The 129,110-nt window shown below is 35.0% G+C and overlaps 1 protein-coding gene across 2 annotated transcripts; it reads left to right on the forward strand.

Annotated features, from left to right (window-relative positions):
* Positions 1 to 5,627: 5,627 nt before the first annotated feature.
* LIN28B (lin-28 homolog B) lies at positions 5,628 to 113,099 on the forward strand. Of its 2 annotated transcripts, none has more exons than XM_054568875.1 (4): positions 5,628 to 5,664; positions 13,255 to 13,442; positions 64,926 to 65,110; positions 112,730 to 113,099. In XM_054568875.1, exons 1-4 carry the CDS (start codon positions 5,628 to 5,630, stop codon positions 113,097 to 113,099), a joined length of 780 nt encoding a protein of 259 aa, XP_054424850.1. The 2 variants fall into 2 exon arrangements, with proteins under 2 accessions (XP_054424850.1, XP_054424851.1); XM_054568876.1 differs by lacking the exon at positions 5,628 to 5,664 and adding an exon at positions 12,381 to 12,390.
* The last annotated feature ends 16,011 nt before the right edge of the window (positions 113,100 to 129,110 follow it).

Raw genomic sequence — 129,110 nt, forward strand, 5'->3', positions numbered from 1 at the left:
ATTACTGTATTTTACATTGTGTGAAGTGAACACTGCTTTGAAACCATTGTAGAAATTACTTGAAAAGGAATGTGTAATACATTTAATATTTCAGTAAAAAGTACTATTTGTACTATTTTAGACATAGAACTTGACATTTTTTTCTAAAAATAGAATGGGTTGATATGCAGGATCATCAAATTAAGGGTCAGAGGTGACCATCCAGGACAAAGGGCATACAGCTCATTTTCAAGCAATCAGTTTCCAGTTTTTTCATGGCTGAACAAAAGCTTAATTATATAGAAAAAAGGATGTAGTGTTGTATGACGAGTTGTAATGGTGGAAAAACATGTTTTAAATTTTCTAGATACTTTCAAATCAGTGTTTCTTTTACAAACAGTAGACATGCAAGAGCCAAAATGCTATTTTTATATTTTTCAAATATTTCTTTTAGATAATGTTTTTTCAGACTCTACAAAAACATTTCCACTAAAATATTCTATACTATGTAGGTATAAAACAGATATACTTTTTGTAGATTAAAAATTTTAGAAAAAGTGTAAATGATGTTTTATCTTTTCTGCATTAATCTCTTAGTGTAACCTCCTCTGCCAGTGAAATTCCTATTGTTGTTATTTAATATTATGTTTATCACATCATTAGATCACTGGCATTATATTCAGTATAGTTGTTCAGGTTTATGTGGAACCTTTATTTTTTTTTTACTATACCAAGAAGCTATGATAAAGTTTTTATCTTAAAGTTGTTTGGGGGGGGCGGGGTTTAAAATATATGTAATTAGCTTTTTAAACAGGAATTTTGCCATTATTTTGACTCTGTAATTTAAAACCACTTTTTTCCCCTTTAATTTTATGTAACCTTAACAATGAATCAGCTATGGGCTTTATTGTATAAAACTGTTGTTTTATACTGTAGAAAATACAAACTATTTGATTAACAAAACCAACTGTGCTGTTCCTGAATGGTGTTATAACTTTCACATTTAAGTTAGAGTCGTGTTTACCAATTAAGAATTATGCCATACTCAGTGCCTTAAACAGTCTAGACAATATGCTGATTAACTTAATATTCATTGAAGTTTATTTTCTAGAATAAATTATTTTTTACTACACTTACTTGGAGAGAATGCTAGAACTGCTTATATCTTATGTGAAACAAGTAAAATTTCAATTTCAAAGTGGTAGAGAAAGTTACCATCTGTGTGATTTAGCAGTATTAGAAATATTAGTTTCTAATTTAAAGTTAAGTGTTTATATAGTATGAGTAATGAAAAATTAATGTATTATAATTTATAAATATAAAAATGCAGTATTTTTCTTAAGTAATATAAATATTTTATTCTACCAAGAAAATGTTCAAAATATTTAACCAAATATGAAATTTCCTGTTTTAACACTCCAAATACTTATGATTTTTCAACTGTATAAAGTCATATGTAAATATTTATCTTTAAAGATAGTTTTTTCAAAATAGTCTGTACCTGTTCCAGACTTGAGGGTACAGGATTTCCACTCATGAGGGAGGGCCCAAAAAAACCCAGAATTTATTTATAGAAAATTGTGGATTTATTCTTACATGTTTAAACTTCAGTCACCTTCTAAATACTCTCCATTTGATGCAATATACCTATCAAGACGTTTTTCCACCGCTCAAAACAGTTTTTGAGTTCGTCAGTTTTGATGCCTTTTAGTGCTTCTGCCATTTTCTGTTTTACCTCTTTCACAGTGTCAAAACGTTTCCCTTTCAGGACTTTTTTCATTGGTGGGGGGGGCACTCTGGGAGAGATCAGGTGAATAGGGAAGGTAGGGCATGGGGGTCATGCCGGTTTTTGTCAAAAACTGCTAAACACTCAGTGCAGTGTGGGCAGGTGTGCCCTAAATCACCCATCATGAAATAGGTAAACATGTTGACAGAGTCTTCAAAAAATAAAAATCACTGAAGCCAAATACGTCCTCTCACAACAATGCCAGCTGGTACACTGGTACAGATGGGTTTCTAGAACAGCCACCTACCAGGGGAAGCCTGTACTACAAGGGGCCTGCCCTCTGGGAGATAATCCTGGGTTTTTTAGGTATCTCCCCTCATATATCTACAATTACAGTAGAATGTTCAGTTGAATTGCAAAATAATTTATCCCAATTTTGCCAGTGTAGCATTTGATTTGTCAGTTGACTAATTTGCAAAAAATAATTGCAGTGAAAGGTGTTAATACATAGTAAACATTTCTTCACAGGACAGTGTAAGGAAACATTCAGTTAAAAACTTCATTTAATATTTTATTTGATATTTATGTTATATTTGTTATAGTAAATTTAAGTATTATGATTTAGGTTTCAGTCTGGTGTTTATGTAGGATGTTTGCTATATGATTTTAAGTAAAGTCATTTAAAAACTCCCCAACTATTTTCATAGGAGGGAAAAGTCATATTGTTGTCTACTTTTCAAAGAATGTATTTATTTAATGATAGTTGAGTCATATTGTAAATAAACTATAATTTTTGTTATAAATCATAAAGTAAATATTTTTCTATAATGTATTTTATGCTTATTTTAGAAAATACCAATAATAAGAAATAAAACAACTTGTTTTCTTGAATATTATTTAAATGTTGAGAAATTATAGAGGTGAAAATAAGTAATGAGTTTTCCTTTGGCAAATATTCTTGATCTCTAGATCATTTTTTAAGAACTAAAAATAAGTTGAAAATTACAATAAAGATTATATCAATAAAATAAAATTCTTACAGCTTAAAAAAAGTAACTTGCATATTATTTTAGGGGGAAAACTGGCATGATGTAAATTAAATTGAAATAAAATTCTGAATAATATGTAATAGTAGTATTGTTATTACTCAGTTCTCTGGGCTTAACAGCTTAATTGGCAATTTTTTAAAAATGAGTGTATAATGTGTAGTAATAATCATTTTCCTTTACATTGAGTAGTTACAATAGTGGGTTAACATCAAATGTAAAATACTTGAGAAGAATATTGTTATCTGTTTTAATAGGAGGAAGTATGAAGTCTAAGAGTATTTGTAATGTATAGTGTTTATAAGCCAGGCAATTTTATAGCAGTAAGTACATATATTTTAGCTAAAATTCTTGAAATCACTTTATATGCACACACTTTATATTTGCAACAGTGAAATAACTATCACATTCTTTTTAAAAAAAATTATTTACTTATTTATTTTAGAGAAGAAGGAGAAACATTGATATGTTCTTCCACTTATTTATACATTCATTGATTTATTCTTGTATGTGTCCTGACCAGGGATTGAACCCATAACCTTGATGTATCAGGATGACGCTCTGACTGAGCTACTCTGCCAGGGCTTAAGAAAATTTTGTGTACAAATTCATTTATTTCATAAAAGGCATTCTAGAGATGGTAAAGCCAGGTTCAGAAATTCATTAAGTCCTTGATTCATTTAAAAACTGTGTATTAAACACTAAAGAATGCCAGGATTAAAATGATGAGCTAAATATATACAAGTATATATTCCACCACACAATATAGAGTGAAGTTTGGAAAGGGAACATCTTTTTTGGGCTATTACAGTCAATTACTGTATTATTTGATAGGAGCATCGGTACTCTGTGTAACAGTAAGAAAAAGATCAAAGTGGAGATTTAAATGATGGACAGAGGTTATTCTAGTGAAGGATCAGAGTAGTATATTCTAGCATATCACAATTTTAATTGAATTTTTTATTTTTAATATTTACCCCAAAGTATAATAATAAATACACCTGTGTATAAAATTACAAATAGCTGTTTTTGATTATTCATGCATTTAAAGAATAATTTTAATTCCTTATTATTTCATTTCAAAGTCACCTATATTAAGAATATGAACATTTAATATTGTAAATATTTTATATAATGTTTACCTATCTCCTATCATAATTGTTCAGTAAACATTGGATGGGTTATAACATTAATATTTAAACTTATTTTTCTTCACTAACCCTTGTTTTTGAAAAATTTTACACTATTAGTTAACATCAGTGAAATGCATCAGTTAATGTCTGTGAAATAATTCCATCCTTTCCTTTGAAAAAGGGTGATAATATTAAAACTATCAATAGTAAAAACTATCATGTGAATTTGAATAATGAAAAATCTGAACCTCTTTATCATTTCAATTGATTGGCTCATAGATCTCTTAAATAGCATTGCGCCATTTGATTTTCACTTTTAAATCTACCACTTAAAATTATTATCTGAATTGTTTAAAAGTATTTTAGCAAACCTTACCGATTTTCTACATCTTTAGAATATTGGTTTGAACATTGGTTTGAAGTTCTCTGTAAATACAAACAGAGAAGATTAAGCATGGGCTGTGGGCTATTAGAACAGAAAAACATAAACTAGGGTTTTGCTGAAATATGTGTAATACTTAAGTAAAGCCCAACATAAACCAATTGTGTAAAATAAAATTTAATATAGTCTCACTGTAAAGGAAAGCTCTATTTAATAAGTTTTAATAATGAATTTTGTTAACATTAGGGTCTGTCATCATCTTCTGTCTTTTGGTGGTCAATATAGGATAACTGAAGGATTTAATGTACAGAGTTTCACACACCTTTTGTTCACATTCTTCCTCTAGTCTTTTCAAATCTTACTCAATGGGATTGTCATCCTTTATAAGAAGAATCCTGGGTCAACATTCAGTAGAACTCTGCACTTGGAAAAAGCCTCTATTTAGCTTTGAGAAGAAAATTAGATTGCAACTTCAAGAATTTGTACATAATGGCTTGTTTTGTGTGAGTTGATGTAGTAAATACAGGATGTAAAACCGAGTTAAAGAAACAAAGATAACCCTAGGTGGTAGTAGGTGACTGGATGCATGTTCAAATTATTTTCTAAACCTTAACTCTGACCTAAAGATAAAAATGATAATTCAGTGGCCATCAGGAGTTTCTCTTCCAATTGTTGTACTTCACTACTTTGTGAGCTCCTTAGTGCAAGTTTTATTGTATTGTGACATCTGCCAGAAGATATGTTAGAAAAGTCAGTGTTTACTCATGTTTTAAACAAGAACTGTTGTTCCTTTTAAAAATCTGGATTAATGCATAATAAGTACCTTTAATTAAATATACTTAACGGTTAAATTAATTACCATTAACTTTTTTGCAAAGAGTATATGAATGTAATAGATCTAATATCAATGGGGTAGGTACCACAATTAGATTCTCATGACTTATGTTTTAAAATATATCTGAAGAGAATAATCAAATAAGTTTATCAAGAAGAACTATATTGTGGGTTAGGTTGGTTCTTAACTGTGTTTTTAAAATAGAATGGAATTCTTGAATTACATGTAATACTAAGTATATTTTTAAAAAATTTAATTGCATTGTTCATGAAATCAGGATCTTTGACTACATCGTAATGGTCTTTAAAATGTTATTTAAACCAGTATCCTTTAATAGGAATGTAAGGCAAGTATTATGCCAATTGGTTATATAATTTTGCTAGGTGAGTCTTAAGTTTGACTTCTCAGAGTCAAAACCTAGGCATTTTATTGCTTTCTAATGATCTATTAAGCTGAAGAAGAGGCAATTAAATAGACAATTAATGTAGTACTAACTTGAACTTTCTGGTTTTAGGTTCTTCAGAAGATGATGAGGCCATTCAACCAGGTTTCATCAGCCCCAGGTTAGTCTTTTTTTTTTTAATTAAATATTTTACTTAACAAGTGTTTGAAAAGATCACTAGAGGCATATAAGGAAACATGACAACCTTCAGGAATTCACTTTGGCAAGATGGGTACCATCCTATTGAATTCCAGATTACCCCATCTATAAACTGATGCTCCCCCCAGAATACACAGATGAAATCTTCTAATTAACTCCTTTTCCTCCTGATTTTAGCAGTATTGGGTTTTGTGATTCTTTTTTCTATAACTGAAGCAAAATTGAGAATAGATATTGACATGTTTATGTAGCTGAATGAAGAGTATTTGTAACTTGTTCATTTTTGAAATGACCATAGCAAAATAGACACAAATATAGGTTGAATTAATTTAAAGATAGAGACTTGGTGCTGTTTTCAAATAATTTGTCACAACATGAATAGCACAATTTAATAGGCACTTTTCAGAGAATTAGGGAATTTTGCTAATTTAAGGAAGCTCCATTTATTTGGATTCTCATGAATTTGTATGTTTTTTCATTATGCTGCAAAAATGAGTCATTTGAACGTTTAACATTTTAAACCTAGACCTTTTTGTATACATCTTTTCATTTATTTAGATGTATTATAAAACCTAGATTTTTTATACATAAATATTTTCTTAAATTAAGTTCACTAAAACTTACAACACTATTTTCAGCAACTATTTTTATTTGATAATGTACTACTCTGGCTTACACTTTGAATTTAATATCTTGGCTCTACTCTTGACTAATACTACTATGAAAACATTTAAAAGCTGTGATATGACAAGGTTTATGATCATTAAATAAGTACAAGTAAAAAGATGTTATTCTGTCATTAAGCTTCTCAAATTTAAGATTTTAGGTAGCAAGATGAAAATAGTAGGGATCAAAAAGTTGAATGAGGAAACCATTGATAGGCATTGCCATTTGACAAACACTTTCCTTTTTTCTAGAGTGAATCCTTTGACATGGAGATGATGCTCTAATGAGTATCATGAAAAAGAAGACTGAAAAGATGCTACAATATTTTAATTTACCAACTAGTTTTTGATTACTGTAGATTGTGGTTTTTGTGGGGGCAAACTGGAGACAGTCCAGATACCTTTTTCTTTTCTGTTGGGAAATAATGTTAACACCAATGTGTTAAGTGACTGCAATAAAGTTTCATGTCTGTGTTTCCTTGTGATTAAAAAGGGGTTGTTTGGGAGAGGTTCCACTTTCACCAAAAAGAAAGATTATTTCCAGCGATTACATTTAAGCTGAAATACTTGAACTTCGATTGGTCCAGTCTCCTTCTTTGCAGATGAGGTAACTGTGGCCCAGAGAAGCTTAGTGATTAGCAAGGTCAGCACGTGGGACTATAACTCTAGCTTCTAGTCTAGCTATATGCTCTGTCTCCACAGATTGGCTTCTCACACAGGCAGCTTTAAAGCCTGAAGATTTCTTTCCACTTCCCTCATCTTTTACTCCCCCCCTGTTCTTCTCCTTCCCATTTTCCATCCACCTGCCCTTCTCCCAAATAAACCCAAAGTGAAAATATTAAAATAAATACATGGGAAAACAGTCCATACTTTTATTTCAGTGATTTGTTTTGATGAGATTAAGTTATAAAGAACCAACTTTCATTGCTTTGGAGGGGAAAGAATTACATGTTTACACTTCATAGTGTCATTTCTACAGATTCAATATTTACTGGAAAAAGATCTTTAAATTATGGAGCATACATATTTGACTCATACAAGTGAAAAATACTGACTCATTTTTCAAATAAAACATGAAGTTTTGTGCAATTCCGGGCAAAATAATGTAGTGCTTGTTACAAAATGGTTTTTCTAACCCATTTCTGTTCTGATTAAAATCATTTAAGGAAATATTTGTTGAGCACAGTTCATAAGATATTTGGGAATTGTAATACAAATTTTTATTTTCCCTTTTCACTGGAGGAGTATGGTAGTAAAACAGGATTTTTTTGCTATTTCAGTTTTTTTAAGGAAATTTTCTACAAAATGGTGCTCCTAAAATAATGTCCTTCTGATTTAGTTTTTATTGCTCTAAATACTTTGCTCAAACATAACTGATCCAAAAGAAGGAAACATTTGCAAAAGTTTATTGTGGGTTTTTTTTGAAGCATGAAAGCAATTTGGAAAATTTAAAATATATGCTAATCAGTTATTGTTTTTTCATAATTTCATTTAATTGTACCTGGGAAAATGTGTTAAGAAGATCTTTAAGGAAAAAAATTTAAAGAGATTTAACACTGTGTAAAGATTCTCAAATTGGAACAATTGTGTTAAGCCAAAGCGTTTTGCTTCCAGATAAGGAAATTAAATGAGAACGGAATTTTGCTTTTTGAAAACAAAAACAAAATGCCCCCGTATTCTCAAGTGCCTTTATTATAAGACCAAGGCACCCAGCAGAGTACTCCTTTCAAGTGATTCCATATTGTAAGAATTTCAAGAAAGTTATTTGCCAAGTAGTTTGTTGAAACCGCAGTGGGAGGGATCGGGAACAGTTTGCCCGAGGTGCAGCTTTTGGATTGGAAACCTCTTTCCACGAGTCCCGAAAGCGGGTTCCCTAAAATCGTCTCCCAGCCGCCCCCCACCCCACCCCATTCCCGGACGAGGGCTTTTTCTGACCCTCCGAAGGCACACAGAGATGTTTTCGATGTTTTCGTGGCTGCCCTAAAGTACCGGCGCCAGCAGTCTGAAGACCTCTCCATTTTAGGCAAGGCCTGGTGGGGGGGCGGGGGGAGGTAGTGGTCATTTTTCCCAGGTTCTCCCAATTCTTTCCCTCTTCACTTATCTTTGATTCCCAAGACTCTGACATCTCACAGATAAAGAGATCAAATTATAAGTGATATGTCTGGAAATGCAGTAAAAGTAGTAGACTGCGCCAAGTGTTGCTTCCAGAGGGTGAAGGCATAGGTTTTTCCTTTGTTTGGTTTTCTGGGGTGGGAGTGGGACGGAGGACAAACGTAAAAACCCATTAATTAGGGAGAAATCATTAGCCCTAGGAAGGGCTCCGCTTCTAGAGAGGAGGTGGTGATGTGCTGAATAAAGGGAAAGGTGCCTGGAGAGAGAGGGGAGAGGAAGTGCCGGCCGGAGGTGGAGGGGAAGGGGAGATCCGCTGGCTGGGGGTCTCGGCGACCCCGGGGCTCGGACTGCGCGTGAAATTACAGGGCTGTGAAGGCATCGCTGGGGCAGCAGACCCCCCGCCTTATTTGCCGGGAGGAGAGTCCGGGTGGAGTCGCTCACCGCAGTGCCACGGCCCCTCCTCCTAGTTTTAAGAAGAACCAAAGCATTGTTTCTGCTTTGATAGAAGTCACTCATTGCTTATGGGAAAACAAGGACGGTGGGCTCTGGCACCTCTTTTGGCTCATTGCATTGTACTGTTGGCATTAAAAACAAAAACAAAAACGGTACGTGCACTTTGCTTTTTTTTTACATGGAGAGACCTTAGATTGTGATAACCAATGGGCATATATAACCGGTTATTTCCTTGATTTTTACCTCCAATGCGTTAATGATCTTTGTAGGTGCTTGAACTCATTTTAAAGATATTTTGAAAGAACTATGATAAATCAACCTACTGAAATATTTGGCTTTCACAAGTATAAAACATGCGTTTTGAGTCAAGCACAGGTCTTTCTGGCACTAAAAACAAGTAGGAAATGAGAAAAAAATTAAAACCAGAAGACTTCGGGAAGGTGACAAATTGGAAAGCATTCTAGGAGATTCATAGGGCCATTTTATGTGAAAGAAGCATTCTATGAGCTTAAAGAGATTATGTTCAGTTTTATAAGCGGATCTTAGGCTCAAAAGGTGGGGATTGGGGGACAAAAAGACGAATTTAAGTGAAAGACAGTGCCATATTCCTGAAATGATATTTATTTCTCATGTCTCCCTCCCTCATTTTTCTCCTCAATTTTCTTCCCTCCTCTTCCTTTTCTTCCCTTCTCTTCCCTGTTCTTTTACCTCCCCCAGGTATGTAGATGCAGTTGCCTTAAATTCTTTGTGAATGAATGTTAGAGGATTTCTCAGAGTTCCCGGTTGGAAAAGGCCCTCTACACAACTTGAAAGGCTGATGTCCCCCTCAGGAAATGAATGAGTCGATAACCTCTGACACCAGTGACCAGTCCAGTGAACCCTACCTTAATTCCACTAATACTGGAGGCCCCCAATCAGGCAGGGCTGAATCTTATAACCATACGATCCTATGCGATTCAGTTATGACATTTCACACTTTTAATATGTGTTACAGGTTTGAATTTCATAAAATTTACCAATAAACAAGGATTCAGAATCTACCTATATATTGTTTCTGTTTTTGTTATTAAACTATTTTGTAATTAAAACTACATTGTATAAAATAGATAAAATATCATTTACCATAAATGTGTGCCATTGACAAAACTATACTGGTCTGTGAATTTTATGACAATTAGTTTTACATAAATAATAGCTTTCCCCTTCAATTTACATGAATACTTTCCCAGGTTATTTTTCTGTTATCCAGATGTTGAGGTTTAAAGTAATTTTTTCATTTAAAATATTTTAAGGAGCCACATCACTTATTTTGGTATTTTTTATTTTGTATTATGTGAAAAGTTTAACATGAAATGCCATTGTTAAAGTTACTTCATTATATAGATCAATGTAGTCAACTGATTTCTATTAAAATAATGCCTAGTAAATGATTTGTTAGCAAGAAATTTTTTGAGAGGTTTGAACTAGAGTTACCCTTTCAAAATTATTTTGATTTTCACTGATTTTCTTTTCTCTCTACCATGGTTATTCCCTCCAAAGTAAACGAGAAAACTTTGTCCCCTTTCCTGAGAAACAACAAAATAAATAGACAAAAAAATTTTGAAATTCATCAGTCTTGCTGGAAGCCTTTCACCACAAACAGCTGAAAATAGCACATATTTACATACATACATTTATTTCAGACCTGAATCAATTAGTATAAATTTATATCTAGTTGTTTAGTATCGGGAGGAGGTATACATAGGTGCTGTATGTGGATATTCAAAAGCTCTTGGATTCAGGATCCCTACATTTTAGTCTGTGTGCAAGTGTTAGGAGTGTTAAGAGTTAGCAGTGTGGACCTGTTTGGAGACACCGGAGGGGATTGCGGGTTTGGTGGGGGAGGGTCAACTCGTTAGCTGTGCCTAAGGGAAGTGGTATCTGTACAGTTTCCCAGTAAACTGCTTGTTTAAGAAAATGGGGGTGGGGTGGGGGAAAGAGTGGTGGTGCGTTTAAATGTTTCAAAACCTGGTGATGTTTTTTATTTTAAAGGAAATAAGGCATTTCTAGTTGATCTATAATATTGAATGTAGTGTTCGATGAGGGCGGTAATATTCGTGTCTTTATCTAGAAGTCTGCAATCATTTGAACGGATCTGAAAGGTAAAGGGAAAGCATTTTAAAACGGGGTGGGCCAGGGACGGCGGTAGGAGCCTAACCCGTTATTAAATTTTCGCTTATTCGACTCTTCTGTTCACTGGTAGTTGACTTTCAAAATGTAGGGGTCTAGTCAATATTATATAAATTTACCTTTTTTTCCCCTCCCACTTGCTTCTCTTTCTTCACCCCTCCCCCACCAGCGCCTGCTTTTCTCTCCCCCACCTCTTTCTCTGGCTCTGCAGCCGCCTCTGCTGGCGGCTCCTCTTCACCTCCCTTGCCCGGCGTACCCCTCCCCCTCCCTGCCCTACGTTGTCTTGCTCTTGGGGAACAATCGCCACTGATTGAGGTTCACTCTATGTTAGGCTGGAAAACTGGGCTGTTATTTAGGAAGTCATTAATCACATCTCCTCCCCCGGAAAAGAGATGGTGGAGAAACCTGTGAAGTACAATTTCTTACCAACCTCTTTCAAAATGTCCTGAAATTATAATCCTAAACACAATTTGACTACATGAAGTGATAGTGATTTTTTTCTAGTCGGATTTATTTTAAATTTGAAAAATTTCAGGATAGAATCAGGTAATTGTGTGTTTTTGTCTTATTGTAGGTGTGTATTATCATTATCTAAACTTTCATGGGGGGTGTAATTAGGTTTAATTAGATATTTTGTAAATTATACATTTTCTTCTAAAAACTGAATTAAATATGAGATTTGCATCCAGAGCAATTTACTGCTATCGAGTAGCTGAATTCTTAGAGGGAAAAAGCCGTAACCTCAGTTGCTTTATTTAAATTGGCTTTTTTCCCCCTAAATGATATTATTTGGACTGGCTTGTTTGTAAGGCACGCGGTGAGCACATATATGATTGCGCCGTTTTTCTAAACGATTCACAAGGACCCTCCATTGTGTTTAAGTAAAAGCACGGAGTCAGCATTCTGATTTATCGTAAAGAAGCGTCCCAAATTGTCTTTAAGATAACATGTTTGAGTTTTTCGTGTTCATTCATAAATTATTTTGATGTCAGCATAGATGAAATGGCGATTGGTTATCTCTTCCTCTTGCCGGCCCCTTAAGGATCCGAGGTGAAATTAGTAGCAAGAAAGCATGTAATTGACAAAGTCACGTGTGCTCAGGGAGCCAGAAACTGGAGAGAGAAGAGAAAAAAATCAAAAGAGGGAAAGCACATTAGACCATGCGAGCTAAATTTGTGATCGCACAAAATCAAGATGTTAGATTGATGCAGAAGATCACTCCGTTGCAAAGGGAAAGTTTTCATCTCACGAGTTTGGAGCAGAGAGCCCGTGGGGCAACATGGCCGAAGGTTAATTTTCTTTTCTATTGTTTTACTGTGATTTTCTCTCTTCCTTTCTCTTCCCCCTCCCCCTCTCCCACCCTTCTTTGCCCGTCCCCCCCTTCCTGGTTTTACCCCAATACTGGGCATTACCCCCACCCCCCATCGCGCAAGGGGGCTTTCTGCAACCTATTGTTACAGATCTCCAAAAATGTTTTGTACCGCCCACACTGATTCACAACTTGAAAAGCTTTCAGGGGGCTATTGTTTGAATTGTTTGAGTGTGATTAAGCGCAGTTTCAGTTAGTAAGCCCAAGAAAACTTTTATACACCTGCCCCCTCCCCCATCCCAGCCCAACTTTAATCTAAAGTTATGGGGGGAGGGGAATGCACATTGCAGATAACCCTGGGTTCGCTGCGGCATGTGCATTAAAGTAGTTCTAACCATCTTCGCGATTTCTTTCCTCCTCGTGCCGGCCGGAGAGAAGAGTTTTGAGGAAAAATTCTCTTTGTAAATGGGATCAGTGTTAAATCAGCAATATGCAAGTAAAGTATCTCATGGTGTACTGTAATGTGTGAGCAAAAATATGGAGTTAAATGAAAAAGTACACGTGTGTACAGAACCGTGGAAGTGGATGTGATCGATAGAACAGTGTGGCTCCCCCTCCCCCGCTTCCCCTTTTAACCCTTTCCATTTTAAATATTTTCTGTAGAAGAAAAGGAGGACTCAACTATTTAATTGCATTTTAGTATTTCCTTCTCTCCCTGACTCTCCCCCCCACCCCCACAGCTCTCAAACAGTTTTTCCCCCCTCTTTCCATGAACTGTATGGCAATACAGACTAACTGACTTTTTTTTTTTTTTTTTTTTTTTTTTTTGTCCTGTTCTACTCAGGCGGGGCAAGCAAAGGTGGTGGAGAAGAGCCCGGGAAGCTGCCGGAGCAGGCAGAGGAGGAATCCCAGGTTTTGCACGGAACTGGCCACTGTAAGTGGTTCAACGTGCGAATGGGATTTGGATTCATCTCCATGATAAACCGAGAGGGAAGCCCCTTGGATATTCCAGTCGATGTATTCGTACACCAAGTAAGCCAAACTTTTTCCACTCTCTTCACTTTCTTCCACGTGGAGGAGTTGATCAGTAGTTTTGTCAATGGCTGTACAATACTGTGTCCTTAGGCAGATTGAAAGACAAAAATCTTTCTTATAGTCACAAGTTAATACAGTTTTTAGGGAATGTGGATGGGCCCCTTCTTGAGTATTTTTCCTAAATGGAAAATGAAATCTTTGAAATTTTACTGCTTGGGTGCTGGTTGATGTTATTAGCAAGTTCCCTCTTTTCATTCGACAGCGAAATTGCAGTGGTATAGCTTCCGGTGTTATCGGTTACAATGTACTCCGTCGCTGACGCCTAGTTAAATGAGTAGGTAAATGAATGAAGAAACGGGAATCGTTTTAAGTTAAAAAAAAAACAACACAACAGAACACAACAGTGTGCTGTTAAAAGAAATCTATAGGTCCCCGTATTTTAGGCATCTATAGTAAGTAGCTTTCCCTATTATTTCATCTCCACTTTCCTGGTAGTCATTTGTAGATGTAAGTCAAAATGATTTGATTTTACAGTAAAATAAAGTAGAACATTGTTGACCTAGTACGTATTTGAAGAAATGAAAGAGTGGATGCTTAATAATTAAACATTTTAGAAATGTGTGTCGTGTAGGGCATATGTCCAAGGACACTGTCTCTTTAAGAGACTGAACTCAAAAAAACATGTGGCCAGAGGCGGCTCTAGCTTGTGTGTTTAAAATGTGCTAGTCTGCTACTTGGGGGTAAATTTCCACCATTGCTTATAGTGTGTTGTAATTTTTTAAGATGCTAAATACCAAACAGAATATTATTGGTTCTCATTTTAAAAATTTTACACAGGAATAAATTAATACCTCATCCCCTTTCAATCCACTCCTCTCCATTGCTTGATCTCTTTATAGTAAAAAAGATTTAGAGTTTGCAAGTTTGATCGTTTCATCAGAAGAAGTTAAAGAACTATAAATTCTGTGTAATTAACTCTTAGATAGAAGTAAAGGGATTTTAGGGTAAAGAGGTTTACTTTGTCAGGACATCTAAGTTAAAAAGAATTGAATGGATATAAATACTGCAGGTTGCCTGACATGGATACATGCAGGAAATACTTAGTCTACATGAAAATTATATATTGTATTTGATACTATGTTGCATGATCCTGGTAATATTTACAACCTCCTTTACCCCTAAGGAATATCATCTCCAAATTAACTATATAAACAGTAGAAACATATGAGACCATTCTGTTTTGATCTGTTGTCCTGTGGTGCTTGGTAGCTTCCTGACCTTGCTGTGTGGTGTGTGTTTTCCTTTCCTAAAGGCCTGGCCATCATTATTGGCTGTTTATATGTGGAAGGATCAGCATAATCTGTGAATTGAAACAGGGTTTAAATGTATAACTAGACATCGACAGACAGGCTACTGAATTTTATGCCTCCTACTTTATGTTGCAAAATGAAGCCACATTTTCTGCTTTTTTTCTCCCTAGACTGACTGACTGAAATCATTGACAGATTCAGTTCTGTCAGGTTCTGGCTTTCCCCCCTTTGAACCTTCTTTAGGTTGTTAAATTGTCCTTTACGATCTCATAAATTTGTTTTATAGATGAATGAAAAAAATAGGTCTTTTCTTCTTTGATCACACCTTGTTATAATTTTGTTTTCTGTGTTTACCTTTAATATATTCAAATTTTAGACATCTTGTTACTCAGTGTTTAGAACCATGAGACATCCAGATTTAAGCTATATAATGCTTATATGTTGATCATTCCTGTATCTACAAAATTCAGAAATTATATTGCTGAAAAGGTTTTATAGATAGCAGTTTCTAGTGTAAAATAATTGATTAAGACTTGCTTTAATCTTCTGTTACACATTATGTGTTTACTAAAGAACAATATTAAAATGACGTGATAAAAATGCTCTTTAAATATGTGTATTTGTATTCTTCCTAGATATATTCTTAGGAAGAAGTATGTAAAAAGTCAATAAAACTTAAGTATTAGTGTTTTGTGATGTAAAAAAGAAATAGGCAGTGATAATCTTTAACTTTAAAATTAGAAAGTGATATTTTAGGGGATTTTTTATGGTTATATTATTTGTTTTTTAAAGTATATCTTTTTAAAGGGAAAAATTACTTGGGTATCACTTGCTTTATATTTTTTGCTTCTTGATCTTCATGCTTAGATTTCTGTCTTATATTGGGACTTAAGATAAATTTCATATAAATTGTATGAATGATTGTTAGGAAGGAGGCAGGAATCCTGATTTTAGCCAAGCAACTACAAGTAACAATTAGATTGGTCATAAATGATGTGTAGGTATCATGTGAGCATTTCTTTTGCTTATACAATCAGGCTGCAATTCAGAACAATTTTATAAACGCCTTTTAAAAGTTTTCAATTATTTTTGCTACCATTTTTACTGTCTGAGCATTTTTGAAAGCATGCTAGGTTTTATGTATAATTATAAATTAGGCTTGCCCCCCCCCTTATGTCTTTATACTCTTTTGTTATGAAAAATAAGCATGACTATTTAGGAATTTTAAATGTTCTCCTGAGCCAATATCTACTCATTTTAAATATATGACATAGGTGTTTTCTGAGTGTTCAGAAATACATGTTATTGGATTTTTTAAGTATTTAGAAACATGTTTTTAATAGTATGTACTTGGGAAATAAAAATAAATTATTTTAGTTTTTTAAAAGTAGTATTTAAAAGTTTATGCCAAGTCACCCAGAATACACTTCTTCTTTTGAAAATATTGACTACAAAGACTTGTACATCAAAAACAACTCAGCAGATGGGACTATATATGTATTTTTTAAAGTAGATTTGTATATTGTTACATAAATCAATTTAAAATTTGTTGGCAATAATAAAATCAAACTTCTAGTTTCTCTAATGTCACCAGCTCATTAAAAAGAAACAATGACTTAGGTGCTGTACTTTACCTATTTTTAGACTGTTTGGTAAATAGAGTGAGATTATGCTCTTTAAAGATGGTGTGTGACCAATGGTGGTTTAAAATGGTAGTCTCATTTGACTTCCTAATGTTAACTTGTGATTTAAATGACCTTATTTTTATGGACTATTAATGAATATATATGTGTTCTGAAACATGTCAATACAGAACATTGATAGCTTTCAATAATGAATATTTTATTTTTACAAACATAAAAGAAATGTAATTTGTGAGTTTTGTCACAGTGCACAGTCTTTGAGGTGATCCTTAAAATATTTAATAATTGACATTTTGATGATTAAGTTTGTTAATAAGATAAATTTGTAGGAATTTCTTACCTACGAATCCAATGGGAAACAGATTTGTCTTAATTGAAGGAAAGGTATACATGGGTAATACAGATTTGTAAGTCTAGGTTAGGTTACTACTAAGTGAATTTCATTAATTAGGATACAGTTATTTATAAGTGCTAATAATTAATACTCCTATCAGTTTATTGTTATTAATACATTTTAAAAATTTACATTAACAGTTAGATTGTGGGATAACATGTTTAAATGACCTGGAAAGACCTCTGGCAACTTTTTGAAATGTTAAGCTTTTAATAGGACTTAAATATTTGATGGTACTTTAGATGAATTTCATGGTAATTAAATATGAGATCTTTTCTGGAGAAGGACAATATCCCCCAATAACTACCTGTTGATATTTGTTATCCTGTAAGTTTTTCTTACATACGTTTTGACATTTATTTCCAAAGTCATTATCTCACCTAAGAAGATAAAATGATCATTTGAAATTTATTTTGTTTAGGGGAGGAATAGAATCCATTCTTTTTATTACCCTCTCTTAAGCTTATTTGCATAGTAATATTTCTTCACTTGTTGGGTTATATTTGAAATTCTTGTATTCTTAACATGAATATAGTTCTTTTTTTCACAATTTTTGTAAGAATTTATTTCAAAGACTAATTCAAAATGATTGCAATTTAGCTACTATTACTCAGTAGGCTTATTTTTTTACTAATTTGGTTTTGAATTCTTTATAGTAACTGATTTTTTTCTTTATATTTTGTATTTCTGATGTGTAGTTTGATCTTTATGGAGGCTACAAATGTCCATATTACAAAGATTTTTATATATTTTATGTTCCTTTTATTAGTTTGCTTAGAAAACATCTCAGAGTGATGTAAATAGAAGTAATAATTATTGTAACAGATCAACTTGAAGCATTTTATTAATAGTATAAGATGAAAATACTTGATTACTTTTATATATATGAGATTTTTAAGTATTACAAACACTTCAGTGGACATACAAAGTTCATATCTCAGTGTTTTTAATATTAATTAATTACCCAACTTATGAAAACATGTGAAGATTTACTTCAATATGTTCATGTTTAAGGACTTTCCATAGTATTTCATCACTAATTTAATAACTATATCTACTTTTGTCAGTTAGGCATGAAAACATTCTCACATGCAGAATAGATGTCATTATTATTTAAAGAAAGACTTCTTAGAGATTTTAAAGTGTGATCATAAGTAGTTAAAACTTATTTGTTAGTAAATGATGCATTTTAATACTTTGAAAATGGTTCTTAAACATACCAGATTTTCCTGATGATTTGTCCAGTTAACCAATTTGGAAGAATCCCTAATGAAATACTTTAAATTTAATTACACTTAAAGGCATTTAAATAAAAGTTTTATATGACTTTGTTTTATAAAAGATCCTGGATATTTTCCTTCTGATTTTCAAATGCTGGTCTATTTCCCCTTTTTGTGTACTTCTAAAAAGATGTTGTTATTCTCATCCAATTTAAACATGAAATGTCAATTGAGTGCATATTTAAGACAGCCTTCCTTCCTCCTGCAGATTATTGATGTAACTCTTAAATATTTTCTTCTTTTTTATTTTTGAATCTTTTTTTAAAGATTCAGAGTAAATGAAGGCAATTCAGCATAACATCTTTAACCTATCTTTGACTTCAGAGTTCTTTGGTTTCATAAGGAGTTAAAACATTACTTGCACTCAACAGGGTAGATTAAAAAGTGTGTCGTTCATTAAAAATTTTGTTCCTTTGAAGCAGCATGGAACCCTTATTATATGAACTTAGTTGTATTCTTCTTGTTCATTAATTATTTAAGATAGTTTTATATATCTTAACCAAGTACTTCTTTTGATAGTATGATTGACATAAAAGTTACTAGTTTAAAATATGGGGTATTGTATTTTTATTTCTGAATTAAGTTATAACCTAAACAAATAAGGTGATATTTCTAACTAAACTGGAAATTTAGACTTGATACGGAGTTAAGTATGAAACAGATGAAATAGTTATTTTATTAATTCTTCATACCTTGAGATATTTCTGAATGAATTTTAAGTGACAAGTTTAGCTTGTTCAATATATAGTTGCTATAGGTTATGGCATTGTAACATATACAGTTCATGAGAAACTTAAATGATTTTTATTTTTCTCTAAAATAATTTGTATTACAACATCTAATATCAGAAGAGTTGATAACAATAACATATTCAAGAAAATAAATTGCAGATCAGAAGGGTACCTTTAGAAATGATTTTTTAAATGAGTGTTCTGTCGAATGATACATCATGACTAATCTTACCTTTTATCTAGCAACAAATTGGAACATAATCGGATGATTGCTCCTCTACTTCATCCTTCAATATCTAAGTGATCGACAATTTGGAAATGCTATCTAAAATAAGATTTATAGATAATCGATAGATTTAGTCTTATATTTCTTTCTACAATCAGCTGTAAATAGGAATAATCATACCAAACTTTTCAGTTTGTCGTAAAGATATTACATAAACTGCCTCGCAAATATGTGTTGAATAAATGAACTAAAATGGAAACTAGTCTTTGCCACAACAAAATCATGGTTGTCTTCAATGGCATATATTCATGGTGGAAAATTAAATTGGTATCTTCTTTTATATGTTCTCTTTAAAATTGGGCAAAATATGTTGTGTAGTATTAGTAACTTAATTTCTGTTACAGTGAACTATAAAGCTTTTTATTATGGTTGTATGGTATTTAACATATCAGAATATAAAATGAGGCTTGGAAATATTTTTGTTACATAGATATTTTTAATAGTTTGTTGTACCATGATATTCTATCTGTATATTCAAGTGTTCATGTCCATTTTGTATATTTTTCAGTGTAAGTTAAGGAAAAAATATTGTTTTAAATAGACCCGCTGTGATAATTTAATGTCTGTTGCTGTATTAATAATTAATTAATCCTAGTGAGATAATATATAATGGTATAGGATCTGGTCAAATAGATCAGTATTCAAATTCTGGATTATTGTATGTCTGGAGGAGGAGTAAGTTACTTTGTATCTCAGTATTCTGTAAATGAAGGGACAAAAATGTTTCCATCTTGTAGAAGGTTATTATGTAGATTAAATGTTATTATACATGTAAAGGCTTTATCACAGAGCTTGGGAGATATTAAGGGCACACTAATGTTTGTTGCACATAGTTATTACAAAGTAGAAGTAGTGTGGTAGAGTGAGAGAAACAAAGATTGGAAATGAAGGTTTAGGTTCAGCTCTGCTGCTTTGTTGGTTCCTTACTATTGGCTACTCTCTTCTTCAGAATTTCAGTGTGCTTATGGGTAAAATGTTGTAAATAATATCTTTCCTCCCTATATTTAAGGGATAAGATAAGGATCAATTGATGTAATATACATGAAAATAACTTTAAAACTCTTAACAGTCCCAGGTTTTAGTTCTAATTTTATTTTGGGCACTATATTTTTACTAATACTTTCATCATGTAAATCATAGTCAGAATTTTTAAAAGATAGTAAGTAAGCCCATGTCATTTATTTTATTTTTTGCCTTATCTATATTGAGGTATAATTTATATAGGATAAAATTCACAAAATTTAAGTATACAATTAGATGAGTCAGACAAATTGTTTAACTATTACCACAATCATGATATAGAACATTAAATCATCCCAGAAAGTTCCCTTGTGCCCATTTGTAGTCAACCTTAAAAAGAAGAGGCTCAATTGTCCTATATGATTATTGGTATGTTATATTACTAGTTAACTGACCTGGTTCCTTTTAACTTCATCTTGTTAGATATAGGCTGCAATCTAGTATGCTTTATCAAATGCAGTTCACATTCATTTTCATGTGTTTTGCTTGTTTCTCTTTAGTTATTTCTGCCTGGAAATTATCTTTACATGAGTAATTTCTGTGTTTGTGAAAGTGAGATTAATTAGTATATGTTTCACTAATCTTCAATCTTAATTTCATTTATCCTTGTGATACTTTCCACAGGGTATAAACTCACTCTATTTTGGTTTGTTGGTTTATTTATTTCCTCACTAGAAGTCACACATACTGATTTGGGTGAGGTGGAGAGAAAGAGTGAGCGAGAACACTGATCAGTTGCCTCCTGTAGACACCCCAACGGGAGACTGAACCCACAACCTAAGCACATGCTCTCACCCAGAATCGAACCTAAGACCTTGCAGTACACTGGGACGACTCTGACCATCTGAGCCAGGGCAGATTTTGGCTTATTGATATTTATGTTTCTTTGGGGAAATATAATGACTTTCTGTCTTAACTGAGTTTTTGTATAAACATTCTTAAAAGTGTAAGTCAATAAGATGGCTTATTGTCATATAAAAGTGTTACTTTTTTATTTATTTAACTGTTTTATTGATCACATACTAAGTCTAAAACGTATGATGGATTTAAGAGTTCTGTTCTTTAGTTTGCTGGATATTTTTGTTTTGTTCCTTTTTGCAAACTTTAATAAAAATTTCCCAATTCTCATTCTTTTCATACAAGGTATAAAAGGAAAGGATCATTTTTCCTATATACTGTTGAATTTCTTCTTACAAAGTCTAATTATATAACCTCTACACATTTAGTTTGGGGATAACTATGAATTTTTAAAATGTTTTTAAATTAAATTTTGAGCTAAATATCATGATTTCTCATCAGTACTAAAATAGTTTTCAGATTTCATGCATAGAAACCATCATTACCAGTGCTTAGAATCGTATCATTTTATTGTGTTAATAGTAACATAATTTTTTACCAGCTCCTTTAACCTTTTGAGTCCACTTTTATAAATCAGAACCCACTTATATTTATTACTTTAGTCAATCTGAAAGGTGTCCTCTATTTCAAAATCTTTGAAGTTTCATTTGACAATAGAACTTTAAGGTTTTTGTTCAGTTTCATGGTGCTATATTATATAAAGACTATGTAAAGTTTAAAATTAAGTTTACTTTGGCAATGTTTGTTTATGGTTACTTCTTTCCTTAAGCTTTGCAAGCAATTCCCTAGGTCATATGTTCTCAGATATTAGAATGCCTAAATTCTTTTAAAAGTTTTTCATTCAAATGAAGTATTTTTATCCTTAGTTGAGTCTGTAACAGAAGGCTGATAACACTCGTTATATGTATCACCTTAAATGCCTAATATATTACTGATATCGTCTAAAGCTTGGAATGAATTCTACCAACTTTTTTTGGAAGGTTTGATTTTAAAAGTACATCGTTTTCCTTATGATGTGGAGACACTTGTGCTTGGAAGCTAATTCTACTTTTCAACAACTGTTTTAAATAGATTAAATGATATTAGAGCCATGTACCTAACACAATCAGTATATTATATTTAAAAAATAAATGAATAAATCTTTTTAAAATTATACCAAGAAAAAAAGCTTCCTTTTTTAGGATTGGTTAAACTATGAAGCAGAAATTTAAGCACAGCATTGACCTCATTTATTTTAGCCCTGTAGTTAAAATTTTAAAATTTTTAGTTCAATGCTAGATCTAAGGACAGTTGGATTTGCATGTTTGCCCCTTTCACTGTCTCTTCCCCCATGCCATTGAAGCAATTTGAATGGTGAGGAATTTGCGCCCTTTGGCTCAGGTTGCAAGACCCACTTGATCAAGCCAGAGAAGCTGAGGTCAGAACTATTCATTGCTTATCTTTTCCTTGGGCCACTTGTAAATCCTGCCTTTCTGCTCTGAAAAAAAAAAAAATCTCTTTATATTAGATTTATAATAAAGCCTGGAGTATAAAAAAAATGGTTGGTACTTGACTGTGACTCCACATGGGTTAATTTCACTATTTTTAGAAGTTTTTCATTGCATTGCAGCTTATTTGATGTAGACAACTTTATTTCAGTACATGTTATTTCATAAGGTATTATAGAAGCAACCTGTTGGTAATGAAAATATCTCAGATTGAGATTTTACATTTTTGAGATGTAGTGATTACTTTTAAATAAATTGAAGTAGTTAATTTGAATCAGATCTATAAAAAACCACAAAGTATTTGTTTTGATGTGGTTAATTTCCAACATTAATGCTGACACTTAAACCTTGTCTGAATCAATTATAGCACAAGTTTATGAACTGTATCAATAATGGTATAAAGAGTTTAAATATAAACCCAGCTTTAAACAAACACAAAACACTTTGTTCTTATCGAAGCATCCTTTAAAAGTATACAGCTCTGGTTCAGGACCTCAGGACCACCCATCACCCTGGTCATTGGATACTATTTATTCAAGAAGCTTGTGAAGTGTCTGTGTGCCAGCGGGGGGATGGTGTGTGTATCTGTGTAGGATATCATCGTTAGGTGATTTTACCCCAACAAAAGCAGCAACATTGTTTACAAACTGAATTATGTCCCAGCAGAATTTTCTAGTTCTAAAACCTAACTTCAATGAAATACTTGTTATTTTTTGTAAGCGCGGGTTGCAGTTTTTACACTTCTGATGCTTTCAGAAGACTAAAGTGGGGCCCCCATTAAGATTAACCTCAATCCATTACAGCCTTTGGCTTGCAGGCCCCACCCATTGGCCTTGGATAGCTAATACCGAGCTTTTGTTTCTTCCTGTAGAAAGGAAAGAAAACTGTTCTTTCTTTTTCATTGTGTAAGTCATGTGACTTCCCTTTTAGTTACAGATAGTGCTGAAGTGAATCTCAAAATGAATAAGCTATCAAAGTTTTATGTTTATATGAAATATTTATTGAAATCTTCCTCTTAATTCATTTTTTATGCATTAAAATACTTGTTTTGAACCACTATACCTTATTTTACATCCATACTGTTGATTTTTTAGGAAGCTGACAAAAAAGTTTACTTAAATAGGTTTTTAAATTAATACTGATCTTTTTTATCTACATTATGATAGTTTCTCAGTTTACTTATTTTTCTGGTCAGTTATCTTTTAACGTCATTTGAGGTTTCTGAACCATAGCTTGTTTCTCAGAACTCAGTGTAAAGAAAGTAGGCGTAATGGTTGGGATGATTTTAGCAAGGAAAAATTGCTGGTAGGGAGAAAAGAAAAACCTTTTATAAGACTGCATGCAACTATAGGAAGGACTTAATTGAATATATATATTTTTTGTTCTTTTGTGCTACCTCCTTAAAATAAGCAGTGTAGCAGCTACCTGCTAGCGGAAAAATGCTCTCCAGTTCTTAGAATATTTATATCAGACTAATATTTCATTATGAAACTAGATAACATGAAGATAAATGAGATTTAGCCCTAACTTGGTGAAATAAACATGATACTATAATTTACTATTAAATATTTAATCTTTAAAATTATCATAATTTTTTGTTGGCTATTTTTCCAAACATTTGAATTCCCTTTTAATAAACAGTGTATCTCTCTCCATATAATAAGTAAAACATTTGAAACAACAGTTTTAAAAGAAGTATCCTCTCAGTGATTTTTCTATATTTTCTGGAGGCACGTATTTTCATGCAAGTAAGTAGTTTTAAAAGACTTCTAAGAATAATACTACTTTTAAATTTAGTATACATTTTTTTAGGGCAGAATATGAATGCAGTGTGCATTTTTATTTAAAATGTTATTTTCAATAAAATGTTCCAGACAATTGCTATATAAAAAAGCTTTGTTCCTTCCATTTTCATAGTCTTAGATCTTAGAGGGCAGTGATATTTAATCCTGTGATTTTGCTTGTATTGATCCAAGACAACTTGGTTAATTTGATTTGTAAATATAAAAAATTTGTTGAGATATGTAGAAAAAGTACTTAAGGTTCTGTAAATAACAGTGGGTTATCAGTTTTCAGTAACGAGGATCTGGTAATGAAACCTTTAGTGTGCAGGTCCATGTTTTCATTGACATTAAAATTTATAATAAGTGATTTATTTTGTATGTGCTTTACAGTTGAACATTTCAACTTCAGTTTAATTAATTAACTTAAATACTTATTGCTATTTTATTTGATGTTTATTTTTGTCACTAAAATTTTGCTTTGGGGAAAGGTTTAGGATACTAAACCTTTGGAATATGTGATACTCCATTTACCATGGGGATAGCAAGGTATTTAGTACTGACAATTATTGTTGAAATAATCTATTTAGTATCTTAGTGTTACTGTGAGTTTAAAATAACAATATTAACTTAACATAAACCTAATATTTAAAAGTTGGGCTTTTTTTGTGTACCACATCATTTTTCCCTTAACAAAATTTGGTACTAAAAAATGAAAAGCTGAGGGTTTTTTCCTTTTATAACTCTTTTCATCCTGCAAAAGATTTCTTTGTATGCCTTAAAGTAGTTTTTAAAATGAATTTATATGACTTTTAAGTGTCTTTGTGTTTAGTTAAACATACAAGTCCAATTTGTGGGAGTAACACCATTTGGGATATTGCTACTTGTTTTCATGTGGTTTATTTGTACATATAAAGTTGATAAATGGTTTCTTTTCTGGGTTTTCTTTCTCCTAAAATAAACTTCATAATAAGTGAGGAATAAATTTTCAAGTCACAGAAATAAATGAAGGGCCAAGTAAATACCGACATTTGTTTCAGTACATATTCTTTAGTTTAGGGTTGGATATTTATTTTTTTTTAAAGATATCTTGATATTAAAAATTTTAACCCAAAATGTTTGGGAAATTGTCTAATTAAGTACTGACCACGCTGCTCACTGTTAAACCATTAACATTTCTGAAACTAACCAGAACTCCAATGAGATTAAATGTTCAACGTATATATTCCATTACCCAAATTTATAAAACTTGAACAATTTTTGGAAAAATCTCAGAAGACAAGGGGTTATGTTGTCAGAGTGAGAGCTTAATAGAATGGAGTTCATTATTTCTATATATATTTTTTAGTTTTTAACTGTAAATTGTAAAAAGAAATGACCTAAGTTATTAAAGCATCAGGCTGTTCCCAAATTATTCCCTGCCCTAACATTATCATTTGATCTGCCACCAGGAATTATAAGGGCCCTAAGTGGTCTCTCTGTTTAGTCTCCTCCTCTCCTCCTTCCCCCCTCCCCCACTCCCATTCGGGAAGGAAGCCTGAGGCCCTAGCTTCAGAGATACCGGGAAAAAGCAATCATTCAGCAGAAAGTGTCTGTCTTCAGCAGAAGTGAGTCATCCCTTGGAGAAGAATGTAGTTGAGAAGAGGTTAATGTATATGAAGATATCACAGTTTTTCAAATTTATTCTTAATTAATTTAGAATTTATTTTTGTATACCTGGATATTGTCATTATGAAAACAGAAGTCTACTTTGTTTAGGTGTTAGCAAAATCAAATCCAGTCCTTCACTTTTCTCTCTTTACTTCGCTTTGGTTAAATCTTCTAAGCTTTTCCTAGAGGCTGTTTTCAGTGATTTTCCTAATACTGAAGAACAGAGTATGTTCTAAACAAAAGTAAAGGACAGTTACGCACTTTTATCATTTCTAAACAGTGACTGATATTTGTAGTTCTTACCTAAATTTTCAAAGAAAGTGTATATGAAACATTTTACTCTATGTCATTTGTCTTTATAAGATAATCTTCGTGTGTCTAACATTTTTGTGTAGAGGCTTTTTAACTACAAACTGACTCATAAAATAGGCTAACAATGAAAATAAATCAATATTGTTGGGTCCAAAAATGTTTTAATAATTTACGTCCTTAGAGAAAGTGTCACGAAATCATTTTTGTTTGGTTGGTTGGTTGGTTGGTTGGTCGGTCGGTCGGTTGGTTTCAAGATGAGTAAGAAAATACAGATTTCTTAGAAAAGTCATCATGAAATCACTTTGGTTGGTTGGTTGATTGGTTTCAGGAGGAATAAGAAAATGGGGTGAACACTATAAACTGAAGGGCCCAAGTTACTTTCATTGTTCTCTAGCTATTTTTGGTAGCATTTCTTCATCCTAAAGTGCAGTCTCTTTACCTAGTTCCACATGCATTTATTCAAGTCTCTTACATAGCCTGACCCTGATTTGAAAAACCTAGGGCAGAATGGTCATGGAATCTTACATACAGTGAGCTTGCATAAGATTTTAGAAGACATAACTTATATCTGAAAAATAATAAAGTGAACATTACATAATACTTAGCTTTTATGGAATGAACTAAAAACATTTTGAAATTCTTTATTGTTACTTAAGTAAAGTGCAAATATAAAATGTAACACATATATTTAAGAGAATATAAGGATGGTAAGTGTAAGTGATCTTTTGATAGAATAGCTTTAAACACAGTTAGATTGTAATCACATATTCTTTTCTATGGGTCCAACCCCTCACCAGATCAAGGAACGTTTATATTTGTTTTGTTTTAGCTGCTTGCTAATACTAGGTTATCACTATTACCGTTCCCTGGGGAGAGACCCCAGTTTGCCACCATTTGATCCTATCTCCCAGTCATCCCAAGATCCTAGTTAGTGTAAACTTCCTTCTACCAAGGCTTCTGTTCTGCACTTAAATTCACTTTCAGAAATCCTTTCCCTCTTTCAGAATCTAGCCCCAAATTAAGGTCCTTTTTTTCCCTAAGGCCTTTCCTCATTATTCTGGTTAGAATTGCTTAATTCCTTTTTATAAACTCCCAAACTCTTTATAAATGGTTCACTTGTCATAAATTTTGTATCCTCTACAATGTATCAGTACATGCTTTTCATATAATTTCTACTCAGAAACATTTTTAAAACAATGATACAAGTATAACACAGAACATTTTTTTGTATCTTCCATTAGATTAAAAATACAGATTATAGGGAACTAGCTGGATTTATATTGTTTCAGAGAACATTTGTGAACTCTGCTTGCTCTTCTCGTTTATAAAACACTAGTTTTTAACTTATATTTAATTTCTTTTTAATATTACTATTAGGTGTTCATTATGCACTGAGTTATATACGATAAACTGCATTTGTGGGCCCAGAACACTTTTAGGCCTCTGTGTTTTTTGTTGTATTTTTTTTTGTTTGTTTGTTTTTATAGCAGAAAAGATGGTGGCTTCTGTACTATGTTTATTACCACAGTTTACTGCTAAGTCTAAAGTGTCTGCAGTTTATTAGAAGGGAAAGGCTTATCTGTCTAATTCTCTTTTAAGGCCAGAGAACATTGACATGAATGTTCAATAAATGTTTTAAGTGGCAATATCATTAAGGATATGAGATGGTAGTAAATGTAAAGAGTGGAGACCTTGGAGTGACATGGACCTGGGTCTGAATCCCAGCTCCACTGTTTGAATTTTGCCACATTAACTTAGAATATTAATCTTCTAAAGGTGTGAGGATTTGTGTTAATATGTTTTTAGTGTCTAATCTCGTGCCTGAAAAGGGAATAGAGGGTGTACTTACTGTCATTTTTTGTTTGTTTTTTAAATTCTTTAAAAATGTAGACATGCTACAGTTGGTGTAATGAAGAGAAGGATATCTGGTCTAAGGGTGACAGGGGCCAGACTTAGCCGACAAACGGGACACGCTATACAATATGAAACTTAATGGAGAAAAAGTAGATACATGCATCGTAGTTAATTAACAAAAGTCAGGAGTGTAATGGATGCAAGTCAGTTCCACAAATACAGGATGAAGGTAGTCTTTCTTGATATCTATTTGTGCAAAAAAGGTCTGAGGTTTTTGTAGTGGACACTGGTGGTTGCATACCCAGCATTCATTTCTTCCTTCCTTTTTATCAAAACCCCAATGCTTTCCTTCATGTATCCACTTTTGTCTCCCTATGGCCCTGGGAAAGATGACACTGTTACTAACATAAGGGGTAGTTCCTATCAATCTAAGCCAGCGATTTTCAGCTTTTTTCATCTGATGGCACACAAACTAATTACTAAAATTCTATAAAACACCAAAAAATACATTTTTTTTTGCTGATCTGACAAAAATAAGTATAATTTTAATCCATTCACACTGGACAGCTATTTTTGTGTTGGCTGATGTCATTTTTATTTTTTATTTGACAATCTAAGGGAAAAGAGGTCAGTGCCCCTAACTGAATAGTCAGGTATTGTGTGTTTTAAAAATTCTTGTGGCACACCAGTTGAAAATTGCTGGTCTAAGCTCATGGATTCTCTTTGCAACTACGGTTAAGTTGGCTTATTCTGTCTTGAGGGAGCATTTTATTTACATTTGACTATTAACATAAGACTCCCTGTTCTTTTATGCCTGTGATTCTTACCTTTTGTCTGCCTTTGTTCCCTGCCTTCCTTTGAGTAGAACTTGCAGCAAGAACCATTCCTTCTTTATATGTCCTGATTTCCAGTTGGGAGGCTCTTCCTCTTACCTTTCCCTTCTCAGGCTTTTTCTACTGAATTAGGTTATTTAATGTCATTTCTGACTCTTGACTCCTCTATCCTTCATATATAATCAGTAATTAAGTTTATATATAATCTCAAAATGCCACATAAATTCCTATCATCTGTTTTTGAGATCTTAATGATCAGAGCAGTCTTGGTTGGCTCCCCTAGAGCTGTGCATCCAAGAACCAGGACCCGAAATTTAGGCAATCAGATAAAAAAAGTTTTGGAATTAAAGAATGGCATGTGTAATAATTTGATATTAGGGCCTTTGAGGAGTGAGCTTCTGCAAGTCGATTATTTTCTAAAGGGAATCTGGTGGCAGGCAGTCTCCATCAAGACTTAGCTCCATGAGTTTATTTAACAAATAATTATTGAACACCTAATATATGAGATACAGCAATGAATGCAAAATGAATCAAAAACAAAATGAATGAAAATACCTGCCCTTAGGCACCAGCTCCCACCCCCTTCATCTCTTTGGTATATCTTCTGTCTCCACTGTAAAAAAAAATGGGAACATAGACTAATATTCAGTGTAAAATACATCTTTAATTTTTTAAATTTCATAGTAATATTTGAACTCTGGAAATCAATCTCAGGAGAATTTGAAATAAGCATAAAAAAAGAAGGTGTTTTATTTGTGGGAAAGGGAAAAAATAAAAATAATATTTATTAGATGGTGACTCTAAGTCTGAATCCTAGAGCATTCTAAAAATTATACTTTGAGGTACATAGAGTATTGTTATTAATAAAAACAAGAAGTTCTTAACGATCCACAGAATTTCTGAACCTCAGCACTTTGGATCAGGTTAGACAGACCTTTTAGGCCAGATTATTCTTTGCTGTGAGGGGTTACCTTGTGCTTTATAGAGTGTGTAGCAATATTCCTGACCTCCATCCTCTAGATTCCAGCAGCACACTTCCCCATTTGTGACAACCAGAGCTGTCTCCCTGCATTGCTAAATGTCCCCTACAGGGCCAAATGCCCCCATTTGAGGACCTCTAATTTAATGACTCTGGTAAGTGCTCTACCAAATATGTAATGCTTTATGGTTATTATTTATAATCTTTTGTTTAGACAGAAGTATAGTCTAAAATGATTTTAGAGGGCCTGAACATTTGGGATAAGAAATTACCAATAAGTTCATATTTTAAATAACAGTATGGACTGAAAGCTAAATATGAAACATCCTAACATTTTTATGTTTAGAATGTTAATGTATTGTTCAGATTATAAATGTAATACATGTTGCTTATAGGAAATTTAGACAAAGAAAAGAATATAAAGACAGTAATAAAAGTTGCCCATTACCCCCCACTCAGAGATAACCACAGCTTATCTTTTAGAATATTTTCTTCTCTTTAAAACTTAAAAACAAAAGCTATTTTTGAATCATTTAATTTTTTATGCTATTTGCCTAAGCATTTTTCACAAATGGGGAACATAACTTTCAATTCCCTTTCAAATTATTGCCAATTATTAATTAGAAAATTTTAAAATTAATTAAATTATAGTAGGAAAATAGGATTTTATAAGTTAATTTCAGAGCTGAGAAAAGAAAGTATAGGGAAACACATGTATACTACGCACTTGAGTGACAGATTTTAAATAATACTTGTTGAAGTGTACATTTTTTGACATAAGAATAAACGTAACATCCTATATTATTATTTTAATCTCTTAATTTCACAAATGTGAATATGTGACACATTTTTAAATTTTAAATCCTTTGGGAAATTTGTCATCAGGGAAACTTGGAAAAATGTAAATACATATTTCTTTATTTTCACATGGAAAATATAAAAGGACTTGGTGTATGTATTTATTCTGTATAAAAATTTAGAAGGTCATTAAATCTTTAACTGTTTTTTTAGTTATGTAGGCAAGTTAATATTTTTTCTTTTAGCTGGTATGGGGTTCAGTTCTAAGTATATTAGAGGTGACCTTCACTTCTAAAATATATTATTTAAATTCTGTAATACAGTTGTTTTAAAATCAGATGCTATAGGATATTAAAATTTGTGAGTTTATATAAGTTTTGATGAATCTGTATACATAATCGAAGCATATTAAATAACTTGTCAGTGTCATGTGCAGTAAACAGAAGGTGAATTTTTATTTCTTTGAAAACGGAAGATCTTTGGCCACAGAGCAAAGAGGAAAAGCATTCTGGGCAGGAAAATGATGCAGGTGTTAAAAGGTAGAAATAGTTCTTTGCATTTGAAAATTTTATGTGACATTGGGAGTTTCCAGGAATACCTCTCAACTTTAAATTCCCAAATTGTTTTCAGAGTTGCACAAATGTATATAATCGTTTTTATGCCCAGACCATATCCTGCTCTAAGTTTAAGTGGTAGATATACTTCTGGTTCTATCTTGCATTATAGGAATTAAAAGTCTGTGTTAACAGGAACAATTTTCATTTAATACAAAAGGAAACAACCTTTACACTCTCTTTAAATGTCCCTATCTCAACAGTGATTGATTCATTACCTGCTTATCTAATGCTTATTAGTTGTCACCCAGGTATCTTCTCTATTCACTAAGATACTCTCTCCACACCCAAACTGAATTAACCTTTTCATACCACTCTTGGCCATCCTACTCATTTACTCAACTCAAACAGTAGGGACAGCTCATCTCTAATCTGTTAATTTTATTCCTACTGTATATTGAATGGTATGCCCTATTGCTATCATTTTCTGCTCTATATTTTTTGCTGTAAATTTTCTCTTGTCTCCTGGTTGCTCGACCAGTTCTTAATATAATACTAACAAGAACTGAGGTTGGAAACCACAGTGGATTCTGAACATCTTATTTTAGCTAGCAAAAATACAGCATCACAAAGGATGCAGGATGTATCCTTCAACACTATAAAGTCACCTTAGCCTTTGTTTCCTTTGTGCTATTATTTTCCATCTTTTCTAAAACACTACTATTTTAAATTTTTTTACTCATCTTTCTCTCTCACCACTTTGTGTATGTTTTTCTCCTCTTTCTCAGCTTCCACCCCCACTCCCTCTTCCTGGTGTGAAGAGTTTCTGTAGGAAATTGATAATGGGTGTCTTTCTGCTTCAAAGTCTTTAACACATGGAGCTGGCTGCTAAGAAAAATTGACCAGGTTCCTGTGATCTTGTCAGTTTCTCTGATTAATCAATTTTCCTTTACTGGAGAAGCTGCTTTTAACAAAAGAAAACTAGCTTGAAATTTCAGTCATTTGCCCATTGCTGCTAAGCTTGTATCTCTTCTTCAGTGGCTATCACTTTACCTTTTTATGATAAACTTTTAATTCTTTGCTTTCATTTACCTCATTTTGTACCAGAGGGTGAAGAGCCAATTTAATGAATTTATATCTCCTCAATGATTCCAGCTAATTCTAATACTTGTGCAATTTAATTTATAAAGCTGCTTTCTATTCAGAAGGTAAGGACTGCAAATAAAAATGAGTGCATTTCTTTCCTCATTCTTGTTGACTTTTCTATAAAAACCAAGGCAAAGCAATTACAAAGCACTTAGGAGGAAATCATGCTGTCATAGAAACTAATGCAATGAGATCCAGAAAAACCAGAGAGAGTTACTATATTGCTTCTTTTTAGTAGGGATATTTCTTTAAACATGTCATGTTCTATTATGCTTAGATGCAAAGTTAAAAGAATTGTCTTTAGATCATGGACAAGTTTGAGCAGCCAAGTTAGCCTAAAATAAAGTTATAAGATCTGATGAGATAATTTACTAAAGTGGCCAAAATGTGTTGGAATATCCCTTAGTCATTATTACAGAAAGGTGTTTGCACATTGTGATATTATATATAGACAGGATTATCATAGGAAGGAGTTAATTTGAATGGCTTTAGGCTCAGTAGTGAGATTGAATGATGGCTACTTTTTTGCAAACAAGTGCTACTGCGGTGTATTAGTTAAGTGTTCCCTGAGAGGAACAAAGTTCCATTTCAGTAAGTTTGAGAAATTTGGAGTTATACAAAGTTCAGTCTCTTTCTTCATTTAGTATATGACTTCTCATTGCTGTATTATACTATAGTACTCTATCAGTCTCCACAAGAGCAATATAGTATGTAGTATTTTCTATAAAGAACTGACTCATGGGACATAGTTGCATGGTAACAAGCCCTTAGAAGTTCTTAGCTGATGGCCAGTAATGTGTATGTATATCAATCAATTTTAACATCTTAACTCTTTAGCTCATAATTTATCATTAAGTTAAAGGCTTTAATTTCTTTAACTTTAAAGCATATTCTAAACATTATTAGTAACATATTTTTATTTTACAAAACCAGGAGCACAAATAATCTTCAAGACATACAGAAAAGCTGGGAGAAGGGTTGTTCATCATATAAACACACCCTAACAGATGAACTAAAATCATGGGAGCTTTTAGAAAATATCAGTCATGCACATGCGAATCTTAAAAGGAGAGTGAAGATACCCCATTCCCCTTCCCCTCCTCCCTTCTCTTCCCTTCCCTTCCCTTAGCAAAGTTTGCTTGAAGGCAGCTACCTCATTTACTCAGACAACATGAGCTATACTCACCTGGCAAATTTTGGTGTCCTGGAGCATTCCACACTTTTTTTTTTAATTTATAAAACTTCTGATTTGTTGCAGACCAAATACATTTGACAGATGCTTTCCTCAGTTTATATACTTGTCGTGGTCCAGTAATGAGCAGCTTACTTACCAGCACCGATCCTCAGACCAGCCAGCACTATTCCTAGAGAAAGTATCACCACCTCTTCTCTGCTCCCAGCTTGGAAATGTCTCACCACTTACAACTGTCTAGAATTCTTCCTACTGAGAACTAAGCTTTTTATTCCAGAAGTGGAGAAAAATGATTTGAAAATATAAAATCTGTTTCATGTTATAATTCTGGTAATTTGTGTATCAGCAAACATTAAAAAAAAACCGGGGTAGTTTGGTAAATACTTAATAATTGGCATCCCACAAAAAAAAGTGTGTTATAAATTTCACTTTTATAAAGAATGTAGATCACAATTTACAAATAATAATATGTATGCAACACTCTATTATAAATTCTTTGTAGCCAGTTGATTCCCACAGATTGTATTTGTTGATTTTTCTTCTGAATTCTTATATCTGTATATATCTTATATCTGTATTTGTAGCTAAGCTGTGCTTATAATTAATGAACAAGTATAGTACTTACATGAATGTGAAATGATTCTTTAAATACTAATGAGTACCACAAAAGTAAAACAAGAAAGACAAAGATATATGTCAGAACTTTATTGTGAGTGACGACTTGGCTGAATTGGATAACAAACTTTGAGTACTGTAAGACTGTTTCCTCAATTTTTGTGCTATTTACAATGTAGCAGCTATAGACAGGATGCACTATTAAATTTACCTGTATTATTAACATTTTAACCATCACTTTCCTAAGTGTAGAGACACTCAACAAAGGAATAAATAAAGCCTTACAGCATTTGTCAATTTTTGTGGAGTAAATACTTGGCACCAGGGCCACCTTAAGTGAGCAGAGTGATAGCAGTGAATGTGGATTTCAGGAGAAATAGACTGTGACAAACCATCATGTAGTAATTCTACTGTATCGATTCAATAACTGTAACCTCAAGAAAATAGACAGTAGTGAAATATAGTAAAATAATTAAGAAGTAATGACTTGAGTATTTTTTTACCATTTTTCATATACTTTATCATTTTATAATTTGATTTTTAATAATAGCTGTTTAACAGCTATCTTAGGGATTATAATTATAAATTTAGAAGTTATATTTAGTAGTAGTGGAAGCAAGGTAGGGCACATCATAAAAAAAGAAAAGGTAGAGTGGGAAGGATCCAGGAACAGTATTTTGAAAGGTTCCCATAAATAAAAGGGATTAATGACATAGCTATGGCTTTCTTTGTAGTACTTTAAAGATATAAATATTTGGATCCACAGGAGCTTATCTTTTTAATGGAATTAAGGAGCAAATGTGTATGTGCTTGCAGTAGAAAAAAAGAACATAAAAATAAATGCATGAATGTGATATGAACAGTAAAAGCACATACTGAAACTAAAAATAGCTTGGTTTTTGATAATAGAGACTTTTTAGATATGTATTTTGAACACGATTAAAATAAATAAAAATATTATATAAATATATACGCAAGGTCTGTCCATAACGTATCCAGCCATGTAATACGAAAAATAGTGATGCTTGTTGAAGATGACACAAGAAACATTGTACATACCTCAGCCTACTTTGAAGGGGGACACCTCAGCCCCCTTCAAAGTAGGCATCTTGGGACCTCCCACAGTTCCCCCAGTTGTCATCAGCTACCCTATTGTATTTTCCTGAGTCTCATCAACAGTCTGAAATGTCTTCCCTTTCAAACATGATTTTAATTTTGGAAAACACCAGAAGTCACAGAGTGCCAAATTTGGGTTGTAGCAGGGCTGAGTCACCTGGGTAATTTGATGTTGCACCAAAAAACTGCATGAGATGTGAGGCATGAGCAGGCGCATTGTCATGGTGAAGCTGTGAATCACCAGTTCCCATAGCTGCAGCCTTCTGAAACATCCAAATAGTTTCCACAGAAGAATGTTCAAGCTTAACGCAAAATTTGGTGCAGATTTGTTGCTCTACTAGCTTAGTCATTTTGAATGTGACAGCCACAAGGTACACTTATATAGTCACTCAATGACGTCTGCTGCCCCCACTGACTAGTACAGTGAAGTTGTCATTGTTCATGAATGTGCATTCCAATCTACTCTTCCTTGGCTATCAGGTTACATAGATGTTGTGCAAACCATTCTTGTTAGATTAACAATGGTTGGCCTTTGTCCAGACAGACCTTGTATATACTATATATAGTTTGTGTGTGTGTATATAATACATATATAAATAAATAAATACCATCAGGAACACACCTGAATTAAACAAAATTGGATTTACTAACTTGTGAAAATGAGGGATAAAGCACATCATTTGGAACCTTCCAGTGTCTCAGCGAGGGGATGTTAAAAAGGATTTATAGGATTTATGTTATGTTAGATGATTTAAGGGGGAGATCAAAGAAGCAGGGGGTTTACCCTGGATTGGAAGCTGTCTAAAAGCAGGAATAATTCTGTATCTTGATTGGGTATCTTAATAACTTGTTTAGAAGGCAGAAAGAACATAGTAGTGCCAAACTGGAATTGGTAAGGAAGCAGACATATTAGCCAGAAAAGAGGAGCGTTTGACTGTTTTTTGGTTTGGACAATGTTCTTGTTTTTGTTTATTAAGATAAAGTCATAGAGTGGGCCTTGTCTGCTGTTGGTATTCTCTGAAATTGTTTATATTTAAAATAAAATGTTATGTTATAAACACTGTGGCATAGCTCAGAGTGCCAAGCCTAACTGATTGTGACAGGGTAGCCCCTGGCTGCAATGGCCAGTTTTTTGTCTTCCTTGGTCTCTGAAACTGATAGGGAAGAGGTTCAGCAAAGATGGCAGAATCAAATATCAGGTGTCCTTAGAAAGTGCTCTAGTATGTCTGTAGTTGGAATACAATAAGAAGAGTATATAAGGGAGGTGGAAAGCTAAGTTAGAGACCAGATGGTGAATGGTTTTAAATGATCAACTTTGAATATAATTCAGGTAGAGTCACTTTTTTTCATTGTTGTTAATTTTTTAAAATAGAGACAGAGAGAGATCAATTTGTTGTTCCACTTATTTATGTATTGATTGGTTGTTTTGGTAGCTTTCTTGTGTGTGTCCTGACTGGAGATCGAACCCTCAGCCTTGGTGTATCAGGATGGCACTCTCACCAACTGAGCTACCCAGCCAGGGCCTCAGGTAGATTCTTGAACCGGGTTATGCTACAGTTAAATTAGTGCTTGTGGACAATACACTACCTTTTAAAATTATTAAAATATAAAATTGTTTTTAATGAACATTACCTTGCCTGTAACTCAAAACAGCTTATTATTTTCTTAAACTATTCGTCCATATGCTTTTTTACTTTATTATTTTATATTCTGAACTTCAAAAAATTTTGCTTAATGTGCACCATACACTTTGTTCTATGTTTTTTTTTAACCTTGTTTGTAGAGGGTCATTCTGTTAGTTATCTGTGAGGCTATCAATTTTCTCAGAAAGGAAAAAGCAGTAAAGGCAGAGTAATATAAGGGAAATGGGTTTGGGGAGGAAGAATTTACAAGTCTCTATTAGTGATAAGAGGGTGTAAAAGGCATGGCTGGGTAGCTCAGTTAGTAAGAACATTGTCCTGATACACACGAAGTTATAGGTTTGATCTCCGATCAGGGAACATACAAGAATCAACCAATGAACACATAAATAAGTGAAACATCAAGTCCGTCTCTCTCCCCTCCCCCAATCAATCAATCAGTAAAAATTTATTTTAAAAAGATGGTATAATGGAAGAGAAGAACTAAAATCAGAACCCTTGACAGTGATAAAATTGGACTATATATATTTACATAGTTTCTCAATTGGCCCATATTATAATACAGTATTAACAAAAGAATGTAACCCCCACCACCAATATTTCTACAAGATATTCTACAAGTTGTAATACACACCTGATAAAATGATAACATGTTTTCAGGTTGAAAGCTTTGCTATTTAATGACAATGGTAGAAAATGATGCAGGTAGAATTTGCTAGAGGTAAGAAGCTCATACTTACATTGAAATAAGAATTTATAATCTGCATTTGGCTGAGTTCACAACCCATAAAAATTAGTCTGAGAGCATTAGTGAAGGCTGACACTTCCTGGTTTGAGATGCCTACTATCCCATTAGTATTGGTCGTACTCATTGGAAGAAGCACTAGCCTTTCATCCTTCATTTATTCCCATGAGCTTTTTTGATAAGGTTGTCTTCCTAAGACGCCTTTTTAAATATCTGTCTTATTTATACATAGAAATAAAATAGAGAAAGCTTCCATTATTGGAGAAGATTGATTGTTGAAAGATTGATTTAAGCCTTTTTTATATTATAAAATAAGTGCTTTTGTTATAGACCTAATTTGTTTTAATCATAATAGAATAGTTTTAGATATATGTAATGTAAACCAAATAATAGTATAAGAGAATACTAAAACTAACATGCCCAATTCCTGGCATAATTTTAAGTGTTAAATGTTACAAAATTCCAAACAAAAAAAACTAGAAATGGTTGAAGTTCATTGCAATAGAATTTAATCTATCATATAATTAAAGTCCTGAGACTACAGTTCATTCATAAAGCATAAAGTAAAACTAAGAGATATAAAATTTATTAATATTTTTTCATTTCACTTAGATTTTTCAATGTTAAACAGGGAACATATTTAACAATGAACATACCCCTAAATAATTCAGGATTAGATGATTTACTTCATCTAATTTTTTACTGTTAGTGTAGTAGTTTAATTTATTGGTTAAATATAGACAGTAATAATCAAGTTATTATTTGTGATTTAAAATTTTTTGATCTTCACCATTTATATTTAACTGCTGTTTTTATCCCCAGATGCTATCTATGTCATGTTACAACAGCATGTATAAAAAATTAATTTGTTCTTGCCCATGCATTTCCTCTTAGAATTCAGTATCATTAATCATTCACTGATGTTGACACTTAAAGACAATTTTATATGTAGATAACCTATTGTTTCTAAAAGTAAAGATGGCTGTTCAATGAGTGAAATTTTTATTTCAAATATATTTTAATTTCATAAAGTATAGTTTTCTTCATATATTGAAGTCTTATACATGTAAGCAAAGTGAGTAAATTATATATAAATCTGTATGCATCTGCAAAATAGAATAATCCAGAATTTTTTATATTTTGTATGACCATGACTCTTTTGCCTATGAACTTTATTTTTATTATTAATTAGATTTAAGTAGCTTATAGAAACTTGTTAGGAATTTGAAAGGCAAAATTCAAAGAAAATTATTTATAACACATACACAAAGAGCTACTATCCTTGCAGTGTAAAGGAGTCTAAGCATCCTTGTAGAAAATGGGTAAAGGGCAGGAACATAGAAATTCACAAAAGTATAAATATAGAAATTAAAAAAATATAAGGTTAAAACAGCATTTAACAGATGAATGTTTGGCAAAGTTATTGTTATTTTAATGATACCTTATGTTGGTGAAGTTGCGGAGAACTGGGCAGTCTCAGATAGGTACCTTTGGCAGAGATATATTGTGATACAACTTTCTACAGTATAATTTGGCAATGCATGTCAAAGCCTATAAATAAGATAAATGTACACAAAGATTTTTGTCATAGCATCTTTTATAAAACAAAGAATTGAAAAAAGTGAATGTCCTCATTAGGTTATTAGTTAAATTATGAACATCCATGTAATGTAATACCATGTGGCCAATTTTTTTAGATATTTTCAACCTTCGATTGTTAAATTGTATTCAGAAGTGACCTTGATTTCCTTAGAAGTACTTTGAGAAGCACCGGAGAGGGAGTGGCCAAGCAAAACTCCATTCTGCTTCAATCAGAGCAGCTTTATCTCTACAGTAGGTCCTCACTTAATGTTGCCATTGGCTTCTTGGAAACTGTGACTTAAAAGCAAATGACGTATAATGAAACCATTTTTACCATAGGCTATTTGATAGAATGGATTAAATTTCTCTGGCATATTTCTGGTCACAAAAACATCACCAAACGTCTAAATAAAGGCCCAGAACACTTCAAAAAATACACTGAAATATATGCGAGCTGTACATATATTTTAAAAAGACTAATAAGCAGAAGATGATTATTTTCCATTGTGCTTATTCCAGTTCAGCATCATGGGTGGCTAGAGCCAATCCTGGCAGCCCAGGGCACAAGGTGGGGCCCAACTCAGGACAGGACACCCTTCCTTCACAGGGCCCCCCCCCACACACACACACTCACTCACTCACTCACCCACACTGGGACAATGTAGACACACATACACCTCACATGCACACCTTAAGGACTGAGAAGAAATCAGTATGTGGAGAAAACTCACGCAGACATGGGGACAGTGTGCAAACATTTCACACATAGTGGCCCCAGCCAGGAATTGATTTTTTTTTTCTTCACATTGATATTATAATGAAATGACCTTATTCAAAGGACCTGCTGTGTTTGTCTTTTATACAGAAGTTTCAAATAAGAGTTTGCCTGGAATAAGGGTAGGAGATGGATACATTTGGCTGCTGAAAGTATTCAGCATAATGGAAAGACTTGTGTTACCTTAGTAAATAAAAAATAGTGGAGTATAAAACATTAGTAAATCTCATTAGTAGGATCTCAATGTTTAAATTGATTTTTTTAAGTTCTATCTACCTTTGTATATATGTGTATGAAAAAATGAAAGTTTATGGATAATGGTAACAAAAATAGTAAAAAAAATGGTAACAGGAGTATGATGAAATTTCAAGTGTTTTTTAACCCTCTTTTTTTAATAAGTATTTTTATAAAATGAACATGTACTATTTGTGATAAGGGAAAAAGCAATAGTAATCACTTATAGGTACTTTAAAATTGTTAGCACATTTACATGCAAAGCGCTCTTTTAATGTAGGTATGGTCTAAGTATAGAATTTACTACATGCTGCCAGCCAAGATGGAGGCGTTGGTAGACACACTTTGCCTCTGCACAAGCAGAAGAAGGACAACACCAAATTTAAAAACAAAAATATCCAGAACTGCCAGAAAATCAAACTGTATGGAACTCTGACAACCAAGGAGCTAAAAAAGAAACATTCATCCAGACAGGTGCGGGGGTGGAGATGGGCAGCTGGGACGGAGAGGACATGCAGCAAGTTAGTAGCTGGCGGACACGGCAGTCCCACATTTGTGTGCAGATAAACCGTAAAGAACAGCTGGGGAGTGAGACAGGCCGGGCCATCCAGGGCTCCAATGTGGGAAAAGAAAGCCTCAAAATGTCTGTAGGTAAAAACCTGTGGGGGTTGCGGTGGTAGGAGAAACTCCCACCCTCACAGAAGAGCCCGTTAGCAAGGCCCACAGGGTCAAGAATGTACTCAAACCCACCTGCCTGGGAATCAGCACCAGAAGGCCCCAATTTGCTTGTGGATAGCTAGGGAAGTGATTGAAAGCTGGCCGAGAGCCCAAGCAAGCGGAATTGTTCTCTCTTGGACCATCCCCCACATACAGTGTCACAACACAGTGACCTGGGTTGCCCTGCCCTGGCAAATACCTACGGCTCCACCCCTTACAATGTAACAGGTACACTGAGAAAAAGAAATATGGCCCAAATGAAAGAACAGATCAGAGCTCCAAAAATAGAACTAAGTGATGAACAGATAGCCAGCCTATCAGATGCACAGTTCAAAACACTGGTAATCTGGATGCTCACTGAATTGGTTGATTATTGTTGCAAAATGGAGGGAAAAGTGAGGGCTACACAAAGTGAAATAAAGAAAAATATACAGGGAACCAACTGTAAAGGGAAGGAAACAGGGACTCAAATCAATGATTGGGAGCAGAAGGAAGAGATAAACATTCAACCAGAACAGAATGAAGAAACAAGGATTCATAAAAATGAAAGAGGCTTAGGAACCTCTGGGACAACTTTAAACATTCCAACATGCAAATCATAGGGGTGCCAGAAGGGGAAGAGGAAGAGCAAGAAGTTGAGAAGTTATTTGAAAAAATAATGAAGGAGAACTTCCCAAATCTGGCCAAGGAAGTAGACTTCCAGGAGATCCAGGAAGCTCAGAGAGTCCCAAAGAAGTTGGACCCAAGGAAGCACACACCAAGGCACATCATAATTACCTTACCCAATATTAAAGATGAGAGAATCTTAAAAGCAGCAAGAAAAAAGGAGACAGTTACCTACAAAGGAGTTCCCATAAGACCATCAGCTGATTTCTCAATACAGGCAAGAAGGGACTAGAAAGAAGTATTCAAAGTCATGAAAGGCAAGGACCTGCGTCCAAGATTACTCTATCCAGCGAAGCTATAATTTAGAATGGAGGGGCAGATAAGGTGCTTCCCAGTTAAGGTAAAGTTAAAGGAGTTCATCACCACCACGCCCTTTTTATATGAAATATTAAAGAAACCTGTCAAGAAAAAGAAGAGGATCAGAAACTATGAACAGTAAAATGACAACAAACTCACAACTATCAATGACTGAATCTAAAAAAACAAAAACAAACTAAGCAAATAACTAGAACAGGAACAGAATCATAGAAATGGAGATCGGAGGAGAGGGGAAGAGGGCAGAATGGGGGAAAAGGTACAGGGAAAAAGCAGCATAAATAGTAGGTACAAAATAGACAGGGGAGGTTAAGAATAGTACAGGAAATAGAGAAGCCGAAGAACTTAAATGTATGACCCATGGACATGAACTAAGCGGGGGGTTGGAGGGGCAATGCTTGAGGGAAGGGGGTGGTTCAGGGTGAAGGGAATAAAGGAGAAAAAAAAAATGGGACAACTATAATAGCGTAATCAATAAAAAATATATTTAAAAAGAATTTACTAGATGCCAGTTGACATATTAACTCACCTAATTCTTATAACAGCCCTATTATATAGTTACTATTACAGTTGACCCTTAACAACACAAGTTTGAACTGTGTGGGTACTTTTTTTCAATAAATACTGAAATGTATTTTCCTTATTATTTTCTTTAGTCTAGCTTACTTTATTTTAAGAATGCACTATATAATTCATACAACATTCAAAATACATGTTAATCAAATATTTGTTTTTGGTAAGGCTTCTGGTAAACAGTAGGCAATTTGGGGAGTTAAAAGTTATATGTGGATTTTCAACTAAAAGGGGTTAGTCCCCCTGTCCCCCAACTTCTTCAAGGGTCAACTGTATTATATACGAAGAGTTTAAAGAATGTGACCAAGGTCACACGGCTGATTAAAACTACCTTGATACATTGCCTCTTGTTTTCAAAAAATCCCATCTCCTTGAATTCCAATTCATATTACTAGTTCCCTTAAACTTCAGAAATAGTTTACAAATGGTGGAGGTGAAAACATGTAAGTGATTGACATGTTTGTGTATGTTTTATATTTTGTTTATATTTTTGGTTTTTTATTTGATCCTGCAAGATAGACATTTTTGACCTGCTGCTACTATTGCCTCACTCCTTGCCACTGTCACATGCAGATAGGAAAGAAGATCTTCTTGACCATTCTTATTAAAACATTGCAGAAGCCTGTCTGTGGTAGCCCTGGCCCTGCATTGCTATGTTAATTTTTAAGCAATGTGAGCACCACACTTACCTGGATATGCATAGTGTCTACATGCCATGCCTCTGGAACACATGTAAATCATTTGCTCTGGGAACATACACAATCATGGTTTCTTTATTCTTGAAGATTGCATTTCTTTTGATATTGTTTCCTGATCCAGACTTCCTTCCCACTGTCACCAAGATTTATGCTTGACTTACTCATGCAGTAGCAGGCTGTATTGAGACACTCCGATATTCTCTTATCTGTGGCTCTGTGGGCCTTCTCAGAGCTAGATGAAATGCTAAGAGAGGTGTGAGTACGTGTAGAGAACAGTAATCCCTATGTATGTGCCTTTTTTTGTTGTTCTATTACAGCTGTCCCAATTTTTCCTTCATTACTCTCCCCTACCTCGCCTGCCCCTGCCCCCCGCCCCCAGTTAATCCCCATCCTGTTGTCCATGTCCATGGATCCTTTATACACATTCCTTGACTAGACCCTTCCCCTCCTTTCCCCCATTACCCCCACTCCCCTGCCCCTCTGGTTCCTGTCAGTCTGTTCCTTGTTTCCATGCCTCTGGTTCTATTTTGCTCATTTGTTTGTTTTTTCAACAGAAGATAGTTTATTTCCAAAATACTGTTTAGAGTTGATGAGTGTCAGAAAAACACTGTCAGGACTCTAAGGGAAAAAGGGACATGTGTAAGAAAAAGGGAGAATTATTAACAAGGGTAATGAAGTGTGCTCAGTGAATGGATAGAGAAGTCAGGAGAAAATATGTGTCAGGGAACTGTGCTAATGAAAATATCACAGAGATTGAAACAGTATTATGGAAAGATGATGGGCTAATTAAGAAAATATTATCCCTATGAATAAAGTTAGCTATTTCCAAGTTTTTCTTGATATTAAAAATCCATATCCCTAGCCAAAAGTTATTTTCCTTTGCAAGTATTTAAATATTAGAGAAAGGGCAGAAGAGATAAAATACATAGCTCAATCATAAGTTAATGAAGATTTCCCTTAATATGACATCTTTTCCTTTTGGTTATTTGGAACAATTTATAATAATGTAAAAATTGTAATATGGCATAGCTGGGGCATTGCCTTACATATATCCAGTGAAAGAATTAGCACAGAGTTGTGTAATGTTTTTTCTTGCCTGGAAAGATCCAGGCAATGTGACTTTGGGGCTTTGTGACACTTCTGTGATCATTGGAGCAGGCTGGACACTTGAAGAGATCCTCTGATTTTTCTTTGTCCAACCTAGCACCAGCCATAAAAATTTTATTCCATGGCATATAATATCCTGCTATCTGATACATAGATTTGAAGATGAAGGTGGTCAGGTAGTCATGCAGTTAAAAAGGTTTCAAAATAATATGATATTTCATAGTTACCACCTATGTTAATTCTTTTACATTAGTAGGACTGAGCAATACAAAAATATGATATGCTTTTAAACCTCCTTTGCAAAGTACCTCTGAGATCTTTATGACATAACTCTTAAGATTGCACTGTCCAAAGTGGTAGTCACAGCCCATGTGGTTATTTAAATTTAAATTAATAAAATATTTGGTTCTTCAGTTCCACTAACAGTATTTCAAGGGCTTAGTAGCCACATGTGGCTAGCTACCATCTTAGCACAAATACAGAACGTTTCTGTCAGCACATTCCATTAGTAAACACTCCTGTATAGGATATACCTTCTGAGGAGCTCATTGATGCTGTCTATCCATTGCTTTCAAAAGGTAAGTTAATTGAAAAGAAACCATCGTGTTTTTTCAAATTATATAGATGCTCTTCTTGTATTTTACAGTATGTTATGACAACACTAGATTTGCCCGTTACCTTTTTGAGGAAAGTTGCATTCAAGTTCATCAGTAATAGAGACTTACTATGTTAAACTGTAAAATACTATTAAGTTGGGCTCATGGGAAACACTGGGTACTAAAAAAAAACATTAAGTTAGAAGACAGGAAACTTGATCTTGTCCCAGCTTTGCCATTAACTAGTTGTAAGACTTTGGGCATTTACTTTGCCAAAGATTATTTGGAATTCCGTTTCTTCATCTCTGAACCCTAGGTTTAAAATGAAAAATTTTTAGACATTTCTTATTATAATTATTGGGGAACTTTGTTCCTTTAGATACAACTTTTATAAAAGACCTGTAGTTTTGAGTTGAAGAGATAATCCAAAGAAAAAGAAAGTGTTGATGAAGCTGATAAAAGAACCCTGCCATTATTCACAGTTATTTTAAGACAGATCAGTTAGCTGTACAAACCACTAACCCACTGTCCAGGAATATGAAAAGGACTCACTGTTGGTCTAAAGTTGTGGCAGCGTATCATAAATATTGCTTTCATCCTGTTCAGTCTTTCTGCGTAAAAACCTTCATTAGCATTGGAGTCATGAAGATCTGGATTAGATAGCATTTCCTTGGATCACTAGTTGCGTAGCCTTGATTAAGTTGCACGGTCTGTTTTGCCTCAGTTTCCTGTTGAAAGGATGAAATGAAATGATACCATTTCCTGGGGCTTGTAGCCACTCAGAAAGACACATAATTATCATAATAGGTAGGACAGACTGTCATAGAGGTGTACCAGGTATTTCAAAAACAGAAAAGAAGGCTAGCTGGCTGTGACCATCCAAGGCAGAGAGAGGAGCAGTGGCATTCTAGGCAGAGTGAGTAGCATGCACAGACACTGGCATGCGAGGTATCTAGCTAAAGCATAGAGAAGGAGTGGAGGAGTATGGTAAGAGTTAAGGATGGAAATATTAGCAGACACTAGGAAGTATGGACTATGAAGTTTAAACTTCATGCTGAGCACTGTGGGAACACAATGAAAACTGAGCAGATCTGTACCTCAGTTTGTTCACTCTAGCAGCAGTGCGGAGAATGGATTAAAGACCAGTAGAGACCAGTAGGAAGCTGTTGTTGCAGTTTAAATGAGAAATGAAGATTTGTATTAGGAACACGGAAGAAAGGGAGCAGATTCTACACATGTTAAGGAGGTAAAATCAGTATTGATTAAACTTGGTGACTAGTTGACGTGGGGCTGAGGGAGATGGAGGTTTCTGTCTCAAACATCAGGATGGGTAGTGGTGACTTTTCACTGGGTTAGGAACACATTAAGAAGTGACTAGTGAGTTAACAGTGTGATGTGTAAGTGGGTATACTTTGAACCCAGGCTGCCTGGTTTAAAACCCTGGCTTTGCTATTTATTAGCTTTGTGACCCTGGACATGTTATTTAGTCTTTCTATGCCTTAATTTCCTTCATTAGCTTAATTTACACATGAGTTGATATGTATAAAATGCTTAGAATAGTTCCTGGCAAGTAAGTACTGTATGTGTTATAAGTACAGATGTGAGTTACGTTTTAGAAGTCATGAGGGAGAGTCATGTTAGATAGATAAGGCTGGAGCATAGTAGAGAAGTCTGTGCTGGAGGTACTACAATGGAAGTTATTATATAAGTAGTAGTTGTAACTAAGGGAATACAGAAGATACCCCAGGGAGGGCAGCTAAGGTGAGAAGAAGTCCAAGCCAGATCACTAGGAAAGAATGATAATTTAAAGTCAAGGAAGATGAACTTAACGGGTGTAACTGAGGGGGAGTGACCAGAGACATAAGGAAGAAAGTTAGGCCATGGAGTTCCAGATACCAAGGGTAGTGAGGGAGTGGTAATGTCAAACGCTGTAAAACTGACAAATATAAAGACTGACTAGTTCACTGGATCTGCACTTAAGGGGTCAGAGGGTAACCTTAGAACATTTCTTCCGAGTTTAGACAGAGGTCGCTTTACCAAGGACTGAGGAATAAATGGATAAGGAGGCAGTGGAGATGGTGAGTTTAGATCTATTTCTGTCTCTGATTTTGTTTTTTAAGTTTAATTTTATCAAAGTACCTGTAAAAGTTAAAAAAACCAAATAGTTCTATAAGGCTTAGAAGGGAAAAAGGAAAATTAATCCTATGGTTCCTTCCTCCCCATAACACTTTTTTTTAATGCAGGAAGCCAAATTAAAATTATCTAGCTGTTTCTTCTGGTATTTGCTGATGTCTTTTATATAGCTATTTCTTTTTTCCCCCAGATATTATCTATAGACTTCCTACAACCTAAGATAAAGACAGTTTTTTATACTACCCTTTTACTATTTAAAAAAAAATTAGCACATTTTGATTAAATAATAAAATCACAGTGATTGCTTTTCTTTAAAAATAGCTTTTAGAATTGCTTTTTTAAAAAAATTTATCTGACACATCTTGGTGTCAATTTTTTTTTGCTTTTTTTTTTTTTTTAAGATTCTATTTAGAGCAAAGGGAAGGGAAGAAGAAAGAGAGGAAGAGAAACATCAATGTGAGAGAGAAACTTTGGTTGTCTCTAGTATATGCCCCAACCAGGAACTAAACCCACAACCCAGGCACGTGCCCTGACTAGGAATGGAACTTGTGACCTTCCGCTTTGTGGGATGACAACCAACTGAGTCACACCAGTCAGCGCTAGAGTCAGTTGCTCTTTTTTTTTTCCCCCCTAATTTTCTAGGTATGTATCATTAATAGGTCTTCAAAATTTTCAACAGAACTGGAAAGTTACTGCGTAGCTTCAAACATCTCACATCATCTGCCAGTTTTTATCTACCTTGGACTCTCGCTCTATTGTAGCCTTGGCCAGTGTGGCAGAGTCCTACAAACTGAAAAGTCACAGGTTGGATTCCCGGTCAGGGCACATGCCTGGGTTATCGAGTCAATTCCCAAGTGATGCAAATGCAAGAAGCAGCCTATCAGTGTTTCTCACATTGATGTTTCTCTCTTCTCTTTCTCCCTCCCTTCCTATTTCTCTAGAATCAACAAAAGAAAGAAACTCTATTCTCTATGGGCCTGCTGAGTAGTTACTTTCCAGTGTTTTCCTTTACTCTCATATTAGGAATTTCGTTTGCATCTTTACTATTTCTGGATCTCATGCCTTCATCTTTCTTGGTTTTCTCCCATGTTTTGATGGAACATATCCTGAAATTACTTTCTAAAAAGGAATACTAAGGAGGTAAAATTTTTAGGACTATATATTTAGTAGTTTGTCTGGGTATAGAATTCATATGGAAATACTTATCTCCCAGAATATTGAAAATATGTACTATCTCCTAGTGTCTATAGTTGATGTTGAGAAGTTAGATACCATTTTGTTTCTTATTTCTTTTTATAAGACCCCACCTTTTTTTTTTTCTAAGAAACTTTAGATCCCTTCCCCAACTCCCCCAACCGCAACCTGGGTTATGACGTGCAGCATTTTTTATTAGTTTTTTTTAATGATTTGAATCCTTTTGTTCTGAAAGCACATGTTTTTCTGTTGTTGAAACTATTCTCAATAAAGTCCTCTCCTCCTTCCTTAGTTCTTTCTTTTTGCTACTCCTTTAGATAGATATATTTTATTTTAAGTTTTTCACTCTTACTATTTTTTTCTTTGTGCTCTTTTTGGAATATTTAATCAGTTTTGTAATGCTTCTGTTGAATTTTTAGCCTTAATCATATATGCAGTGTCCAAGAGATCTTTTTTTTTTCCAGGAGTGTCCCAAATTTGTTTTATAGATGCAATGTAATCTTCTCTGTTTAAGGATGTTAATTGTAAATTTTTAAGATCTCTTTCCCCATCATTACCTTGTTTCCACCAGGATTTTTGTTTGTTTGTTTGTTTACTTGTATTGCTTTGTTTCATGTTGAAATGTCTGGTGATTCTTGGCTATCCATTGTTAAGAGTGACCAGGACATTTTGTTATGTGACAGTTTTACACATGCTTTGAACCCACATGCATGGACTGCCATCCAGTATAATTTTCTTTCCTTCTACTGGCCAACCTATAATGCCAAAATTTTAGGTTTTTGCTATGGCCATAACTCACTTCTACATTCCCATTTCTGTACAACTCAGGATAGCCCAGGTTATATTTTGCTAACAAACAACCTCACATTTTCAGTTACTACACAATGACATTTCTGTCCCTCTCACACTAGATGTACAGTGCGGTCTGCAGGGCCTTCTACTCATAACTCCCACTTCAGAACTCAGTCCAATAGAGGCTCCATCATGACACATTCTTCCTCGGCTATTGAGGAAGGAAAGGAGAATAAGGCAGATTGTGCACTATCTTAAAGCTTCTATTCCAAAATACCCAAGCCACTTCCGTTCGTATTTCATTAGCCAAAAGCAAGTCATGTGGGCATACCTAATTTAAAAGATAGTAGTGAAGTGCAACTTAACCATTTGCTTGGAAGAAGAGGGTACCCAGAATATGTGTAACAGCCATAATGGCTACCACAATGGCATTCCACGTACGCATGTTCTGTTATTTCTTTATGCTCTTGCTCTCTGAATGGATTTTACAACGTATGTGTCTTCTTAAAGTGAGATGTCTAAACTCCCTTCCAGCTTCAGGTTCTGTGGTTATATGCTTTAAAAACTGCCACTCGCCTCTAATAACTTGTTGAAAATTACTGTGTTCAGTAATACAGTGAAAATAAAGACATTAATATTCCATAAAATATGGGAGCTCTTTTTCTCAACAGCAGTTTCTTTATAAAAGAAAAGACACAGATTCAGAAGCTTGAAAGAATTGTAGGACACTTTAGATTCTGTGTGGAATCACTGACAATATTTAAGAATTGCTTGTACTCTTGAATTATAAATGTCCAATTTTGAGACTCCTCACTTGACTTAAGTGATCTTTCTTGGTTGAAAAATAAACATGTATATTTTAAAATTTCTTTTTAATCATGTCATTCTATGCTGTCATTTAAAAAAAATATGAAGATCTTTCTGTCAAATAAAATTATTTCTGTTTTCTATTTATAAAATTTTAGTTCAAAGTTTTATATTTAAACTTTGTTTTAATTTTATCGCTGACATTATCTTATAAGCCCAGTGACGTTGTAACACCACACTGCTAAATCAGTAGGCTTTTCCTCTGCCAACATCTGTTTTTCTCTCATCTTCATTTTAGTAGGTTATTTTAAATGATATAAGTTTGTTTTCCAAACCACTAAATTTCATTTTGCTGTTCAGAGTTGGTCACTTTACACTAAAAATAAATTTCATTCTGTATTTGAAAATGACATTGTCTCCTGTCAGAAACTATATAAACATTTAGCTAAATTTTGTTATTTGAAGATCATATATGTTGGACAATTTTTATTTTCCACAAGAAATGCCTCAACATGAAATAGTGTCATAATACTTACTTGCCTTTGAATAATGATTTTATTGAAAGTTTTGGGCACTATTTGCATAGCAGATACAATGGAAGAAATTATTATTGTTAGTATTATGTAACTTGTTCTACCTTGAGTCTAATAACTTGACACATTTTTTTATGCTCTACTTTTAATAAAGAAATAAAAAATTCTTTCTTGCTTTTAGAGGTAGTTATTTTCATTTCACATACACTGATATTCAGGTAAGAAGAACTGTCAAGGTATGATAACAAAGCGTGTTATATATTCACCTGTTAATAAACAGTTAGATCATGTGTCTAAGGCTTGGTACTTTTGTGTATATCACATGTGCCCCAATTTATTTATTTTTTTAGAGAGAGGGGAAGGGAGGGAGAAAGAGAGGGAGAGAAGCATCAGTGTGAGAGAGAAACCTTGATTGGTTGCCTTTAGTAGGTTCTCCAGCCAGGGACCGAACGGAAACTTAGGCATGTGCCCTGACCAGGAGTGAACCAGTGGCCTTTCACTTTGTGGGGTGATGCCCAGCCATCTGAGCCGCACCAGTCAGGATGTCACTGCACTCTTTTGATTTTTTTGTGAGTGACCGTGAACAAGCCAGAAATTTTAATGAAAGCAATACTGAGCTGTATGTAGTATTAAAAATCAAAAGCACAAGTTTTAATACATGCACTGAGAGATACTAACAGAATCATGAAATCTCCAAACACACAAAATATATGCAAACCTAGTGGTACCAAATAATATGTTAGGGATTCCACTGACATAAGTTAGAGTGTAATGTAACTGTTTTATGTTACAGATTTTAAGATATGTTAAAAATATATTAAAAAATGGAAACTCAAATCAACTATTGTAGATCACTGAAGCATTTCTCTTGAACTTCAGAGTTTTAAAATAACACAGTTTAAAAATCACTCTTTGAAAGGGCTTCAGATGGGAGTGAGCAGGAGAGGTATTGTGGAAAGCTGAGGTTCTGTTTGTTTGTTGATATAAAAACAAAAAGATAGGTGTGGAATTTTTGTCATTACTTGTGCAGCTTGAGAGGTTCCTACTTTTCTCCCTCAGCTTTAAAGGGAAAGTGGACATACTTCTCATTGATTCATCTTTCCTATTACCTATCTCCGTCAATGATCATTATAACAAGGATGATATCATGCTGTTCTCAAAGCCAAATCAGCTTCACACGTAGGGCAGAAACTGCATTGTAGGAAAGGATCAAGTGTAACTGCTCTCAGAAAATGTGCTGTAAGGAGAGCAGGATCTCTATTATCTTTGTTCTCTTTAGTTGCATGGTCTGTGCTCCTATGTGTTGTTCTCTCAATCACCTTCCTGCTGCCATTCAAATTCAAGCATCCGCCCAGCAGCTGGGAGTGGACAATCTGAAAATAATTCTGTAAATTCACTCCAAAGTCCTTATATTCATTTATTCTCAGTTTCATTCATGTTAATATAGATTAGTTTTTTAAAATCTATTTTTCAATTACAGTTGACATACAATAAATATTTTAGATAAAGGTGTATGACGATAGTGATTAGGCATTTATATACCTTACAAACTGAATACCTCATCTGCCATCATACATTCTTTTTTTCAATTGCCCATTTGTACTACTTAATCCCTTTCACCTTTTCACCCATCCTCCAAAACCCCCTCCCATTTGGCGACCATCAATTTTTTTCTTTGTGAGTTTGTTTCTGTTTTGTTTGTTCATTTGTTTTGTTCTTCAGATTCCCCATATAAGTGAAATTTCATGGTGTTTGTCTTTCTCTGACAACATGTCACTGCATAATACTTCTAGGTCCATCCATGTTGTAGCAGATGGCAAGATTTCATTTCTTTCTTATGGCTGAGTAGTAAATAGTCCATGGTATACTTCTTGCTCACACATCTCTCTCTCTCTCTCTCTCTCTCTCCCCCCCCGTCCCCCCCTCTCTTCCCTATCCCCCATCTACCTTTTCGCCTTTTTAAATTATACAGGTAACATATGATGTCAGGTTATATAACTCATTAGAATATGATTTTCTAAAATTTGCTGCTAATGTCCAGTATGGTGCCACGTACACATTGGTCTCCCTACTTTATAAATGTAATAATGATAACAATTTCAATATCAAATTATTACTTTCTTTAAAATTTAGATTTCAGCGTACCAAGATATATCTCACCCATAAAGTATCTCTGTGTCAGAGATAGTTTTCCAATTGTATTTTAAAATGAAAAATTTGAAAAAATTTGAATTTTAACAATAAAAAACATTATACCCAACATCTAAACTATATAATTAATGTTTCTCTATACTCGTTTTTTCATATAACTCTACATCTGCTACCCCTCTACAGACCCATTAACCTATCTCTCTGTTGCATTTCAGAAGTTGCAGACATCAGTACGGTCTCCCCTAAATCTTTCAGCATGCATATCAGTAACTCAAGTTTACTATCTTTTTTAAGTAAAAGTGATACACAGTGAAATGCACAAATTGCTAAAGTGTGCATTTAATAAATTTGACAAATGTGTACACTTTTGTAGCCTGAGCTCCTCACACAACATTGAACAGTATCACCACTTCAGAAAGATCCCTCACGTCCCTGTCAGTCAGTCAGTCCACACAGGCACTCACCCATAAGCAACAACTATTCTAGTTTTTATCCTGTCATAGGTTAGTTTTGTCTGTACTAAAAATTCGAATAAATGGAATCACACAGTAAGTACTTTTCTTTTGTATAAAGCCGCTTTCACTTAATATTGTTGGATCTCTTGCTCAGATTGCTACATGTCTCCTGAGTGAAGCACTGATCTCCTTTGTTCCACACAGTTTTGGAACATTGTCTTTTCTTTGAGTGTAAAAGGCAAGCATGCTTACTCTTACTTATCTATCTTTCCCATTTGTTTTCATAACCATGTCTTTGATAGGATGTTTTAAATCTTGATGAAGTTTGATTATGTTACTGCTTCCTGTGTCCTCATAAACCTTTGCCTCTCCTCAAGTCTCAAAGCTATTTTACTCTATTTTCCTCTAAAAGCTCTATGGTTTTCTCTCTCTCTCTCTCTCTCTCTCTCTCTCTCCCTCCCTCCCTCTCTCTCTCTCTCCCTGTGATCCATGTCAAATTAATTTATGTTCCTGGAGTGGGGTAGGGATTGAAGTTCCTTATTTTTGAATATAGATATCAAATTATTTCAGTACCATTTTATTGAAAGGACACTTTTTCCTTAATTAGCTTGCTTTGGCACCTTTGTCAGGGCAGATAACTATATAAGCATGAGTTTACTTCTGGCCTCTATTCTGTTACTTCGATTATATTCATTGATTCATTCACCAGAACTTTTCTTGCTTACAGTAGCTGGATACTAAATTTTGTAGTGAGATAGTGTAAGTCTTAGAGTGTAGTTCTTCTTTTACAATATTGTTGTGTATACTCCAGATCCTTTTAAGTTCTGTATAAATTCTAGAATCAGCTTCTCATTTTGTACAAAAACATAATGGAATTATAGTTGGGATTTTGTTGAATTTATAAATCAGATTGGGGAGAATTCATAGCTTAATATTATACCAACCAACCCATTAACATAGTATATTATCTTATATATTTAACTCTTTACATTCCTCTCAACAATGTTTTGTAGTTTTTGCTGTAGAGCTCTTTTATTTAATAACTTTCCATGTGTTGTAAGTGGTGTTTTTAAATTTTTACATGAAACTTTGTGAATTCACTTAGAGTTCTCATGGTTGCTTTGAAGTTTCTTTAAAGTATTCTACATAACTATTCATGTTATCTATAAATAGAAATAGGTTTACTTCTTTTTAAATATTTCTGCCTCTTCCCACCCCCTCCTCCCCCTTTTTTGCTGTGGCTAGGATCTTTAGTGCATGGTTGAATAGAGATGAGGAGACTGAGCCATTCCTGCCTTACTTCCAACCCAAGGAGAAAGAGTTAACTATTTCTTCAAGTTTGATTTAGCTTTAGGTTTTTCACAGATGTCATTTAGTGGACTGAGAGAGTTTATTTCTGTTCCTGGTTTGCTGAAAGTTTTAGTTGGATTTTATTTTATTTTCAGTTATTATTTTAGGTTTCATCTTAGGTCAGTTTTGGTCTTATTTTTTTCAAAGGATTGTCCATTTCTTCTAAGTTGTCAGTTTTTTTGGCAATCATTTATTCATAACCCTATATTATCCTTTTAATATCTATAGGATTGGTAGTAATAGGCCCTATTTGATTCCTGATTTTGATAACTTGTGGGGTTGTTTTAAAACGTTTTTTGTTATTCTATTACAGCTGTCCCAGTTTTTCCCCCTTTGTCCTCCTCTGCCATTTCCCCCCTTTAACACCCCCCACTAACTTGGTGTTTTGTTTTCTTTTGTTTGACTACCTAGGAGCTTATCAATTTTGTTGAAAGCACTGACTTTTGACTTTCTTATTTCTCTCCCCCCCCATTTATTGATTTATGCTCATATTCTTTTCTTCCATTTACTAACTTCAAGTTTGCTTTGCTTTTTTTTCTAGCTTCATATCTGTTTTTTTAATATGACTATTTAAATATGCAAATTTCCCTTTATGGATGGTTTTAGCTACATGCCACAAATTTTGATATGCTGTATTTTTCATTATCAGTCAAAAAATTTTAAAAAATTTCCCTGTGATTTCTTCATCAGGGTATCAAAGTACATTTTTAAAATTTTTTATAATAATTTGTCTATCTTACTGGTATTAGTTTCTATTTTAATTCTGTTTTGATAAGAGAGCATATTCTGTCAAATCTTCTGAAGTGTATTGAGACTTTCTTTTAGTTTATTTTGGTGAATAGATCATCTAGAATTTCAAAGAGTTGTATTTTGCAGTTGTTGGGCATTTAATATATATGTCAACCAGAGCGAAGTGATTGATAGCATTTTTAAAGATCTATACTATGTGAAATTTTTTCTAGTATTCAACTGCTGAGGGTGGTATATAAAAAAACTTACCAACTATTTCAATTGTGATTAGAATTTGTCACCTTTTTTCATATAATTCTGTTAATTCTTGATTTAAACATCGCAAAGCTATGTTACGGGGCTCATTCACATGTATGAATATTATGTCTTAATGAGGTTTTTAAAAATATCATTATGAAATACCCTTCTTTTTTTCTGGTAATACTTGATTTTTAAGTCTGTTTTTACTCTTGTCAACGTAACTGTAGCTTTCTTCTGGCTTATTGTTTTAATGGTAAGCCATCTTATTCTCAATCCTTCTGTATCTTTCTAGCTAACGGGGTTCTCTTATACACACCACATGGTCAGATCTTGCATTTTAGCTGTAAAGTTAAGTTTACACTTAATGTATTTATTTATATGGTTTGATTACCACTTTGCTTTTTTTGTCTGTGCCATTTTCTTTTATTTTACCTCTTTTCTTCCATTTCTTCCACCTTCTATTAATATATTTTTGAAATTCCATTTTAATTTATCTATTGGTTTTTAATTTAAAAAAATTATTTTTGTTTGCCATACCCAAGGTCATCTAGATTTTTTTAAATGTTATCTTCTAGGAGTTTTATAGTTTTGCATTGTAAAATTAGGTCTATGATTCATTTTTAGTTTTTGTAAAAGGTGGAAGGACCGTGGCTACATTCAGCTATTTTGAAATGTTGTTACAGCACCATTGAGGTGGAGGTGTATTTCATAAGATCTACTTTAAATATCTTTCAATTTGATGAAAGATGAATATCTTAGAAGCTTTGATTTCATAAGGATTTATTTTTTTTTAATTTAGCCACTTATCTATTAAGTGCCTTTTATTTTCAAAAAGGAAATAAAATAAGATGTCCTACCATAAAAGGATTGATTTTCTTACAGGTCAATGTGTCAGCTAAAAAGTTTTACAGAAAAAAAATCAAACAAAAAGTTAAGGGATAAAAGATGAGCATGAACTGAGTTGGGAGGTCTACTGGAAACCTATAGCTTCAAGATTGTAAAGCTTAATATTATGATTATGGTGTTGAGAGACAATTGATATATTCTGGAGAATGTTACGCTTGGCATCATGGTATACAAAGGCTTTTGGTGTCAAAGATCTGGCTTTGAGTTGTGGCTCTACAATTCATCAGGTATGACTTTGAGTCTCTGGATGTTCTCATCTAAAAGAAAGTAACAACTACTGTTTTCCTTGATCTCCACAATCCTGATTCTCCACCTCTGCCTTAAATTGATATTGAGCACACTGCTGTGTTTCAAGGATGAATTTAGGCATGGGAATATAGATATAAAATTAAGATATTTCTTTTCAGGAAGTTTATAGGAAAATAGATACTTTATAATGCAGTAGGGTAAGTGTTATTATTATGGTCCTATATGCCATGTATAATGGGAACTCTGGAAAAGGAGTACCTTTTTTTGCTCTAGAATGTCACGAAAGGCTTCGAAGATGAGATAATGTTTAAACTGAAATTCAGTAATGGCAGACAGGGTAGAGATAAGCTTAGCAAAAGCAGTCAGCATGGTGCCTGTTGATGAATAGGTTCCTGATACCTGCTTGTTTTCTCCTGCCTGTCCCACACTTGTCTCAGCAGGAAGAGGAGCAGACTGGATACTTATGAAGAAGAGTATTAACTATTTATCAGCTTGCTATTCAGTGTACTAAATACTGTTCTTGGCATTTTACATCAATTATTTGGAATCTAATGGTTATTGTACTTTGATATTTTTTTTAATTCCTAAAAGATAGTATCCTCAGTTGATAGATAAGGAAACTTGGGTTCAGGGTTTTTTTGAAAACTCCTGTGGTCATGCAGTTTGAGGTTTTAAGTAGTAGGTTCAAGATTCAATTCCAGCTTTAAACTTTGTGTGCTTTCCATTATGCCTTTTGAAAGGCAGTTCTAGTACTTTTGTCTATTTTTAGCGTGTTCTTCCCAGTTTTGAAGTACAGGCCAGATGGAGGGACTTACTGGAGGCTTTCTTTAATTTCAGGAAAAAAATTTCAAGACAGGTAAAAAAAAAAACTCATTGTTTTTGTCCATATGTATATGGAATTTAATAATTTGACAGTGGTTAAATGGGATTTTTAGCTATTCTAGTAAAACTTGGTAAACATTGACTTCTACAATGCCACCACATTTTTTTAACTTCTGTTTTCTTAAAGGATTTAAGAACTAAAATGTTACTTTTCTTCAGTAAATTGGGAAATATTAAAAACGTATAAAGGGAAATCCCCTTACACTTTAGTTTGACACAAAAAACAGTGTTACTTATTTCAATTTGTGTCCACATAGACAGGGTGAAGTCACAGAATTTTTTAAAAGGTCATTCTATAACAAGGATAAAGTTCTGTGTTTTATAACAAAAAGAGGGTGATGTATTCAACGGTAAGCAATTTTTCTTGCTTGTACATCACATTACTTGTGCAGCCAAGGCAGGATCCCAGGTTTCCTGAGTCCAGTGATAGTTCTGGTGTGTGTGTGTGCCTCAGGCTTAACTTGATTCCTTGAGCATCTTGGTATGTAGGTCAAAAGCATATAGTCCTGTCCTGACTGGTGTGGCTCAGTTGGTTTGGCGTCATCCCACAAATCAAAAAGGTCACTGGTTTGATTCTTAGATCACATGCCTGGGTTGTGGATTTGGTCCCGGGCGGGGGGGGGGTGGTCAGGTTGCAACTGATCAATGTTTGTCTCCCTCTCTTTCTCACTTCCTTCCCCTCTCTCTCTAAAAACAAATAAAATCTTTCTTAAAAAGCATATATTCCTTAAGAGTGTTAACCATTACTCATACATATTGTGTGATATCTCTACCACTATATATTGTATAATAATTAACTCCCCTTCATTAATTGTAGATTAGTCACTGATACTTTAGAAAAAATTAGTGTTTGCCTCATAAAAACATTAAAAAGAAATGAAATATATTTGAATTTTCATTAAGTTTTTTTCAGCTTCTTGGACTCCTAAAATTATCTGTTATTGCAGAAATATGTTTTTTCTAACATAACTGTATCACCCAGCTTTACTGGACTGAAATTCTAATATAACTTACTTTTTAATTATATTTTCAATATACTTCCTAGTAACGGAGACAAACACTTAAATTTATTGTTGTTACAATTAAAGAAAGTAAACTATCAAGATATTAATTAACTTGTTCAAGAAGTGGCAGTAAAAAAAAAAAAAAAGCCAGATTTTGAGGTTTAGAGTTGTCTTCCCCTTGATTGTGGTAGGCAGCCTTTCTCTGATGAAGCACTTGGAGTAGTCTTACAAATATGTTTGTGTTCCGTTCACACCCTTATTGGTTTTAACAATAAATTGTTACATGAGGTGTTTGGGCAGTTGGTGGTGGGGGCTGTGAAAGAATTCACAAAGAGAAGAAAATGCAGAGAGCAGAGTTTTATTTTCTTTCCCAAGCGAGGGGAAAGGGCTGGGTGTGGAGATGTGCACCAGCCCTGAGGGGTGGGGGCTTTGAGCTTTTATGAGGTGATGGGGTGGCTGTAGAGCAGGATGTTTCAGTTGGGCTTGTATAGGCTGCAGCTTGTCTTGATGTTATCTTTGGGTGTGGGGTCTGGTCACTGTGGTCTGGTATGTCCTGTTTCATAAGAAAGTTCCTGGAGCCTCTGCACCTTCAGGGCGCTTCCAGTAATTTTCTAGTCCTGAGGATAAGGGCTCATAAAACAATTAAGGTTAGTCATCCTTTACCAGGATTGGCTAGCTCTGGCAAAGAGCCTGAAAAGGGGACTTTTGTCCTGTTATGGGGCACGTAGTAATTTACAGCAGGTGATATGTATGACTCTTGAAGTGTTTTCCAAAACCAATTCCTGCTTGCAGTTTTTAGTGTAGTTTTAACAATCTCTTGCAAAAACTATGACAGTTACCTTGTAACAAGTATGCCCACATACATTCCTCTCCACATATAAACACATTATTGCCAAGAAACTATATTTTTAAAACACAGATTTGACCTTGCTACTTCTAAAAGTGTAGCAGGTAAGCAGTTGCTTAGTGGTTGGGAATAATGAATTGAACTGAACACGCAGAGTTTATAGCAGAAAGAGAGAGTCAGATTTATTAAGCAATAGTGCACTCCACAGAACATGAGAGCAGGTCAACTCCAAGCAGAGATTCACCCTCTGTGGCCGGAGGTATTCTGTTCTTATAGGGCAGATATTTTCTGCCTAGTTTCGACGGGCTTTCTTGTGCCTGTGGGAGTAGCTATATTACTTTTAAGCTACTGCACATGCTGTCTCCCATGATTTTCTTTGCCTGGCCACCAGGACAGAGGCTGGCGGGGGGCGGGGGAGGGTCCCGCAGTGCTAATGTATTATAATGCTGTTACAATGAAGCAGGGGTCCTGTAGCATCTTCTGCGCAGGTGCAGTCATGATTCACCATGACTCAGTGCTTTTCCAGAACGCAGGAAACCAGTCTTAGAGCAGGGTCTCTGTCCTGTATCGATGTCCTTTGTCTTAGCCCCTGAGTGCCTCCAGAGTTTTGTCCTTCCTGAGGAACCTCTCTTAGAACATGGTTTCTGTTCTGTATTGGTATCTTTTTGTCTTAGTCCTAGGGTGCCTCTAGAGTTTCCTCCCTCCTGGCCATCTCTTGCCTCGATAGCAAAAAAAGTATCACTAGATCTTTATTTTACACAGAATAAAATTATGATTCAGTCAACTTTATTTTAGACAATAAAATTATGATGTCAATCAACAATTTCCATCACCTGGCTCTAACTTATATTTTCCAGGCTCAGTTTTGGTTACCCCTTCACAGCAATGCACTTAAGTAAACTACTTGCCATTCCCAAACATGTTTCAGCTATCTTGCTGCACAAGCATGTGGTTCAACCATTAGCTCAGTATGGATTACTACTGTCAGTCTCCATTAAAACGTTGTCCTCTCTTCATACATGCAAAAATATACAAAAAAGTATGGAGGCTTATGGGTAAAAGCCTCCATATTGCCTTCTGCCCAGGATAGGCCTCTCCTTGGTGTTCCCTTTAGCTTGGGGAAATTTTCTAACAGTATTCATTTCATAATTTTTCTTTCTTTGTGTTCTGTATTCTCTCTCCCAGGAATGCTAGTTAAAGTTGGATATTTGTTCTTTTATATTCACCCTCTACTTCTTATCTTTTCTGTCTTTTCTAACATGTATTACATTTGTTGGGGTGGAGGATCTGTTTATCTGTGTCCTGAGAGATTTTCTAACCTTTTACTTCCAATCCACTTAATTTCAACAATCATTTTTAACTTTCTGAGTGGTTGGGTTTTTTTTCAGTTTTCTGGTTGTTTTTGTTCCTGTTTTATTGATGTCATATTGTCTTACTTCTCTCTGAAGATACTAATTGGATGGTATACAAAATTTCTTTGTTCCCTCAGTCATTTTGACCTTTCTTCATTATGCTGCATGTTTTGCAAATTGTAGTTGACCCTTCAGATGTATGACTGAGGGGTAAGAATGAGGGATAGGAATGATTTAAGAATGCATGGGTAGGGAGCTCTTGGACCAGTGGCCTCCTAATTGTAGAATGAACAGGGGTTTGTGTGTCGGATCCAGTATTTCACCTGTTGCCCAGGTATGTCATCCAGTCTCTTAGAGAAGGGCCCCACATTATTTGCCTTAGACTATGAATGGTCTCGCCTACAACCTAAAGAGAGGTATTGTAGATTTTTGAGACAGGAAACTGACAGGGTTAGATTAATTCAGAGAGAATATGCAGGTGTGGAAGATGCTAGAATAGGGAGGAGACTTGAAATGTTAATGAAGAAACTATTACACTTACCCAAGTAGGAGAGAATTAGAGGTTGAAGTAGGGCATTAGTAATCCGATTAAATAGTTGGGGTGGATGAAAGAAATTATGAAGATAATAGAATGTACAAGGTTCAATAAATGGTTTGAATAAAGCTAAGGATTGGAAGCACTGTAACTAGAAAAATGGAAGTACCTGTAATGAAAATTGTCAAGTCAAAGAGAAAAGTTATTTTTGTGAAGAAATATAATAAACCCTAGCCAAGTAGCTCAGTTAGTTAGGACATCGTCCTGATACATATAACAAGGTTGCAGGTTGGTTCCCCGGTCAGGGCACATACAAGAATCAACCAATGAATGCATAAATAAGTGGAACAACAAATTGATATTTCTCTCTCTCCCTTCCTTTCTCTCTCTAAAATCAATCAGTAAAAAAATTTTTTAAGAAATATAATGAGCTGATTCTTCCCCATCTTTCAACAAATCTTTCTTACCTATATAGTAGCAATTTTTGATATAATAGAATATTCTGTGTAAGTCACTTTCTTTTTTGCAATGCCATTATAGTTCATTAGGAATGCTATTATTTTTGTGTGAAGTATTAGACGTGTAAATTGCCTTATGTAGTATTGTGGGGAAGGATGAGTATATGACAGAATTTTTATAAGTATTCTTTCAGAATATCACAAAGAATGCACAGAACTTAGTGGTCCATAAGAAATGGAAATGTACAAGGTATGGTAGAAGTAACACCCGCTTGAGTGTGGTTGGTAGGTAATAATATGGATGTAATAATTTGTAGTTTTAATATGAACATTTCACCTAAAGTGTTATATGGTATGCTTGAGTGTTACATTATTATATTACACAATTACATGCTTATCATTTGTAAGAAAAGATTTTGTAATCAAAAAAAGGGTGTTATTTGTGCTGGACCCTGTGCTTTAGATTTGGAAGAGCCTATCTAAATGATCAATTATAAGTTTACTTACAAATGATACCTAACAAAAATTGTAATAATGGAAAATGAAATCAGATTAAGTTTGTGATAGTGCCCCTGGACACTAGAAATGAGGAGGAAATAAGTAAGTGATGGAGTTTTCACTGCAGAAACAAAACGTATGAACATATAACGCTAAGTAAACCTCTGTCCATTCCCTTAATTGCAGTGGTTGACCAATGCTCCACTTCATCTGATTTGCTAATCTGCACTTTTTTGAGTGGGGAGTGAGAGAGGGAATGAAAACAAAAGAACTCCTTACAATTAGGAGAACACTTAGGAAAAAAATGGAAGATTTGGAAATGTTAAAAAAAAAAGCTTTAAAGCAGTAATTGTTTTTATTTTAAACCATGTAGGCAGTTATGTTTTTTTTTCCTAATTTCTTCATAGCATCAGACAGCAGAAGTGGTACTGCCAGTTACAGACTTCCGCATGAAGGATTTTGCAGTGTCAGATGACCTGCACTAAACAGGTTAAAAACCCTGTTTTCACATATCGTATTACTTTCACAATGAATAGTCTCCTTTTGCATTGAATTTCGAAGTGTTGTTTTTATTTGTTCCAAGTAATTATTTGGTTATATGTAATTATTTAACTGCCTTTTGAATCATGGACTTGAGAGGGGTAAAGATTTTCTGGTTCAGTATTTCCTTAAATACACTAGTCATCTGTGCTTATAAAGAAAGGACTCTGGCATCAGTTATGTCAAGAAATTGCTCGGTTAAACACAGTTAAATAAGATTTTTATTTTATGGTGGTGGAGGGTAGGGCATCTCAGAAACTTTAGTGTGATGACTAAGGTAAAACAATATATTGCATAGCATTTCACAAACTTACGATGGGGGGACCCCCCCCCCCAAAAAAACAGAATTATTTTCTGGAGGGTGGGCCCCTTGTAGTGCTGGCTTCCCCGCTTAGGTGAGTGTTCTAAGAACCCATCTGTATCAGGGCACCACTAGCTGGTAGTGGTGTGAGAGGCTGCGTTCAGCTTCCGTGAATTTTTCTTGAAGTCTCTTTCAGTGTGTTTGCCCATTTCATGCCCACACCACTCTAAGTGTTCAGCAGTTTTTGACCAAAAACAACACTACCCCCATGCCCCACCCTCCCTATTCACCCAATCTTGCCCCGAGTGACTTTTTTTTTGTTTCCCTGGATGAAAAAAGTCCTCAAAGGGAAACCATTTTGCCGATGAGGAAGAGGTGAAACAAAAAATGGAAGCAGCACTAAAAGGCATCAAAATAGAAGTGTTGGAAAACTGTTCTGAGTAGTGGAAAAGCGTCTTAGTAGATGTATCACGTCAAATGAAGAGCACTTTGAAGGTGACTGACGTTTAAACATGTAAGAATAAATACATAATTTTTAATAAATAAATTCTCGGTTTCTTTTGATTCCCCCCTCATGTTTGACTACAAAATCCTTTCTTTGTTGAGCCTCTTTTGGAACCACTGTTCCTCATAACGACGCATGTGGGGAAACTCAAAAACGCATGTGGGGAAACTCAAATTCCTTAAATTTACAGATAAGTAGAAAAGAGATGAAATGACTCATTCAAAGCTGTGTACCCATTTACTTAAAGAACTGGACTTGAACCAAGGTCTTCTACCATATTTCATTTTGCTCCCTTTGTCCCCAAATTCAAAAAGTCTTAACACTGCCTGATATTCCAAATTAAACCTGGAAAATATACACAAGGGGTTCGGAGAAATAAACTAATGATTTTTAATTATTTTTAGTGTATTTTGAATTGGCACAAGTACTTTGACAAAGAGTAAGATCCAAGAGGCCAGCTCATATCTGTAACCAAGGTTACACTTTGGTAATCAGGAAACTTTTTTGCAAAGATCAGCTATCTTTCATAGAGGGCAGGAGGATGACAGCTAGTTGGGGGGAGTTGTGAGGGCGCGGAGGGATGGAGCAAAAGGGAAAAAAGACTCATGGACAACAATGTGGTGATTGCTCGGCGGAGGAGGGTGGAAGGGGACTAAATAAGAATGGGAAAAATACAATAAAGATTAAATCCAAAAAAGTAAAGAAAAAGAAAACATATGCCTACAAAAAAATCAATTATCTTTCAAGTTATAAAAATCTATTTCCTTTCAAATTATAAAAAGCTCACACAGTACAATCATAGGTATTATCAAACAGCTTCCCCACTTTCCCAGAAAATGACTGTTTATAACTTGTCTGTTCTTCCAGACCCCATTTCTACATTAAAAAACATGTAACTTTTAAAAACTGCTTGATATAAATGACATTATGGTAAACACACTCTTCTTTAACCTTAATTTTTAAAATCAACAATGTTACATGTTTATCTTCCTAAATTAATACATGTACATCTTCTTTTAATAGCTCGATGATGTTATACTCTCTAGCTCTACTCATTTATTTCATCAGTTTACCAATGATGGACATTAGAGTAATTATGTTTTTTACAAGACAGTGCTGTGGAAAATTTTGATACAGGGTTTTGTTTTGTTTTTTTTTTAAACCTTGTAAAGTTCAAACCTTAGAGAAATACTGACAGAACCTTGTAAGTATTCTGTAAGAGAGTCATTGAAGTGGAATTGCTCTGTCAAAGAATATGAACATGAAAGGTTTTGTAAATATTGTCAAATTGTCTTTAAAAAATGGTATTAGTTTACAGTGACAGCATTGTAACAGGAAACTTTAAAATGGTATAACCTTCACTGAACTTTACAAACAAAAAAAGATTTTATACTTAGTAATGGATAACAAAGAATATCTTGTATGTTAATCTTAAAATGATAGAATTAATTTATAAAGCATTAATAATCATGATCTCTCTTTCTCTCCCCCTCCCTCCCCTGCTCTTTACAGAGCAAATTATTCATGGAAGGATTTAGAAGCCTAAAAGAAGGAGAACCAGTGGAATTCACATTTAAAAAATCTTCCAAAGGCCTTGAATCAATACGGGTAACAGGACCTGGTGGGAGCCCCTGTTTAGGAAGTGAAAGAAGACCCAAAGGGAAGACACTACAAAAAAGAAAACCAAAGGGAGATAGGTAGGTAATCTTTCTCATTTTTTAGTTTATGAGTTTACTGTATTTGGGAAAGACTTTTGAAAATTTATATTTTTATAATGTTATCAGACCTCATATAATCTAGCAAAATTAAAATGCTACCGCTCCGTAGCCGAATAGAATTTATCAGCAGTATAGGCTAACTGAAATTTAAACTGTCTGCAATAACACTGAACTGAGCAATAACACTGAACTCAGTGTTGGGCACTGAAGAGTCAGTGTCCTGCCAGCATTTTCATTAGACTGTTGTGAGACCACAAATAAAATTGGAGTTTTCAACAGACAGAAATACCTGTCTGTACATCCCAACACCTCGCCTGATTTTTCAGTGAAAACACACTTAATTGTTCTTAACAGATAACTCATAAAGAAAATTCAAATAACATAAACAAACTAAAAAAGCTAGGAAAAACCACTTGAAATCCTGACTAAAGATGGGAATCATAATTTTTATGCAGTTTTTTGAAACTTGCGTTTCCTCTTCACTTGACAACATATCATGAAACATTTCATGTCAATTATTAGAACCTGCATAGATTCCCACAGTGGGAGTGTTCCAAACTTAATTTAAGCATGGTTATATTTATGGATAGTTAATCTATTTCTGGTATTTTGAATTTATCAGTAACACCACAGTGAATCTTTATATGTACATTTTTGGAAAATTGCCTGGTTATATCCTCAGGCCCAATACCTAATAATGAAAAAAATCTCAATCAAAAAGTATGCGCTTTAAAAGTTTTGATATCCCCTTCCAAACTTCTCTCCAGAAATGATTAAAGCCAATATACAACCCCTCCTAAAGTGAGACTGTTCATTGAATAATGTCACGGTTTTAATCTTTCCAATTACATAGGTTAAGAGGTGCCACTTATGGTTTTTCTTTGCATCCTTTGATTGGGTTAGAGATTAAATATTTATGTTAATTTTATTTTTAATTTTTTTCTTTGAATTGTATGTTTCTTATCCTTTGCTCATTTTCTATTGAGAAGTTTATTTGCTATTATTGATTTGCAAGTTCTGTTTATATATTTACCATGGTACCCTTTGGCTCAAATAGATAAATATTTTTTTTAACTTATGAAATATACTTTAGCTTTAATTATAGTGGCTTTTAAAAATAGAATTGAACTTGCCCTGGCTGGATAGATCAATTGGTTAGTGTGATCCTGATTGCTAAGATTGAGGGTTCGATTCCTGGTCAGGGCACATGTAAGAATCAACCACTGACTATATAAATAATTTTATTAACCAATATCACCCCAATAAATTTGATTAAAAAATAAAAAAGGAAGACTGGGGCAGGCAATAAAGGTATAGTAGCCTTTCTTCTAAAAGGGAGACTTCAGTCCTTCATTTGACTTTTTCCTAAAAACAAAGAAGCAGAACAAGTCAATGTCACTCTCCCCAGCTTCCTTCTCTCTAAAATCAGTAAATTTTATAAATGGTATTGAACTTTTGAATTATTTTATTTTATTTTATTTTTTAAAAAGATTTTATATATTTATTTTTAGAGAGAGGGGAAGAGAAGGAGAAAGAGGGAGAGAAATATCAGTGTATGGTTGCCTCTCTGGCGCCCCCCACTGGGGACCTGGCCCTCAACCCAGACAGTGCCCTGGCTAGAAATCAACCTGGCAACCCTTTGGTTTGCAGGCTGGTGCTCAATCCACTGAGCCACACCAGCCAGGGCTGAACTTTTGAATTTTTATACAGACAAACCTGTCACTTCTGACCTGATAGTTACCTGCCTTTCTAAACTACCAAATAAAAAATATATCCAGCTATATGTTCTTATATAATTTTTATTACTTATGTTCTACCTTTAACTATCTCTTCTCTTTGTATGCAGTTTGTTTTTGAAGAGAGGGCTGTAAGGATCTAGCTTCTCTTTCCTCTCCAAATTTCTAACTAGTTATCCATACAGTATTTTTTGCTTAGTTCATATTTTCCCACTGGTTTGAAAACCCATCAGTAAGAGAATAAATTCAGTTTTGATCTACATTTTTAGGAGCTCATTTTGTATAAAAGAAAGACCATGAAAATGTGTACAAGTGAACACTTACCGGTAAACGTAATTTTCTGCCCCCAGAGAAAGAAATAGTATATACATATATGCGTATAGTTAAAGCAAAGTAAAATAAAATCAGGCAAAAGAAATAAAAATTTAAAAATTTATTTTCCATGTCTTTTAGATAAAATATATAACAATATGCTTCCAACTCAGAACCTAAGTACTGGACTAGAATCACTGGAGAGAGAGAGTAAAGGAGGCTGGGAGTAGAGAAGCAAGATAACAGTCCATGCTTTCATGTACCTTGAAACTCCTTCCCTTAGACTCAACTCAAATGTCTGCTCTATAAAATCATTGTTATATAATGTCAGACATTATAAGACTTTGATTTGGGGGAAAACAGAGAGGCATTGGAAGATTTGAATTTGAAAAGTGAGAGGGTCAGGTTTCCCTCCTTAAAGTATCATTCTGGCAGCTGTGATAACAACACAGAGTTAGAGAGGCAAGGGTTGAAGTTAAGGAACAACTAAGGGCGAGTCCCAGTAATGCAGGAAAGAGATGATGGTGGTTCAGGTGGGGACGGTAGCAACAGAGGTGGTGAGCAAAAGTCCTAATAGTGTTTTGAAGGCAGAGACAACAGAATTTTCTGTTGTGTTAGATGTGCACTATGAGGACAGTGGTGTTCAGGAGAACTTTAAGGTTTGTTTTACCTAAGCAACCAAAAAGATGGAGGGGCCATTTACCAAGATGGAGACAACTAGGGAAGGGGCAACAAATCAAAAGTATGGTTTCAGACATACTGAGTTAGAGATACACAATAGACGTCCAAGTGGAGGTGCAGATTGGGCAGAAAGATGCGTGAGTGTGGAGTTACGGGGCTAGAGATAAAAATTGGGCAGTAGTCAACAAAAAGATGACATTTACAGCTATAAGACTGAATAAGACCACCTTCAGAGTGAAGGGTAGAATACTGAGCCCCAGGGCATTCCAGCATTTAAGGATCAGGAGGAGTGGGAGGAATAGCAAAGGCCGCTAAGTAAGAGGAGAGAAATAGGAGCATGAAGAGAGAGCTTTTCTTAGAAGTCAAGGGAAGAAACATATCAAGAAAGAGAGAATACCAGGTGTGATAAATGGTGCTGAGAGTGAAATGATTAAATAAGATGACCACCAAGACTTAACCATTGTAGCAACACGGGAAGTCATTAATAATTTGACGAGATCTCATCAGAGGGTTGGTGGGAGTGAATGCCTAAGTGGGTGGTTTTCAACAGAAAGGAAAGAAGTGGAGGCAACCAGTGCAATTTTTGAGATGTTTTCCTATAAATTGGAGAAAAAAAAATGAAACAGTAGCTGAGAGGAAGAAGTACAGCCTGTTTATGTGTCCATAGTGGTCTAGGAGAAGAGGAAGGACTGAACATGCAAGAGAGTGGGAGACAATTGATGAAATGATTTCCTTCGGTGGAAACAAGGATTGGGATTTAAAACATGAGTACAGATGGTTCATTCTTTAAAAGTGGAGGTAAGCCCTGGCCAGTGAAGCTCAGGTGACTGGGTGTCGTCTAGCAAAGCTGAAGGTCACAGTTTCGATTCCCAGGAAGGGCACATGCCTAAGTTGCGGGTTCAGTCCCTGGTCAGGGTGTCCATGAAAGGCAAATGATGTTTCACTTCCTTCCTTCCCCTCCCTCTTAAAAAACATATTTACCTGTAAGGTATGGCATACAGGTAAATATGAAGATTGAATAAGGTGAAATTTCTCACCTTTTTATCGTATGTTAGTGAAATTTGAAACAAGGTCACCAACTGGGAAGGATGGTAGAAGAGGAGGTTTGGAGATTTAAAAAGAAAGAAGAATGTATGAAATAGGAAAATAAAAACTGAATAAAGACATTGTGGAAAAAAGGTAGAATTCCAGCCTCTACCAAAACCCACTTAAGTTGGCAGGCATAAATTTAACGTAAAATCAGTAATTATGATTGTGGTTTTTTTTTCTCTCCAGCCATTGTTGACCTCATGGGCACAAAGATGAATTTAACAAGAGTTGGGGTTCTCCTAATTGAGAATGGCAAAGGGAGGGAAGCAAAGGCACTGAGGATATATGCACAGGAGCAATTTAAAGATTTTATTTATTTATTTTCAGAGAAGGGAAGGGAGGAAGGAAGAGAGGGAAACATCTATGTGTGGTTGCCTCTCGTGACCCCTACTGGGGACCTGACAGGCAACCAAGGCATGTGCCCTGGCTGGGAATCCAATTGGTTTACAGCCTGGAGCCCAATCCACTGAGCCACACCAGCCAAATTGATGCATATGATCAATTTTAATGATGGGTCATAGAATATAAACTGGCTAAGGAGTAAGGACATTGAGAAAGTAGCAGGTTGTATAGGTTACAAATGGGGTCAAAGAATTCTTGTAATTGGGCTACTGGAAGGAATGATCTGAGAAGGCAGAAGGCGGTGGTGGTCAGAGGGTAAATAACCGCCTCAGCTGCTTAAATTTATTGTGTGTCGTTCTGTGATTAAAGCTTTGGCACATTTGGTATCTAAATTCCAACTTTCTATTAAGTTTGGGATACCAATAATTTTTATCACTAGAATTAGCAATTTTGGTTTTCTCCGTGCCACTTATTTTTGTAAAATGATTGAGAAAAACTGTAATAAAATAGTCAAATAAGCACAGAGACTCCTGTATAGAAATTGAAACAATGAGAAAATAAGTTGTGAAAATGTCAACGGATGTCTGGAACAGTTACCAAGGCAATGATTTGCTTCCTAAATGTTGAAAAGACGTCAGAGATCTTTGATAACTTCTTGATTTCTTCCATGGTAATTAAGCATGTCTACTTCCTGAGATAGTTTTAGCAATGAGCATAAAATTATGCCTTGGTCTAGATTTTCATGTTTATTAGCATAATTATGTACAGTACCTTCAAAAATCTTAAAACATTCTGGATTTTATACTTTTTTCCTATTGCCTTTTTGTTCTTGATGAAGTATTTTATCATTTTAAAGAACCACCTCTTAGATTGATTCCGTTATACTGCTTTTCCTAATATTTTCTGTGATTATTCTTATTTCTTTTCATTTTACCTTTCATTATGAAAATTTTCAGAATACAGAAAGAAAAAATGATACAGTCAGTACCCAATTATACCCACATATTTTAATAATTCAAACATTTTTGTGGAAACTTTTTAAATTTTTAAAATATATACAGATGCCATAGCACTGTAATATGCCTTAACTTTCCTATCAAAATAAACAATACCTCCTTAATAGCATAGAATACCTAGTCCATATTAAAATTCCCACAGTTAACCAAAACTTCTCTCTTGTGGTTATTTTTTTTCAAATCAGAACCCAGTTAAGGAATATTCCTTTCAGTAGTATTTATATGTCTTAAGTCTCTCATAATCTAGAACTACCCACATACCACTTTTAGGAAAAAATTCTGTGTCATTAACTTATTAAAGAGACTAGGCCAGTTGTTTCATAGCTTGTGGAATAATCTGGTTCATTCTAGTGTTTTTAAACTTATTTCTCTAACACCTATATTGCCAATAAATTGGAGGTGCTATGCTAAATATGTTTATCATGAATCTAACAAAACCCTTTCAGTCTTTCAATTTGCCGGCAATAAAAGGGTTCCATAAACAAGTTTCAAAATACTAGGATGAATCCAGATCACAATTTGAGTTTGTCTGATAATTCCTTGATTACATTGAGGTTCTTTAACTTTGGTGAGAACATCTGACACTGCGTTTCTCTCATTGTGTCTTATGTGGTAACATACAATTTTGAGTTTTCCCATTATTGATGTCTTTGACATTCGGTCAGGGTGGTGTCTGCCTGGCTTTTCCACCTTAAAGTTACTTTTTTCATTTGTAATTAGCATTTTGTGAGGAGAGATGCTTTAAGTCTATGTAAATATTCCATTCTTCATCAAACTTAAAATTTTTAATTTATTGTATCAATATGAACCATAAGTTTCTGTTTTTTTATAGTGAGTAATAATCTGTAACCATCATTATTTAACTTATTGCTCAAGTTTCAGCCAGTAGGAGTCCTTTCAAGCTGGTTTTTGTGTCCTTTTTACAAGTCCTCATAATTTTTTGAGTACTTCTTACTGTATAAGATACTTTCAAATTATGGCCTACAAAATATTTGATATCAGTTTTCTGTTTCTATGAGTTTGGGTGTTTTTAGATTATACATATAACTGAGGTAATACAATATTTATCTTTCTCTGTATCAGACTTATTTCATCTAGCACAGTGCCTTCAAGATCCATCTATCTTATCCCAAGTAGCAGGACTTCTTTCTTTCTTCTTTTTTTTTAAAGATTTTACCCATTCATTCTTAGGAGAAGGGAGGGGCAGAGGGAGAAAGATTAATGTGTGGTTGCCTCTCACACACCCCCTACTGTTGTTGCGGGACCTGGCCCACAACCCAGGCATGTGTGCCCTGGCTGGGAATGAAACCAGTGAGCGCTTGATTCGCAGGCCGGCACTCAATCACCAGCCAGGGCAGGATTTCTTTTTTTATGGCTGAATAACATTCCATTATCTCTATACCACGTATTTATTATCCATTCATTCATTAATGGACATTTAAGTCATTTCCATCTCTTGGCTTTTGTAAACAATGCTACAGTGACCATAGCAGTGCAGATACCTCTTTGAAATAATGATTTTCTTCCATTTGGATATATAATCAGGAGGGGGATTGATGGATCATCCAGTAGTTTTTAATTTTTGGAGGAAAGCCCTGACTGTTTTCCACAGGGGCCACACCAGTGTACATTCCTATCAACAGGGGGACAGGTGTGCAGAGAAATGGCAGGGAAAGGATGACAAGATAAACTCCCCAGATCCTTAAATAGCTGTTCAGCCAAAACTGTGATGAATACAGAAAATGCAAGACAAGTAAAACTGGAGCAGCAGGGACAAGAACTATATTGTAGATGTGGTCTCCCTTCCCTTCTGCCAACAGTGTGCAAAGGTTCCCTTTTTTCCACATCCTCACCTTGCTATCTCATCTTTTTGATAGTTGCTATTTAACAGGTGTGAGGTGTGTCTCACTGTGGTTTTGATTTTTATTTCCCTGATGATTAGTGATGTTGAGCGCCTTTTTCATGTCCATGTGTATCTTCTTTGGAAAAACTATCTCTGTCCTTTTTTAAATCAGATTATTTATTTTTGTTTTTGATTAGTATGATTTCTTATATACAGGGTCCAGCCGAAGTAACACCTGCTTGAATGTGGTTGGTAGGGTAATAATATGGGTATAACAATTTATGGTTTTAATTTGAACATTTCACCTAAAATGCCATATAGTGTGCTTGAGTATGATATTGTTATGTGACAGATTACATGCTTATGATTTTGTAATAAAGGAGTTTGTAATAAAAAAGAAGCATTATTTGTGCTCGACCCTGTATATATTGGATACTAACTCCTTATCAGATACATGATTTGAAATCATTTTAGTAATGGTTTATTTTGCTGTGCCAGAAGCTTTTTAGTTTGATATATTTCACTTGTTTATTTTTGCTTTGGTGTCTCTGCTTTTGCTGTCAAATTAAAAAAAAAATCATTGCTAAAGCTATGTCAAGGATTTAAGTTTTCTTCTAAGAGTTTCACGATTTTAAATCTTACATTTAAGACTTTAATCCATTTTGAGTTGGTATTTGTGTATGGTGTAAGAGTGTTTCAATTTCATTTTACTTGTGGCTGTCTAGTTTTCTGGCACATTTATTGAAGGGACCATCCTTTCTCTATTGTATATTTTTTGCTCCTTTGTTGTAAATTAATTGACCATATGTGTATGGGTTTATTTCTGACCTCTATACTCTGTTCCACTGATCTATGTCTGTTTTTATGCCAATACCACACTGTTTTAATTACTGTACTTCTGCAGTACAGTTTGAAATTAGGAAGCATGATGCCTCCAGATTTGCTTTTCTCAAAATTGCTTTGGATACTTGAGGTCTTTTGTGGTTCCATAAAAAATTTAGGATACTATTTTTGTGAAAAATGCCATTGGAATTTTGATAGTAATTGCATTGAATCTGTAGGTCACTTTTGGTGTTATAGACATTTTAACGATATTAATTCTTCCAGTCCATGAGCATGAAATATACCTTTCCATTTTTTTTTTGTACTCTTCAACTTTGTTCATTAGTGTCTTGTGGTTTTCAGTGTCTTGTGGTTTTCAGTGTCTTGTGGTTTTCAGTATATCAATTTTTCACCTTTTTTGTTAAGTTTATTCCTAGGTATTATATTCTTTTTGATACATTTGTAAATGGGGTTGTTTTCTTAATTTCTCTTTCTGTTGTTTTCTGTTAGTATATAGAAAACACCTGATTTTTTAGTATTAATATTTGTATCCTTCCAATTTACTGAATTCATTTATTCTAACAGTTTTGGTTGAGTCTTTGGAAGTTTCTGTATATAGTATCATGTCATCTGCAAACAGAGACAATTTTACTTCTTCCTTTCCAGTTCGGATGTCTTTTATTTCTTTTTCTTACACAACTGTCCTGACTAGGACTTCTAGTACTAATGTTGAATAAAAGTGTAGAGAGTGGGCATCTTGTCTTGTTTTTGATCTTAGAGAAAAAGCTGAAATCTCTTGTATGAAGTGAGGTGTGAGCTTCTCACACGTGACCCTTAGGTTGAGGCACAGCCCCTCTACTCCCATTTTATTGAGAGTTCTTATCATAAGTGGATGTTAATTGTGAAAAACCTTTTGTGCATCTATTGAGATGATTACATGATTTTATCTTTCATTTTGTTAATGTGATGTATCATGTTCATTGATTCGTAGATGTCGAACATTCTTGTATCTCTGGAATAAATCCCACTTGATCATGGTGTATGATCCTTCTATGGTATTATTGAATTTGGTTTACTAATATATTCTTGAGGATTTTGCATTCCAGTTCATCAGAGATATTGACCTTTAATTTTTTCTTGTAATGTCCTTGCTGGTTTTGCTGTCAGGGTAATGCTAGCCTCATAAAATGAATGAAAATGTTGCCTTCTCTTACATTTTTTGGAAGACTTTGAGAGAATTGGTATTACTTCTTCATAGTTTTGGTAGAACTCACCAATGAAATAGTGTGGTGCTGGACTTTTCTTTGTTGAGATGTTTTTGATTATTAATTCAATCTTACTAGCAGTTGGTGTGCTCAGATTTTCTATGTTTTCATGATAGGATGCTAGGTTGTATGTTTTTAGGAACTTATCCATTTGTTTTATGTTGTCCAATTTGTTGGTATATAATTGTTCCTAGTAGTTGTTATAATTCTTTATATTTCTTTTATACCAGTTGTAATGTCTCCTTTTGTTTCTAATGTTATTTATTCGAGTACTCATTTTTTCTTAGCAAGTCTAGTTAAAAGTTTGTCTATTTTGTTTATCTTTTCACAATACCAGGTTTTATTTTTGTTGATCTTTTCTGTTGTCCTTTGGTCTATTTCATTTCTTTTCACTTTGATCTTTGTTATATTTCCTTCTTTCTAGTAACTTTGGGCTTTGTTTGTAACCTTTTGAAAATGGCTTTCTTCACTCAGCATAATGGCTTCGAAATTCATCCAAGCTGCTGAGTGTATTAGTAGTTTATTCCTTTTTAATTGCTTAGTAGTATTCCATTATTTGGATATAAAACACTGTTTATCCGTTTATCTGTTGAAGGGCAGGCATTTGGGCATTTACAGTTTGGCAATTATAAATAGAGCTGCCACAAACATTTGGGTACCATTTTTCATGTAACATAAGTCTTCATTTTTCTTGGAGTAGGATTGATGGATAATATGGTCTATAAAATATTCCTATAATAATATTTCATTTTATAAGAAGCTGCCAGCATTTTTTCCAGAGTGATTATACTGTTTTGAAGTCCCACCAACAATATGAGATTTCCAGTTGCTATGTATAATTGCCAGCATTTGATATTGACCATATTTTTTTTTTATTTTAACTATTCTAATAGATAGATACCTTATCATGGCTTTAATTTTTATTTCCCTAATGGCTATCAGTATTGAGCTTTTTTTATGTTTTTGTGTCATCTTTTTATTTTCTTTGGTGAAGTATTTGTTCATACCTTTTGCCCATTACTGGATTGTTTGTTTCCTTATTGTTGCATTTTGAGAGCTCTTTATACAATTGCATATATAAATAAGTCCGTTGTCAGATATATGGTTTGCAAATCTTTTTTTTTTTTTAATTTGTGGCTCCTCTTTGCAATCTCGGAAGCATCTCTTGCAGAGGAAAAGTTTTAAAGTTTGATAACGATATTTATCAATCTTTTTTATTTATGCTATACCTTGTTTAAGAAATCTTTGCTTAACCCTAGATCACAGAGATTTTTTTCCCCATGTTTTCTTCTTGTAGTTTTATAGTTTTACATTTTACCTTTACATCTACAATCCATTTAGAGTTTACTTTTGTATATAAGGTTTGAAGTTTAGGTTGAGGTTCATTTTATTTTTTGTCTCTGAATAATATGAATTGTTCAAATGCCATCTGTTGAAAAGAATATCTTTTGAAATGTTTTTAAATGAGAAAGTTTAATCTAATTTCTGGTATTTCAAGTTCAAAAATTAAATATTTAAGTTTTTATTATATGCAGTTAAAACATTTAACATTCAAAATTTGGTTCCATTACTCAAGAGAATGTATTCGTTCAGTTCTACTATATATTCAATTCTAATACATATGTAACAGAAACACATTTTGTGAAGATTTATGTCTTTATGGCAAGAAATAATTTTAAAGACTTTACCTTAATTTTATGTACTATTTATAAAAGTAAGTGGGATTATTTTTAACCCTGTCTCAGAATGGAATTGAATTTAGTGTTCAGTTAGTAGTATCCAGTTACTCAATAGCAGTGTTATCTTGTTTTATTTTAAATCCTTCCCATTCAGTCCTGACCAGTGTGGTTCAGTTCGTTGGGCATCATCCCATGAAGTGGAAGGTTACCGGTTTGATTCCCAGTTAGGGCACATTGCCTGCATTGCAGGTTCATCCCAGGTTGGCGTGCATAGGAGAGGCAAGTGACAGGCAACCGATGGACATTTCTTTCTCACATTGATGTTTCTCTCCCTTTCTTTCTCTCTCCTTTCCCCTCTCTCTAAAAAAACAAATTTTTAAGAAATTAAATCCTCCACATTTAAAATACTTTCTTAAAATTTCAAAGGCGCCCCAACTGGTGTGGCTCAGTGGTGGACAACATCCCACAAGCCAAAAGGTCGCTGGTTGGATTCCTGGTCTGGGCATATGACTGAATTGTGGGCCAGGTCCCTGGTTGGGGACAAGCAAGAGGCAATTGATTTGATGTATCTCACGCTCATTTATGTTTCTCTCCCTCCTTCTCCCTCCCTTCCCCTCTCTGTAAAAATAAATAAATAAAATTGAAAAAAATATTTTTCAAGTGAGCCCTGGCCTGTGTGCCTCGGTGTACTGGTCATCATCAGGCAAACCAAAAAGTTGTGGTTCGATTCCTCGTCAGGACACATGCCTGGCTGTATTTGGTCCCCACATGGGGCACGCACAGGAAACGACCAGTTGATTTTACTCTCCCTCTCTTTATCCCTCCCTTTTCCTCTTCCTGGAATAAATTTTTTAAAAAATGTAAAACAAACTTCAAATAAAGTAAATTTAGATTTATTTTTGCTCTTTAGTTTTTCTTACATTCATTATCAAAGAGTAAAGAGACTGAGTGACACCTATAAAGCTCTCTTTATAGCAAAAGTTGTTAATAAAAAGATTTTGAAACTTTATATTTTTCTCAAAAACTGGCCTACACTTATGTTTTTATCTTCTATTTTTTCCTCATAGTAAACCATAATTTACTATGAGGAAAAAGAAGTATTTCTTTTTAACAAAAGGAAAGTGTGGGGTAAGATAGCAGAATATTATTTGTTTGCCAATATTGATTTTTAGTATTTGTATAAAAATAATTTATAACATACAATTAAATATTTTATATAGTAAAATTTTAGTTTATATTAATACATATATATTTATAAAAAGCAGTGTACTAAAACAACTAATTGGAAGTCTTTCTGTGTAGGTTAAATTATTTTAATTCTTATAATTAAGGATAAAAATGTAATTTTTTAAATCATAGGAAGTACATGCGTTGTGTTAATTGTATATATTTGGTATACATACAGCTTCATATTTTTAAGTTGTTTGTGGTTTCTTAACTTCCTTTTCTATTCTAATTTTTTTCTTTGGTAGTGACTGTCTTCTTTGTTCTCTTTAGCCTTCCACATCTTTTGACCTAACCACACAGTCCAAGAAGTGCTATTCATAATAATGCAAGTTTACTTTCAACAATGTTGAGTTGAGATTTTAAAAAAATAACTTAGAAAATGATATCATTGTTCTGCTTTCATTCCATTTCAGGCAATATTTTATTTGCATCACTGCATTAGCACATGAGTAAGCTTTTTGATTTTCTACATGAGTTGAAGTTTTAATGTATTTTGTTTAGAAAGAAGGGTAATTATATAGTTCAGTATTAGTGCTTTTGGCTTGGAAGTCTAGGGAGTTCCTTTCATTTGATCATATTAGAAAGTCTTGTTCATTTATCAGTTTTTAGATGCTCTTCATTTAAACTTAAAATTGATTGAAATTTGACATTCTTTTTAGTCCAATATTAAAATATGAGAATGGTGCATTACTATAGATTTACTGTTTATGGTCAGAAACACCAAGGTGAACGTGAACAAAAGCTCATTATGTATATCTAATTTATTCCCAGTTCAGAAGAACTAATTTGCCCTTTTTTTAAATAGAAGTAAAGATGTATGATAGTAGAGTTATTTTTACAGGACAATGATTTGTGGTTTCACATTCTTTAATTTGAAAGAAGGTTTTGGAAGCCATAAGATATTGTTCTTTATTAAAGAACTATGTGTTTTCAGTTGTTTATTTTTAAATATTTATTGAATGCCCTCATTTACCTAAAGTAAGCTCAAAACTTGTGGTAACCCTCTTCTCCCTCCTCCACCCGCCTCTACAGCAGCATAACCTCTTTCACTCATTATCTCTGCGGTATAATTTGAAGTTTTTCAGATTCTTTATGGTTAGGGATTCTAGTTTATAGTTTATGTATGTGTGTGTGTATGTGTGTGTGTGTGTGTAGTCTACATAGAATTCTTAAAATAATAAATCTATACTTAAGTTTATGATATGATTGTGTTAAGGGTTATCTGTTTTACATTAAAAGTTCTTCTGGTTATTTTATTTTCATATTTATTATATGCCAAAACCTGCTCCCAAAAGAAAAAGAAAAATACTCTTTAAGTGGTAGAGATATTTGAAAATGTAAATCAACAAATTCCAATAAATAACTGTTTCACCCTGATACTTGGTGATTAGATTTAGGAATTTGCTCTTTAGTTGGTTCCTATTGTGGAAGAGAAATCTCTCAGGCATGAATTGATAGTCCAGATCCTTTGAGGTCTGTCTATTCTGACCTATGACCCCTATTCTTACAAGGTCAACATCTGAGGGCAGGAGATTAAGGCAGTTTAAAGACCGGAATGGTAAATGGAATGGAAAAATTAGCCAGCACATTTTGGGTGCAAAACATCAAAGTCATCAAATAGTTTGCTTATTTTAAACCTGGCTTATGGGTGTAACAAGCTAATTTTACTGTGTTTGTTGGAATCAGAAAAATTCAGTAACCACAATTCACTTCAAGAATCTAATGATAAATTTTAACTGTATAATACAAAGTAAGTTCCTAAAGATTAACTTCAAAATATCCAGAAATGCAAAAAAATTTGTCACAGTGTCAGTACATTTCAGTCTTGTGTCCCATTTGGACACTTAATTTAAATTTAAATTAGGAAAACATTTACCTTAGCTTTTACTATGAAATATTTCAGTTCATCAGCAATATTAAATAAAATATATACACTTACATCAGCTGATAATTTCAGGTGACTAACAATTTAGTTATAATTCTATACTGTTGACCTTTAAGAAAATCTGTTTTTAAAAGTTAGAGGTAGGAAATAGAAGAAAGTAAATTGCTTAGGCAGGGATATTTTGTTCTTTTTTTTTTTTTTTCCATTATCTTTTTGAGACTTTGCTCTTTTTATTTTACTTCTTTGCCTCTAAAAATGTCCCTTATGCCTTTAATGATATGCTTTTCGTTGTAATTTCACCATATAGACCAGTAGGTATCCCTTCTTAGTTCCTATTTTTGGTCCCTTGTAAGCAGTTCCCCAGCACTCTTTATCTTACATTTGTTTGTATCCTGGACAGCTGTGAATTTGCATCTTCTGCTTCCTACTAATGACTGGCAAGGGCTGGAGTTGAATAACTGAACTGTTGCATCCAAGTTTCCATTCATCCATACAGTGACTAAAGAAATTAGTAAAACCAATAGAATACCTAAGTCCTTAATTCTCTTGCATTTTTTTAAATTCTACTTCAAATTTACTTTATTATAGACTTAATTTTAGGGTGGTTTTCCAAGTCCTTTCTTCTTGTGATTATTTGTCCAGAGACCTCTTAATGAGGCAATTATAGTTGTTTCCTTCATTCACATTATCTTAGCAGATGCTCTCCCCGCTGTGGCCTGTGTTCATACTCGGCAGACAATGTGCCATTCTCACCACCCTCTGCAAGACACTGTGTGGGGCTGAGCTTCATTCAGCGCTGCATAGGTCTCCCAAGGTGCCTGATGGGAATGGTCAAAAGCCGAGTGGCAAATAATCACAATTTTAGGTTGATTTTCTGATTGCTATCTTATTCTAAACATAATAAATGATAAAATAATGCCTGCAGAAAAAATATATGTTCCAAAAAAAACTAATAATATGTCAAGTAAAAATTGTGTGTTTAAAAGTAACTTTACATAGCTTTCTTCCTTTCAACTCTGGTCTTGGTGAAAATGAGATCAAATATTTTCTGGATAGTTTTCATACAAGGGATTATGAGAATTGATAATGTTTGAAAATTTTCAGTTGCTTTCAAAAAAGGAAATTAATTTAGCCTCTAATATTTAGTAAGTATATTTTTAATGAACATACGTCATTGGAGTGTCAGTTTTAAACTCTAAAAACAAATTCTCATGTTTATATCCTTTGTATGTCCAGTCTGTTCCTATGTGAATAGAATAAGGGCTGATCAAAATGAAGACTAATCAACAGGAAATTTCCATATTTACACTGCTAAATCCCTCCAGTAAAATATGAATCCTATGACCCAAGCCCAAGTAGTAATTCAAGGAATTTTACAGAGTGGTTAGCAGCCTCCAGCTAGCCTTTTTTCTTCTATATTAATTAAGAAGTACAAGTCAATTCTGTTCTGATGAATCCGAAGGGCCTGTATAGATGTTCTTATAAATTTACACTAAAATTTTGATTTTTTGAAATTTGGTTAAAATAAACAGATTAAGAACTAAAACTTAACTATTCTCATAAAAAGATTTTTCTTTTTGTTGGTATAAATAGGATTGCTGTATTTTATTATAATTTATAATATATGTAATTATATATAAATTACAATATGCACTTACCAGTAAGAAGTAGTAATTTAAAAGCAGACTTCATTTTTGTAAAATCAGATTCATAATCAATAAGTTTCCCTATAAAGTAATATTGTTAACATATACATTTTCAAATAATGAAGAGCTATATTTAAAGGATAGGTCCTTTGGATATAATCAGAGAACAGATTTTAAATTCTCGAAAATGTTTTTTAAAGGGAAAAATACTCTTGTGACTTTAAAATCTAGAGTAAGTCAAGGAAGAATTCAAGAATTTTGGTTTCTAAAAGTTTGCTTTAAGTTTTTTTGTCTTGTCTATTGCAGATCATTTTAAATACAGAGATTAATAAGGAAAAAAGTCAAATGTTCCCCTTCTTTTTGGAAGGGAGAGTTATTATTTGTGATTCAGTGGCTATAAAAAATGTTCAGAATCTCTGGAACTGCTCAAAATGTACTTAAGCCCTTCCATGAAGGCTAGAAATAGTATCTGTGCCTTTTATAATTATTTTTAAATCTCTCAGTTTTTCAGGAATTTTATACTGAGGATAGCTGGGTTTCATAGCTGTCCTCATTAATTGGGAAAGCAAAACGTGATCATAGTTAGACAGCTTAATTGCCTTGTGCTAAATTTAGACCAAGGGCTCTTTATACCTACCCTGCCACCTCCCTGGACATTCTACATGGTTACAAATAAAACCAATCCTGCCTTCTTATACTAAGCATTCTACACAGGCACAAATAAAAGCCAGGGGGAGGGTAGCAATTTTTTCCTTTTTTTTCACAGGATCATTGTATGGAACTGATAAGTCAGTTCCTGCTTTTTCCTATTTTGCTGACTCCGTACTCTGTTCTCTGATTTAAGCATTTGCTTTTAGTATCCTCGGTTTTAGTAGCCCATTTAGAGAGTTCCCTCTTCGTTTTATTACTGACAGTACTGGAGGTACTACCAATGCCATAAGAAAAGGAAACAAAATAAAGTATCTAAGGATTGGAAAAAAAGAAACCAAATGTTTTGTTATTCACAGCAATATGATTTTATATCATTGTTACCTACAGGTAAATTATTAGAATAATTAGAATAAATTAAAGAATTTAACAAGATTGCTGGTTATAGGTTTAATACACAGAAATTGAACTAAGAACAATTCAATATTAGGAATGTAAAGACAATCATATACCACAGGATCACAATTAGAAACTATAATTTCAAAAAAAACGTTTACGGTTAGAACATAAATCATAATATACTGCACCTAGGATTAAATCTAACAGACTATGAAAGAGTTTTATGGATAGATAGGTGTATGTATCAATACTTATATTGATATATATAAAAGGCAGACCTGAATAAATGGAGAAAGGTATTTTGTCAATGAATGGCAAGACTCGATATTTTAAAGAAGGTAGTTCTCCATAAAACAATCTACAAATTCCGTGTAACTCCATTCAGAATTCTCATAAGGTTAATTCTGAAATTGATTTGGAAGTTCATAGGGCCAATAATCACACACTTTTGTAGTCGAAAACCAAAGTGCGGGGCTCTTATAGCCAGATACCAATATTTATTACGTAACTATAATTAAGAGAGGTGCTGCCCCAGTGAAAAGACAATAGACCGTTTGCAAAGAGAATATATATAAGTCTTAATATATGGTGGAGGTGGCATTTCAGATATTGGAAAATAACAAAAAGATTATACATGATCCTGGGAATATGTCTATCCATAGAGAAAAGGTAAAAACGGAATCTATCTCATACCATATTTAAAGACCTAAAAGTATAAAGCAAAACCTTACAACTCTATTAAGAGGAAATATAGGAGAACATTATTGTGACCTTAGGTCTGGGAAAGAATTTTTTTTATTTTAAAGAAGATACGGAATACACAGCCATAATGGATACTATTAAATTGACTACTTTAGCATTTAAAACTTCAGCCAAGAAGATAGACCTACTCCAAGTATTATGAGTATTGGGTATTTAGATCTTATACAAACATGGGAATTGCTGAGGAAGGGAAGGGTCGGTGATTAGAATAGTAGTCACTAACCAGTCTCCAGAAGCCTTGGACTAGATAGACAAATCAGAGCTTACAGGGAATTCTAAAAAGCCAGGCCCACCTGGATATTGCATAGGGACTGAGAAGTGGGAGCCCCTGAAAAGGTCACGGAAACTGCTGCTTCCCCGGAGCCTCTGTGGGTGTGTGTGCAGGGGCTGGTGGCACACTGTTGCGGGTCAGCGGGGCAGTAGCTGGGCACAGAGCTCCAGAGAGAAAGAACAAGCAGGGACTGCTGGGCAGATCTGTATCTGTCACTGTGTCTGACCACAATGACTCTCCAAAAATAATGGCTTCTGCTTCATTTTTGCCTCCAAATCCTATACAAGTTTCTCTTTTGACTGACTCTAACCCAAAGTCATTCAGAGAGAGGGGTTCTGGGAAGCAAAGTTACCAGCCATGATCAAATTAACAAATAGTCTGTCATTAACAATATAAACAAAGTTAGAAAATAAGGTATAGAGTGGAAAAAGATATTTGCAGTGCATGTAGTTGATAAAGAATTAATATCCAAAATATATAAAGGATTACAAATCAAAAAGAAGTAAAAACCCAATAGAAAAATGAGCAAATATGGAACTTTTATAAAAGAGAAAAACAAATATTCAGTAAACAAAAAGATGCTCAGTATTACTAATTTAGATAAGATACCATTTCACTCCCATTGTATGAGCAGAAATTACAAAGTTTGACCATTACCAAGTGTTGTGAAGACTGTCACACGACTGTGATGGTATTTCTAATTGATAGAAAACTAGTGAGCAATTGGGCAGTATCTGGTAGAATCAAAATGTTCATATCCTTTGATTCCACTTCTAGGTGGTTTTCAAGCTGTGGGTTGGGACTCACTAGTGGCTTTTGATATTGATTGGTGAGTTATGACCAGTATTATTGTTGTTTTTTCTAAAGAAGTAAAACATGCCCTGGCTGGTGTGGCTCAATGGATTGAGCACTGGCCTGCAAACCAAAGGGCCACCAGTTCAATTCCCAGTCAGGGCACATGCCTGGGTTGCAGGCCAGGTTCCCAGTAAGGGGCATGTAAGAGGCAAGCACACATTGATGTTTCTCTTCCTCTCATTCTCCCTCCCTTCCCCTCTGTCTAAAAATAAATAAATAAATGGTTTTTAAAAAAAATAAAAGTAAAATACAATAAAAACCATCAGTTCATTCAATGTAGTAAGAGTAACTATTTTTTAATCAACTTTTAGATTGTACTGTGTGTGTGTTTGTGCATGTGAGTACTGAATCACAATAAAAAATGTTGTCTTAGCCTGGCTCACAGTTCCAGGTACACAAAGACAATTGTGCAAAAGATGTTTATTGCAGCATTGTTTGTAATAGCAAAAAACTGGAAACAACCTCAATGTGTAGTAATAAAGGAATGATAAAGGTGTGAAAATGAACAGGTTATAGTTATTTTTCAATCCAGATAATTTTTAAAGCCTCTTGTAATACTGAATAATAAAGCAAGTTGCAAATGATGTGTACAATATTATTTCATCTTTATTAATTTTTAACCATCAAGAAATACTATGTATTATCTATGGATACTTACACATGTAATAAAAAGATAAAGACAAGATAAACTTAAATTATCATATAGCTTACTCTGGAGAGGCAGAAAGGGCATTGGAGGAATATATGGACGATTTTGACCCATTTTTTTCAATGAGATAATTATATAGATACCTTTCTTACAATGTTTAATCTTAGATATTATAACTTTTGATGCTATTGTGAATGACATTTTATCCTTTTGTTTTAACTGGTTATTGAGCATCATGGAGAAAAGCTGTGGGTTTGGGGGATAGTGTTTTTCTCTTCTCAAATAGTAATACCTATTATTTCATTTTCATATTTTATGGAGTGGACTTGAATTTCTCAAGCAATGTTGAATAATGCTGGTGACAGCAAGCATTTTATCTTCATATTTAATGAAAATATCTTTAATATCAAATTTAATCTGTTTGTTGTTTTTTCAGTATCTAGTAATCATGTTTAATTGCTTCCTTTCTCTTCTCAGTTTTATTGTGGATGGCTGCTGGATTTTATCAAAAGTCTTTTCAGCATCTATTAAAATAATTATGTAGTTTTCTACTTCAGTTTATTGATAAAATGAATTATAGCTATAGATTTTCTGAGGTTGAACTATTCTTACAGTTTGGGGGGAAACTCTTCTTAGTCATATGTTCATGATGTATTCAGCTTTATATTTACTAGTCATATATGAACTTGGACTTCTTTATGTTTTATTTATCATATTTTATTATAAAGATTATTCTAGCTCCATGTATTAAGGAGTATTTTGTCTCTTTCTCTGTTGTATAATAATTTAAAATAGATGAGAATTAAAATAGTGGTCTCTCAAGTGGAAAGTCTATTCCGGGGATAGGTAATAGATTCATTTTCCTCATCTATGGGGGAAAATCACAATTTATGTTTATATTTTACATACTTTATGCTTTTTGTTTTTTAATGTATATTAGTATATATCTAATTTATAAATACAGACAAATAAACATATTGGGCTGGGTGTTCAGAAATATTTTACTGATAAGTTTGCATAATCAGTGTATGCCCGCAGCTTTAAAAGGTGATAGAACTAAGTCACAGAATATTTAAGCCTGTTCTTTGCCTTTTGTAGTTTGAAAAATTACATTTCTAGAGCATTCTCTTATCTATTAGGTTTTTTTTTTCTACTTCCATTTCAGTCAAATTTGGTATATTTGCTGGGAAACTTACTTCCTTTAGATTTTCTAATTTGTAGCAATAAGATTTTCATATTTGTTTAGTCTCTTTCATATATACAACTGGATTTTAATAATGTCCAGCATTTTAACACTTTTACTTTCTTTCTGTGTAGGCTTTTCATTGATTTATCTTTTCAAATAATTACTTTTTTAAAATCTACATTTTCTGGTGTTTTTGTTGGTTTTCTACTTCCTTACTTTCAAGTCTTACCTGCATTAAGTCATCTTCTTGTGTTAATTTTATATTTTTTCAATTTTCTAAAATTGAATACTTAGCTTATTATCAGTATTTATTTTTATAAATAATGATTTCAGACCACAGATAATCCTTTAAGAAAGGCTTAACCTTATTGAACAGGTTTTGGTATGAATTTCTAATTGTTTTCATTATTTCCTAGATAATTTAAAATTTTAATCGAGTTTGCTTCAAGGGTTATTTAATTGTTTCTGACATGACTGGAAATATAGTGGTCAGTAATCTTTCTGGTGTAAGGACTATAAACCAATACATAATGGCTTAAGGCTGTTTATTCTCAAGTGTTGTCACTAGACCAGCATCAGCATCATTTGGGATCTTTTTAGAAATAAAAATTCTCAGGCTTCAGCCAAACTTATTCCAGAGTATGGATCCCAGCAGTCTGTTCTTTTTTTTTTTTTTTCCTTTTTTTAAAAAAACATTCTACAGGTAATTTTGATGGACCATGAAGTTTGAGAACCACTACTTAAAAAGGAAAAAAAGAAAATTTATTGCCACACATAATTTATAACTTCAGGTATAAGAATAGTTTTAGATTCATCTGGGTTTGAGTGCTTAATTTAAGAGCCAAGAAGGCTAACATTACCAGCAATTCTAACAGAAAATCTAGAATTGATTTTATTGATCTAACCTATAATGCGACACTCCGATTCCATTGACTTTAGTCATTTGCTCATGAACCCCAAGAGCTGAGCAGTGAGGTGAGCCCCATCCAAACCACAAAGATCAAAAGTAGGGAAAGGAGGACTCTCCCAAAGGAAAATCAAGGTGCTGTTATGGAAAGAGATAATGAATGAAGTAAGGCAATGACAACTGATGTCCATAAAACAGTGCTATTCACAATAGCCAGTCTGTAAACTGTTTCCGTTTTCCCACACAAGGAACTTGTGCGATAACGTAAATCAACATGCTACTTCCTTTGTCCACAAAGTCTTGTTACAAAACAATGCCACTGCTTCTAAATACTCATTCCTTCATGTGCTTCAAATTTTCTTTTGTTGTTTGTTTACATGTTTTTAAATTTCTTTTTCTCCTTCTGTTAATCAACTACTAGTGCTCCTAAATTGGTCGTTAAAGTTTCATACCTCTTCTCTCAGCATTTCCATCCCGTCTTGCTTTTTGTTGTAAAATTGTTCTTGAACTTATAGAATACTGAGTTATTAATTGTGACTGTCTGTTCTTACTTTTTTTTTTTCTATTCAGTTTTAAAATTTGAAATCATGCTTTTCGTTCCAGAGAGCTACCTTTGCCTATTCTAAACTAGTTTGTTAAAATTCTCTTCAGAAAATTCCAGTGGGAGCCATACTTTTTAAGTGCCTCTTTCTTCCTGAGATTACATTGTCCCTGTAAGTTACTGGTTTTTTTTTTATTTTTTTAATCTCCAGTTGTGGGTTTTCTTCTCTTAACAAGAGTATAGCGCTGCCTTTTAGCATTCCTTGAGCAGAGGCAAATCCCTGAGCTCTGGAAGCTATAGTTTCTGCCCTTCTGATCTGGCAGTAAACAAACTATCAAACCATGACCCTTCTGCTAGGGGAGATAGGAGGATGAAGGATGGATGGCTGGGAAAGAACCTCTCTGCATCTTTCTCTGCTCACTGAAGAATGTGTTTCATTTACCAAAGGGGGAAAAAAGAGACAAAACTTAGGAATAAGGCTTAATAAGAACTATGCAGAATCTAAATGGAGAAAATTAAAACTATACATTGTTAACACGAAAGGAGTTTAGTAAATCTAAACACATGTGTAAAGTCTATCCTGGGATGTAGTGTTTCTTCTTTTATTTTTATAATCTTTTTTTCCTAAATAGGTTTGATTTTGTATAATTTTGTAATCAATCACCTTACTAACATCTGTTGGCTTAATAAATTTTCAGTGCATTTATGGTTTTTAAATTATAGAATATTTTTAATTACAAATAATAATTTTGTCTCATCCATGGTAATTTTTGGCACATCTAATTTTATTGCTGTTTTATTTGGCAAAATCTTTCATTGTGTTTCTGCCTTTGTTTCTTACCCATGTAGTGATCAGATAAATATTGATCTATATTTTTCTGGTTTATTTCTTTAAACTCTTAAATCCATCTAAAACTTAATTTGTCTCTTTATTATATGAAACTTTACTCTGAATTTCTCCATACTCAGCATCTCTTGTTTGAACTCTTACACTGATTTGTGAAGCCTCTTTTGTTATATAATGATTTCTTCTCTATATTACTTCTAGTATTTATGTTTCAAGGCTAATTTTGCATTGTTTGTCCTGCCTTTTCTTCTACCAATAATTTTAATTTCTCTATATTTGTAATATAGTACCTAAAAAGCAAATCTCCTTTTATTACTATTCTAAATTATTCTTGTAGCTATTTTTATTTGTTTTTCTGGATGAACTTTAAAATCACTTTTTCATATCTCTCTGTCACTACCAAGAGAATTCCATTGATATTTTTATAGTAATACAAGTTATTCATGAAGTTCCTGTGATACAGGAATTCAGTTTTACAGTTGTTTAATATAATCATAGCTATAAGCTGAAGTTATTTCTATGTCTTGACTACCATGACTAATGCTACAATTAATATAAGGCTACATATATCTTTATTAATAAATGTTTTCAAAATGTTTGGGTAGATAACCCAGGAGAAGGATTGCTGGGTCACATGATAGCTCTAGTCTTAATTATTAGAGGAAACTTCATTCTGTTTTCTATAGTGACTGTGCCAGTTTACATCTCCACCAGTAGCATATGAGGATTCCTTTTTCTCAACATCCTCTCCAACACTTGTTTTGTTTTTGTTTATTTGTTTTTTGTATTACTGACAATAGCCATTTTGACAAGTGTGAGGTGGTATCTCATTGTGGCTTTTATTTGCATTTCCCTAATAGTTAGTGAAATTGAGCATCTTTTCATGTATCCGTTGGTTATTTGTCTGTCTTCTTGGGAAAAGTGTCTGCTCAGGTCTTCTGCCCATTTTTAAAAAAGACTTTTTTAAAGTTTCAAAGAGGGGTGTATAATAGAAAGAGCAGACGACTATGTGACCTACTGAGTTCTTTTGATGTGTACAGTCAGTCCATGAGGACAGGGTCTGATTTTCCATATTCATTATTGTATATCTAACTCCATTCACCAAGTATGGTATATATTAAGTCCTCAGTAAATATTTCTTGAATAAAGTAGCTGTGACCTTGGGCAATTAACTGTCTGTGCACTTCAGTTACCTCATCTGTAAAATCATTCCACCGACTTTTTTTGTTACATACTACCTCTTGTGTGCCAGGCACTGTTGTAGGCCCTGAGCATATAGCCAAAAATGGGGATATATAGGGTTTTACCATTCTGGAGCAAATATTTTAATGACAGATAAATGAAAATACAAATAAATGCATAATGTAAAGTAGTCAGGTGGTGATAACTGCTGTGAGGAAAAATACAACAGGGCAAGGAGCTGGAGGGTAGCAGAACGGCGGTTTCAGGTCGAATGGTCAGGATATACCTGAGGAGATGACATCTAAGCAGAGGCCTGAATGAAGAGATGGAACAAGCCGTGTACAGCTCTTGGGGGCAGTGATTTCTATTCAAAAGGCGAAACCTATGCAAAGACTCTGAGGCAGTAATGAATTTAGCCTGTTTGTGGGGCTCCAAGCTGGCCAGTATGACAAGAGGGACTGATGGGAGAGGTTTGAGGTGAAGGCAGAGAAATTGGCAGGGGCCTGATTATATAGCACCATGTAGGTCGTAATTATTTATGAAGTTTGATATTATTCCTATTGAAGTGGTTAGCACACAAAGGGTTTTGAGGAAAGGAGTGACTTGAGCTACTTTTTGTTTTGCGAAAGTCACTCCGGCTGCTATGTGGAAAAGAGACCTTGGTGAGGAAGAACAGAAACAGAAAGACTAGTTTGGAGGCTGTTACAGTAATGCAGGTAGATGAGAGGTGGTGCTGGCCTGGACAGGGACATGGATGAGGAAAGAAGCTGTTGGATTCTGGATGTGATTTGAGTGTGCCAACAAGAATTGCTGATAGACTGGCTGTAGAGTGTGAGGACAAGAGAGGAATTAGGAGGTCTAATTTCTGGTGTTGAGCAGCTGGGTGAAGGGTGATACAGTTCACTAAGATGAGAGCAACCAGAGTTGGAGAATCAAGAGTACTGTGTTGGGTATATTGATTTTGAGTTGCCTCTAGGGCAGAGATGTAAGATATATAGTTCAAGGTAGAGGTAGGGACTGGAAGTATAAGTTTGGGAGCCATTAATGTACTGACAGGATTTAATGCCGTGGGGATTAATGAGAGTGCTTTGAGAACTGAAAAAAATTTACAAGTTGAGGTTACAAGGTACAGCTAAGAAAAGAGTGAGCAGAGAGAAGAAAAATGAGGAGAGCTGTTCCTCGCTAGCTATGTCTGAAAGAGAGAAAGTTCTGAGTGGTTAACTGTTGACATTCTGATGAGAGGGTAAGATGAGAAGCAGCCACCCAGTCTGGCAGGATGGAGGTCACAAGGGGTGTATCTTGCGTTTATAGGTGGGAGAGTTAGGGTAAACGACTGCTTTCTTACCTAGCAAGAAAAATCACATTACTATTCATTTTATATTCATGCTAGGTAGCCTTTTGTTCTTAATTTGGGAAAAAAAGAGATTGAAATCAAAGCAAAGTATTATCATTTAAAAGGTCACTCTCTGGGTTAGATAATTTTTTTCAGATCCTCAATTCTTATAAGATGTTTGGTATTAATAATTAAAGTTTCTGAAATCATATATGTAATATATATAGCATTTCATTTTAGGACAGAATGTGGAAGGTGGAGGCAGGAAGGTAGGGGAGAGTAATGGGGGGAAATGAGGACAACTATAATTGAATAACAATAAAAAACAATTAAAATATAAAATAGCAGCCCTATTTCATATGATCACAATAACTAGATAGCACATAGTCCTGCTTTTTTTTAAAAAAAAAAAGTCCTTTCTCCCACTCTATTTTCATGCTCCAAATAATCGACCATGGTTCTTAGTTTCTTATTTATATTGTAGAGATTTTAAAGTGTACATGCAATTAATTGTAAATTTTTATTCTTTTTTCATGAAGGACAGCCACTATAACATACTTTTTTGCCTGTCTTTTACTATTTGTTTATTTTTTAAATAAACTTTAGTTAGAGAGGCAATACATGAGCATTATATAAAACATAAAAGTACACACAAGCCAAAAAAAAGAAAAACAAGTATACATATCAGAGTACCAACATGAAAACTTCAGTATATAGTTTTCTGGATATTTTTTCTGTCCAGGTGTGTGGGGACTGTGTATACGTGTGTCTTCATATCTATGCATTTGCCAAAATATACTGCTCTATTTTTTTCATTTTAAATTTAAAACTTTTTATTTTTCAATTACAGTTTACATTCAATACTATTTTGTACTAGTCAAAGGCAATTTTGTTAGTTCTGCCCTAATCAAACACTGAGCCTGGTCCCCTAGGGTGTCTGAAGATGTGTAATTAATTTTCATTCACATCAACCCCCCACTCCTGTTTCTCAGGTGAACACTATTTACCTCCTTCTACTCTCTCTTCCACTCTCTATGTCAGTATTTCTCCAAATGTGATCCACCACCCACCCACATGACAGTCAGCTAAGGTGCTTGTTAAAAATGCTGATTCTCGGACTCCTCCTCAGACTGAATCTGACTCTCCAGGGCGCAGCTCCTGCACCTGCAGTGAGTTCACCAGGTGATCCGTGCAGCTCCTTTATAACCTGCTGATTTTTTAGTCAGTAATCTTCTTTTTATTGTTATGTGTTTTTATCTTATCTCAAACCCATACTATATTCAGTTTTCCCCCAAATAATTCCAAAATGTTCTCCACAGCTGGTTTGCTCACCTCAGTATCCAAAAGTGGTCAGCTTGTCAATTTCTCCCTCCAGATCTGCCCATTTTTCTGTGTATGTGTATGAACACTGAAATTATGAACTGAACCATTTCTCATTACTCAGAATCTTTCTCTATCCCTAAGAACACAGGACATGGCAGAAGTAGGTTTACAATTGTTGGTATGGAAAATAATACAATAATTAATAAGTAATAACACAAGAATAAATTCTGTGTTTTGTGTACTCACAACCATATACCTATTTTGGCCCCACCCTATGTATTTTTGTCTCAAAAGTGTATTTTCTGTATGGTACTAATAAAACCAGCTTTCTTTTGGTCTGATGCAGGGCTGCCGTATCCAAATACCACAGACTGGGTGGCTTAAACAACAGTTTATTTTCTCAGAGCTGTGGAGGCTAATAAAAGTCCACCATTGACGTGTCAGCAGGTGTGGGCTCTCCTGCGGCCTCTCTTCCGGGCTCGCAGGCTGTGCCTTCTTGCTCTGCCTTCACTTGGCCTTTTCTCCATCCCCTTCTTATAAGGACACCAGTCATACAGCCCCACCCTTATGACTCATTTAACCTTAATGACTCCTTTAAGGACCCTGTCTTGAGATACAGGAATGAGTAGGGCTTCAACGTCTGAGCTGGGGTGGGGGGCACGAGTTCAGTTGCTGCTGGCCCATGACTCAGTCTATTCACCTATTAGACCATTAATATCATTTGCCCTCAGGGCAGTCATGCCTTTAATGTGCGCTTATAGCTTACTGCTGCTTGCTCTCACTTTACCTTTAGATTTATTTGTTGGGGCTATTTCCCTTATTTTCTGAAAGCCCAGCAATGTATAAAAAATATGTTATTTTTCTAGTGTTTTGTAGAGTACTTGGTTGTCATACCGCTGGAAGCAGAAGTTCTTAACATTTTCATTTGTTTCTGATCCTGTTGCTTTCTAAGTCATCCATTGAGCTTTAGTTTCAATTACTTATTTTTTCTGTTTCTAAGTATTCTGGTTTTTTCTTCCAAATCTGCTTGGTGATATCTTAGAGTCTTTTGCTCCTGGCCATATTTTGAGTTCCTTCTTATTTATTTAACTTAAGGGTTCTTAACCAAGGTGGTACCATTACACAGGTGTTGGGAAATTTGTGGGGGAAATTTCAGTCATTCATTTTCCATACAAATGACGGCATCTAGAGAGTGGAGGTTAAGGATATGGCTAAAAATCTTATAAGGCAGAGGACAACTCCCCACATCAAGAATTATCTGTCTTAAAATATCATAGCGCCAAAGTTGGAAAACCCTGCTGCAGCTTCATAGTAAGTCTTGAAATCAGATAGTATCAGCCCTCTAATCTTCAAGTTTTTTCAAAAATGCCCCAGATATTCAAGGTTCTTTGCATTTTTATATGTTACAAAATGTACATATCAATTGGAAATTTCATTGGGGTGGTAGAATAATTTGATGAAAATTGACATCTAACCATTTTAAGTCTTCAGATTTATTAACTTGCTATATAACCATTTATTTAGGTTTTTAAAATGTCTCAGTAATGTTTTATAATTTTTAGTATATAAAATCTCCCATAGCTTTTGATAAATGTATTAAGTGTCATGTGTTGTGATGCTATTTTAAATAATCTTTTATTAAAATTTTGTTTACTATTTGCTGCTAGGATATAAAAATACAACTAGTAACTAGTATATTTGCCTATTCATTTCATTTTTCTGTGATTTATTAGGATATTATATATTAACAATTGTGTTATCTACAAATGAAAAGAATTTTCCTTCTTCTATTTTTATGTTTCTGATTTGTTGTTGTTGTTGTTGTTTTTTTTTCCTTATGGCACTTGTTAGGTACTTCAGTAAAATGTTATTTAGAAACAGTGAGTGGACTTTTTCTCATTACCTTTTCCTCATTCTTGGGAGAAAAGTGTTCAGTGTTTCACTGTTAATTATGATAGCCCTTTGTCAGGTTGAGGAAGTTTGTCTCTGTTTCTAATTTCTAAGAATGTTCAGTCATGGTTGGAATTTGTCAGATGCTTTTTCCTGTGTGTGCTGAGATGGCAGACGTTTTTCTCTCTTTTATTCTATTAATATATTGAATTAATTAATCGACTTTACAGATGATAAACATTCCAATCGAGTATTTCTAAGATAAACTCTAGTTTGTCATCATATATAATCCTATTTACATATTGTAGGACTCTTTTTGCTAATATTTTGCTAATGATTTGTATGTCCATGTTCCTGAAAAACACTGGTATATAATTTTATTGTAATGTATTTGTCAGGTTTTGGTATTAGGATTACTTGGATCTTATAAATGAGTGCCCCCCTCATATCAAAAAGGGTTTTTTGTGAGTGCATCATTCACTTTTAAATTTTTTCTTTAAATGTTTGGTAAAATTCACCAATATAACCATCTGGGTTTAGAGCTTTTCTTTTAGAAATTCTTTTTTTAATTACAAGTTCAATTTCTTCAATGGATGTAAGGTGTAGTAGTCAGAGTTCTCTGGGGAAACAGAAAATATATATAGTTTCATGTTATTTGTGGTAAGTCCAAAATTAGCAGGGCCAACAGGCTGGGAAACCCAGAGAAGAGTTGATGTTGCCTTCAGGCTCAGCTTGAGCTGAAGGCAGTCTGGAGGAAGATTTCCTGGGGGATCTTTGGGTCTGGAACTTGCAGAGTCACAACCAACAAAGAGGTGTTGTGTTTCAGATCCAAACGTATTCTGGGGGCAAAACTCCCTCTTTCTCAAGGACTCCAGCACTTTTCTCTTAAAACTATTAGCTGGTTGTTTTAAGGCCCACCCACGTTATGGAGGGTAATCTCCTTAACTCTTGAATTAAATATTAATCACATCTAAAAATGATTTTCACAGAACTATCTAGACTGATGTTTGATCTAGAAGTGGGTACTATGGCCTTGCCAAGTTGACACAAACTTAATTACCACAGAAGGTAATTCAGGTTTTCTCTTTATTCTTGTGTCCGTTTTCTACATTGTGTTTTTTTTTCCAAGGAATGTATCCTTCTTTTCTAACTTGTGGAATATTTTTGGCATAAACTTATTCATAATACTCTTATATTCTTTCAGCGTCTATAAGGTATGTAGCAATATCCCCTCTTTCATTGCTGATATTGGTCATTTCTTTCTCTTTTTTTTTTGTTGTTGCTATTGTTGTTTGTGGGGGTTTTTTTTTTTCACATTCGATATTGCTTTTTATTACTTTCAGGTACACAGCATAGTGGTTAGACAATCAGACTTCACAAAGTGTTCCCCTTGATATTTTCAGTACCTACCTGGCCTAATACCTAGTTATTACAATATTAGTGACTGTATTCCCTATGCTGTCAAAAAATTGAAAATGGAACTGCCTTATGACCCAGTGATTCCACTCTTGTGGTATTTATTCGAGAAAACACAAACACTAATTCAAAAGAATATATGCACCCCTGTGTTTATTGCAGCATTATTTACAATAGCAAGCTATGGAAGCAACCCATTGCCTATCAGTAGAGGAATGGATTAAAAAGTGATGGTACATATATGCAATCGAATGTTACTCAGCTATAAAATGGAATGAAATCTTACCATTTACAACAGCATGGAAGGACCTAGAAGCAGGGGCGTCCAACCTTTTGGCATCTCTGGGCCATACTGAAGCAAAAAGAGTTGTCTTGAGCCACACATTAAATACACAAACACTAATGAAAACTAATGAGCAAAAAGAAAAAAAGAAAAAAGATTTTAAGTAAATTGATGATTTTGTATTGGGCCTCATCCATAGCCATCCTGGGCTGCATGTGGCCCAGGGGCCCTGAAGGGTGTTAGGCTAAGTGAAATAAATCAGAGAAAGACAAGTACCATTTGATTTTACTTACAAGGGTAATCAAAAGAACAAAATAAACAAACAGACGGAATTGAAACAGACTCATAGATACTGACAAAAGACTGATAGTTGCCAGAGGGAAAGGATGTTGGGGACTGGTGAACAAGGTGAAATAATTAAGAAGTCCAAATTGGCAGTAACAAAATAGTCACATGGGTGTGAAGTACAGCATAGGGAACATCCTGCCTTATTTCTTGATCAGTCTTAATGAGAGTTTATTAATTTTATCAATCTTTTCAAACCAGTTTTTAACTTTCTTATTTATTTTCTATTTCTTTGATTTCCACTCTTAATTATTTAATTCAGATAACTTACTTTGGGTTTGTTTTGCTCTTTTTCTGGCTTCTTAAGGTAAAAACTTAGACCACTGAATTTTTTAAACCTTTCTTTTCTAATATAAACTTTTAAATCTTTTAAGTTTCTCCTAAGTACTTTTTTGCTGCATCCCACAAATTTTTGACATATTTTGTTTTCATTTTTATTCCTGTGATTTCCTTGATCTAAGTGTTATTTTTAATGTGTATTATATAATTTCTAAAATATTTTAGATTATCTGTATGTCTTATGTATTCCTAAACTTAATTCCATTGTAATCAGAAAACATATTCTATACGATTTCAACTTTTTGAAATTTCTTTAGACTTATTTTATGTTTGCAGGTATGTTCTATCCTGGACAATGTTCCATGTTCACTTGAGAAGAATATATATTTGCACATATTGAGTATATTGTTCTATTGGGTTGGCCAAAACATCCATTTAGATTTTTCTGTAAAATAAAGGACACATTTTTCATTTTCACCAATAACTTTCTTGATTTGGATATTTTGAGTATATCAGCTTTTTCCTGCATGGTATGACATTGATTATTCTCAATTAATTTCTTGATTTGACTGCTGTCAACTTTAACTGGTCTATCAGAGCATTGTCCGGTGAGAAATCTCCAGCATGAAACTTCACAAACCACTTTTGACACAGTGTATACTGCAGAAATCTTTTTTTGCATTTCAGTTGTTTTTACATTTCTTGAAATAACAAAGCATGATGTGTCAAAAATGTTGCCTATTCCATCTTCAATATAAAATGGCTACATAAAAATTTACTAATTTTCATAAGTTTTTTAAAAATGCAGGCTGATATGACAGCTGTCACATACAGTCCAAAAAGTGTTTCAAATGAAGTTAAGGACAACTAAGCGCTACTAGAGCTATCTTATGGAAAAAAACAAATGAACTTTTTGGCTAACCCAGTATAATATCTATTAGATAATAGTGGTTGATAGTGTGGCTCATATTTTTTATATAGTGTGTATACTTGTTTTATCAATTACTGAGAAAAAAATGTTAAAATCTAACCATGATTGTGGCTCTATTTTTTCTTTGAATTCTGACAGTATTTGCTTCCTATCTTTTGAAACTCAGTTAATAGCAGATTCATTTCACTCATTCCCATTGTTTTTGGGAATATTGTATTCTCTGATGGTTCAACCCTCTGTGTTTATGAAATTTCCCACATCTTTTGCAATGTATTTAATTTTGAAGTATTTTTTGTCTGATGTTGATACAGCTACACCAAGTTTTTTATGATTGTTGTCTCCATGGTTTATCTATTTCCTTTTAATTTCAATATATCTATGACTGCATTTAAAGTGTGTCTCCTGTAGTCAAGATATAATTTGGTTTTAATTTTTAAATGAAATCTGATAATCTCTGTCCTTTATTTGGAGCATTGAGACTATTTGTATTTAATTATTGATATAGTTAGATACAAGTCTCCCATTTTGCTGTTCGTTTTCTGTTTTTCTTATTTGTTTCTCTCTTCTTCATTTTCTGATTTCTTTTTGGTTAATATTGTTTCATGTGCTATAAAATATAAGAACCTTACAAAAGTATAATTAGTATATTTTCATTCACTGCTGTTATCCTTTGTGCTGTTGTGCTATGTATTTACTGTATTTTATCTTATACATCCCATAATTCATTGTTATTACTTTTGCTTTAAATTAATATTTACTTCACAACTAAGAATAGAAAATATTGTTTTATGTTTATGGATACATCTCATTTCTAGTTCTCTTCATTCCCTTGTGACCATCTGAGTTCCATGTAGTGATATTTCCCTTTAACCCAAAGAACTTTTTTCTTTAGCATTTCTTTTCGTGGCAGTATGCTGTTCATATATTCTTTCAGCAGGTTTTTTGTTTATTTTGTTTTTAGTACTTTGAAGGTGTTCTATTGTCACCTGACCTTCATTATTTTAGGGAAGACATTAAATGTCATTCATTTCTTTGTTTCGTAATATGAAAACTTTTTTTTCTCCTTGCTTATTTATTTGGGCTTTTAGTACTTTATTTATGATGTGTGATGGTGTGGTTTTCTTTGATTTTATCATGTTTGGGGCTCTATAAGCTTTTTCAATCTGTTGATACAGGATCTTTCCCATAAAGCTTAGACAATTTTTGGCCTTTATTTCAAGCACTTTTCTGCACCATTCTCTCTTCTCCTACTGAGACTCTAATTGCATATATGTTCTTTATGTTGTTGAACATATTTATTTCTGCTGTTTTATGTATTTAGTAATTTTTTTTAAGTGTATGCAGAATGTGTGGCTGATAGGTTATAGGTAGTCTGGCTTTTTATCATCTTTACAAGATGTTGAGTCTTGTTCTGACTGGCAGTTGAACAACTGGTAATTTTTATTCTGCCAGCCTTGTTTTAGTTTAGTGTAGTTCTATTTGGTTTTATGTTTAGTCCTAGGGTGTGACTCTTCCTCTAGGGGATGGGTCTTCCCTATTCATAAGGTATGAGCTTACCGGGATTTCAACTGAATACCCAAGCTGCTGGATTTGGTTGGAATCCAATGTGGTCTCTCCACTCTGGCTGATATCTCCCAGCACAGTGTGGCCTAGGTATTTGCTTAACTCTTCACCAAACAACAGTCTCTCTTCTGTTTTGTACTCTCACCTGGTGTATTGGTGTGGATGGTTCTCTTTTGCACAGATCTCTTCTCTCCAGTAGTCTGTCCCATAAATTGCCTCATGAACCCTGGACTCAAATCTATACCTCTTTGGCTCACTGACACCACTGAGCTGTGTTTGGGTTCCATCTTCGTGACCCTTAGTCCCTAAAGTCTACTCAGGCAGAAATTCAGGTCAAACTTCGTGCTTACTTTAAACATTCCCCCACTATAAAGCGTTACAGTTTTCCACTGCCTATTGTTCCATCCAGCACCTATATAGTTACTTCATATATGTTTTCCAGTTCTATAGTTGTTTACTGAAGAAGAGGAAGTCTAATAACAGTAAGTATGTCATGGTCAGATGTCTACTGAACCTATGTATTCTTAATTTTCTTCATATCACAGACATAAAGAATCTATATTTTAAAAAAATTACATGTAGAGATCATTTATTTTGGGATTGCAAATTGTTTTTCAGCCTAAATGTGCTAGTTTCCAGAAACAAATTCTTTTTAACCTCTTATATAACTTTTTTTCAATCCATCATATATTCCCCATCAACTATTAAAGGATGGTTTCCAAGGTCTTTTTATAAACTTGACTCTGAATTTATGTCTCAGATTGTGGCCGAGTTGAAGACACGTGGTATGTTTCCTGTTGTACATCATCACTCTTCTCTACCGTATTGGATGCTATACTTTTGAAATAGGTGTAGCTTATTTGAAGAGTATTATATATTTTTATTTTTTAATATTGATTGTTTTTAAATTTGTCTTGACATGTTATGCTCCTTCAATTATGGTGATTTTCCTTTTACTTGTTATATATAGGTGCATTCATACTGATTATTCCTGTATTCTCCTGTACCTCTTTTATTTTCCTGTACGTGGTATGAAATGGCTTCTCTGAAATCCAAACGTATTTATCATGAACAACTACAAGCACTAACAATTTCATTATGTCTTCTAGTGTGATTTTGTTACTACGTTTTTAATTGAGGTATATATTTCCCCTGCCCCTGCCATGTATTATAGTTAAGATTATGTATTATGTGTAATGTATACACACAGTTGGCCAAAAGTAGGTTTATAGTTCATATGGAAAAAGGCATGCAGGTTATGAATATTACAATAGCTTTGTTAATGTAAAAGAATGTCACAAAGGCAAAAAAAAAAACCCCATACTTTTGCCCACCGCTGCATGTGGGCACACACACACACACACACATATAAAATTTAGGATAGGAATAGGGGCATTACAAAAATATTTATTATAAAAAGTAGACACTGGCCTGATAGTGTTAAGAACCATTGCTTTAAACGTACCAGCATTTACTTATTTTATAGTCTATATCTGATCAGTCTAATACCCAAGGTGTTTGGATCTGATTCTGCTGGCTGCAGTTTATGGTACGCTATTTTCTTATGTCTTTTATATTTTTTAACCACTCATATTTTTTGAACTACTGGGATTCTTTGACACCTGGCTTGCTTGAAAGGTGTATTTTTTTCCCCCAGGGACGTGGGGGTGGGGGGGGGGTTTCCTTTGTCATGTGCCTGGAGGCACTTATACCAAATGGGAGCCATTAATAATAATTCCTCAGTTCATGCCACATCCCTACTTGAGCTGCAGCTCCACACCATACACAATCTTGGTTGTGGTTAAAGTTCTAAGGCGAGATTTGTTTTCTCTTCCTCCCGTGTTGTGGGTGGAAAAATTTTCATGCTATCTGCTTTCTTCAGGCAAGTTTCTTTTTCTTTTGTCTTTATATGTTGAGTGCAGTTTGTGAGGGGGGTTTCTAGCGCTAGGGAGCAAATCTCTTACTAGACCTCCAACTTCCAGACAAGTTCTAGGCTTTGTTTCCTCCGTCATCCCTTTTACAAGGTCAAAGCTTAATGTTACAGGCATCTGTGGATACTCCCAGGGGTAGCTTGCTTCGGGACCCTACTTTTACCATCCTAGTTTCCTGCTTTCATTTTATTTTTCACTTCTAAGCATTCCTTACATTCTTGCCTGACCAAAAGGTGCATTTTTAAAAGATGTTTTTAAAATATTTTCTTCAGTATTTTTAGTTGTTTTCAGTGGTATAATCAGAGTATTTTCATATGCTACTTTAATGAGAATACAGTTGATTTTTTTGTATGACTGATTATTAAAGCTCTTCATTTTTGCTAATGTGAGTATTTAGAGTATTTGGTCACTTTCTTTAGCCTATAATAGCAAAATATTTTTAGACATTGACTAAGATGATCAATTCAATGAGCTTGTTCATCTCTGTGTTATCTCCTTACAGTCAGTGCCTTTAGCATTTGTCCACTTATTAAACTATATCAGGTGAAAGAGTACTGTTACATTGTCCTTTGAGCAAAAATTTCTTCTAAAAAAATATTATATGATGACATCCTCCCCAACTGGGTAACAAATTTCCTTCTCATCTTAGAAATATATTGTTCACTTCAGTTCTTGAGTTTGAGAAAAATGTGCCTATACCTCGGATATTATCTTATGTAAAGACTCATGCTCTGCCCTGGCTGATGTGGCTCAGTGGATTGAGCACTGGCCTATGAACCAAAAGGTCACTGGTTTGATTCCCAGTCAGGGCACATTCCTCCGTTGCAGGCCAGGTCCCCCGTAGGGTGTGCATGAGAAGCAACCACACGTTGATGTTTCTCTCCCTCCTTTCCCCCCTCTCTGAAAATAAATAAATAAATAAATAAAAATTAAAAAAGACTCATGATCTGAGTTACAGCTTATATGATTAATTACAACATCATTGTTAAGAGTCTAGAGTGGTGTTGTCTGTCTTTGTATTTGTGTTCTTATTCTTCTAACAATTGTGAAACATCTTCTGTCAGTTTTCTTCTATTTGCCATTATGGACAGAAAATGAAAATTTCTGAATCCTCAACTGTGTTCAATGAAAGATTAAAAATAAAAATGACTCCAAAGAAACTCTGCCTCCTGAGGTCTTTCATATCTCCTGGGAAAATCAGACAATAGTTTAGGCAGTGCAGTATGGAAGTTGAAAGATGTTGAAATAGTATTATCCAAACAAGTTTACCTCTTTCCACCATACCTGCCAGGGTATTTTTCAAGACATTTTTGTTAGGAAAAAAAAAATAGAAAAATTATTCAGTGACTTTGTTTCTTTTGTCTTACTGAGAGAATAAACCAAATTCTTTGCGTAAATGTCTACCAGTCAAATTCAAAGGATGACCAAAGAGATGAAAACTCATCTCTTTGAGTTCAAGTACTCAAGGAATTGTCTTTAAGACAAGTCATTCTGGGCTTATAGAACATGTACATATAACATTGTTAATGTGTAGAATCAAGTCCTAAAGGGTAACATTATAAGTATTTGGACATGTGTAAACAACCCTGTCTCTGTCTAGGGACCTATCTGTTCTTCTCATACCTCTACCTTCCGTTTTTACCTCCATCCTTGACTTGACATCTTTCTCTTTCTATATCAGTGGCCATGTGTTCACAAGGTCACAGCCTTAAAATGTTCAAGTAGGGAAACACGCTTTCCCTAAGGGAACAGTGATCATAGAAAAGATCTGCAGGATGCCTTAGCACCTTGGCCATCAAGCTTTAGTCATATAAAATGTTGAATGACATGAAGGACAACTGCAAAGAGTAAGGACGAAGGGAGAAGTAGCCATGAGGCCAAGAATACCTTACATGACTTTACCTTAAGCTTTAATTTTCAAAATCAGACCTACAGAGAGGAGATAATACCACAGTTTACAGAGGTTATCCGAACACAGTAGCAGTTTTCCTTGTTTAATTACCACCTACCTACCTACATGGTGGACAGTTTAAGAACTGCTGATTCTTCGTAAAGGGCAATATATAGTGAGTCACAGAAAGACCAGTTGGGCTGGGGCAGAGTGGACAGAGGTCATTTACTTCTCGTCTGTCCCTCATCATTTTCCTCCGCAGCAGCTGGTGCTGGAACAGATCAAATTTATCGATCATTAGAAGCCTTGCCTTGGTGATTTCAGCACAATAGTTTTAACCCCTTATGATTCCTGAGTAGGTATAGAGAATGTTTGGCACAGTCTCCTTTTGTCTCTTGCGCATGAATTAATCCTAAGGGATTACATTTATTACATTAAAATCCTGAAGGATTACATTTTGGATAGATCATACCAAGCAGTGTGCTCTAGGAAAACAGGTCCTTTATAAAAATTTTTATGCTATTCATGGAAACTTTGTTCAGATGGAAAGTGTACACACAGTTCTCACTAATTCAGTAATATAGCAACAATTCAGTAGTAATAATTTAGTTATGTAACATTAAGGAGATTTTTTGATACTCTATGTTCATGGAAACTCATACTACCAATATTATTACTTGGATCAAAGACAACTCAGTCATGGTAACTTTCTTCAAAGCTTTGAATTGCCAATTTGACTAAATAATAATAATAACTCACTTGGCTAAAACTAGAGTAACATCTTTTAGTCTGTCCTCTTTTGCTTCCAGCTTGCAAACATCCAGTTTACACACCTAGAAATGTTATCAAACCTCCTTCTGTACAGTTCCTCAGTCATGCCACTGAAATTGATTCTTCACCTGTGTATGACTTTCTTTTCTTCGAAATTTCTCATATTGTCTCTTCTTTCTGTGTTTTAACAGAGGAGTGTATGTGTGATAAAATAAGAACTGGTCATGTTTTTATTTTGCAGTTATATTATCTGTATACGTAAGTTTTTTCAATACCTAAAGTAGTTTTATTATGTGTTTAAATGCTTTCATTATCCTGTTTGGATATTACATTCACTTCTCCAGCTAAGAAACTATTGTTTCACATGTAAAGTAATCATGACAAAATCCCTGTTTTAAAATTTCTTGTGCTTCTGGCCAAATGTTTATTAGTAGTTAAAAAAAATTCAATGTGCATATAAAGAAAAAGATACCCCTTTAGAATGACTTGTGAAATCACGCCAACCATAAAAATAAGGTGTTTTTACAGAGGCACAACCAAAAAGAAATTATGTGATGAAGAAGAAAAGAAACCCATAAAAGTTGACAGAAAAGCAGTAGTGGAATTGTGTCTCTTGGGCCGAGCTGGTGCTTATTCACAGCAGATGCCCCGCCCCTGGCACTGGCACAGGAGAGATGGCCGTGTGAAAGGCACGTGGCCCGGGGGGTTCTAAGAGTACAGCATCGCTGCTGTCAGAGGCGAATGGACCTACATTTTCAGATTGCATATTATGATCTGATTCTTCCATCTAAGCAAGCACCTAGTTTTGACCATTTCAAGTTAAGTTAAATATTAGATGTCTTTCCTTTCCTTCATGTTTGATACCAGCACTAACCTTCTAAAAATATGCTATGCCTGAAAGTCGGTGTGACCAAAGATGGTAGATAAACTGACCTAGGTTTCAACAAAGATTAATTTAAACCTGCAGTTTGGACAGTTGCAACCCTGCCACTCCAAAAGCACACGTGGCTTTTTTTCAGAGTGTGCGTGTGTGTGTGTTGTCCTGCCCTGGACGCTCCTCCTGAGCGGCACTGGAATCAGGAGAGCAGTGCTCACACAGTGCCCGCTGCCTGTGACTCTGGCTCTATTGCACAGCAGACTTTTTACTACCAAGAAATTGAAAAGCATTAAGTTTTCGGTGTTAGCCCATTTTTCTTCTTTTTTTTCTAGTTTTCCATTAGCCAGAACAGATTACCTGTCTAGGATTTTTTTTGTCACTTAAATGTGAGATAACATTTCTATTTAAAATACAGATTTAACTTTTGACCGAAAATTCATTACTAAGCTATGGTACCAAGTGGCAGACTCTCAACAAGTGGTTTTTGTTCCATGGAATTGCCACAAACTCTGCTGACTGCTTTTAAACATGATGGAATGAAATACAGAAATGTCTGGCTTATCGTTGTACCTGATGGACGTGTCCTTACATGACAAAGAGTCCCTTTGCCCCCATTTCTCCAACAATTTCTCATCCCTTCTGTGTCCTTTTTTAAAACTGCTGTGTATCCCATCCCTACTTCTCTTGATACCCTGCACAGCCACTCGTCCCATGTCCATCCCCCACAGTTTCTGTCTTGTCTTGTTTTTATGAGATGGTGAAAGGTTTGTGAATAGAGCTTTAACTGTATTTTAGCTAATTTTCAAGATACTTTGGTGCATTTTAAACAGGCGTTACAATATAGATGACAGTCCATGGCATTAATCAGAAAGTGTCCAAGAACTAATAAACAAACACAGGACAATCCAAAAAGCAGTCAAAAAAGACACCAAACAAGATAAAATATGTAACTATATATCTTACCATTCAGCTAATGATTCACATACATTTCAAAGTACAAAGTTGTATATATAGTAGATCATAAGTGCTTGTATTTTTCTATTTTTCACTTGAATTTATGCAAATGATTGCATCGGTGTTGTAAGCAGTTGAATTCACTAACAGAAAAGGTACTGAGATAATTTCTCATCATAGAACCACATAACCAATGAGGTTAGAAAAGTAGTTGGTAAGTTAAAAAAAAAAAACACAACAACAACAAAACCAACCCACACCCTTTGAACTCACTACAGATCCCAGGTCATTTTAGTAAATCTGAAAACTGAAGTTTGGGGGAGACACAGAGTGTTCATTTCCACTGCCAGCAGTTCTGGAGTTTGAACGCATGTTAGCTCCACGCCAGAACAGACTGACCCTTGCTTACTGTGCCCAGAACCAGGCAGTGCTGAACCCTCCAGACATCTGTCATTTACCATGCACCAGGAAGAACTGAATGGCAGTTATAGTGACTGAATTTTGCTTTTTAAACATCACATTGCAAACTTACCCTTTAGGTTGTAGACCACCTATTACAAACTTTCTTATTCTCTAAGTATAGAAGACAGAATGAGAAGTAGTTACTTTATCATTGTCAGTCTTTCAGACAATATGTAATTTAAGTATTCAAGCTTTTAAAAATCCCATAACTAATAGATTTTATTGAAAGTAGAGTTGTTACTATATCTGTATACATAAGAAAGTAATTTTTTACTTTAAAGCCAACAGAATTTGGCTATTAGGAGAACTGTTTGCATGTATATATCCATACTAAACAAGTGTATATGCTATTGAAAACTATTTTAGATGCAGGCAACAGAAGGTGGAGAATTAAAAGAGTTGTTATGGGAAATCAATAAAAGTTAATTGGTAATGATGGTTGAAGTTTAGAGAAAGCATCAATCGATTCAAGAGCTGTAAATTATCACCCATTCTGATGACATGGGCGCCTACACATTGAGCCCGTCCTTGATTGATGAACTAAGAATTGAATAATGGCCTCAGAAAAAAAGAAATCACTTCTGAAGCTAAACTCAGACTTGCAATGTTTTCCTTCCAGAAATAAGCAGGGGTTGGTGATGATAAAAGGTTGTGGGCTTTTGTGCCACCACAGTCAGAAATTTTTAAGAAGTCATTTTTAGTTCCCAGTAAGGAAATAAGATGCATACATATATATCTCCCTCCCTCCCTCCCTCCCTCCCTTCTTTCTTTCATTCCTACCTTCTTCCTTTCCTTCCTTCCTGCCTCCCTTCCCACCTCCCTCCCTCCCTCCCTTCCTCCTTTCTTTTTCCTTTTTGAGGCATCAATGACTGTTGAAACGGTATTTTGGGAGATGTACTCTGGTTTTGAACCACCTTCCGCATGGCTGAGATTATAGAGCAAGCCCTTGGTAAGGGTGCAGATCCTGGGTTTGCACACAGCTGTGGTTCTCAAGGCACTTCACACTTGAGTCTCCTGGGAAGCTTTGATCGAGCAAAAGAAGAGAAAGGACTCATGGACACGGACAGCAGTGTAGTGATTGCTCCGGGAGGGGGGCCGGTGGTGGTGGAAGGGCGTGTAAGGGGGATAAATGGTGATGGAAAAAATACAATGAAAAACGAACTATTTTTTATAAAGTACTGATGCCTAGAGCTCCACCTTAGAGATTCTCATTTAATTTATCTGGAGTAAGGCCCCGGCATTAGTATTTTTCAAAAGTTTTAATATGACTCTAGAACTTTTTGGTATACAGGTTCGCTATGAGATGACTAACAATAATAATGAACATCAAATTAAAAAATGGAAGTGAAGATTTAGAATTGCTTTTTTCTTTTTAATTACATGAATAATATATAAATTATTCCTTGTTACTGATAAAAGAAACCACAAAATTTATGAAGTAAAATTGAAATTCCTCTTTACCTTACTAAACTCCACTCTCTTCACCAGAAGTAACCACCATTAATTTACTGTTTATCTTTCCAGTGGTTTTCTTACACTCTTAAAAATGCATACAATTACTTATAATTATATATAGTGTTTTTGAAACAAATAGAATTATATTACATTTATGTATATTATTCTGTGGTTTCTTTTTTTCACTTTTGGGGAGATCTTTCCAAGTCAATGCAAATAGATCCACCTCTTTTTAAAAAATATTCTTTTACTTCAGTCCTTTTAATGTCTGAAGTGTTTCTTGGCATGTACGTACTTTAATTCCTTTTTCGTTTTCACATATTTACAACTTAGTGGTAAAGAATATGGACTCTGTAGCCACGCTACTAGGTTTCATTATAAGTATAATTGTTGTTAGTATTATTATCATCACTTAATTTTTTTATTTTTTACCAATATGGACAACACTAAAATTAATATCTTAGTACCAAAATAATTGTGCTTATTAGTGAATATTCCTGTAGGGCAGATTGCTGAAGGTAGAGATGCTGAGTCAGATGGTATGTGTATAAATATTTAGAAATATGCTATCAAATTGCCCTCCAGGAGAGGCAGTCTCAATATACATTTGCTCTAATTAATAGAAAATCTGAATGCAATATTTATTTCAAGACCTAAATAAACCATTTGCATTACAGTATGACTGTATGGGCTAACTAAAATGTCAAGCTTCTTTATTTTGACTGGAATTTTATTGAGTCAGTTTGATAGCACTGACTGTAGCATGTCAACCTGAAGTTCTGATTTAGAATCATAAACATATGATTAAGGGAAATGGAAAATTATTTACTCATTTTTTTTGGCAAAATATTTGACAAAGAAAGTACAAGAGGGGTAGAAATAAAACTGGGCATTGGTAGTGAACAGTCTGTAATCGTTTCAACCTTTCATCTCAAAGGGAGAAGCTTGCTTCCCCACAGCATAGTAACGGAGCAGTAACCCAAATCTGAAGAAAGATCTACTTCAGATCTCTGGGTCTGTGTGTGTGTGTGTTAGTGTTTTAAATTCAGGACCCTATATATTTTTAGACTTACATATAGTAAATTTGCATCAATATTGTTAGGTGTAATGTTTTTATATAATTAAAATACAATTGAATTTATTTTCAGTTAAAACTTCCTTCTACATAAACTGAGTCTCGATAATTTCATCAGTACAAATAGGTAGTGTAATACTTATGTCATAGGGTTTGGGGGAGGACTGATTATATAACACGTTCAAAGCCTTTTACACAGTGTCTAGAACATAGTAAGCTCTCAATAAATTGAACCTGTTATCATTTCTATTATTATCATTTTAATTCTGTTAATAGTATGTTCAGCCCTGTTGTCTATAGATCATTTTATTTTTAGCATTAAAGTAATTGAGGGGGATACTGGCTTCTGAATTTCAAAAGATACAAATGAATTATTTTTTGTGTGTTACATATGCATTTGTTCCATAAGAACGTTTTTAAAAGAACATAGAATCACCACTAATATTTTTGAAAACTGAATACTTTTACCACTGTACTTAAGAAGAATATGTAAAATTTTATTTAAATGTATTATTGTTTAATTGGCTTACAGTCTTAGGAATTCAGATATAAAAAGGAAATTTTTAAAAAAACATAAATTCACATGACGAATAGGTTGCTTTGATAGAGGTTAGGAAAGTGTGTGCATTGTCTTGAAAGGCACTTCCAGCTCTGTGATTCTTCAGTTTTCTAACTCTCCCCTTGATGTGTTGGAGCAGGTTGTGTAGTGTGAACAAGCTATACCCAAGTATAAATTTAGATTGTTCGGGAGATGTCAGAACAAGATGGGGCATTCGTCTGGAAGGTTGGTCTTAGACTCTGTCTCTTATCCTCAGAAAATAGAGTGGGCAGATTGCTTAAAGAAGAAGCTACGCTCTAGGTCTTTACTTTTCCTTATCTTTCTCAGGTTCTCGGATGGCATTTCTGCCCATCCACCTCCCTCCTACCACCAGACTTGGATCCAGCAGCCCCCATGTTTCATTGATTGACAGACAATTGAACAGACGACAAGTGTTCAGACACATTAGAACAGAAGGCTATAGACTTGATGAAAGTTATTAGTGTTAGTTCTGGATTTTAGTTGGATGGTATCAAGATTAAAATGATAAACAGTCTCTTCAGTCAGTTATCTTTTGCCCAAATTGTTTCTGAAATTCTTTCCAGTCTGGCTTTTCTTTAGCCCTCCTGGCCTCCCACTGGGCATCTGCATTGATGTTTTGTTTCCTCTCACTTTTCCAGAGGTTTTTATGCACTCCTTTCCAATATTCACTCCTTCCCACCCTGTATCTTGCAGTTTTTTTCCACTCTATGCTCTCTCCCTGATGTTGCTTTACTTACTGTTCTTTTAATATATCTTTTCTATTGAAAAGCTTACAAATCACTGTATCCTTATTCTTAATGCCTCCACCAAACCCCAAAAAATACAAATTTAAGTTTCCAAATTCATACTGAGCTAATACTTTACAAATACTTAGATACATCTAAATTACATTTTTATCCACTACATTTTTAGACAGACAAATCTAGTTCTCTATCTGTGGTTTCACTCCTCTGCCCAATTTTTTAAAATCACTTTTGGGATTCAGGGGAAATACACAGCTGATGAATTGTTTAATTTAAACTATTGAGGTATTTACAAATCAATGTCTATATAATGTCTGTATGATCTAGTGGTCTTTAGTTGAGCTCAGTTCTAACTTTTACTGCTGATATAATTTACTTACTCAGTATTCTACACTGCCAAAATGACAAGTTTTCCAAGGACCTTAGCAGATTTAAATTCTGATTTCCTAATCAGAGTTTCCATTTTTATTAAGGAATTCTGAAAACTTCTAATACATTTTGATTAATCTGTTAATTAATGTAGGTATTTGGACTTAGTTTATAAAAGCCATAATTACTTATTTCATAATGCAATTAAATATTCCTAAAGATGTAAGTCTGAAAGATTTGTTTTTATTTATTTTGCAATTTTAGGTGCTAATATATCCATTGTTGGCATTCTTCTTTGATTTAAAAATTTTGATCTTATTTTGATAGTCTTTTGAAAAATTGTCTCCAATTTGATTATTTCCCATCTTAAACATCTTATAAGAAGTAATATATGTAGAATGTGCTATGCTAGCTCTTTAGAATTAAAGTATAAAATAATTTTATGAAGAATTTTATAATGTTTTAAGATTAATCTGAACATATTGTTTATCTTGATGTTTAATATGTGAGAAAATATCCTTTGTGCCACTGGTTCATCATTCTGTAAAACGCTTAACATTAGTTGGGTTATCAAAATACACACAGAGTATGGTTTCTTTGTATATAGTCTTCTGCTTGTGAGTCTGTGCCCGTATACAGGTGTGGATAAAAGTAGGTCTATAGTTGTAATACAAATAAATAATAAAATATATAACACAAGAATAAACTGTTTTTGCGCATTATATGCCTGCTTTCTCCCACCCCTATATTTTCTAAGCATGTAGCTATACACTTGCACACATGCCATTTTTATGCTCACATCACAGTGTAATTCATTCAGACGAACAAAAGCAACCCTATTTGGAGAGGTGTGGAGAGTGAGCCAGGGAGACTAGTGCCCTGTAGAGCGTATGCGGAGCATGTGATCTGGTAGTCTTTGTGAGCTGAAAGGTAACTGAACGTTTCCATTTTGGTGTCAGTCCTTTGGGAGGGAAGGGGTTTCATAATGGTGTGTGATCTGCACTCTTAGTAAGAGTGATTGACGTTGAATGATTAAATAAAAGAGGAAAATAAATACCACTCCTCCCCTTTAAAGGCTGAGCATATATACACTGAATGCAAATGTTTTCAGAGTTGAGGGCAGTCTGCCTGATGATAGCACATATCTGAAAAAGCCAGGGGGTGTGAGGTGGCAAGTCAAAATGCAAGGAAACCAAAATTATATAGCATCCTTAAAAATAACTTTTAAAACCCAAATATAATGGTAAGTGCACATATAGAACATGACGGAAGACCCCATTTGTGAAAGTGGAACCCTGACATCAGGCCCTTGGTAAATGAGTGGGTAAAATGGTTCCCTAAATTGGATAACACCGTGTGTACCACAGTGGCAGAGGAAATTGATGTGTCTGCGGGAGGGCCTGCTCTATTACTGAAGCCTTTAACCCATTTTCTTTTCCTTTGAAAATGAGTTCCTAAGCAGATGTTATCCTCAAGAAAGTGAATTTAATTCAAAGGGAGATATTTTATAGATTGGGCAAATTTAAGAAATCCCTTATCTATTATTGAAGAGGAACTATATGGGAAAACATGATTATAAGTAATATGGTTACTTTTGAAAGATGTCATTTTTTAAGTGTGCCATTTTGGAGGCCTGATTTCCAGCATTAGTAATTTTTATTCTTTAATGTTGCATTATCTTTTAAAACACATGGCTGAAACAATAGTGAATCTTCATTGCAGTATTAATTACAAAGTTTTATTTTATTAAGGCATGTAATTACACAATAAATAATTTAACTAGAAAAAGTGCTTTCTTGGGTATTCTCTTTAATTTTTGAAACTACTAGGGTGTATTTTTTCCCTGAGATAAATACTTGTTAATATTGCAAAGAATAAAAGCCCATCTTGTGAATTCATTATTCTTACCATCTATTAATGGTAATATTGATAATTGGAGAGGCAGGCCGTAGTTATCGGCAACTAAAAACTTCACTCTTTATAACTTATCCCAGAAAATAAAATACTAAGTATCCTACATATACTGCTCAGTAGATTAGTATTAGCTTACCAGTTTGTCTTTGAAATATATGGTAATGTAAGTTATTAAGCCTGCTATTCTCACACACACAAACCTCATTACAATTATTTTGTTGTCATAATAGTCTTAAACTGACTCTCACAGTTACCACTTACTTTGCTATTTTCTTAAAACTTTGCGACCTATTGTTTGTGCTTCATAATGAGAATTATGGCTTCATCAATATATTTGAAAATAAATTTAAAATAGAAAATCCGTAAGACATTTCATTTAGGTACAAATATAAGCAAATTCTGTACTTAACAAGTAGATTAAAAACCTCTGTAATTATAAAATTTTAATTTTCTCCACTTTATGCTGTTTTGTGTTTTTCATATAAAATTTTAGAAGAAAGTCTGACTGAAATTGAACAGATATATCTTCCAAATAATTTACTTGCTCAGCTTTTAGAAGTACAAATTTTCAAACATCTAATACAGAGCCTCACACCCAGTGTGCACCTAAATACTAATTAAGGATGGATTTATGCTTATTTCAATTTAGAATAATTACCCTAGGAGAAAACTGATTTCTTACAGAAGGTAAAGAAAGTAAATTCTTGGCATCACTGAACAATTATCAGCCTTTTAAAATCCAATCTAAGTAGTTAGAAGCTTTCTTTTATAACATCCTTCTGGTGCAAATACTTACTGTATTGTTCCAGAATTACTTGGTAATTTGCCAGATATCATTCACCATAGACATCTGACTTTCTTATATATCAAATTTCACTGCATTACTTAATTTGTACAAAGGAAAAAAATTCTTCCAATTGACTGGTTTCCATAGTCAATATAATTAATACCCAAAGAAATATTAAACTGATGACATTTAATTTGCTCTGTAATTTTCCCAGTTGCTGGGTACATTGTCATATTATGTCAACAGTTGTATTTTTTAACTATCTTTTAAAGCTAGCTGGGATTGTTTTTGAGCATTGGCTGCCCTCTAGTGGGCTAAACTATTCTTTTAAAATAACCTGTCAGGTCTTTAAAAGGGGTCATTTCTATTCGGAAGCGATCCCTATAGCTTTCATCTTTTACATTGACTGGTGTGTTGAATGCAGCTAGCTTCGTAACTTTGCTGTAGCGTTTTAGTGATGATGGCCTTTGAACCAGCTGGTCTGGTCAGTGTCATTATATGTTTATTAAGAAGGTACGTTAACATAAGCTGATCTCATTGACAGGGTGTGTACTTTGGTGTCTTTTTACATACATAAATAACATCGTACGACACATTCTCCCTACCTCTAAGGTGTTTTCATCATTCTTGTTGCAGATGCTACAACTGTGGTGGCCTTGATCATCATGCTAAGGAATGTAGTCTACCTCCTCAGCCAAAGAAGTGCCATTACTGTCAGAGCATCACGCACATGGTGGCAAACTGCCCGCATAAGACTGTTGTGCAGCCGCCCGTCAGTTCTCAGGGAAGACAGGAAGCGGATTCGCAGCCGTGCACGTCGGCTTTCCCACGGGAGGTGGTGGGAGGGCATGGCTGTGCATCAGCCCCATTTCCTCAGGAGGCTAGGTCCGAGGTCTCAGAATGGCCCGGCAGGTCACCTCAAGAAGCTTCCTCCACGAAGTCGTCTGCAGCACCCGAAGAACAAAGCAAAAAGGGGCCTTCTGTTCAAAAAAGGAAAAAAACATAACCCTTCTTCTTAATGTATTGTTTTCTTTCCCCGGTTGGGAAGTCTACCTCATGCCAATACAGGGGAACAGTATTTCACAGACAGCAACTGACCTGGGGTTTTTAACTACTGTTGAGGAACTGTGAATTTTTTTAACCTGACAAATCACTCTAAGCAAATTGCATTTGAGCAGGGTGTCCTGTTTTATGTAATTCAGAGAATGAGATACTATGTATATCTATATGTGCATGTGTGAGAGGGAGAGAGCCTGAGTCCTGTGTGTGTGTAGAAGGGTTTATATAGGGATGTGGACATACATATAAAGAGAGTTGGTCTTTATATATGTGTGTATAGAGATACAAGCACACACCCTCCCTCCCAGAATTTGACATCCCCAAGAACTAAAAACGTATGAAGCATTTTAGATGGTTTCAAAAGTAACCCCTGGAGTTTTTCTTGAAATACCACTCCCTTTACATTACATAAAAATAAAAACATGACTGTTACCTTTTGTGTGAACCAAAGGACACTTCAGATCTCAGAGCTGCCAATCACATGGTACTTAAGGTTTTTAAATAATTACTTCCCCCAAGTTTGGGATTGCCTTTTATTTTGTTATCTGTAGAGTGTCCCCACCCCCTTTGAAGGCAGTACCTTAACTCCATATTCCTCTGACTGCCATAACCTTTTTTGAATCCAGGATACATAACTCCAGAAAAGACAATGAATGTGTAACTTCTGTGCCGATATTTCAATGTTTTTAACTCGTATATTTTGATTGTAAATTAGATGCATATTAAGAGAAAAGAAGGGGAGAGGGCAATGTAAAAATGTAGTGACTTGATTGTTTTCAGTGGTATTTCGATACTGGCTCATAACCTTTTACATGTTACGAGGTGTTTTAAGGGATTGTGGCAACAGCAGCAGCTTCCCTTGACTAAATCGGTCCTTTTAACCATCACTTGGAGCAAGGGCCCTCCTTGTTTACTACTGAAGACCTTGGAGGAAAACTCCAATTGTTTGGTATATATTTTGGTGGCTATTTTTATTCCCCCGAAAGAGTTATCTAACTTGTTTCTAAAACAAACAAAACAGCAGAGATATGAATAAAATGCCAGGGTTAAGAGTAAACTTTAAGTGGGTGCTCCCAATTGCCCAATATGTATCATCTTGAATATATTAAAAAGTACAGTGTTTGGTGGCAGGCAACTAGAGCGATGAGCCTGGGGCAGAGGTACCAGAACCTCTCCTACCAGAGAGCTAGATGGATTTTATACAATAAAATTGATCTCACATAAGTTCCCTTCATGACTCATGCTAAAGTAACCCGTAGGGTGGATTCAGGATGAACATGCAGTGATAATAAAAACACTTCTCAGGTTGGTCCTCAGTTATTGTTAATAAATTGATTAGGGAACAATCATAGTATTGGTTCCTTTTAGGTTTCAGTCATGAAAATTCATTTTGGCGTCATCCTGATTATAGATATTATGGGTATATTTCTGAAACATTTCCAAGAAGGTACCAGTTAATTATAATGCTTAACATTGACAATAAATACAGTTTTGGTATAAGCTCAGATAATCAAAAGAAGAAGAAGAAGAAGAAGAAGAAAGAACAGACAGAAAGGAAGTACAGAAAGAAAGAAAATAGCACGGCTCAGATGAGACACGGCTCAGATGAGACACGTCCTAGTGAATAGTCTCAGCTCCTTCCCCGCTTGTCCTGCCATCGGAGACGTGCACAGCTGCTGCTGTTTCGGCAGGCCAGGCATAAGGACAAATGCCCAGGGCTGGGCCACCGGTCCTTTACAGCTCAGATTGAATTCCACCGCAGTGTGTGTGAGCATCTCCATGGTACATATACTGACGTACCAGTGTGTTGTGATGCAACGCTTACCTTTGACGATATTGAATGTGATATAGCTGTAGAGAAGTCCTTCCTCGCCTTATGTGAGGATGGTAAGCATATTTAAATTATGTAGACAAATCAAAGTGGCATTGCTTAATTTTTAGCAGGTATAATAAGCAGGTTAACAGTAAAAATGCAAAACATAATAAGTCACTTTGAAAATTCAAGCCAAAGTTTCTTGACCTTACAGAAATAGGAAGTTACAGACTTGAGAATTGGACATTCCCTGTTTCCATGTTAAAAAGTTCAAAGCCGAGATCATTTCTTTTTTTAAAGACCTTTTATAACTGTGGACCTATGGGTGCAATTTAAAATCATTTTAAGCATCTTACCAGATTGAACGAAGACCACATACCAAATCTATCTTATGATTAAAAAATTGGGGTTTATTTTTTATATAAGAATATTATCACTCTTACATAATGTACTCAGGACAAAGAACTTTGCTCAGGGAACATACCATATGATGATGATGTTGTTTCTTTACAGAATAGTCTACAGTCCTGCTTACTCAGAACAAACCAAATAACTGACCTTTATATAAGTATTATATACTGATGTTAGTAAACTACCTCTGTTTGACATAGATCAAAATTTCTGAATTTCAGATATCAGCTCTCCTATTTTCATTTCATGCGAAAATAAAGCAAAATTCCTGACCTTGTATATGTGAATATCACTGATGTAAGCACAGTATCCATTTACATGGGTGGAATATAACTCTGTTTACAACACAAGGCTACCTCGTAGTTGATGCATAGCACACCTTTATGCTGCTCCAGCCTTAACAGTGGCTGATAATTCTCTGGTACAGAACCTTTTATAGTATAGCAATTCACGGCTGCATGTTTTTGACAAACACTTGTGAATAATGAAGCATCTCATTTAGTTAGCAAAGTCTCCAAGCATTTCCTTAAACCTATCATGTACTTAGTTGAAAGAGTTATGGGCACTCTTACACTTAGGCAAAGCAGAACACAGAAGCAATCTTTGAAATAGCTGCTCAGCCCAGAGGTCAAGGCAGGAAGGGGTAGCAGGAGGAGAGGTGAGTATGTGAGTGTGATCATGCTGGGCAAACAGCATAAAAGATGCCAATCTCCCTCATGCATTTCTGTGCTGCCCTGAAGCCAAGCGTGTTGCAACCTTATTGCCCTACGCACACAACTCAACTAGCACTGGCTTGCCAAGGAGTGGTCGTAGAGTGGATGTGCAATGCCATTTCTAGATACTAAGGGGAAGGGTCTGTGTGAAGCATCAGTTTACAGGGGTTACTCGTGGGTTGGGCAGGAGGTCTGTGAATTAGTTGCCCCTTGACCTCGCCCCCATGTCAACACAAATGTAATTCCTAAAAAAGATGCTCCACCGGTCTCTCAGTCCTGTGAGCTATTCGTTTGCTACATGGCAGATTATAGTGGAAACATTTTTATACTTGCATTTCTAGTCTTTACTAGAAGACCTTGGATGTATTTTTACAACTGAAAGATATAGAAAGATTTTTACCTGCTTATGACTTGGAAGTTTGGCGTGCAATGTAGGGGAAAAGATCAGGAAACATCATGTTATTAGCATTGATCCACCTACAAAATAGGATGTTTCTATTGCCGATTTTTTAAATATTCTTGCACCAACGTGGCCCCAAGTTACTGCTAGTTGTATTTAGTTAGTGAATAGAAGCCCATAAGTGTTAATAGACTTTGTAACATTTATACAGGACATGGGAAATCTCATTAAGTCTTAAAGTTAATTTAAATTAATTTATCTGTTTTCTCTAAGAAATGTTTATCATAAAATATATATGTGTATCTCCCCTTTGGTTATAAAATTTGGAAAAGTATGTACAAGTGCAGCTGCACTAAGTTTAATTTTCTAGATGTCTTAATGAGATTTATTTGTTTTAGGGAAGAACAACTTGTTAAAAGCATCAAAGTCTGTCTTACATAGCTGTCACCAGCCTTTTTAAGATGTGGTGGTTGTGTGATCTGTGTCATAGTTCAGTTAGAGTGAGAAGTTGACCTATGAGTCATTTTTAAATTTTATATATGGAACGAAGCTGCAAAGTTATGGCAAAGTACTGTACTGTGAGAAACTATTACGATATTTAATACAACTGTGGCTTCACACTTGTGAGAGTTACCAGCTTGAAAATGATGGTGTTGACTACCTCTTGAATTACATCTATCAACCACTGGCACCAACCACCAAGCTGGCTTTAATAAGTATGTGTTGTGGGGGGTTTTTTTGGTATTAACAACCCTAACCAGAATAGAGACCAAAGTGAACACTGATTTCTATATGTCTTTAATACAGTTTTATCTAGTGTGTTTAAATTATCCTGTGTAGTAATTAGATTGCCTCATTGTCCAATTTAACTCATGTTGTTTACAACTGAAAATAAACAAAACACTTGAACTGTATGTTTTTACAGGACAAAAAAGGAGATGTTTCTAATGGCGTTTCACTTGTGTATAGTCATTCTGATGGGCTAAAGTACTGTTTGCCTTTCTGCAGACCATGGGTTTTATATTCTCATTTTATGCCTAATGTCTTATTCTGTCAATGCCTAGTGTCTTATTCTGTCAACTATGGATATTTTGAGGTCTAAAGAAATTACTTGATTAAAAATAAAACATATAACGTTGGCATTTATGACGAGTTCTGGAGTTTTTTCATGATTTGTATGATTGCTCAATGCAATGAATGGATAAAAGGCCATTTAGGCAGTATTCATCAATCTGAGCATAAATTAAGTAGTTTTAACCTATCTTCTCATAGAGGTCATTTTAAATATGGGCCTTACTTATGACAACAGAGATGGTGAATGAATGAATGAAGAAGGAAAGGCAGGTTCTGTCATCAGGAATTGTCCAGGCTTAGCCAGGGTGGGTTGTGGAAGCTTGTCAATCAAAATGTGCACCTCGTGTGTTCAGGAAAAGTCACCTAAAACAAGAATGTCTGTGCCCTCTTGGAGGAACCATTTTACATTTTTTCTACAATATTTTCTTACAAATTTAAAAGTATTTGAAAAGAACAATCAAAGCCAGGTTACACGTGTACCAAATACCTAAAATGTGAATGTGGGTTGTCAGACTATCTATGCAGTGCTGATACACTACAGAAACAATTTCATAAAACTTGAGTTCTATAAACTGACCAGCCCCACAATTACACTCTGTTTCTCCTCTCTATGGTACCTGGATGATTCACTATGTGGGACTTTAGGGGTGTCTTGTGTGAGTCCTCTTTTTTGTTGTTAATTGTGGTAAAAAATATAATTTACCATCTTAACCATTTTAAACTACATTTCATAGTGTTACGTATTTCACATTGTAAAACATTGAACGATTCTCTTTCGGGATGTGAAGGGCATCTACCATGAATGCTCGTGAGGGCATGATTTCATTAACATTTCAACCACGTCTATTTTTCTTAATAATTATTATTTAAAAGAATAGGGTTTTTTGTTGTAAAAGTAACGTTGTACCTTACTGTAGAGAATAGGGAGAACCTTAAAAAAATAAAACTCATACACAGTCCCATCCCCTAGAAATAATATTTTTTATTAGTTTCAAATACGGAAAATCTTTTTAAAAACACATAAACCCATCACCAAGAAATAACGATGAATATTTTTGTTAATTTTTTCTGGTCTTTTTTCCCCCACTAAATTAGACACATTTTAAAAATAAAATTAGATTATATATGTTTTTGGAATTTTATGCTTTTTCTCTCACATCATATAATGTTCTGTCACCACTAAAAATTTTCAGAACAACACTTTTGATAAATGCATTAGTGGTTTGAGGAGGTAGATTCAAGAGAAATGGGCTCGATTCGGATGGGTGAAGGCAGCGATTTGGGGGTGGAAGAAACAGCATAAGCAAAAGGTCAGAGCTGAGAATAAGCAGCACAGAATTCAATCAGCAAAGAGAGAGGTTGGTGAGACAAAGTATATAAAACGTTTTGAATGCATTGGAGAGCAAGCAGTGCAGCCAGGAACTTGAGGGGCTACTAACTTTGAAAGAAGGGAGAAACACAGTTCGGGATCACATTTCCTCCGAGCTTTTTCCCTAAGGGCGCTTGCCAGTTCTCTGCAGTGCCTCAGGATGATAGAATCCAAAGAGAAAGTGGAAGCTTGCTGAGTGAGCCGAGGAAAACAAAATTCAGAGCTGCCAGAGAAACAGAAAATTGAAGGGAAAAGCCACAGGAGAGCTCAGAACGAAGTCCCCCGGATCTTCACGTAGACTTCTTTCAAGTCATTGAATCTTAAGACTCAGCGGAAAGCAGCTGAGAGCAGGGCTGTGTCTAGGGTGAGGCAAGAGAGGGGTTTAGGGCATAAAACAGAAAGAGGTGCTCACTTTCAGGATGGTCCCTTGCACTAGGCACCTGCCTGGTCTCACCCTACTCTGCTCACTGGCTAGGGGGCTAAAGGAGTTAACAATTTCCTCAGCTGAACAGAGATGGGATTTGAGAGAAAGAGAGAGAGAGAGACAGGCCTTGGCAAACACCTGGGCTTTTGTCTGTATCCCAGAAAAGCTAAATCTAGGAATAAGGGTCTGCCCTAAGGGTACTGGCCATGCACCAGGGAAGGGCCAAAATTAAAACAGACTAGGCCTGGATGGGACAAGGTAACCAGCAGGTACAATGCCTACCTACCAAAATATAATAACTCTCCTTTGAAGAAGACAGCTTTACCGAAAACCTCTATAAATTTTCGCCTACAATGCCCAGCATCCAATCGAATAACATGAAACATGTTAATAAACAGAACCAATTCACTGGGAAAAAAGGCAAACCACAGACATATACACAGGTGACTCAGATATTGCAATTATTATATAAGGAGGTTAAAAAATAACTGGCAAGTAGAGAAGATATAGAAGTCAGTAACTTTAGGACCAAAAATTATAATAATAACTGAAAGTAAGTATTCAACAGATCGGTTTAACAGCAGGTTAACTGCTGAGAGAATGGGGGAAGAAAAGCAGAAAGGCAACAGAACAGAAGGTTAGTAAACAGGAAGACAGCCCCGGCTGGTGTGGCTCAGTGGATTGAGCTCTGGCCTGGGAACCCAAGGGTCGCCACTTTGATTCTCAGGGCACATGCCTGGGTTGCAGGTCAGGTCCCCAGCAGGGGGCACGCGAGAGGTAACCATGCATTGATGGTTCTCTTTTTCCCTTCCCCTCTGTCTAAAAATAAATTTTAAAAAAATAAACAGGGAGACAGGTCAATAAAAAGTATCCAGAATTATGGACAGAAAGTCTTTAATGGAGCAAAATGGGTGGAACCAAATTGCAGAAGCTTAAGAAATGACAACATGGCCTACATTACTTGGTTGGAATGGGAGTGAAAGGGAGTATACACGCAATCGATGCAGCAATTACAAAAAGTAAGAGTTCAGGAATTTTCAAGATGAAAAACACCAAATGCTATTTTGTTTACTATTTTGTATTATTTCATCATGGGGAAAATAACATAAAATAACAAATAATTTGGTATAATGTGGAAAAGCTACAGGTGTTAACAAAATTACTACAATTATTATAAAGTTGCTTCCTCAACCAAGTTGTTGTGATGTTCTTACAGTCTCATTTCCCACCTTGTTTCCTAAAATGGTAGTCCTGTTGGACGTCTGCTCTTTGCTTCTCCTCCTGAAGGTGGCCACCTCTCCCAGTACCTGGCTGTGGGTTTGAATCCTAGTGATTCTGACAATAAAACAGACAGACAATCAGACAAGAGAGATTGATCCTAATACCAGGAAAAAGCAGCCCTTTGGATCTACACACTAATAGTGACTTTTTATGACCTTATTATTTACTTTTTAAGGATATAAAACATGCATTTGTGAAAAGAGAGAATAGAACCAGTGGAAAGAGACAGAAAGTTCTGGAAGAAGGCCTAAGACTGAAACTACCTGCTTTCATGAAAGAACATAGGGAAAGGACTTCTTACCACTTCTTTTGGTTGCTTTCTAAATGGCATTTATCGGGTGGGGGCAGGGGGAGAAGGATACTTAATTTGGGAATTTTAATGGAACCATTTAGACCATCACTAAATAGGATGGTTGAAATTTTTTTATAAATGTTGAGAAATACACAGTATGTTTTACTGGTGAACCTACATGCTGATTTACAGAAACATCACCACATTTGTCCTCTCCAGAGAGCTGTACCGGGGAAAAGAAGTTATAGCATTTAAATGATAGGAGAATTTGACAACTAAAATATAGGTAGTCCAATATGCTTTTGCAACAACTACAGTTTCTTTTCTTTCTCCTAATAAAGAACAAATCTGAGTCCCATTCGGGATAATAGGAAGCCCCTCCTATGCAAGAGCACTGGATTTGCACTAGTCGTCTGTCTGTGCCTCTTGTGCAAGCTTTTTGTAAGAGCCTATGTGAAGCTTATGCTTGCCAGGCTACTGCATCAAAACATTGCTTATGTGACAATTTATCATTTTGTGATAGATCCTGCTCCTGTTGTTATTTTCATGAAATTGGTTTTTTCTCTCACAAACTCTTTCTATGAGGTTCTCTTTTCTGCTTTGCTCTCTAGAAACACTGGAAATTATAAAGAACACTTCTACTGTTACTCAAATAGAATTTGTCATTCTCAGTTTAGAAATCAGCATAACCCCCCCCCCGCCACACACACACACACACACACACACACACACACATACACACACTCTTTCTGAACTTGTTTTAGTTTCCCTGGAAATAGTAAATGTTTCTGAGGCTGCCTATCAGGCGTGTTACTTAACACAATTTCCACTTTAGAAAAAGTTTCTTGTCTTTAAGACCTATGTGTGTACTTTGTTTCTAAAATTAATCAAAATTTCTTGAAGATGTGAGCTGTTTTCTGAAGGTCAAGGGCCTAGATTTCTGAGCTGCTCAGCATCTGTAAAACTAGCTGCCTGCTTAGGTTATAACAACTCTTTAAAGTGCCAGCGCCAGCCTTGGGGTAATTACACCCCAGATGACATGGTTTGTTCTGCATTTTTGTCGAGAAAACTGGACTCATACCCAAGTATTATAGTAGCAACAATGCTCTGGTCAGAGTATAAGGAAATCAAACCATATTTGCATTTGACAGGCGGTCCTTTCTTATTGTTTTTCTACATTTTTCTTCCGAAGTGTGGTCTCACTGGCACATCCGATATTTCAGGTCTCATCGGTCACTTCTTTCATTTAGATCGTGAGACCGCATAGTCATTTCCACATTGGCACTTCCAATTCTCTTATTTCTTCATAAAACTAACTCTGTACAAATATTTTCATTACCTAGTCCAGATATTACTTTAGTTAGTTCTGTGTTAAACTCGCTTTTGTCACTCACCCAAAGCAATCTATTTAAAACAATAATAATAAAAATCTAATTATGCCCATAATGAATTTTCTCAGGGTAGAAAATTTGGGAAATGTAAAGGAGAGGCTGAAGCATTCCGGGGGCGCCAGTGCTCGCGGCCTCCCTAGGCGTGTGCGGGTGGCCGGGGAAGGTTTAACATAGAACAAAACGTTTGGAAGGACCCTTGGAATGTCATTTGGTCCAATATTCGATCTTCACCTAGGATCACACTGGATCATCCAGGTAGTTGTTCCCAAAACCTGCTGGAGAAGATTCAACAAATTCCTTTAAAACCCATCACAGTGTCTAAATGTTCCAGTACAAGCCCCACCCCCACCCCAAACAAAAAACAAATCAGCAACAAAAAGAACTGTGCGCCAAGATCATATTGTTTAAGAAATCCCATTTGGAAGTGCCATATTCACCCACAGTGCTTCTTTTTCATTAAAAATTATGTCTTGATGGAACACTGTCCCAACTAAAATTGTCTCTAGGGTATCCATAAAAGATAACTTAAATAACAAACACAACCCAAATAGCATACCCTAATGTATTTCACTGCACAGTGGGTCTTTGGAAGTGCAGACATTCCTTTTGGTTAAGATGAAAGTCTGACTGTCGTTCAGTCAGACTGTAGTTTAATAATTCTGTGATTAAAGACGCAGTGTGATGCATTTCAGTTGCCACACGCCAACAGCAGAGGGCACTCTTCACTTGCTCTCTGAAACAAGCCCTTGGCAGCGCCTCAGCTGCCGTTTGAATTTCTGAATATTGAATGTGCTTGATAAACTTCATTAGGAAAAATATGTAATCCTAAGAAATGACTTCACTGGCTGTTATGCAGAAGACAGAGGCTGTAATGTGGGGTTCGTGGTGCTGAAAGAGATATTGATGTTGGTGGCTTGACTAGGACAAAACATTTTATCTGAGTATTTCTAGGTCTTCCTGTAATAAGAAACTTCAGAACTGTAAACACCTATATTGCATTAAATAATCATATTGCATTACTGTCCCATACATTTCTCATCCAGTTTTCAAGCTATAAGAAATACAAGACTTCTAAATTTTTCATTTGAGATTTTATTATGTAAAATTTTGAGGTTGTTCTTCTCACTTGGACTTCTTAGCAGGTCTGTCCATGCTCCCATTATCCGGGAGGAGACCATATCTTGTGAAAATGCTCACGCTATCATGCCCAGGCTTTCGGGGTTTGAGATTTGAATTGGGTACCCACACGTAAGAACAAATTAGTTAAAAGTTCCAAGAGAAATTCCAGATATAATTTAGTGAAGAGCTATTTCTTTTATCTTAAGCTTCCATCTATGCGTCACTGGCTGGTATAATTATCACTTTCACTTCTATAGCGTCTTACTGTTTTACATGGGCTTTGAGATTTGTTTCTCCCAAAACGCTCTCAAGGTAAAGATGGCAGATATTAATATTCCCATACAAAGGAATATACAATTGGGCCCAGGAAGATAACATTAACTGCACAGGTCACCTAACCCTTCTTGGAACTAAGGACACCTCAGAATTATGATTCTAATTGTTCTCCTCTCCCAAACATCAGAACCAGCTTGCAAGCTTCTCTCTGACTCTGTTGTTTAAGAAGCACAGGGAGCCAAAGAAAGCGACGAAGGGGAGATGATCAAAATCACACACCAATGGTGGGCAAAAGGAACAAACTTCCCGTTATAAAATAAGTAAGTTCTGGGAGCTAATGCACACCATAGTGACTATAGTTAATAATACTGTTTTGCATACGAGTATTTGAAAGTTACTAAGAGAGGGGATCTTAAAAGTTCTCATCACAAGAATTTCGTAAACGTGTGGTGATGGGTGTTAATTGGACTTGTGATCATTTCTCAGTGGATACATATGTCAGATCATTACGTTGTTTAGTTGAAAGTAATAAACTGTTATAGGTCAATTATAGATCAATAAAAATAAATGTTGCAAAAGTAAATGATACATGCAGGAAGAAATCACCTGCCGACTGGAATACCTCCGTTCGCTTTAACCTGAATGTGTCCATTCCTGCCCCGCACGATTCCCGCCGCGAACCCCGCACCAGCGCTCCCCCTGCTGCCAGGGCGGAGGCCAGCCCGGGGGAGCATTCGCCCGCACAGCCTGTGCCGGTGCAAAGCTGGCTATTCCCACATGCCCCGGGATGCCCGTGCCAGTGACAGTTCCTGACCTTCCTCCAGACCAGAGAGTCTCAAATTGAACGCCCTTGAATCACCCGGGGAGCTTTTAAGATTCCAGACGCCCAAATGAAGTACTGCCTCTAGCGTGCAGCCGGGGTAGAGAATCACTGTTACAAGTGTATAACGTTCCTGGAGCCAGACTTTAACTAGTTCCCTTAGTGGCTCTTAGGTTTGAGAATTACTGGCCTAGAGCGCTGCCCTCCCCCCAAAAAGTTCCTTTTAATTGAAAGACTCTGTATGAGAATAGTTGGGTTCCGGTTTTCTTCGGTTTAACTTCCCAGCCATAGTCTTCTCATCAGCTAATGAGCGAGTGCGGCCCCTTGAGGGCAGTGCCGACGTCGCCTGGGAGCCTAGAAATCCAGCCTCCGAGCCTGACCCAGAAGGACTGGACGACACCCCGGGGGCGGGCGGCCAGCTGGGTTTTAAGGGGCCCTCTGTTGATTCTTCTGATTGTCACTCAAGGTCGCGGTCTTCTGAACTAGTTAAAAAGACGGTACTCTAACTGCTCTGGAATTTGCCCCTCCAAAACCTCGATCGACACCATTTTGGAAGAGCTAGAAGGTATTTTTGTTTGTTTGTTTGTTTGTTTGTTTGTTTAATAAGCTGACTGCTTTGAGGAGAACTTTTGAGAAACCCTTTATTGACTAGTGAATGCTCAGTGGTAAAAGGACCTACTATAGTTCTGGTATCAATACTAATGGTAACATGACTTCAAACCAACACATTTGTGAAGGACAGCACAAGGATGGGACGGCCAGAGGTGCCCACCGCCTCCTTTTCAGCCCAGGGCTTTCTGGGGCCCGTCCTGAAGTCAGGCGTGGCTCCTCCCCTGCCTCTGTCCCGCGTGGGCAGAGAGAGCGTTGCCTGTGAGCGCTGGGCTCCTGCGCCTTCAGCACGTCCGCTGTAAGCGCAAGGGCCTCCGTCACAGCTCCCTGCCCTGCCGCTACCTCGGGTCCTGGCACTGACCCTCTGGCTCTTTACAAAGACTGTGGTTGCCAAGGTGCCAGAGCCTTAGGGATTTGACTTGACAACCTAAGGAAAAAGGAAAGGGGGTGAGAACTAATATTTACGGAGCACCGGCTACGTGCTGGGAGAGGTTCTCATGTCCACATGGGGGTCACAGTGGCTTTCACAGGCTTAACAATTCGCTGAAGATCACGTGGTCAGAGACAGTGTTTGGAACAGCATCTGTCTAACCTCAAAGCCAAGTCCAAGGAGAAAAATTACGCTTCCTTTTTAGGTCAGTGATTTAGAGCTGCTTTGAGCTAGGAGGGCAGTCGAGGTGGACAATGCAGATAAGAAATCTGTTTGGAGCAGCATGTAACTAGGCTCCGACATTTTCACATGAACAGATAGATTATTTTAAAGGGCAATATCAGATTTTATTTTTTTCTAATAATATGCCTCTCTCTATAAATACATGTACAAAAATACAGTATTATGCTATTATTATTTCATACATAATACAGATCAACACTAATAAGAAGAGTTCAAAGAGATCAGAAGAGAACAGCAAAAAATAATGGAAAGCATCCTGGCAAAGGTTGTCTAGGTCCCCAAGATAACAGAAGCTATTTTACCAGAAATGAATTGAGAGCAGATGACTACCCGGTAGTTCTGTTTTGTGTGCAGGATGGTCAGCCCCTTGCAGGGTTGGGTCTGAGGTTTGCTCCCTGTCTGATCCCCTTCACAGGGACCGTGTGGTTTCACCTCAGTCAGGCACAAATGGCATGATCGTATGTAACTACCAACAACCATGAGCAGCTCTATGTTTTCATCATTTGTAAAATAGTATCATTTTCCCCTTGAAGCTGCTTTCCTCCAAAGTTGGTTTCTAATATAAGAACCATGTTATAGTTGTGGGACATCCACTAACTCAGGTGCAAGGCAGTTCAGCTGAGCCGCATTTGGCTCTGCTGGCCTGTCCCAAAAGGTGTCGTGTGGAAAATCCTGAGTCATGGTGCTCCCTTCTCCCCCCGCTACGGTAATCACCACAGTGTGACGAGCAGCTGTGACCAGCAAAGAGGTGTGGGAAAACAGAGAGGCTGAGCTCGAAACCAGAAAGAGGTGAAGTCTCTCAGGACAGAATGAAGAAGGAGGCTGACAGATCTTGAAGGTCAGTGGGGATGTCTTTGTCCTTAGTAAATAGTGTCTAATGCCCTGGGTCCAGGGATGTAGCAACCAGAGGAGGCTGGTATAGATAATGTTAGAACTCTGAAAATGGTCCCAAAGTGGAAAGAGAAAATGGCCTAAGAGTAGACTAAGAGCCTGGTTGGAAACAAATAGGTTTCTCAGAGTTGTAAGATGGAACTAGGAAAGTGCCTGGACCAAGCATGTGGTTGGGTCCTGGTCGCTCCCTTGCCAGCCATGTGACCTTAGACCAGTCACTCATCCTCTCTGCACTTCCCTCCCACCTAAAAAGGGGGTGCCGGCGCTGTCCTGCTCCCGTCACGGCACTGTGGGGTGTTCAGGTACCGAGTGGGTAAGGGAGAGGATTCTGTCAAATTCAACAATGATCTGAAGGGACTTCAGACGTAGGCGACATGGCTTATTGAGTAAAAGAATTAATTCCTTTTATGGTAATATAAGATGCTCCTTCCATTTGGGTCTAGTCTTGGGGTTGATTGGGGCAAGCACCTGCTGCGAAGAGCCAAAGGATGGCTCTCAATGTCCCATTTCAATACCCCGGGCAGATGATGGAAGAAATGTGGGTTTCTTCAAGAACAGAAAGATTCGTTCCTCCTGCTCACCACAGAATAGACCCAGGAGACGGTGTCCACTCCCTTCATGTGGCATCTTGTGCTGTTGAACTTTATGAAACTAGAAGAGAATGCTCAAGGTAGGTGGAATACAAAGCTGAAATCTACGTATCCCCACAGTGAAACACTGAAGGCTTCTCAGTCGCTGTTTTCAGCCAACACCGTCTACACGGCCTCATGGCATTTTCTTTTCATAGCCAAAGGCAGCCAAGATGGCAGACCTTTGGAATTAAGTGGACCTGACCCAAGAGCCCCACCTCTGCAGATCTGTGCTGAGATGACCTAAACCAGAGCAACTCCCATAACCTCTGGTCATAACTGAACCAACCCTAGCCTTTAGGCATGGAGTTAGAGCAACAACTACAGCAGGTCCTCAATAACATCATTTTCTTCAAGTTATTTCATTATAACATTGATGAGATGCTGAAGGAACTTCATTCTTGTTTATGTCCATTAGCCTATGGTAAAACTGGTTTCATTATATATTGTTTCTCTTAAAGTCACAAAATCTATTGGCAACATTGAGGATTTAGTATATAGGTAAGGAGAATGAAAAAATACACATATTTTCTAAGTAAGAAATTTATTTGATTAAATTACAATATATGAAGATATTTTAAACTATAAAGCTCTATTTGGACAAAATGTAAATTTATTATAAAGTGAGTGTTATCAATGTAAATGGCACCTGAGAATAGTTTCCTGTAAATAATGTGACTGTATTGAGCATTCATAAAATCTTCATGTACTTTAAAACTAGGTTGCAATTATAACAAAAGAACCTGTAAATACTCCTGCGAAGCAGTTTCTTAAGTGACACTTACAATTTGTCATTCAATGCGAGGCATTTGGGTGCTGTGTGGCAATCAAAGAGCACGGCTAACTTCAGTGAGAAAGTATGTCATCTGATGAGCAGAGCCAAGGCCAGGGTTACGCCACAACCTCTAGCTCCCTGCACAGCGTGCTCTCCTTTCAAATCCTTGGGAGTCTGAATTGAGGAGGTGGGAATTTCTAGTCACCCTAGTTGAATTAGGAAAACAGGTCGGGAAACTGAGGTTGGAAAGAGAGGAGAGAGGGGAAAACGAGGCATAGCAAGGTCAGAGGTTCCTGTAGAGCAGCTTTAGAAATGACCAAGGAAATGATGAAAAAAAACAACAGTGACTCCTTCGAGCTGCACACTGGGGTCTGCAGGGAGAAGGGCACCAGGACCCTGAAGGTCAGAGCTGGCGTGCATGCCCAAGTTCATGGCTGGGGCCGCCCACTCGCTAGCTAGCGTAGGTACCTTCACTGGAGGGCGGAGTCATTACCTGGGTATGCCAGGGACAGGGCAGAGTGTGTAGTTTACACCAACTTTCCCCAAATATTTTTCCAGCATTCAAGTGACTTTGTTTTGGGGTCAAGATTGGTCCTGGGACACAAGAATCAGCAGCTGCAAGTTATAAAACCAGAAAAAGCTTCAGATGTGTGGGCAGAGAACTGTAAGAGGAAGGTGATGTCTCCTAGTGCGCACATTGCTGACAGCAAAGCACAAATGTGTCCAATGATTAAAGCGGAATTGAACCTTAGGGAGGTATGGAAAAGATCCCAGAAAGCAAAGGAGGGTAACTACAAAATAATTATATAGCACCCATTATTACTAATTTAAGACATATAAACATTGTTGAAAATCTATCTAGTGTCTGTGCTTTTATTTTATAAATATAAATATTTATAAGGGCATTCAAAATATTATAAATGATACATACATTCTGGTATAAATGTCACACTCCAGGGTCAAACAACAGACTTGATATTACATTTGAACATAGACTT

The sequence above is a fragment of the Pteronotus mesoamericanus genome, unplaced genomic scaffold, assembly GCF_021234165.1.
Source record: "Pteronotus mesoamericanus isolate MK-2021 breed Mesoamerican mustached bat unplaced genomic scaffold, CSHL_Meso_final contig_20, whole genome shotgun sequence".
Taxonomy (NCBI): Eukaryota; Metazoa; Chordata; class Mammalia; order Chiroptera; family Mormoopidae; genus Pteronotus; species Pteronotus mesoamericanus.

Coding starts and splice junctions, on each gene's coding strand:
- LIN28B (XM_054568875.1), top strand. CDS start 5,628: ATGATGAGGCCATTCAACCAGGTTTCATCAGCCCCAG. Junction 5,665..13,254: donor CCAGGTTTCATCAGCCCCAG/GTTAGTCTTTTT, acceptor TGTTCTACTCAG/GCGGGGCAAGCAAAGGTGGT. Junction 65,111..112,729: donor AGAAAACCAAAGGGAGATAG/GTAGGTAATCTT, acceptor TTCTTGTTGCAG/ATGCTACAACTGTGGTGGCC.